General features: G+C 42.8%; 1 protein-coding gene across 1 annotated transcript; it reads left to right on the top strand.

The window, feature by feature from the left end:
• Nucleotides 1-6,714: 6,714 nt before the first annotated feature.
• On the top strand, nucleotides 6,715-121,666 carry LOC120297778 (membrane-associated guanylate kinase, WW and PDZ domain-containing protein 2-like; the record flags this gene model as incomplete). The annotated part of the gene is made up of 9 exons (XM_039320797.1): nucleotides 6,715-6,834; nucleotides 56,150-56,365; nucleotides 62,836-63,046; nucleotides 72,821-72,900; nucleotides 86,281-86,361; nucleotides 108,063-108,120; nucleotides 118,299-118,420; nucleotides 120,475-120,603; nucleotides 121,378-121,666. Coding segments are annotated over 9 exons (1,238 nt in total), but the record flags the coding sequence as incomplete, so codon positions are not given.
• Between the last annotated feature and the right edge of the window lie 695 nt (nucleotides 121,667-122,361).

A 122,361-nucleotide genomic window follows, 5' to 3' on the forward strand; every position in this document is an offset into this window, starting at 1 on the left:
CAAGCTGTTGTTGGTTTTTGTTGTTGTTGTTGTTTTGGGGCATGTATTCACTTTTGGTATGGGTCCAGAGAAACAACAGCATGTTGTGTGCTTAGGAGATTTCATTTGAGTTCTTGCTTTGAACTGGTTAAAAAAAACAACAACGAAAAATCCCCCCTCAAGATGGATTCTCTCCTAATATCTTATTGTCTCTTACACTCAGAAGCAAGGACTGAATTCAAGCTGTGTTTTACATTTTCTTTAGATTCGTACAAACAAAGATCTATTGTCCTTAGAGGAGGATCTACGACGCAGAAAAGTGAATTGCTAGATCTGTAGAATAGCATGCGAGATGGTTGTAAAACACAATAATATTTGAAGACAGTCAATATGCGTCTATGGCAGTAATAATAATAGTAGTAAAGTTGGAAGGGACTTGGAGGTCATCTAGTCCAACCCCCTGCTCAGGCAGGAAACCCTACACCATTTTGGACAAATGGCTGTCCAGTTTCTTCTTAAAAACTTCCAGTGTTGGAGCATTTACTGCTTCTGGAGGCAGGTTGTTCCACTGGTTAATTGTTCTAACTGTCAGGAAGTTTCTCCTTAGTTCTAGGTTGCTTCTCTCCTTGATTAGTCTCCATCCGTTGCTTCTTGTCCTGCCTTCAGGTGCTTTGGAAAATAGCTTGATTCCCTCTTCTTTATGGCAGCCCCTGAGATATTGGAAGACTGCTATCCTGTCCCCCCTTGTAATGCAAATACATTCCATCCAACGGTCACATGGTCAGCGTATGTACTCCCAAGGTGCAATAATGCATAACAATATAATAATAATAACAACAACAACAACAACAACAACATAGGCGCCTTGGGTTCAATCCCAAAACAACTGGGCCTAGAACAGCCCACTGGAAGTGCAGGGATGCCGGACGTCCGTTCTAGACCTGCATCCACGCAGAGAACCAGTTCTTCAGGGATTTCAATCTATATATTATAATTATTTGACACATAAATTAAAGCAATGTTGGGATTGTCTGCTTGCGGCAGAGACACTCACTTGCTCTATTTTGTAGGATTCCTCTCAAAAGCTCAGCTGAGATTTTTTCCACTGAATCTGACAAGCCTCTCAACGATGCCCATGAACATAAGTCTCTTCACATTTCCCATTTAAGCACACTGGGAATTGGCAGACATCCTCTCCTGCCAGTTCGGAAAATTGCCTCCATTCCTACATGCTAAGTACCCTCCAAAACAACTCAGAGACAAAAACAGCACATAAATTATACAGCTCTCCCGTGTGCCTGGCTTCCCATCTGCCATGGGGAGAGAGCCCACAGATTGCCATGGTGTCCGCAAATTGAGCATATAATTCCAGCTCACTGGGAAGGCAAGCAGAGACCAGCAGATTCCAAATGGTAAAGAAGCAGGGGTGGTAAAAGTATTCCAAATTCAGTGTGTACCCTCTGATTAAAACAAGAAGAATAAAAAGCATCCCATCACCAACAACCTAACTGTATTTTTGGGGTTAGGGTTCTGAGTGCGCCTCTACTACTATAAGAGAAAAACCATTTTGTGAGAACAATTAAGCATTGGAACCACTTGCCTGATGGTCCTCTTGGTGATGACTCAATCAGTCTTCCTTCTGATCTTTTCGCTGGCTGGTCCTTAGTTTTGCAATAAAGAATACTACTACTACTAGTAGTAGTAGTAGTAGTACTAATAATACTAATACTACTACTACTAATAATAATTAATAAAGTCTGGATAGTAGACGTGACAGTGCCTGGAGACAGCAGAATAGAAAAGAAAGAACTGGAGAAGATAATAAAATACAAAGACCTACAAATAGAAATAGAATGACTGTGGCAAAGGCAAGCAAGGGTAGTACCAATAGTAATAGGCGCCTTGGGTGCAATCCCAAAACAACTGGGGCACCACTTGGACACCATCGTCGGCATTGACAAATTCACCATCAGTCAATTGCAAAAGGCAGCCTTACTAGGAACAGCTTCCATCCTGCGTCGAGATCTGTAACACCATCAAACATCCATATCTGCCTATCCCAGGTCCTTGGGAAGGACTCCGTAGATAGACAAAAATGCCAAATCCAGACTGAACATCTGGCTGACTGTGCAATGATATTATTATGGATCATCGCACAGTCAGACAGATGTTCAGACTGGATTTGGCATTTTGTCTACCTATCGAGTCCTTACCCAGGACCTGGGATAGGCAGATGTGGATGTTTGATGGTATTACAGGTATCGTCGCAGGATGGAAGCAGTTCCTAGTAAGGCCGCCTTTTGCAACTGACTAATAGCGAATTTGTCAATGCCAATGGTATTCAAGTGGTGCTCCAGTTGTTTTGGGATTGCACCCAAGGAGCCTATTACTATTGGTACTACCCTTGCTTGCTTTTGCCACAGTCTTTCTATTTCTATTTGTAGGTCTTTGTATTTTGTTATCTTCTCCAGTTCTTTCTCTTCTATTCTGCTGTCTCCAGGCACTGCCACGTCCACTATCCAGACTTTTTTGTCTTTCTTATCGACAATTGTTAAGTCTGGGGTGTTATGTTGCAGGTGCTTGTCTGTTTGAATTCTGAAGTCCCAGAGCAGTTTAATTTTATCATTTTCTATGACTTTCTCTATTTTATGATCCCACCAGTTTTTGCTTACAGGCAAGTGATATTTTTTGCAGATCTTCCAATGCACCATTGTTGCTACTTTGTCATGCCGCTGCTTGTAATCAGTTGTGCAATCTTCTTGCAACAGCTTACCAAGTGGTCCACTGTTTCTTCAGCTTCTTTGCATAGGCGGCACTTACTGTCTGTTGCTGTCTTCTCAATTTTGACTTTGTATGCATTTGTCCTTAAGGCTTGGTCTTGTGCAGCCAGAATTAGTCCCTCGGTCTCTTTCTTCAATTTTCCTGCTCTTAGCCATTGCCAGGTCTTTATTATTATCTGCTTTCCCAGCTATTTTTTTCATGTATTGGCCATGTAGTGCTTTGTCTTCCCATGCCTCTATTCTGTTCTTCATTTGGTCTTTCTTGTAGGCCAGTTTGGTCTCTCCAGTAGTCAGTAAGCCTTCCTGATATACTAATTTCAGTGCATCTTCATCATTGTTCTTCAGATATTCTTCCAAAGCCATTTTTTCTTCTTCAACCATCTGATGTACTTGTAGCATTCCACGCCCACCTATTTGCCTTGGTAGATAAAGTCTATCAATGTCACTGCGTGGATGAAGGGCATGATTCATTGTCATTATTTTTCTGGTCTGCCTATCCATTGCTTTTAGTTCTGCTTGAGTCCAGTCCACTATTCCAGCTGTGTACCTAATGACTGGGATTGCCCAGGTGTTGATTGCCTTTATGGTATTTCCTCCATTGAGTTTGGATTTTAAGATCTTCTTCACTCTCTTGATGTATTCACCTCTAATCTTTTTCTTGACTTCAGTGTGCTTGATGTTGTCAGCTTGAAGGATACCCAAGTATTTGTAGTACTCTTCCTCATCCAGACTCTTAATGTTATTTTCGTGGGGCATCTTGATTCCTTCAGTTTTCACTATTTTTCCTTGTTTGATAGTAAGTGTGGCACATTTGTCCAAGCCAAACTCCATTACAATATCTTGGCTATATATACGGACAGTGTTGAGCAGCGATTCTATTTCAGATGATGTTTTTCCATACAGCTTCAGATCATCCATATAAAGGAGGTGGGATAGTCTGGCAGATGTTTTTGATGTTTGATAGCCATGTCCTGAGTTATTCAGTATTGTTGACAGAGGAAACAGTGCAATAACAAATAGTAATGGTGATAATGAATCTCCTTGAAATATTCCTCTCTTGATATTAACCTCTCCCAGCCTCTCACCATTGATCTGCAACTGTGTCTTCCATTGTGCCATCGATCTTTGCACAAATTTTCTGATGTTTCTACTGACTCCTGTTATTTCTAGGCACTTGATTATCCAATCATGTGGCAGAGAGTCAAATGCCTTTTTGTAGTCAATCCATGCCACATTCAGGTTGGTCTTCCTTCTCTTGCAGTTTTCCAAGATCATTTTGTCTATTAGGAGTTGATCTTTTGTTCCTCTGCTATTGGGGCGGTTTCCTTTCTGCTCAGGTGGAAAGAGATTGTTTTCAACTAGATGCTGTTGCACTGCATCAGCTACTACACCAGTTAGTAATTTGAAAGTTGTTGGTAAGCAGGTAATTGGCCTGTAGTTACCTGGTGTTGCCCCTTTTGCTGGATTTTTCATTATTAGGTAGGTTTTCCCAGTTGTTAGCCACTTTTCAATTTCTCCTCCTTGTAGTATATTGTTGAATTGTTTGGCAATGAGTGGGTGTATAACAGTTAGATGTTTCAACCAAAACCCATGCAGTTCATCTTCACCTGGTGCTGACCAATTTTTGATTTTTTTTGCTCTTTTTTCTACCATTTTTGTTGTTATTACTAGTTCTTTCATTTCAACTTCTGTTTTATTTGCATCCACCTCTTTTAACCAAGCTGCATCCTTGTTGTATTTCTTTGGGTTATCCCATATCTGCTTCCAGAATTGCACTGTTTCTTCCTTGTCAGGTACTGACTGATTCCTTGCAGTTTCTCCATTGATGGATTGGTAGAAACGTTTCTGATTGGATTGAAATTGGAGGTTCTGCCTATAGTTTGCAATTCGAGCTTCATATCTACTGATTTTCCTGGCTATAGCTGTTATTTGTTGCTTTATTATTTCCAGTGCTTCCTTGATCTTCCTTGTTTCTAAGTGGTATTTCTTGATTAGGTATTCTTTGGTCTTCTTGTTCTTCAGCTTCTTTTCTTTCATCTGTTCTAGCTTGCTTGCATGTGATCTTAACTTGCTGATCTTATTTTCTAGTCTAACCTTCCATTTTTCTGGTGCACTGTTTGTTTGTTTTTCTTTTTTGTTGATTTTGCATCCCAGGTATTCTGTTATAACTGCAGCTGTGCTGTACATTAGTTGGTTTGTTTCTTGCAGTGAATTGGTGCTTATACTTGATATTGCAGTATTTGCATCTTTTAATGCTTGTGCTAGCTGTTTCTTTGGAACAAGCTTCAATGCAGGTAGCCTTATTCTGTTGTTTTTGTGCTGTTCTAGATGCTCAGTTATTCTTTGTTTCAATTCTTTTATTTCTTTAGTTAGAGGGTTTTGTTCTTCCTGAGGAAGAGGTGCCTGGTTTCCAAATGAGAACAGTTGTATAGCTCTGCTGGATTCCTTCACTGCCAACTCCCCCTGGTTTGCCTCTACATTCTGGATTACTTCTGGTAAGGCTTTGATTTCTTTGCCCTGGGTAAACCTTTGCAGTTCGTCCAATTCTGTTTCTGTGAATACTTTATTTCGTGTTATAAATCGGCGTTGATCTGCTAGTCTCTGTTCTGTTATTTCTGATTCTGGATGTTGTTCTTTCCAGAACTGGTGCATTCGTTTTAGATATCCTCTTCTTGTTGGACTTGATCTGTAGTAACAGATCATTATTTCTTTGTTTTCCATCACTGTGTATCTGCGACGGGTAAAGACCTTTTCTTCCAGTAGTTCTGCAGCTGCTGGCCCTGGTTGCTCAGCCAACAGTCCTGAGTCCTGTAACCCATTTTTCACCAGATATCCAGGAACTCCAATATCTAGTGCGGACCTTGTTAACCCGGGCGACGTCCAAGCCGGTATGGCATTCTGAAATTTACGTCTCACCATATTTTTTATGGGAGAGACACTCTTTGTCTGACTCCTCTGATGAGACCTGTCCAGTATGGTTGAACCTCTGGCATAGCTCTCATCTTCCTCAGAGTACACAAGCCCCACAACCACGTCAAGGTAGTGCCTCACTGGGGGTTTATGGATCATCGCACAGTCAGCCAGATGTTCAGACTGGATTTGGCATTTTGTCTACCTATCAAGTCCTTACCCAGGACCTGGGATAGGCAGATGTGGATGTTTGATGGTATTACAGATATCGTCGCAGGATGGAAGCAGTTCCTAATAAGGCTGCCTTTTGCAATTGACTAATAGCGAATTTGTCAATGCCAATGGTGCTCAAGTGGTACTCCAGTTGTTTTGGGATTGCACCCAAGGTGCCAATTATTATTATTATTATTATTATTATTATTATTATTATTATTATTATTATTATCATCATCATCATCATCATCATTATCATCAGTGAAGAACAGTGAAAGTCCCACTGAACATAGGATTTTGTTAGAAGTACTGAAAAATAAATCTTGATTGATGGCTTTCTTTCTTGTTTGCTGCTGTTCATTTTTTTATTGCTTCCTAATGAGTGGCTTCATTCTAGCAGTTTTCCAACACAGGAGAAAGAAATAAAATAAACATCCATATTTAGTGTTCATTGGTTAGAAAGCTGCACTAATGAAATGTGTCAGTTGACGACATTATGCAATGAACTGAACTGTGCGCAAATCATTTTGGGAGTCTGATGTACATGAAGCAAATCTGCGGTGGAGTGAAAAGAGGCAGCAGCCTAGAATCTCTACGTAGCCACAACTGAACTAAATCCAACCCCTCCCTTGAGTGCAGCTCACCCTTATCTAACTCTAAGCAATGCCAAGCATTAGTTGAGAAGATTCCTGTGCATAGACTGTTTAGCAATAAATCCGTTCAATTGGACCTTCACGTGTGGACCTGGTCTTGCAGTTTTTCGTGATCTGCTGCTCTTTGCTGCATGTAACAATCTGATTTTTCTTTCTTTCTTCTTTTTTTTTCAAAACAGGCACTACAAGGCCTCATAAGGAGGGGGAAGTTCCTGGGGTGGATTATATTTTCATCACTGTTGAAGATTTTATGGAACTGGAGAAAAGTGGTGCTCTTCTGGAAAGCGGAACCTATGAAGGTAAGGGCAGTCTTCCTGCAACCCCTACCTGGCAGTTTTGTGATGTTTCTCCCATTTTCGAGGTTTGCATTAGGACATCACATTAGAATGTGGCACAATATGCATTTTGTTACATTTGGAATAGAGGGCAGTGTTGGTAATTTCTTTCCTCAGTGAAGAGAGAAGGATAGATGATGACCATGATGACTATCATGGTGATGATGATCATCATCATGTTGTTGTTGATGATGATGATCATGGTGATGATGATCATGATCATGGTGATGATGATGATGATCATAGTGATAATGATGATGATCATGGTGATGATGATGATGTTCATGGTGATGATGATCATGACGGTCATGGTGTTCATGATGATGATTCTGATGATCTTGATAATAATCATTATAATCATCATTATAATCATGATCATCATTATGTTCATCATCATCATCATCACAATCATCATCATCATCATGACTGTTGTTCATGTCATGATGTTCATGTCATAATAATGACTGTTGTTCATGACTGAATGGATATCACCACCACCACCACCATGACCTTCATCATGATAATGATTGTAATGATGATCACGATAATGATTGTAATGATGATGATCATCTTCATCACAATCATCATCATCATCATCTTCATCACAATCATCATCACCATGATGATGACTATGATGAAGGTCATGATGGTGGTGGTGGTGATATCCATTCAGTCATGAACAACTCTTGGCAATTTTATGGGCCAGATCTCTCCACATCTTCTGATCTTGCTCGGCTTCTTTGAGTTTTTCTTGTTCTGGCTGGTGTCCGCTTTGATGGTGTCCAGCTACCATGTTCTTTGATGGCCTGCTTTCACTGGTAACTTCCAAACATAATTGCTTTCTCCGATGAGAAACAGAAATAGGCACATGTAATTAAAATCTGCCATTACACAACTTAATAAGAAGAATGAATGCTAAGATGAATTCATGCACCACTTGTAAAGTTAAGGTGTCAAGCGGATCCCCTTCATGATCTGTAATTGGCTGAAATTAGTTTCGAGTGGAAATATTTTGTATAATGAACTGGATTCCTTATTCATGAGAATCTTTCCAACAGAGGCTGTAATAGATGGGCATGTCAACCTCACAATGCACTCACACACATCTTCTTTCCCGTTATTAATTATCTCACACAAATTAATGTACTTCAGAAGCTGATGCAGCACTTTTAAAGTCAGGGGAAGGTGCTTTAATATGCTTTTTTCCTCAAAACTGAATGAAAAGTAGAAAGGAAAAAAAAAACCACCCAAGATATGGGAAACAGAGAGAAAAAAATGGCAGTGATATGTAGATTTTAAAATACCAGCTTAATAGATGTTCAGCAGGCAGTTTACTGAAGCCCTCAGGTTTATTGTCGATACATTTCTTCAACGCTCCTCAAAATCATTAATAAAAATGGAATTCGTGAGACATTAGTATATATCATGTTGACCTGGAATCGGAGTGGAACTTTAGAATGCATAAAATCTTTTTCTGGCTCAAAAAACCTTTCCTCTCCAAATGGCTAAAAATAAATAATCTATACTGGTACAATCAGGTTCAACACTACCATAGACGAAGTCTAAAAGTGTTAAGAAAGGGGATGAAAAAAAAGCTCATTCTTTGTGACTTGTCTTAGCATGTCTTCTTTGTTTCAGAACTTAGAAAGGGTAGATAGCTCAACCCTTCCTCTGAGCTGAAATGATACGATTGGGAGAGTTGCTTTAGCTCAAGAACGTCCCACTGTCAAGTTGAAGGATGTTCTTGGGAGCATCATAAAAATGAAGGTAGCAGCTGTGATCGTGTGATCAGAGTCCTTTCCCTTATGCACCAGACAGCTGTAAGAACTGTGGTAGCGCAGTGGTTAGAAGGCAGTATTGCAGGCAAACTCTGCCCACTGCCAGGAGTTCAATCCTGACCGGCTCAAGGTTGACTCAGCCTTCCAGCCTTCCGAGGTCGGTAAAATGAGGTCCCAGATTGTTGGGGGCCACAGGCTGGCACTGAAAACCGCTTAGAGAGGGCTGTAAAGCAGTATATAAGTTGAATTGCTATTGGTAAGTGCTGTGACACGTAACAAAGGGGGAAAGACTTCAATCCTGCAGTTGTGGCCACCATATTGATTTTACGGGAATGTGTGGGTGTGGGTCCAGGGTATCCAAAAAGCCATCTCATCCCATTCACACCAGCGGAAGACGCCTGCTACAGATCCCATTAGTTAAGGAATTCCAGCAGGTGGTTCAAGAAGAGCCTTTTCTCCGTCTGTCCCTATGGAACTCTCTACCACTGCAGATTAGATGTGCTCCTAGCCTCTGGCCTTCTGGAAGGGTATTAAAACTTGGTTTGGCTGGGTTGGCTTGTGTCCCCACGGGGAACTGCTTCCCTCCGGAGGCGGTTGACGTGGTAAAAAAACCCCTCATCCTCATGCTATTCTTCCCCTAGTCCAGGGGTATAATAATAATAATAATAATAATAATAATTAATAATAATAATAATAAAGTTGGAAGGGACCTTGGAGGTCGTCTAGTCCAACCCCCTGCTCAGGTAGGAAACCCTACACCATTTCGGACAAATGGCTGTCCAGTCTCTTCTTAAAAACTTCCAGTGTTGGAGCATTCACCTCTTCTGGAGGCAGGTTGTTCCACTGGTTAATTGTTCTAACTGTCAGGAAGTTTCTCATTAATTCTAAGGGTAGGCAACTTGGCTCTTTTATGACTCGTGGACTTCAACTCCCAGAATTCCTGAGCCAGCCATGCTGAGGGGAAGGGAGAGGTTTCTAAGCTGAGCCATGCTGGCTGAGGAATTCTGGGAGTTCAAGTCCACCAGTCATAAAGCGGCCTAGGCCTAGGCCAGGGGTAGGCAATCTTGGCTCTTTTATGACTCGTGGCCTTCAACTCCCAGAACTCCTGAGCCAGCCATGCTGAGGGGAAAGGGAGAGGTTTCCAAGCTGAGCCATGCTGGCTCAGGAATTCTGGGAGTTGAAGTCCACGAGTCATAAAAGAGCCAAGGTTGCCTACCCCTGCCCTAGTCATTTTTTTTCTACAGTTTTAAGTTTTTAATCTGCAGAGTTTGAGTATTTTAATTATTTTTCAATTTGTCTTTTTAGAATCTTTTATCAATAAACATCCCCACCCCATCCCACGGACATCCCCTGTCAGATCGTGACACAAGTCTTTTCAGTCCTAGGAGAGATAGACGTGCAAGGATGCAGGAAAACAAAAAGAGCTGTTTATCGGAAGATTGAAGTGTTTGTCAAAAGATGGCTTTTTTTTTTTCAGGAGTACTGTCTGATTTTCAATTGCTTCTTGAGAAAGACTTGATAGGTGTTTCAACACTTGAAGCATTTTCGCTCTAAGGAGCATTGGTTCTGGAACGCTTGACTTTTTGTCTTGCTGAGATTCTGCTTTTCGAACTGTACTCTGCCTTTTGCTTGGCCAATGATTTGAACGTTGTTTCAAATTATTGGCCAAGCAAATAATAATGTAATTTGTAATTTGAACCATTTCCTGCTTCTGTTGTAAAGACTTGACTCTCTATAGCAGAGGACCCCAACCTTTTGGGCACCACGGACCAGTTCCGTGGAGATAGGTTTGTCCACGGACCAGAGGGTATGTGGTTTTGTGTGCTGCCTGCATCCCGCGGATGGGGCTTTGCTTGTTTGTGTGGACCGGTTGCTGGCATGTCATGGCCCAGTACTGGTCCACAGACTGGGGGTTGGGGGACCCCTGATCTATAGGGCAAATGTAATTTTCTCTTGGGGTCCTTGGTGCCGTCTGCACTTGGTTGTTTCCTTACAGATGTTTCCGTATCAAATGAAATTACCTAGCACTGAAATTACCTAGCCTTCATTACCCTAGCATTGATGATGTTACCGAGTTTGGTAATGAAACGTCTGCAAGAAAACAACCAAGCTCAGAGGGCACCAAGGGATCTCTACAATAGAGCCACAGTTCACCATGTGCTATAAACATTCTCTCCCAGTTTTCTCTGCAATATTGGCTCACTAAACATTTTTCGTGGTATTTCTTCAAAGTGTCATTCAGAGCTCCCCATTGTTGTCCTAGTTCAGGGAATCACAGCAGAATTGTATGGAACTTCCATTCATTAGAAAGGCTTTCTTTGGAAATGTGGTACAGCCAATATTCAAAATAAAAACTGAATGGACAATGAAAGGAACGGGCCTGCAGATATCTACTAATCCTGTAAGATCCAATCTGAGTCGGTCACCAGAACCAAAGGTTTATTCTCCCTAGCTTTTGATGCTTTTTGTGCTGGAGCACATCCTCAAGGAACTCAATTCATTTCTTCACTTCTCTGGATGTTTTTGTCTCTGCTCGGCCAACAAATGTAGTAGCTGTGAAATTAAATGCATGTCCTTGTTCCTTGTAGTGGGAGGCTACAAATCGGTTCAGGTCTCCTTGTCTAACCACTGGCTTGTACTCTCACAATCTGGTGGTTAGCTTCTTGCCCGTCTGTCTGTCTACAAACCTTGTGTAGGGATCATTTTTCCAGAATCCAATCAACTAGTCAAAGCGCCTGTTGTATTTGTGTTCTCGTTATTTCTTTAGTATTTCTTCATTTCTCTGGCTGGTTTTGTCCCTGCTCGGCCAACAAATGTAGTAGCTGTGAAATTAAATGCATGTCCTTGTTCCTTGTAGTGGGAGGCTACAAATCGGTTCAGGTCTCTTGTCTAACCACTGGCCCACACTCTCGCAATCTGGTGGTTAGCTTCTTCCCCGTCTGTCTGTCTACAAATCTTGTGTAGGGGTCATTTTCCCAGAAGCCAATCAACTAGTCAAGGCGCCTCTTGTATTTCTGTTCTCGTTATTTGTATTCTCTGTTGAATGTGAACCTCTCACGACAGAGAATGCCTTGCAGCCAGACATGAATGTCAAACCGGCCTTTTACAGTCACAACGCCACAACCTTGTCACTGGTGTTTATTAATACATGGTTTCTGGTCGGCAAAATTCCTCCATCGTGCTGATTCTAGGTTGCTAATATCATCACCACTGCGGTAACATTGCGTTGTTTTTTTTAATCCTTACCCTTTCCTGTAATTCTGATTTGATTTGATGTTGAAAATGGCACTCAGAATATGTGTCATTTTAAACAAAAGCGTTCACTTTTTTTTGTTTTTTTGGAGACAATGTTTTTACTTCCATAGTATTATTTTGCCAATAACAGGAAGAAAATGGCTTTAGCAATTATTTTTCATACTTAGTTGCAAATGCCAGGTAAAGTATTTATAATATGTGTCAACAACTCTGTTATAGGTAAATATGTTATGGGTAAATAAACCACTTTCCATCTATCTCTTGATATACAGTATTGGAATAACCTTTTGCTGCCCTCTGATATAATTATCCCATGATACCAAAACAAAAAAATAATTGCCGTTCGTGAGATGCTAGAAACCTTTGCTTTGCACTGCCGGCTGGCATTCAGGGAAATATGGCTTTAAAACCTCTAGAAGTCTTTGTTAGATTAGACTACAGTAGTTAATATCTCAATTAAGAAACAGTTGTTAACCTGAACTGTTAGGATTTCAGAAAGAAAAAGGAAAAAAGAGAAAGGAGAAAAAAAACATTTTCACCATCTTCGGTCTCTTAAATCTGAGGTCCCCAACCTTTTGGGCACCAGGGACCAGTTGCGTGGAGAGAGGTTTTTCCACGGACCTGAGAGTTCGTGATTTTGTGTGCTGCCTGCATCCCACGGATGGGGCATCGCTTGTTTGTGTTGATGGCATGCCGTGGCCCGGTACCGGTCTGCGGCAGGTAGAAAATGCCATTAAGGGAGATGGAAAAATACTATAAACGACATTTTAATTAACAGAGGTGATGTTTTGAAAGCATTCACTAATATTATAAACTGGCTGAGTGTGATGACCTGTGTGCAATTCTGTGAAGAAACATTTTTACAAAACGTGCCAACCGAAAGTCACAAATGGTGTAAGATATGACGCGTGTAGGGGAGTGTGGTTTTCTGCACATTGTATCAACTTCCCTTTTCCTACGCGTGTGGTCTCAAGATATGAACTTCTCTCTTTTAGTATGGTAAAGGTCAATAAGAAGTCATCCCTTGGGTAAAAGCGTGGGTGACAAGATGTATAAAAATGACACCCTGGGAGTAACTCAGGGTTCAGAATTTGTCATATGAATACTCTGAACCTTTGCGCAAATAAAACCTGTTTTCTCCAACCCTTCATGGTCTTGTCTTCTGATGTAAGTATCGTGGTTTTTCCACTACCGGTCCACAGCCCGGGGGTTGAGGACCCCTGTCTTAAATGATTGAACACGGGCTTGTTTCTTTGTCCATCTTATTTAATTTTTCACATGGTTGCAGAATCTGCTGCAACTTTTCATATATGGCGTACTTCAGTTTAGAACAGAGAAGCATAGGGCTGGAAGGGACCTCGGGGGTCTTCTAGTCCAACCCCCTGCTCGTGGCAGGAGACCTTATACTATCCCAGTCAAATGGTTGTCCTTTTTTTTTAAAAAAAAAAAAAGCCCTCTTGTCAAGCTTGGAAGAATTCTTACGCTGTTTTATCTATTCCTGCTTCTTAGCTTGCCTACAGACTCAGGGGGAGGGGAGGGGTGAATGAAATGCAGGCTTCAGATATTGATCTGCCCATCCGTGAGAGTCAAGGTCTCTCAAAAGTTGTTTACTGAGAATGAAAGACATTCTCTCATAACAAGGGCCTAACGCTTAATTGGACAATGTGACCTGTGTGATTAAAGCAGGGAGATCTTCAAACTTGGCCCTTTTGTGACTTGTGGACTTCAACTCCCAGAATTCCTCAGCCAGGCACGCTGAGGGGAAAGGGAGAGGTTTCCAAGCTGAGCCATGCTGGCTGAGGAATTCTGGGAGTTGAAGTCCACAGATCTTAAAGTTGTCAAGATTGAAAAACTGTGCTAGACCAGGGGTCTTCAAACTTGGCCCTTTTATGACTTGTGGACTTCAACTCCCAGAATTCCTCAGCCAGGTAGGCTGGCTGAGGAATTCTGGGAGTTGAAGTCCACAAGTCATAAAAGGGCCAAATCTGAAGAATCCCTGGATTAAAGGGAGGGAAACTTCTAGGCTTTTAATATACTGATTTGGGCACCAATTAACTAGAGATGGTTTAGTGTCCAGGTTCTGACTGACAAACCCAATGAAGTCAGCACAGCTGAGACGAAATACTTGTTAAGTGAATTATGCCCCATTTTATGACGTTTCTTGCTACATTTGTTAAGTGAATCACTGTGGTGATTAAGTTAGTGTTTCTCCCATCGCCTCTGCTTGTCAGAACCTCACAAACGGGGATCACACAATCCCAGGGACACTGCGACCGTCATAAATATGAGTCAGTTGCCAAGCATCTGAATTTTGATCACGTGACCACAATGGTCGTTAAGTGTGAAAAACGGTCATAAGTCGCTTTTCTCAGCGCCGTTGTAACTTTGAATGGTCACTAAATGAATTGTTGTGAGTCAAGGACTTCCTGTATTTCTAGTTGTTTGAAGATGTTTAAAAGCTGAAACTACTCAGAGTAGTTTTGGTATTCGTATTTCTTTATGATGGAAGGTTCTACTCATCAAGTTAGAATTTTCTTGTGAGGTAACATTGGCAAGTCTGATCATTTTTAATGGGGTAAAACACGTCTTCTTCAGAAATTATTCTTACAGATTTCTAACTTCTTTAAAAATGTGACACCTTTTCTTCTTTTGAACCTAAGGAAATAGATTGCAAAAATTAATAACTTGAATGCCAAGATATAAACATTGAATTAGTATTCAGCGAAGTTTGAAAATGTGCCTTCAAGATTCGAGTGGTCTTAAATTAGACGCAGCCACCACTTAAGCCCTATTCATGAATATTTTGATCAGGAAATGTATGGCTCCAGCATACAAATACTTTAATTATGAGGATTACTAAAAAAAAAAAAACAGTACAGTGTTCCTTTTAGCTAAACACCACATTAAAATGTAATGCTGTATAAGTCCTTAAGGAAATCAATGGCATTGCATGCAGAAATCCATTGGCTAATTCTGAGTTCCAGTTTAGCAAGTCTGCATTCAAAGGTGGAATGAAAGTTGGAAAGCAATGGAGGTTCTTTAGAAAGTTAATTTAGATATTTTTGTTTTACTTCCTTCTGTCAACCCTGCTAACGTCGGATGTTTTTGCTTTGGCAACAGAGGTGCAACCATTTTCTTCTTACATTTTACTTTTAGAGTTAGATGATGCTGGGGGGGGAGAGGAATGTGCATAAGAGTTTAGATAGACATAATAATACTGGACTTAGTGCGTGAACCAAGGTTAATGAAATAAGAGATGATAAGAATTGGCGGTCTGGAGAACTGGAGGGAAAGCCTGCATTTCAAACTAATTGGAGAACATGATTTATGACTGTTAATTGGAGGAGAATTGTGCTTTGATACTATGTGCTCAGGGGAGGGGAATCCAGTTTTTGGCTTCAACCATGTTAATGCCGATGCTATGCTATTCCAATAAAGTTTCTTTAAGGTAAACAATGCCTGGAAGTTTTTTGAAGAGTTTCATCTGTCGGAACCATGACATTAAGCCAAAAAGTGGATTGGTTCAGGGGTTGCCAGGGCATATGGATCTCAGATGGCTGTAACAGTGTTGTCAAAACTCTTTATGCATGCAACACTGTCAGGCACAAAAGACCAGGTCCACACATGAAGGTTCAATTAAACTGATTTATTGCTAAACGTCTATGCACAGGAATCTTCTCAACAAATGATCAGCACCTGATTAGACTTAGATAAGGACCAACAGCACTCAAGAGGGGTTGTGTTTAGCTCTCCTCTGACTACGTAGGGATTCTAGGCTGATTCCCCTTCTCATTCCACCTCTAGGATCTGCTATCTCTTCCCCTACAACAGTACACCACAAAGGGTAGGACTTTCATTGTTATGGCTACGATTTTGTCTTTTTTGACTCTCCCTGACACCCCTGCATTGTTAGTGAAATTGTCTGAAGAAAGTTTGGTTTTGTGCTGCCCGGCCCCCACACACATGCACACACACGCACACACACTCACAAAGCAAAGAGTTCAAGGTTTTTATTCAAACTCCCCAGCAGGTTTCCAAGTAGAATACACAGTGAGAGGGTCCGATTACCAAAGACAGCAGGACAAGAGTCACTAGACAGAAATCCAGTCCAAACGGAACACAAACGGAGTCCAAAGGTTAGTCCAAAGTCAAGAAGCCAAGTCATGATACCAAGTCACAGATCAGGATACATGGAACACACAACACGACATTGGACACGTCGTCCCAGCAACGTCCACTTGCAGAATGGGATTTTAATAGGCGACGCTGGTGCAACTCTTCCAGATAGGCGAGATTGCCTCCTCGCGTGTAGCCTGACTGACCAGCATTACATCTGTCTCCTCTCTGCCCTGCTCATCCTGATCCGGGAGGAAGTGTGGGCTCTACCTCCACCTCATCACTAACTGTCAGCAGCTGCTCCCAATCCTTGCCTGGAGCCTCCGAGCTAACTCGCTGCAACTGCAGCTCTTTCAGTTCGAGCCCAGCTGTTGGTCATCTGATTAACCCAACTGTGGCTGTTCCGTCAGTCCAGAGCCCTCCAATCCCTGATCCAAGCCACCATGCAGCTCTGTGCTTTCTTCTCCCGACTCATTTCAAGAAGTGGGATCAAGAAGTGGACCCATGACATGTTAAGTCCAGTGTCCGTTGCCTGCTTCTGTATGATACCCCTCTCTCTTAAGATTTGGATGTAACAAGGCCTACACTTTTTCCATTTTGGATCTATCCGTGAGAATTATGCAACAGTTTTGTTATTTTCAAATGAGTCAAGAGAGAAATGGGAAACTCTCTCCTTTTTTAAGGAGAAAAAGGAGAGGGTTGCAGAATACCCTGTAATCCTGTTTTTCGAAAGATTTATCAGCACCTGAAGAATAAGCCCTACAAGGATGTGTTATATTTATCCCTTTGGCCCTGAGGGTTCTTTCTCATTAACTGACATGATTATGTTAATCTGAAAGATTAAAAGATTCATAAGTGTTGGCATTTCTTCCCACGTTGTTTACTTGTAGTTTATACAAAAGAGGGAGTTGCTTTGGCAATGGTAGAACTGGCCTACAGTTCTTTACAGACTTTTGCAGTTTGATCATCATTCTGGCTAAGATAATTCATGAAGCAGAAGTTTGCCAAATTATATTAAACCAGGGTTCTCTTGTATTCGCACCACTGTGGCCAGTTAGGACCAATCAGTTCTTTAGGATATTGTAGGAAAAGAAGTAGCAGAGCCATGACCTCAGAGAGCAAAAGGGACAGTGCCAATGGACTCGGAGTGTTTGGGAATGGTTAGGACAGAAATGACTTCTCTAGCCTTCCCTATCTATGTTTCCATGTAAAATACATGGAAAAATCCCATTGGAGGAAAATTCCATGAGTGTTAGGGTTAGGCAACCCTGAATTCAGAGAGGAAAATGGACATCGCCAACAAATTCAGTGTGCTTGGGTATGGTTAGGAGAGCACTGACTTTTCTATCCTGCCCTATCTATGTTTCCTGGTAAAATACACGGGAAAATCCCATTGGAGGAAAATTCCACTTAGGTTAGGGTTAGGTCACCATGACCTCGGACAGGAAAATGGACAGTGAGAATGGAATCGGAGTGTCTGGTTATGGTTAGGAGGGCATTGACTTTTCTAGCCAGCCCTATCTATGTGTCCTGGTAAAATACATGGGAAAATCCCATTGGAGGAAAATTCCACTTAGGGTTAGGGTTAGGTCACCCTGAACTCAAAGAGAAAAATGGACATCGCCAACCAATTCAGAGTGCTTGGGTATGGTTAGGAGGGCACTGACTTTTCTAGCCTGCCCTATCTATGTGTCCAGGTAAAATACATGGAAAAATCCCATTGGAGAAAAATTCCACTTAGAGTTAGGGTTAGGTCACCATGACCTCGGACAGGAAAATGGACAGTGAGAATGGAATCGGAGTGTCTGGTTATGGTTAGGAGGGCACTGACTTTTCTAGCCTGCCCTATCTATGTTTCGAGGTAAAATACATGGGAAAATCCCATTGGAGGAAAATTCCATTAGGGTTAGGGTTAGGTCACCCTGAACTCATAGAGAAAAATGGACATCGCCAACCAATTCAGAGTGCTTGGGTATGGTTAGGAGGGCATTGACTTTTCTAGCCTGCCCTATCTATGTGTCCAGGTAAAATACATGGAAAAATCCCATTGGAGGAAAATTCCACTTAGAGTTAGGGTTAGGTCACCATGACCTCGGACAGGAAAACGGACAGTAAGAATGGAATCGGAGTGCTTGGGTATGGTTAGGAGGGCATTGACTTTTCTAGCCTGCCCTATCTATGTGTCCAGGTAAAATACATGGGAAACTCCCACTGGAGGAAAATTCCATTAGGGGTTAGGGTTAGGTTACCAGGAACTCATAGAGAAAAATGGACATCGCCAACAATGTCGGAGTACTTGGGTATGGTTAGGAGGGCACTGATAGCCTGCCCTATCTATGTTTCCTGGTAAAATACATGGGAAAATCCCATTGGAGGAAAATTCCACTTAGGGTTAGGATTAGGTCACCCTGAACTCATAGAGAAAAATGGACATCACCAACCAATTCAGAGTGCTTGGGTATGGTTAGGAGGGCACTGACTTTTCTAGCCTGCCCTATCTATGTGTCCAGGAAAAATACCTGGAAAAATCCCATTGGAGGAAAATTCCACTTAGGGTTAGGCTTAGGTCACCATGACCTCGGACAGGAAAATGGACAGTGAGAATGGAATCGGAGTGTCTGGTTCTGGTTAGGAGGGCATTGACTTTTCTAGCCTGCCCTATCTATGTGTCCAGGTAAAATACATGGGAAACTCCCACTAGAGGAAAATTCCACTTAGGGTTAGGGTTAGGTCACCCTGAACTCATAGAGAAAAATGGACATCGCCAACCAATTCAGTGCTTGGGTATGGTTGGGTATGGTTAGGAGGGCACTGACTTTTCTAGCCTGCCCTATCTATGTGTCCAGGTAAAATACATGGGAAACTCCCACTAGAGGAAAATTCCACTTAGGGTTAGGGTTAGGTCACCCTGAACTCAAAGAGAAAAATGGACATCGCCAACCAATTCAGAGTGTTTGGGTATGGTTAGGAGGGCACTGACTTTTCTAGCCTGCCCTATCTATGTGTCCAGGTAAAATACATGGAAAAATCCCATTGGAGAAAAAATTCCACTTAGAGTTAGGGTTAGGTCACCATGACCTCGGACAGGAAAATGGACAGTGAGAATGGAATCGGAGTGTCTGGTTATGGTTAGGAGGGCATTGACTTTTCTAGCCTGCCCTATCTATGTTTCGAGGTAAAATACATGGGAAAATCCCATTGGAGGAAAATTCCACTTAGGGTTAGGGTTAGGTCACCCTGAACTCATAGAGAAAAATGGACATCGCCAACCAATTCAGAGTGCTTGGGTATGGTTAGGAGGGCACTGACTTTTCTAGCCTGCCCTATCTATGTGTCCAGGTAAAATACATGGAAAAATCCCATTGGAGGAAAATTCCACTTAGAGTTAGGGTTAGGTCACCATGACCTCGGACAGGAAAATGGACAGTAAGAATGGAATCGGAGTGCTTGGGTATGGTTAGGAGGGCATTGACTTTTCTAGCCTGCCCTATCTATGTGTCCAGGTAAAATACATGGGAAACTCCCACTGGAGGAAAATTCCATTAGGGGTTAGGGTTAGGTTACCAGGAACTCATAGAGAAAAATGGACATCGCCAACAATGTCGGAGTACTTGGGTATGGTTAGGAGGGCACTGATAGCCTGCCCTATCTATGTTTCCTGGTAAAATACATGGGAAAATCCCATTGGAGGAAAATTCCACTTAGGGTTAGGATTAGGTCACCCTGAACTCATAGAGAAAAATGGACATCACCAACCAATTCAGAGTGCTTGGGTATGGTTAGGAGGGCACTGACTTTTCTAGCCTGCCCTATCTATGTGTCCAGGAAAAATACCTGGAAAAATCCCATTGGAGGAAAATTCCACTTAGGGTTAGGCTTAGGTCACCATGACCTCGGACAGGAAAATGGACAGTGAGAATGGAATCGGAGTGTCTGGTTATGGTTAGGAGGGCATTGACTTTTCTAGCCTGCCCTATCTATGTGTCCAGGTAAAATACATGGGAAAATCCCATTGGAGGAAAATTCCACTTAGGGTTAGGCTTAGGTCACCCTGAACTCATAGAGCAAAATGGACATCACCAACAAATTCGGAGTGCTTGGGTATGGTTAGGAGGGCACTGACTTTTCTAGCCTGCCCTATCTATGTGTCCAGGTAAAATACATGGGAAACTCCCACTAGAGGAAAATTCCATTAGGGGTTAGGGTTAGGTTACCAGGAACTCATAGAGAAAAATGGACATCGCCAACAATGTCGGAGTACTTGGGTATGGTTAGGAGGGCACTGACTTTTCTAGCCTGCCCTATCTATGTTTCCTGGTAAAATGCATGGCAAAATCCCATTGGAGGAAAATTCCACTTAGGGTTAGGGTTAGGTCACCCTGAACTCATAGAGAAAAATGGACATCGCCAACCAATTCAGAGTGCTTGGGTATGGTTAGGAGGGCACTGACTTTTCTAGCCTGCCCTATCTATGTGTCCAGGTAAAATACATGGAAAAATCCCATTGGAGGAAAATTCCACTTAGGGTTAGGCTTAGGTCACCATGACCTCGGACAGGAAAATGGACAGTAAGAATGGAATCGGAGTGTCTGGTTATGGTTAGGAGGGCATTGACCTTTCTAGCCTGCCCTATCTATGTGTCCAGGTAAAATACATGGGAAACTCCCACTGGAGAAAAATTCCATTAGGGGTTAGGGTTAGGTTACCAGGAACTCATAGAGAAAAATGGACATCGCCAACAATGTCGGAGTACTTGGGTATGGTTAGGAGGGCACTGACTTTTCTAGCCTGCCCTATCTATGTGTCCAGGTAAAATACATGGAAAAATCCCATTGGAGAAAAATTCCACTTAGAGTTAGGGTTAGGTCACCATGACCTCGGACAGGAAAACGGACAGTGAGAATGGAATCGGAGTGTCTGGTTATGGTTAGGAGGTCACTGACTTTTCTAGCCTGCCCTATCTATGTTTCGAGGTAAAATACATGGGAAAATCCCATTGGAGGAAAATTCCATTAGGGTTAGGTCACCCTGAACTCATAGAGAAAAATGGACATCGCCAACCAATTCAGAGTGCTTGGGTATGGTTAGGAGGGCACTGACTTTTCTAGCCAGCCCTATCTATGTGTCCAGGTAAAATACATGGAAAAATCCCAGTGGAGGAAAATTCCACTTAGAGTTAGGGTTAGGTCACCATGACCTCGGACAGGAAAATGGACAGTAAGAATGGAATCGGAGTGTCTGGTTATAGTTAGGAGGGCATTGACTTTTCTAGCCTGCCCTATCTATGTCTCCAGGTAAAATACATGGGAAACTCCCACTGGAGGAAAATTCCATTAGGGGTTAGGGTTAGGTTACCAGGAACTCATAGAGAAAAATGGACATCGCCAACAATGTCGGAGTACTTGGGTATGGTTAGGAGGGCACTGACTTTTCTAGCCTGCCCTATCTATGTGTCCAGGTAAAATACATGGGAAAATCCCATTGGAGGAAAATTCCACTTAGGGTTAGGCTTAGGTCACCCTGAACTCATAGAGCAAAATGGACATCATCAACAAATTCGGAGTGCTTAGGTATGGTTAGGAGGGCACTGACTTTTCTAGCCTGCCCTATCTATGTGTCCAGGTAAAATACATGGGAAACTCCCACTGGAGGAAAATTCCATTAGGGGTTAGGGTTAGGTTACCAGGAACTCATAGAGAAAAATGGACATCGCCAACAATGTCGGAGTACTTGGGTATGGTTAGGAGGGCACTGACTTTTCTAGCCTGCCCTATCTATGTTTCCTGGTAAAATGCATGGGAAAATCCCATTGGAGGAAAATTCCACTTAGGGTTAGGGTTAGGTCACCCTGAACTCATAGGGAAAAATGGACATCACCAACCAATTCGGAGTGCTTGGGTATGGTTAAGAGGGCACTGACTATTCTAGCCTGCCCTATCTATGTGTCCAGGTAAAATACATGGAAAAATCCCATTGGAGGAAAATTCCACTTAGGGTTAGGCTTAGGTCACCATGACCTCGGACAGGAAAATGGACAGTGAGAATGGAATCGGAGTGTCTGGTTATGGTTAGGAGGGCATTGACCTTTCTAGCCTGCCCTATCTATGTGTCCAGGTAAAATACATGGGAAACTCCCACTGGAGGAAAATTCCATTAGGGGTTAGGGTTAGGTTACCAGGAACTCATAGGGAAAAATGGACATCACCAACCAATTCGGAGTGCTTGGGTATGGTTAAGAGGGCACTGACTATTCTAGCCTGCCCTATCTATGTGTCCAGGTAAAATACATGGAAAAATCCCATTGGAGGAAAATTCCACTTAGGGTTAGGGTTAGGTCACCATGACCTCGGACAGGAAAATGGACAGTGAGAATGGAATCGGAGTGTCTGGTTATGGTTAGGAGGGCATTGACTTTTCTAGCCAGCCCTATCTATGTGTCCTGGTAAAATACATGGGAAAATCCCATTGGAGAAAAATTCCAGTTAGAGTTAGGGTTAGGTCACCATGACCTCGGACAGGAAAATGGACAGTGAGAATGGAATGGGAGTGTCTGGTTATGGTTAGGAGGGCATTGACTTTTCTAGCCTGCCCTATCTATGTTTCGAGGTAAAATACATGGGAAAATCCCATTGGAGGAAAATTCCACTTAGGGTTAGGGTTAGGTCACCCTGAACTCATAGAGAAAAATGGACATCGCCAACCAATTCAGAGTGCTTGGGTATGGTTAGGAGGGCATTGACTTTTCTAGCCTGCCCTATCTATGTGTCCAGGTAAAATACATGGAAAAATCCCATTGGAGGAAAATTCCACTTAGGTTAGGGTTAGGTCACCATGACCTCGGACAGGAAAATGGACAGTAAGAATGGAATCGGAGTGTCTGGTTATGGTTAGGAGGGCATTGACTTTTCTAGCCTGCCCTATCTATGTGTCCAGGTAAAATACATGGGAAACTCCCACTGGAGGAAAATTCCATTAGGGGTTAGGGTTAGGTTACCAGGAACTCATAGAGAAAAATGGACATCGCCAACAATGTCGGAGTACTTGGGTATGGTTAGGAGGGCACTGACTTTTCTAGCCTGCCCTATCTATGTGTCCAGGTAAAATACATGGGAAAATCCCATTGGAGGAAAATTCCACTTAGGGTTAGGCACCCTGAACTCATAGGCAAAATGGCACAACAATTCGGAGTGCTTAATGGTTAGGAGGGCACTGACTTTTCTAGCCTGCCCTATCTATGTGTCCAGGTAAAATACATGGGAAATCCCATTGGAGGAAAATTCCATTAGGGTTAGGGTTATCAAACTCATAGAGAAAATGGACATCGGAGTGCTTGGGTATGGTTAGGAGGGCACTGACTTTTCTAGCCTGCCCTATCTATGTGTCCAGGTAAAATACATGGGAAACTCCCACTGGAGGAAAATTCCATTAGGGGTTAGGGTTAGGTTACCAGGAACTCATAGAGGGAAAAATGGACATCACCAACCAATTCCCATTGGAGGAAAATGCTTGGGTATGGTGCTAAAGAGGGCACTGACTTTTCTAGCCTGCCCTATCTATGTGTCCAGGTAAAATACATGGAAAAATCCCATTGGAGGAAAATTCCACTTAGGGTTAGGCTTAGGTCACCATGACCTCGGACAGGAAAATGGACAGTGAGAATGGAATCGGAGTGTCTGGTTATGGTTAGGAGGGCATTGACCTTTCTAGCCTGCCCTATCTATGTGTCCAGGTAAAATACATGGGAAACTCCCACTGGAGGAAAATTCCATTAGGGGTTAGGGTTAGGTTACCAGGAACTCATAGGGAAAAATGGACATCACCAACCAATTCGGAGTGCTTGGGTATGGTTAAGAGGGCACTGACTATTCTAGCCTGCCCTATCTATGTGTCCAGGTAAAATACATGGAAAAATCCCATTGGAGGAAAATTCCACTTAGGGTTAGGGTTAGGTCACCATGACCTCGGACAGGAAAATGGACAGTGAGAATGGAATCGGAGTGTCTGGTTATGGTTAGGAGGGCATTGACTTTTCTAGCCAGCCCTATCTATGTGTCCTGGTAAAATACATGGGAAAATCCCATTGGAGAAAAATTCCAGTTAGAGTTAGGGTTAGGTCACCATGACCTCGGACAGGAAAATGGACAGTGAGAATGGAATGGGAGTGTCTGGTTATGGTTAGGAGGGCATTGACTTTTCTAGCCTGCCCTATCTATGTTTCGAGGTAAAATACATGGGAAAATCCCATTGGAGGAAAATTCCACTTAGGGTTAGGGTTAGGTCACCCTGAACTCATAGAGAAAAATGGACATCGCCAACCAATTCAGAGTGCTTGGGTATGGTTAGGAGGGCACTGACTTTTCTAGCCTGCCCTATCTATGTGTCCAGGTAAAATACATGGAAAAATCCCATTGGAGGAAAATTCCACTTAGAGTTAGGGTTAGGTCACCATGACCTCGGACAGGAAAATGGACAGTAAGAATGGAATCGGAGTGTCTGGTTATGGTTAGGAGGGCATTGACTTTTCTAGCCTGCCCTATCTATGTGTCCAGGTAAAATACATGGGAAACTCCCACTGGAGGAAAATTCCATTAGGGGTTAGGGTTAGGTTACCAGGAACTCATAGAGAAAAATGGACATCGCCAACAATGTCGGAGTACTTGGGTATGGTTAGGAGGGCACTGACTTTTCTAGCCTGCCCTATCTATGTTTCCTGGTAAAATACATGGGAAAATCGCATTGGAGGAAAATTCCACTTAGGGTTAGGGTTAGGTCACCCTGAACTCATAGAGAAAAGTGGACATCGCCAACCAATTCATAGTGCTTGGGTATGGTTAGGAGGGCACTGACTTTTCTAGCCTGCCCTATCTATGTGTCCAGGTAAAATACATGGAAAAATCCCATTGGAGGAAAATTCCACTTAGGGTTAGGCTTAGGTCACCATGACCTCGGACAGGAAATGGACAGTGAGAATGGAATCGGAGTGTCTGGTTATGGTTAGGAGGGCATTGACTTTTCTAGCCTGCCCTATCTATGTGTCCAGGTAAAATACATGGGAAAATCCCATTGGAGGAAAATTCCACTTAGGGTTAGGCTTAGGTCACCCTGAACTCATAGAGCAAAATGGACATCATCAACAAATTCGGAGTGCTTGGGTATGGTTAGGAGGGCACTGACTTTTCTAGCCTGCCCTAGCTATGTGTCCAGGTAAAATACATGGGAAACTCCCACTGGAGGAAAATTCCATTAGGGGTTAGTGTTAGGTTACCAGGAAGTCATAGAGAAAAATGGACATCGCCAACAATGTCGGAGTACTTGGTTATGGTTAGGAGGGCACTGACTTTTCTAGCCTGCCCTATCTATGTTTCCTGGTAAAATACATGGGAAAATCCCATTGGAGGAAAATTCCACTTAGGGTTAGGGTTAGGTCACCCTGAACTCATAGAGAAAAATGGACATTGCCAACCAATTCAGAGTGCTTGGGTATGGGTAGGAGGGCACTGACTTTTCTAGCCTGCCCTATCTATGTGTCCAGGTAAAATACATGGGAAAATCCCATTGGAGGAAAATTCCACTTAGGGTTAGGGTTAGGTCACCCTGAACTCATAGAGAAAAATGGACATCGCCAACCAATTCAGAGTGCTTGGGTATGGTTAGGAGGGCACTGACTTTTCTAGCCTGCCCTACTATGTTTCCTGGTAAAATACATGGGAAAATCCCATTGGAGGAAAATTCCACTTAGGGTTAGGGTTAGGTCACCATGACCTCGGACAGGAAAATGGACAGTAAGAATGGAATCGGAGTGTCTGGTTATGGTTAGGAGGGCATTGACTTTTCTAGCCTGCCCTATCTATGTGTCCAGGTAAAATACATGGGAAACTCCCACTGGAGGAAAATTCCATTAGGGGTTAGGGTTAGGTTACCAGGAACTCATAGAGAAAAATGGACATCACCAACAATGTCGGAGTACTTGGGTATGGTTAGAGGGCACTGACTTTTCTAGCCTGCCCTATCTATGTGTCCAGGTAAAATACATGGGAAAATCCCATTGGAGGAAAATTCCACTTAGGGTTAGGGTTAGGTCACCATGACCTCTGACAGGAAAATGGACAGTGAGAATGGAATCGGAGTGTCTGGTTATGGTTAGGAGGGCATTGACTTTTCTAGCCTGCCCTATCTATGTGTCCAGGTAAAATACATGGGAAAATCCCATTGGAGGAAAATTCCACTTAGGGTTAGGCTTAGGTCACCCTGAACTCATAGAGCAAAATGGACATCACCAACAAATTCGGAGTGCTTGGGTATGGTTAGGAGGGCAGTGACTTTTCTAGCCTGCCCTATCTATGTGTCCAGGTAAAATACATGGGAAACTCCCACTAGAGGAAAATTCCATTAGGGGTTAGTGTTAGGTTACCAGGAACTCATAGAGAAAAATGGACATCGCCAACAATGTCGGAGTACTTGGGTATGGTTAGGAGGGCACTGACTTTTCTAGCCTGCCCTATCTATGTTTCCTGGTAAAATGCATGGGAAAATCCCATTGGAGGAAAATTCCACTTAGGGTTAGGGTTAGGTCACCCTGAACTCATAGAGCAAAATGGACATTGCCAACCAATTTGGATTGCTTGGAATGCTTGGGTACCCTCACGCTACCCCACAGGATGAGCCTACTCCCAGCGCCCCACCCACCAGACACCCCCTGGATCTCCCCCATTCCCGCCCAGCCCCCACAGGCATCCCCCCATGAGCAACAACAAGCCACGCCCACTCAGTCTGCTGTGTCCACTGCAGCCACGCCTACCCAGTGGGCCAGCCTACCCCCCCCCACCCCCTGAGGATACCACAGTGCTGATGCAACCCTGGCACTTTGCGATAAATAAGTGGGTTTGGGGTTGCGGTTTGGGCGCTCGCTCTCTAAAAGGTTTGCCATCACTGCTCTAGCTGATAGCATTCTGGGGATAGATAGTGTGATAACATATCTGTTCAATACTTTGGGAAGTGACCATTTGTTCAGGAGAACACTGCTCTTAGCTAGGTATTGTCCACTTCCTCTTGGCAGTTCTTAGAGGGAGGAAAGCTGGTGTTACTGTCTTTATCTTAATGATTAGAAATCAGAATACAGATAAGAAGCAGGCAAGAGATATTAGCAAGAACAATGGTGCAATCTGCAAAGCTCTTCTAGATAACTCCTCTTATCAGTGTGGAGAAGTCCACAAAGTACCTCATTTGCCTAAATAACCCTTTCTGCCAGAGGGAAAAGGGAGTTTAGACTGCTAAATCCTTGGCAAATATTCTACTGCATCAATACAGCTCTCTGTTTAGGTGGGCTTCCAGAATACTCAATGGCCAAGCTATTCTGACTAATGGGGGCAGATAGATAGAATAGAATAACAGAATTGGAAGGGATCTTGGAGGTCTTCTAGTCCAATCCCGTTCTTAGGTAGGAAACCCTATACCATTTCAGATGTTTGTCCAATGTCTCCTTAAAATCTTCCAGTGTTGGAGCATTCACAACTTCTGGAGGCAGGTTGTTCCACTGATTAATTGTTCTAGCTGTCAGGAAATTTCTTCTTAGTTCTAGGTTGTTTCTCTCCTTGATTAGTTTCCATCCACTGCTTCTTGTCCTGTGTTCAGATACTCTGAGAATAGCTTGACTCCCTCTTCTTTGCGGCAACCCCTGAGATATTGGAAGACTGCTATCATGTCCCCCCTAGTCCTTCTCTTCATTAAACTAGACATACCCAATTCCAGCAACCGTTCCTTATATGTTTTAGCTTCCAGTCCCCTGATCATCTTTGTTGTTCTTCTCTGTACTCTTTCTAGAGTCTCAACATCTTTTTTACATCGTGGTGACCAAAACTGGATGCCGCATTCCTCTTCATTACTGGCTGATCAATCACTGGGAATTAAGGAACCGTAGGCAGAAGACTTGAGAGTTCTCTTAGCTTTTTCAAGCATTGATCCGTAAACATTGATTTGATTTAATGATCCATAAGCGTTGATCCGTCTGTGTCTCCCAGATGTTTTCATGTTATTGCTTAATTTCTAGTTACTACACACTAATTTCTAGTTACACAGTGGCTCTGTAAGGGCTTGGCGCCTTACGTCACCTATCTCTTTGAATGTGGAACAGGATCTAAACAAAAGATGGAGATCTGTGCAAGCTGTAGAATGGAAAAGAAAGGCTGTGGGGAAAAAAAAAACAAATGAAAACTTCTAAGAAGATTCCACAAGCAGCAGTGCTAGGAGTGTGAGGGAACGTACCAAACCTGGACTAGTCCAGACTTGCTGGACGTTACAAGAGTGGATGAGAATTGGAGTACTTGGGAGGTCATTCTGTTGAGTAGGGTATTCTCCATTCTGCCTCAGCTCTGCTGCAACTTGACCTTAGCCTGATCGGCTAGACTTCAAAATAACAGATCTTGGAGGTCTTCTAGTCCAACTCTTTTCTCAACCAGGAAACCCTACAGTATACCATTTCAGACAAATGGTTGTCCAATCTTTCTTTTTTTCTGAAGGCAAGCTGTTCCACTGGTTGATTGCTCTCAACGTCAGGAAATTTCTCCTTAGTTCTAGGTCAGTGGTTCTCAACCTGTGGGTCGGGACCCCATTTGGGGTCGAACGACCATTTCACGGGGTCGCCAAACAACGCAGTCTGCCATTTTTTCCCCCCTTTTCCTTAGCTGTGCTACTCCCTTTTATTCTATTGGCTTTTGAAAGCCAATAGAATAGATTCTCTTGAATAGAGTCTAATTCTATTGGCTTTCAAAAGCAAATAGGAATTGTCCAGGCTGTCTCTGCCCTGCTGAGCCCGCCAAAAGTCCCATTCTGCAAACGGTGCTGCACCAGTTGAGTAGTCCTCAACTTACGACCGGTTGAGTAGTCCTCGACTTACGACCGGTTGGGGGTCACGGCATTAAAAAGGTTGAGAACCACTGGTCTAGGTTGCTTCTCTCCTTGATTAGTTTCCATCCATTGTTTCTTGTCTTGCCTGCTGGTGCTTTGGAGACTAGCTTGACTCCCTCTTCTTTGTTCAGTATGGTCAGCTATGCTAGAATATCAGTATGGATGGAAACAGAACAACTGGTGTTGTAATCCTGCTCTTAAAGAACCAATAGCTTTGAAGCAATTATAAAGTTTCGGTATGCAGTCCGTTGTGGAACAGTGATTTGAGTTTCAAACAGGGTTTTCTCAACTTGCCAAAGTATAAGCTGCTCTGCTTGCTATGGTGAAGGATGTTAGTTGGACCTAGCTGTTGTGGTTCATTCAGTAAACCTACCTTAAACCATGATTTTTGTTTTGTGTGGAGTCAGCTCTGGGAAGCTACCCAGCCTTATCTGGGTATGCCAAGTGAAAATTATTTGCATCCACCACATGTACACTGACACGAAGTTACGAGTCCCACGGCAGTTCCCATCTTATATTATTTAAGATGATTTCATTTTAATTCCTTGGTCACCACCAATTCAGGATTTGATAGCACCTGGCTGAACTAGCTATATAAAATGACAGACTCAGGGTTTCCCATCGTTGCGTCTGATTCTTCATGACTCCATGGATCAGTGGTTCTCAACCTTTTTAATGCCGCGACCCCCCAACCGGTCATAAGTCGGGGACTAAACCGGTCGTAAGTCGAGGACTAAACCGGTCGTAAGTCGAGGACTACCCAACCGGTCGTAAGTCGAGGACTTTCCCTGCCCGGGAGTACTGCGCATGCGTGGTGCCGCCCCCTGCGCCGGCCGAGGTGTAGCTGGCAGGCGGCAGAGACGGAGCAGGCCGACCACCAGCTGGGCCACCAGCTGGCCCAGCCCAAGGGAGGTAAGGCACACGCCGGAAAAGGGGAAAAAATGGCGGACAGCTTTACTTGGCGACTCCCATGAAATGGTCGATCGACCCCAAATGGGGTCGCAACCCATAGGTTGAGAACTGCTGCCATGGATCATAGCACTGAGACCCTCCTCCCCCCCATACTCCAACGTCTCCCAGAGTTTGCCCAAATTCATGCTCGGTGCGTTGATGACCCTATTTAACCATCTCATCCTCTGCCGTCCCCTTCTCTTTTCACCTTCTATCTTTCCCAACATTGGCATCTTTTCCAAGAAGTCCTTCCTTTTCATTTGGTGGCCAAAGTCTTTGAGCTTTGTCCTTCAGCGTTGTCCTTCCAAAGACCAGTCAGGGTTGATTTCCTTCAGGATCGACTGATTTGATCTCCTTGCAGTCGAAGGGACTTTCAAGAATCTTCTCCAACATCAGGACTGATTGTTAACTATAATTATTATTATTTTTGTGTGATGTGTTATGCAATGTATCATGTGTGCTAGATAGCAACATAAGATCAACACCCAATTCTGAAATGGACAGAAATAGGCCAATTACTGATGTTCATTTGCTTAAAAGCAAGCAAGTGCAATATTCTTTAGTGCAGGGCTCTTCAAACTTGGCCCTTTTATGACTTGTGGACTTCAACTCCCAGAATTCCTCAGCCAGCGTGCCTGGCTGAGGGATTCTGGGAGTTGAAATCCACAAACAGGGCTCTTCAAACTTGGCCCTTTTGTGATTTGTGGACTTCAACTCCCAGAATTCCTCAGCCAGGCATGCTGGCTGAGGAAGTCTGGGAGTTGAAGTCCACAAATGATAAAAGGGTCAGGTTTGAAGACCCCTGCTTTAGTGTGAAATGGTAGGAATTTTAAGGCAGAATACTTTGGGGTTTTTTTATTGGAGAAGATTCCTGAGAATACTGGGGACAACCAAGAAATGCAACAAATAAGCAATTGAACAAATCAGTCCATATTTCTTACTTGAGGTACAAATGACTAGGCTCAAATTCTCTTATTTTGGACACACACGATGCAAAGACCAGTTTTGGGGAAAAGTGGAAGGAAAGAGAAGAAGAGGACAACTAAGAACAAGGTTCTCAGCTGCACTGGCGATGGGTCCACCCTTGGAAGACCAGGTCTTCCCATTTGGTGGCCAAAGTATTTGAGATTCAGCTTCAGGATCTGTCCTTCCAAAGAACATTCAAGGTTGATTAGAGCAGTGGTTCTCAACCTTTTTAATGCCACGACCCCCAACTGGTCGTACGTCAAGGACTAAACCGGTCGTAAGTCGAGGACTAAACCGGTCGTAAATCGAGGACTTTCCCTGCCCGGGAGCGCCGCGCATGCGTGGTGCTGCCCCCTGCGCCGGCCGAGGCATAGCTGGCAAGCGGCAGAGATGGAGCAGGCCGACCACCGGCTGGGCCACCAGCTGGCCCAGCCCAAGGGAGGTAAGGGACCCGCCGGAAAAGGGGAAAAAAATGGCGGACAGCCTTGCTTGGCGACCCCCATGAAATGGTCGATCAACCCCAAATGGGTTCGCGACCCATAGGTTGAGAACGGCTGGATTAGAGGGAGTTATATTCTTATAAACCTCACTCAACCCCACACATTTCAGAAACCTAGTACAGAATTGTCTGTGGAGATTCTCCAGATCATGGTTGTCTCCATGGAGCTTTCCCAACAGGCAACTGGATTTTGTTTTTGCTTCTCCTCCAAGAAGCTTCAGGACAGAATTTCTTGCATCTACTATCAATTTCTGCAAAATACGTTCGGTTTTATCTGCCGGGAGAAGCATGCTACATCCACCAAAAGCAAGCAATACTAGTTGGGAAAAAAGGGGCTTTCTTGATTTTTTTTTTTTTTTTTGCTTTTATTGATATCTGTACGGGTATCGGAGCGGAGGCATCTAAAGCGCCATACATACAAGAGACTGGATCTGAAGTAAGGCACACCTTCTGTTCTCCTCTGTATGAAACCCGCTCTGAAGTGATTATTTTTGGGGGGAACTGATCAGTAGGCTAATGACGGATGCAATATGTTATAAATCATGAAGGCGAACAGCAGGAATGGATTGTCTTCCCGCTTGTTTGAAGAACTGGATACACTCGGCAGGTGAGAAAAAGCAAATCCTATTTTGTCTGTGGTTTGCATTCCACCCCATACGTCAAAAGATTCTTCAAGACCGAGAAAGTGAGCGAGATATTTGCCAAAGTCCTACTGCGGCTTGCGTCTTCAACACAAGGAGAGACCCTCTCTCTGAAGCTGGAACTGCAGGATTCTGAACAGCCAGGCGATAAACACAGAAGGAAACACAGAGGTTACAAGGCTGTTAATTGACAAACGAGCTCTCCCAAGAAGCAGCACCTGCCTTTGTTAACAAACAAGGTAGTTCAGCTTGCTTGATGTCTTTAGCTCAGGAGCCAATTGTTTCAATAGCCAGAGTGACTGGTGAGAACAACAAGGAAGTGGTGTTCTGGTTCGGTGTCCCTTTTCCAAAGAAACTAGACCTCCTTAAGCAATTGGTGGAGGAAGGAGGTAAGAACAGTATAACAGAGTTGGAAAGGACCTTGAAGATCATCTAGTCCAACCCCCTGCTCAAGCAGGAGACCCTATACCAGGGGTAGGCAACCTTGGCTCTTTTATGACTCGTGGACTTCAACTCCCAGCATTCTTGAGCCAGCCATGCTGAGGGGAAAGGGAGAGGTTTCCATGCTGAGCCATGCTAGCTCTGGAATTCTGAGAATTGAAGTCCACGAGTCATAAAAGAGCCAAAGTTGCCTACCCCTGCCCTATACCATTTGAGACAAGTGGCTGTCCAGTCTCTTCTTGAAAACCTCCAGTGATGGAGCATCCACAACTTCTGGAGGCAAGCTGTTCCACTAGTTCAGTGGTTCTCAACCTGTGGGTCGGGACCCCATTTGGGGTCGAACGACCATTTCACGGGGGTCGCCAAACAACGCAGTCCGCCATTTCCCCCCCCCTGTTCCTTAGCTGTGCTACTCCCTTTTATTCTATTGGCTTTTGAAAGCCAATAGAATAGACTCTCTTGAATAGAGTCTAATTCTATTGGCTTTCCAAAGCCGATAGGAATTGTCCAGGCTGTCTCTGCCCTGCTGAGCCCGCCAAAAGTCCCATTCTGCAAACGGTGCTGCACCAGTTGAGTAGTCCTCGACTTACGACCGGTTGAGTAGTCCTCGACTTACGACCGGTTGGGGGTCGCGGCATTAAAAAGGTTGAGAACCACTGCACTAGTTAATTGTCCTCACTGTTAGGAAGTTTCTCCTTTAATTCCAGGTTGTTTCTCTCCTTGATTAGTTTCCATCCATTGTTTCTTGTCTTGCCTTCAGGTGCTTTGGGAAATAAATTGATCCCCTCTTCTTTGTGGCAGCCCCTCAAATATTGGAATACTGCTATCATGTCCCCCCTTGTCCTTCTCTTCGTTAAACTAGACATACCCAATTCCTGCAACTCAGAAGAGAGATTCCTTAGTTTCTAACTGCCCTCACTTCTCAGGCTGTATTTATTTAATTCATTGATTTAGCGTATGACATATCACACATGGACTAGCAATATATATTAACATTTCATCTTGATCAGTAGAACACCACCAAATTGTTAAAAAGATCTATGTTTACAGCTGTCGTACTGGTAAGCTAGATGCCAGATTCAACAACACCATGAAGATTATAAGTGGATGTATTAAAAGCACTCTGACGATCTAAAATAGAATATATCTAAATAGATAGAATATATATTCTGAACACAAGACATTGTAACGATTTGAGATAAAAAATTTTGGTCATATAAAATCTAGAAATAGGTTGAAATAAGAATATTATGTTGTCATTAGATGGGTAGGATAGATGGTAGAAGTTATATATAAGGTGTGTATTTTAAATATTCAAATGTATGAGCAATTGGGATAAAGGAATTGTGTTTAATTAAAATTTGGAAAAATTAAATATTAAATGTAATCTGAATGCCTACAAATAATTAAGATTTGAATTTAAGATATTGTTATGAGTTGAGACAAAGGTTAAGTAAAACTTAAAAGTATAAGTACTAATAATTAAATTTGTATATGGGTTTGTGGTATAAATGTTGGTGGTTTATTTTTATTTTTTTTTCTCTTTCTGGAATAGAAGAAAGGAAGGAAGTGAAAGAAAGAAAAGAAAAAAAATATTAGCTCCAAATGTGAGATAGGAGACTTAGAAATTGGGATCATTTAAAACCTGGAAATGATAAAGATTAAACGTTAAACTTGAATATCAATGGCAAATTAAACTTAAGAAAAACTTACTAGCTTATTGTCTAAAAGGTGGAATGTCAAATTAATTAAGATATGTATAGACTAAAGATTATTGATGAATATTAGAAAGGTATTTTTTGTTTGATTAATAGAACAAGAACTGTATTGGTTTGAACATGACAGTGGATATCATGGGGAAAAGAGAAGGAATTAGTCTGTTGTAATAATTTGAGATTTGTACTGATGATATTCAAATGTAACGGAATTACTGTGCTCAGCCGCCACGCTACTTTTCAAATATGTAAATGTAATATTGTAAAATTAATTTAAAAAACTTGAAACTCAAAAAAAAAAAAGCATTGTGACTTGCTAGCTTCTTGTTTTGAGCCATATAGCATTGCCAGCTTTATGAAGGGAAGAAGCATTAATGAGAGAATACAGAAAATTTATGAGCAACTCACTCTTACCGTTGCATGCTGACCTTCTCAAGAGCCCTGGTGGCGCAGTGGTTAGAATGCAGTACTACAGGCTACTTCTGCTGATTCCCAGCTGCCAGCAGCTTGGCAGTTCGATCCTGACCGGCTCAAGGTTGACTCAGCCTTCCATCCTTGTGAAGTCGGTAAAATGAGGATCCAGATTGTTAGGGTTCAACATGCTGACTCTATAAACCGCTTAGCGAGGGCTGTAAAGCACTGTGAAGCGGTATGTAAGTTGAAGTTCTGCTGCTATCTACGCCCTGATGGTGCAGCGGATAGAATGCAGCATTGCAGGCCTGACTCTGCTCACTGCCAGCAGTTTGATCCTGATGGGGCTCAAGGTTGACGCAGCCTTCCATCCTTCCAAGACCGGTAAAATGAGGATTGTTGGGAGTCTGTATGCTGACTGCTTAGAGAGGGCTGTAAAGCACTGTGAAGCGGTATGTAAGTGTAAGTGCTGTTGCTATTGCTATTTATCAGCAGGAAGACTCAAATGGAGGAAACCCCCCCCCCATGCACACTTGCACAACATCTGCCCAACAACTTTAAAATCAATTCCCAATGGAAAGCCAAATGGATCTCTGAATGGCCAGCCACAGGAAGACCTGTAAAAGACCCCTACAAAATGGTGCCAGACATTGAACTACCCTGTCAACAATGGACAATCCTGAATAAGTTTCACACGGCGTCTGCCAGGACTCTCTGTATAAACGGGGCACAGCATCCTCCCCTCAGTCTGACTGCGGGGTCCCACATCAAACTGTAAATCACATGATGACTGGCTGTAAGCTGAGGGCGTACACCAGTCCAGTACAGGTAGTCCTTGACATACAGCAGTTAACTTAGCGACCGTTCAAAGTTACAACGGCACTGGAAAAGGCGACTTATTCCCGTTTTTCCACAGTTGCCACCTTTGCAGCGTCCCCGTGTTCGTGGGATCAAAATTCAGAGGCTTGTAACTGGCTTCACACTTACAACCGTGGCTGTGTCCCAAGGTCATCTGATCACTTTTTGACAAGCAAAGACAAGGGGGGGGGAACCAGATTCACTTAACCCATCAGGTGACCGATCAACTGCAGTGTGTCGTGGTTCCGACAGATGAAACTCTTCAAAGAACTTCAAGGCATTGTTTACCTTAAAGATTCTTTATTTGAGAAGCATAGCATCGGCACTAACACGGTGGAAGCCAAAAACTGGATTCCCCTCCCCTGAGCACACAGTATCAAAGCACAATTCCCTTCTCCAATTAACCGTCATAAATCACATTCCCCAATTTATTTATTTATTTATTTATGAGACTTATATACCGCTTTAAGTGCAAGCACTCTCTAAGTGGTGTACACCAATAAGCAATGTATATATATATTTACATTGCCCCCCAACAATCTGGGTCCTCATTTTACCTACCTCGGAAGGATGGAAGGCTGAGTCAACCTTGAGCCGGTGAGATTTGAACCACTGACCTGCTGAACACAGTCAGCTAAAGTGGCCTACAGTACTGCACTCTAACTGCTGTGCCACCTCGGCTCAATTAGCTTGAAATGCAGGCTCTCCCTCCAGTTCTCCAGCCCGCCAATCCTTATCATCTCCTATTACATTAACCTTGGTTCTCACACCAAGTCCAATATTATTATGTCTAGCTAAACTCTCATGCACATTCCTCCCACCAACCCCCCAGCATCATCTAACTCTAAAAGTAAAACGTAAGAAGAAAATGGTTGCATTTCTACTATTGTCAGAGCAAAAACATCCGATGCTAGCAGCGTTGACACAATGATTCACTAAATAACTGTGGCAAGGAAGGTTGTCAAATGAGGCACATGTCTCACTTAACAGAAATTTTGAGCTCAGTTGTGGTCGTACGCCAAGGATTACCTGTATTCTATAATGTAAAATTACTCTACGTTTGAACATAGATTTCAGATTCTTAAAAGGACAGCAGGAGACTTGCGCCTTCAGACTTGCAAGATTCTGTTAGGCAGCTCTACAATAAAGTCGTGTTAGATTATCTGGCCGCGTTTTCTGTCTATTCTACCTGGGAAGGCTGACATCAATCTAGCAAGCCATTATACAGCTACAGGCTATGCCCTCTCTTATCTGATCCGCCCCTAGGCAGCCTCTCTCTCTCCCTTCTCTTCCCCACCAGCCATTACAGGCTGCCTATATAGCGCCCACAGGCATTCTTGGAAGTAAAGATCATGCCAGCTTCCCATTTACAAAGTTATATTTAATATTCACATATAAGAGTGACTCACGAGTGCCTGGCTTAATGCTCTCAAGTGTTGCATTGGGACAACGTGAGTTTCCCAGCAATTTCCCAAGGAACAAAACTTGATTAATGAGCAAGCTGATTATTTCTAGAGTACCACAACTAGAATACTGCATGCACACTTGAGACTCACACTATAGATGTGGAGACTCTAGAACAGTGGTTCTCAACCTTTTTAATGCCGCGACCCCCAACCGGTCGTAAGTCGAGGACTACTCAACCGGCCGTAAGTCAAGGACTACTCAACTGGTGCAGCAACGTTTGAAGAATGGGACTTTTGGCGGGCTCAGCAGGGCAGAGACAGCCTGGACAATTCCTGTTGGCTTTGGAAAGCCAATAGAATTAGACTCTATTCAAGAGAGTCTATTCTATTGGCTTTCAAAAGCCAATAGAAGAAAAGGGAGGAGCACAGCTAAGGAAAAGGGGGGAAAAATGGCGGACTGCGTTGTTTGGCGACCCCCGTGAAATGGTCGTTCAACCCCAAATGGGTTCCCGACCCACAGGTGGAGAACCACTGGTCTAGAAAGAATGCAGAGAAGAGCAACAAAGATGATTAGGTGACTGGAGGCCAAAACAGATGAAGAACGGTTACAGGAACTGGGCGTGGCTAGGCTAGTGAAGAGACGGACCAGAGGAGACATGATAGCAGTCTGCCAATATTTGAGGGGCTGTCACAGAGAGGAGATGGGGGGGACAACCTATTTTCCAAAGCACCTGAAGGCCAGACAAGCAATAATAGATGGAAACTGATCAAGGAGAGATTCAACATAGAAATAAGGAGACATTTTCTGACAGTGAGAACAATCAACCAATGGAACAGCTTGCCTTCAGAAGTTGTGGGTGCTCCATCACTGGACTGAAGTTGCCTTGAGATGTTGTAGAAGCTTCATCACTGGAATTTTTGAAGAAGAGACTGGACCGCCATGTGTCAAAAATGGTGTAGGGCAGTGATGGCAAACCTTTTACAGGTTGAGTGTCCAAAAACTGCCCCCACCTCTCCGCCCACCCCCGCTCTGTGCCCCGCCCACCCGCAGGGCCACCCACCGCCTTCACGGCCCACTGCAGCAGATCACCCAGGCAGCCCAGCAGTGTCATGGCAGCCATGCCTTCCGCCCGTGCGCCGCAGCATCATCTGTGTGTGACAGGGCACGAGGGCAGAGCCTTGTCCCCGCTGCCTGGCTGTCATGTCCTTGGCTGCACTGCTCTGCGCAGACCATGCTCAGGGGCAACTCTCTGGGGGGGCTGCTGGTGAGGGAGCCGTGGGGGGAGTCGGAGCTGGGGCAATGGCGCACGTACCCACAGAGAGGGCTCTGCGTGCCACCTCTGGCACACGTGCCATAGGTTCGCCACCACTGGTGTAGGGTCTCCTGCTTGGACTAGATGACCTCCCAGGTCCCTTCCAACTCTGTTATTCTATTATGGTCCTCAAAAGAGCATCCTTTTTCTTTTAAGTGACGATTTACTGCTGATTCTGCTCTCTGTGGTGTTGCTCCTTCCATGCTGGGCCATTTTTTTGTCTAAAAGCTTCTTCGTTTCTCCAATGCAGAGTTGTGAGCATGCTTCACTGCACTGGACTGCATGTACTACATTACTCTCCTTATGCTTTGCTGCACAACCTTTAGGGTGGACAACCCTCTGTGTGTTGGTGGGTTTGAAGAACCCAAGGATGTGGTGTTTTCCAAATATGGCTTCTTGGGTGTTTTCGGAGGCTGGCATTTTTTTCATGCAATGGTTTCAGTTTTGAACAGCTTGCCTTCAGAAGCTGTGGGAGCTTCATCCCCTGGAAGCTTTCAAGAAAAGACTGGACTGCTATGTGTCAAAAATGGAGTAGGGTCTCCTGCTTGGGCAGGGGGGTTGGACTAGATGACCTCCAGGGTCCCTTCCAGCTCTGTTATTCTGTCTTTAAAATAGCCTCCGTCCTTCCTTGTTCTTTTTCAAGATCCTGCGTTCTCCTTCAGCTCTTCTTCATTTCTGATTCTAAGAAAGCCGGAATGCAAACGAGAGAATATGGCTTGAATCTTGATGGGATAAAGAAGTGGAGCCGAACAGATTTATAAATAACATTAACTCACCTTTTTTTCTCTCTCTCTCTCTCCTCCTCCTCACTATCCGTCCTTGTGGTGTCAGGCGCCGATCCGATGCTTATTATTATTCCTCTGTACTGTCTGGATTACTCAAGGCTTCCCGTGAGGGAGAGAGGCAAAGAAAAAAAAAATCAGAGAGCTTTTGTACCATCATAGTTGCCAAGGAAACCACTTCCTTTTCATTTCACTGTTCGGGACATCTGGATCACTTGGCATTGTGCCTGCAGAAGGCCAACTTCACAGCAGGCCATCGGGGAAGAAAAGTGGAATTAATGAAACCCCCGGTCTTTGTGGTAAATAAAGGAAGACTTGAGTAAAGTGTTTCCAAAATTATCTGCTGACCTGGAGCTGGATGGCTTAGAATGATGACTAGTGTCAACTTGCATTTGTTTGTCTGCTCATGAAGGAATATTCCCCTCCTACTCATTATTCTAAACCAGGGGTGGGGAACTGAGTCCTAGTGGACAATCCCTTAAATAGGAGCCAGCAGTGTGCTGCAGCTGCCAAAAAAGCCAACACAGTGCTGGGCTGCATTAACAGAGGGATAGAATCAAGATCACGTGAGGTATTAATACCATTTTACAATGTCTTGGTAAGGCCACACTTGGAATACTGCATCCAGTTTTGGTCACCACGATGTAAAAAAGATGTTGAGACTCTAGAAAGAGGGCAGAGAAGAGCAACAAAGATGATCAGGGGACTGCAGGCTAAAACATATAAAGAACGGTTGCTGGAATTGGGTATGTCTAGTTTAATGAAGAGACGGATGAGGGGTGACATGATAGCAGTGTTCCAATATCTCAGGGGCTGCCACAAAGAAGAGGGAGTCAAGCTATTCTCCAAAGCACCCGAAGGCAGGACAAGAAGCAATGGATGGAAACTGATCAAGGAGAGAAGCAACCTAGAACTAAGGAGAAATTTCCTGACAGTGAGGACAATTGATCAGTGGAACAACCTGCCTCCAGAAGTTGTGAATGCTCCAAAACTGGAAGTTTTAAAGAAGAGACTGGACAACCAGTATAGGTATACGGTTTTCTGCCTAAGCAGGGGGTTGGACTAGAAGACCTCCAAGGTCCCTTCCAGCTTCTATTCTATTCTATTCTATTCTATTCTATTCCATTCCATTCCATTCCATTCTATTCTATATTCCAATATCTATTCTATTCTATTCTATTCTATTCTATTCTATTCTATTCTATTCTATTCTATTCTAACCATGGCCCTTTTGTGACTGGTGGACTTCAACTCCCAGAATTCTTGAGCCAGCCATGCTCAGGAATTCTGGGAGTTGAAGTCCACCAGCATAAAAGGGCCATGGTTCCCCACCCTTGTCCTAAACCAACTCCCTACCTTAAATTAAGAGAAACCCATTTCTCTCAGCTCTCCCACTGCTGGTTTTAAGATCATTTCATTGCTGAAAATGACCTTTTGTGACGACCTACCCCAGGGGCCATGTCAATACATGTCTGCTTTGTGAGTTTGCCCTTGTAGTAACTCGCACAAAGGATGGTCCTACCACGTAGCAGAACATTACAGTCGTATCTATGTTGTAAGCAGGGCTGCATAAAAATGAATTTTATTCTGGAGCACCGAAGTGTTTCTACGTGCATAATGGAATGCCACACTGGGCATAAATCATTCCTGGTGATCCAATTTATGGAATTGTAATTTATTGCTGACACCTTTCCTGGCTTCTAGTTTTCCTATAATGTGTAGGAAGCACAGAGTTCACTTCTTGAATTTGGTTGTGGGCAACAAATACAGGTAGTACCTCAGTTCATTCAGTGACCGTTCAAAGTTACAACAGCCCTGGAAAAAGTGACTTATGACCGTTTTTCAACCTTATGACCGTTGCAGTATCCCCCCTGGTCACGTGACTAAAATTTGGAGCTTGGCAACTGACTGATATTTATGATGATTGCAGTGTCCCAGGGTCACCTGACTATCTTTGGCGACACTTTCTGACAAACACCTTCTGACAAGATTCATTTAACAACACTGTCACCAACTTAACCACTGCAGTGTTTCGCTTAACAACTCTGGCAAGAAAAGCCGTAAAATGGGGGGCAAAACTCACTTCGCAAATGTCTCACTTAATGACATAAATTTTGGGATTAGCTACGGTGTAAGTCGAGTATTCTATGAGCCATTTATCACCTGTACCCTTTGTCTGAACTTCTTGGTCTGAAACAAATGTGGGGGCTGCTGCTGAACGCTTTTGCAACCTTTGAACCCCTCAAGGTGGCTCTGTCAGTTTTTTGCAAGACCATATTCTGTGTTTCTTTTAAAACAAAACTGACAAGAAAAAAAATAAACGAGTTAAAAAAAAAACCTCCCCTCCAAGCAGATTGATCCTATAATATCAAAGGAGTTTTCCTCACCAACTTTTTAAAAGATGGCCTTTATATCAGGCCTGGGCCTGTGAAATGAAATGATACGAGTTATACAAATAAACTGTCACCCACAGAGCTTCCTCAGCCAAGCATTTCATGGAAAAAGGTTGTTTTTTTTAAAAAAAAGTAAAGGTTTGACTTGTCCAGTTGTGGTGCAACTCTAGGGGGCAGTATTCATCTCCATTTCCTAGCCAAGGGAGACAGCTTGGCCAAAGCTGCTTCTGTGTTCATGTGGCCTGAATGATTATATGTCAAAAAAGCACATGGAAGGTTGTTACCTTCCCACCGAAGTGGTACCTATTTATCTACTCACACTTCCATGCTTTCCGAACTGCTAGCTTGGCAGGATCTGGGAGCTTACCCTGTCATGGGGTGCTTGGGTCTTGAACTGCCAACCTTCCAGTTAGCAAGCCCAGCATCTTAACCATAGACCACCACACCCTTAGGATTTAACAGAAAGATGCATACACATCTTGCCAACCTATGAATCTGACTTCCACGCATTTCCTGCACTGGGGATGTGCAGGATGGATCTCTGGTTATGATAATGAAGTGTTTTGCAACCCCGAAACTTTGAGAACTGCGACAAAATCCACTTGAAGCCACGCATATTTTTGGTCGCTGCTAAAAACAAAGGTGTGAGGTCTTTTAAGCCTCCCGCTTTGTGAATTGGCACTCAACACCAAAAGTGATGGATGGTTTTGTTTTCTTGGAGTCACCGAATCAAGGTGAAAGGTTTCCTGGCTAAGTAAAGAAGAGATTAATCTTTATTTTAAGCAGTGGAAAGCTGGATGTTAAAGAAACAAGAGAAAGAAGAAAAATGCCTCTAAAGGTTTGAGCTGGAGAGGATTACAATAGGATTATCACAAGGAACATCGAATCATAGGCTCGTATGTAACTTACGAGAGGTATATAAAAATACCCAGATCCTTTGCACACATGCTACTGCCCTGATGGGTTTCCTTCATCTTTACTTAGGCCTTCCATTTTTCTTTTCAGATGTGGATCCTTACATTTCTTCCTGTTCAATTCCATCCTTTTTATTTCAGCCTATTGACTGTCTACAGTTTTTAATTTTACTCTTCTTCTTCTTCTTCTTCTTCTTCTTCTTCTTCTTCTTCTTCTTCTTCTTCTTCTTCTTCTTCTTCTTCTTCTTCTTCTTCTTCTTCTTCTTCTTCTTCTTCTTCTTCTCCTTCTTCTCCTTCTTCCTCTTCTTCTTCTCCTGCTCCTCCTTTCAGCTCCTCCTCCTCTCTCTTCTTCTTCCTCTCTCTCTCCCCACACACCTTTCCCAGTGTTATATATCAGATAAGTTCGGAGATTGAACCTTCACCCTCATCCTACACCCTATGGCCAGGGGTGGGATTCAGCCACTTCGCACCACTTCGGCAGAACCGGTAGTTATTTTTTTGTTGCCCAGGCCCAGAATGGACTTCCAGAAGCGGCATCCACACAGAGAACCGGTTGTTCACGTCTTTGAATCCCACCCCTGCCTACGGCTACAGATATTCTCCACTACTGCAAATCTTCCCTGGATGTCACAAATACATTTTCTTTCAAGTGTCAGACTCCTTCAGCTTAATCAACCAATTCCTTCTTGCTGGCGAAAGATTAGATTCCGGACAATAAACCTCCTTGCTCTTCCTTCTGAGAAAATAAGTTGTTAGCAAAAATGGGGGGGGGCATGAATTTGTCACACTTCTGAGTCTTGGAAGATTCCCAGCAGATGTCAGGATGATGAAATTCTCCGATTATCGCTCTTTGAAAGGGTGGTCCTCAGGTGTCACCTATAACTTACCCATTTTATAGCATTGAAGCAGGTTACAAGCGACTCCAGTGACTTCCTACTCTTGTTTTTTATAGGTGAGGGAACGAAATCTGTCACAGAAAAGTAACTAACATTCTTCCAGAGCTAATTCATTTGAATTTGCTCTTTAGGAAGGAAAGACCCCCGTAGCACAAGGAACAACACTGGAATTGAGAAAACCAAGCATAACTTTGTGATTTCAGCATAACTCTGAATTTTTTTTTATACCAGGTAGTCCTCGGCTTACGACCACAACTGAGCCCAAAATTTCTGTTGCTAAGCGAGACGATTGTTAAGTGAGCCTTGCCCCATTTTACAACCTGGCTTGTCGCATGGGTTAAGGGAATCACCGCAGTTGTTAAATTAGTCACAGTCGGGCTCCCCTCCATGGACTTTGCTTCTCAGAAGATCTCAAAAATGGATCACATGACTCCCAGGGACACAGCGGTTATCATAAATACGAGTTGTCTGAATTTTGATCACGTGACCGTGCTCATTGTTTTTTTTAAAATCTCAATTTATTTGAACTGTAAATTACAGCTCCCAAAGAAAACTGTAGGGTTTTTTTTTAAAAAAAAAAAACAACTTATCATTCTAAGAACGGGGAAGAATTTCACCATGGGTAGATGCAACAGGAATAGAATAGAATAGAATAGAATAGAATAGAATAGAATAGAATAGAATAGAATAGAATAGAATAGAATTACAGGATGGAATAGAATAGAATAGAATAGAATAGAATAGAATAGAATAGAATAGAATAGAATAGAATAGAATAGAATAGAATAGAATAGAACAGAATAGAATAGAATAGAATAGAATAGAATAGAATAGAATAGAATAGAATAGAATAGAATAGAAATACAGAACAGAACAGAACAGAACAGAATAGAATAGAATAGAATAGAATTACAGGATGGAATAGAATAGAATAGAATAGAATAGAATAGAATAGAATAGAATAGAATAGAATAGAACAGAATAGAAATACAGAACAGAGCAGAGCAGAATAGAACAGAACAGAACAGAACAGAACAGAATAGAATAGAATAGAATAGAATAGAATAGAATAGAATAGAATAGAAGCTGGAAGGGACCTTGGAGGTCTTCTAGTCCAGCCCCATGCTCAGGCAGGAGAACCTATATCATCTCAGACAGGTGATTGTCCAATTTCTTCTTAAAAATGTCCAGTGATGGAGCGCCCACAATTTCTTTCAAGGGAGATTGGGTTGCTGAGGGTCTGTCTTGGAAAGACCAACATTTTAAATTTCTCACAACAGCAGACCATGATCTGCATTTTGGCCTACCATGTCAAAAATCTAGCAGCCTTCGCTCTTTTCATCCTGACTGAGGATGGTGATGATAGGATTTGTGATATGGCAGCATCAGAAGCATACAGGAGGATGTATAGGAGAAGGAGTGGCAGAATCTTGGGGAGAGGGGTTGGAGTCAAGAGAGGAATCAGCCTAGAATCCCTACGTAGTCACAAGTGAACTACATCCAGCCTCCCTTGAGCACCACTGACAATGTCCTCAATGTCCCGGGGTCACATGATCTCCTTTTTGCGACCTTCTGGCAAGCAAAGTCCATGGTGAAGCCAGATTCACTTATTAACTTAACAGCCGCAGTGATCCGCTTAATGACTGTGGCAAGGAAGGTCGTGAAATGGAGCAAAACTCAATGAACAGCCATCTCACTTAGCATCAGAAATTTTGGGCTCCATTGTCGTCATAAACCGAGGACCACCTGATTCAGCTCTGACCAGTGGGCACGCTCGACCCAGCTTTGACACTGACTCCCATCGTTCTCATTAGAGCTTGTTGTTCAAAAGTTGCTGCTTTTTTTCTTCTCTGAAAGATACAGAGCTTTGAAGCGTAGCGCTCAGAATGAAGTGCTTCCATCCACTTTGCAAGACAGAAATTGATTTTTATTTTATTTTCTCTCCATCCTCAGATGAGGCTCATCTTTGTGACCTGAGAGAGGCAAGCTGAAACGTGCACACGGGGGCCCGAGTGGCGATTATTGCTAGATAATTGTGAGAAAGATAGAGGCATATTTCCATTTGCACCCAAGGTGAAAAAACGAGAGTGTCCGGTTGGTTGGGGAGAAAGATCCTAAGTGTGTTGCTTCTGCATCATTTCAGTAAGGGAAAAAAAATAGTTGAATAGCAACAGCAAAAGTACTTATATATCACCCCACAATGTTTTACAGCACCCCCTTGGATGGTTTACGGATTCAGCCTATTGCCCTCAACAATCTGGGTGCTCATTTTACCAACCTCGGAAGGATGGAAAGCTGAGTCAACCTTGAGCTCTGTCAGTATTGAACTCCTGGCTGTGGGCAGAGTTAGCCTGCAATAGCAATAACAATAGCACTTAGACCAGGGGATTCAAGCTGCCAGCCCTCAGGCCGGACGCGTCACACGGAAGCTGCGCCCACCCCATTGCCGGCAAAGTCAAAACTGTCCCGATACGTTGCGCGATGTCACGTGACGTTGTGAGTTTGACATGTCTGACATAGACTTATATATCTCTTCATAGTGCTTCACAGCCCTCTCTAAACAATTTACAGAGTCAGCAGATTGCCCCAAACAATCTGGGTCCTCATTTTACCCACCTCGGAAGCATGGAAGGCTGAGTCAACTTTGAACCCTATCGGGATCAAACTCCTGGCAGTGGGCAGAGTTAGCCTGCAATCCTGCACGTTAACCACCGCGCCACGTCAATAAAGCCAGAATGCCATCTTCTTCACCTATATATAATAAACCATTCCAAAATGCTATGAAATGCCAAACATCATCTAAATAGCAATAGCAATAAGACTCGTATGCTGCCCCATAGCATTTTAAAGCAGTCTCTGGGTGGTTTACAATATAGAAGCATTATTTGGAGAATAGGTTGTCCCCTCTCTTCTTTGTGGCAGACCCTTAGATATTGGAACACTGTTATTGTGTTGTCTTCAGATATTGGAACACTGTTATTGTGTTGCCCCTAGTCCTTCTCTCCATTAGACTAAATGGAATGGAATAGAATAGAATAGAATAGAATAGAATAGAATAGAATAGAATAGAATAGAATAGAATAGAATAGAATAGAGTAGAATATGAAATGGAGAGAATAGAATAGAATAGAATAGAATAGAATAGAATAGAATAGAATATGAAATGGAGAGAATAGAATAGAATAGAATAGAATAGAATAGAATAGAATAAAATAGAATAGAATAGAATAGAATAGAATAGAATAGAATAGAATAGAATATGAAATGGAGAGAATAGAATAGAATAGAATAGAATAGAATAGAATAGAATAGAATAGAATAGAATAGAATAGAATAGAATATGAAATGGAGAGAATAGAATAGAATAGAATAGAATAGAATAGAATAGAATAGAATAGAATGAAATGAAATGGAGAGAATAGAATAGAATAGAATAGAATAGAATAGAATAGAATATGAAATGGAGAGAATAGAACAGAACAGAACAGAATAACAAGAGTTGGGACCTTGGAGATCTTCTAGTCCAACCCCCTGCTCAATTCCTGCAACTGTTCTTCCTGTGTTTTACCCTCCAGCCCCCTGATCATCTTTGTTGCTCTTCTCTGCACTCTTTCCAGAGTCTAAACATCTTTTTTATATTATGGCACCCAAAACCAGATGCAATATTCCAAGTGTGGTCCTTTAATCAATTTAATGTTCTATGTCATTACAAAGTGTTCGCAAAAGTTTGTGCTCAACATACGCAAGTGGCCAAATCAATGTACAATGGTGGTTTTAAGCAGTTTGCTGCCTTCTAACTATTTTGGAACAAATTCTTATCATTTCTAATTTAGCAAAACCAATGACAAGCTATTTTAAGAATTGTAGCTGACATGTGTCATGAAGTTGAACCAGCTGGCAAACTTCCAAATTAATTATTAATAACAATTATCAGCGCTTGTCAAAATTTCCATCCTTTTGGCTTTGATTTGCCCTGTGAAATTCTATCCAATCAATTATAAACATTTAAAGTTTTATTCCCAGCTTCATTATCTTCACCTAAGTTCATACTTGTTTCATCTTTGTGTGTTCACCATGACAACAAACACACTTTCCAATTTCCAGCAATTTTTATTTGCACACAAATCAGAACCATCTTTTTTTTTTCAGACAAGGAAAATGCACATGTAATTAATCCGGGCAAGATCAGCAGTTGGATATATTTAATACTGCAATCTGATTCTTTATCTAAATACCATTTAGAGCATGCTGGCTGAGGAATTCTGGGAGTTGAAATCCACAAGTCATAAAAGGGCCAAGTTTGAAGACCCCTCCCAGAATTCCTCAGCCAGGCACACTGGCTGAGGAATTCTGGGAGTTGAAGTCTACAAGTCATAAAAGGGCTAAATTTGAAGACCCCTCCCAGAATTCCTCAGCCAGAAGTCCACAAGTCATAAAAGGGCCAAGTTTGAGCAGGCGCGCTGGCTGAGGAATTCTGTGGGAGTTGAAGTCCACAAGTCATAAAAGGGCCAAGTTTGAGGACCCCTGATTTAGAGCAATGCAATATAGCTTTTTTTTCATAGTACCACCTGAAGAGAATCACATCTACACCTATTAATTATATCTCTAGGATTCATGCTGGAATAGGATTTATTTTACAAGTACAAGGCGAGAAATGTAATTACTCATGCTAGTTGGGCTTGCAAGAAGATACCTAGACATATGCATGAGTGACGCATCAAAAGCCAATACTGTAGCTTCTTGAACTCAGAACTGTCTATAGTAGGTCTCAAATATTACCAGCTGATATATTTTACAAAAGATACTGTGGTGATGATGATGATGATGATATATCAGAATAACAGAATAACAGAGTTGGAAGGGACTTTGGAGGTCTTCTAGTCCAACCCCCTGCTCAGGCAGGAAGCTCCAGAGGGTTCCATGAGCCAGATCTCTCTGCATTTTTCAATCTTGCACTACTTCTTTGAGTTGTTCCATTGTCTCAGTATATAGATAGTCCCCAACTTACAAACAGTTTGTTTGGTGGCCATTCAAAGTTACAACGGCGTTGAAAAAAAGTGATTTTGATCCAAATTAAGACCCTGGGCCCTTCCCTTGTAAAGCTTTGCTGTCTTTTCTGGGGGGTTTGTTTTGTTTTGTTTTGTGTTGTGTTGTTTTGCTTTCCTTTGCTCTGCTCTGTCCACTGGTGGACAGTGACAGGAAGGTGGCAAGTAACAACAGCAATAGCACTTAAACGTATATACCGCTTCTCTGGGCTTTTACAGCCCTCTCTAAGCGGTTTACCGAGTCGGCATCTTGCCCTCCCCCCCCCACACACAATCTGGGTCCTCATTTTACCGACCTCGGAAATGACAGAAGACTCAGTCAACCTGGAGCCTTGTCAGGATCGAACTGCAGAGTTAGCCTGAAATAGCAGTAACAATAGCAGTGAGACTTATATACCACTTCATAGTGCTTTACAGCCCTCTCTAAGCGATTTACAGAGTCAGCATATGGCCCCAAGCAATCTGGGTCCTTGTCAGGATTGAACTCCTGGCTGCGGGCAGAGTTTGCTTGCAATACTGCATTCTAACCACCGCGCCACCAGGGATCTTAGACGCTTAGCGTTCTTGGCAATGCTGTAGAAATATGTGTAGGCCTAGGCATTCAGCACAATTGATAGAATGGGTTGTTTCCATCCCCGTCGCTCCTTTCCGATAGTTCTGAGGAGAAAGGTGTCAGGAAAAATGTATCAAAAATACACCGTGGCCAAGAATGGCAGGGTGACAGATGACCCCAAACCACCACAGTTTCCCTCGGGCAAACAACTTGTTCACGAGAGGCGAAAGACAAGAACCATTAATCTCACACAAATTTTATTTCCAGTCTTCACTGACTTAAATTGTAAAAATGTATTGTTGACCTTGACGAGAGAGATCCCTCTGGTGTCTCTCTCTTAGTTAGCAAACTGTTGAAAGTCAATTCCACTCACGTTTGGAAATATCGATCTGAGAGCTTATAGGCCATTAACAGAGGCTAACGGGAAAAGAAAACCACGCGGTAATCCCAATTTATTCATTAAACTAATCCTTTTTTTATCATTAGTAAATGGACAGATCTGGCCGCTGACGAGCATCTTAATTTCAAGCAAGCGGGCAGAAAATGCCAGGCCAAAACCATTTTTTCTACAGTGGGGCCTTGAAGATGGCAAAAGTAGAAGCAGCCGAGTCCAAAAATAGCCCATTGAGAAGAATAATTGTGAGAGGCATAGTAAGCTTAAAAGCCTAATCTGTACAGATGGTGCAGCTTCAAAGAACGAAGCAGAAATTTTAACTGGGTGGGAACGTCCTCCCTGCAGTGCATCGATTATGGCATAAAATAACTCTGAAGTGGAGAGCACAAGGGTATGAAATAATTCTTGTCTCCAGAGTGCGTAGACTTTAGCTGCTGAACTCAACTCTTCAGTTGGATGATACTAGCAGCATTTAAAAACGTTCCATCAGCTGTTCAATAATTCCAGTTTTTATAGCGGAGAAGGTTATGGAGGAGATTTTGAGGCATCAGCTGGAGATGATCTCAACCTTTTCGGCCCTGGGTATGGTACATGAAATTTGTTCAGTTGGATGGCCTTCATCAGGATCTTGAGATGGAGAGAACAACAGAATAACAGAGTTGTGGAAGGGACCTTCAAGGTCTTCTAGTCGAGACCCTGTACTATTTGAGACAAATTGCTGTCCAATCTCTTCTTGAAAAGCTCCAACCCTTTCATTACCCAACTAGGTAACATCATCAGCACTAGTGCTAGAGGTCACACAACAGGCTAAACACTATGTAAACTCAATCACCCAGGCCAAAAATATCTCAAAAGGTTAAATCATTTAACACAAATTAAACATAAATTTAGATACTTTTGGTCTGCATGATTGAGTCTTCATTGATGCATGATAGCAGTCTTCCAGTATTTGAGAAGTTGCCACAAAGAAGAGGGGGTCAACATATTTCCCAAAGCGCCAGAAGGCAGGACAAAGAAACAATGGATGGAAACTAACCAAGAAGAGGAACAACCTGGAATTAAGGATAAACTTCCTGACAGTGAGGACAATCAACCAGTGGAACAGCTTGCCTCCAGAAGTTGTGGATGCTCCAACACTGGAAGTTTTTAAGAAGAGACTGGACAGCCATTTGTCCAAAATGATATAGGATTACCTGCCTGAGCAAGGGGTTGGACTTGATGACCTCCAAGGTCCCTTCCAACTTTATTATTATTATCAATCATCGCACAGTCAGCCAGATGTTCAGACTGGATTTGGCATTTTGTCTACCTATCGAGTCCTTACCCAGGACCTGGGATAGGCAGATGTGGATGTTGTTGTTATTATTATTATTATTATTATTATTATTATTATTATTAATGGATTACAATTCCTCGGTTGCATAAACAGAGGCATAGAATCAAAATCACGTGAAGCATTAGTACCGCTTTTAAAAAAAACTTAGTAAGCGCAAGGAATATTCTGAGTAATAGCAGGATGAAATCTTTGCTTCCCTGTTCTGTTGTGAAGCCTTGCAGGCATCTACCAATTTCAACAAGGCTTTATTAATTAAGCCTGGAAACCTCTAACTCAGTGGTTCTCCACCTGTGGGTCGGGACCCCATTTGGGGTCGAACGACCATTTCACGGGGGTTGCCAAACAACACAGTCCGCCATTTTTCCCCCCTTTTCCTTAGCTGTGCTACTCCCTTTTATTCTATTGGCTTTTGAAAGCCAATAGAACAGAATCTCTTGAATAGAGTCTAATTCTACTGGCTTTCCAAAGCCAATAGGAATTGTCCAGGCTGTCTCTGCCCTGCTGAGCCCACCAAAAGTCCCATTCTGCAAACGGTGCTGCACCAGTTGAGTAGTCCTCGACTTACGACCGGTTGAGTAGTCCTCGACTTACGACGGTTGGGGGTCATAGCATTAAAAAGGTTGAGAACCACTGCTCTAACTCATGGTGGTATTTATTTAACTCTTCAGTCACTCTGAACTTGTCTTCGACTATGCCTCTGAGCTGCTATGTAGACGCAGGTTTGCCGGGAATATTCATTCTGTTGTTTACTGAGTCCTCCATCTTCTTCACCATCTCCAAGAAAACTAAAATAATAACAATTTACTAAATGTAGTGATTTGTTTGATCCTAGGAGGATTGGCCTCTAATTCACAGGGACCGGCAAAGGGTGACAGAGTACAGAGATTCTTCCTGGAAATTTTATGTATAATAAATCAGGACAGCCAATTTTCAAAAATGACTTGTCCATGTAGTACTTACAGAAGAACAGAACAACAGAGTTGGAAGGGACCTTGGAGGTCTTCTAGTCCAACCCTCTGCTCAGGAAGGAAGCCCTGGAGATTCTATGACCCAGGTCTCTCCACATCTTCTATTCCATGTCTAGTCTATTCTTAAAAGACTCCAGTGATGGAGCACCCACAACTTCTGGAGGCAAGTTGTTCCACTGGTTAATTGCTCTCACCGTTAGGAACTTTCTCCTTAGCTCTAGGTTGCTTCTCTCCTTGCTTAGTTTCCATCCATTGTTTCTTTTCTTTTGGTGCTTGGGAAATAGTTTGACCCCTCATCTTTGTAGGAGGCCCTATACCAGGGGTAGGCAACCTTGCTCTTTTATGACTGGTGGACTTCAACTCCCAGAATTCCTGAGTCAGCATGGCTCAGCTTGGAAACCTCTCTTTTTCCCCTCAGCGTGGCTGGCTCAGGAATTCTGGGAGTTGAAGTCCACAAGTCATAAAAGAGCCAAGGTTGCCTACCTCTGGCCTAGGCCTAGGCTGCTTTATGACTTGTGGACTTCAACTCCCAGAATTCCTCAGCCAGCATGGCTCAGCTTGGAAACTCTACCTTTCCCCTCAGCGTGGCTGGCTCAGGGATTCTGGGAGTTGAAGTCCACAAGTCATAAAAGAGCCAAGGTTGCCTACTCCTGACCTATACCATTTCAGACAAATGGCTGTCCAGTCTCTTCTTAAAAACTTCCAGTGTTGGAGCATTCACAGCTTCTGGAGGCAGGTGGTTCCACTGGTTAATTGTTCTAACTGGACAGGAAGTTTCTCCTTAGTTCTAGGTTGCTTCTCTCCTTGGTTAGTTTCCATCCGTTGCTTCTTGTCCTGCCTTCAGGTGCTTTGGAGAATAGCTTGACTCCCTCTTCTTTGGGGCAGCCCCTGAGATATTGGAAGACTGCTCTCATGTCTCCTCTAGTTCTTCTTTTCATTAAACTAGACATACCCAATTCCAGCAACCGTTCTTCGTATGTTTTAGCTTCCAGTCTCCTAGTCATTCTTTTTGCTCTTCTCTGCGTTCTTTCGGAGTCTCAACATCTTTTTTATATTGTGGTGACAGAACCGGATGTAGTATTCCACGGGTGATCTTAATTAAGGCCTTACTAAAGGTCTTACTAAATGCCATCCTGGTATCTTTACACTTGTCACCTTCTTTCAGGTAATTAGAGACATATTTTAAATGTTTCCGGCAGAAAATGAGAAGAGAGATGAGGCAGCGTCCAGCTCCAGTCTTCTCTTCGCTGCCGGTGAATATCCTTGCCAAAAGAAAAGACCACATGCTGCGCAACGATGGCCTCTTTCACACAATAACCTACAAGCTGTGTCCAAAATCATTATGCTTGCTTGGGCTTCCTATAAAGAAATGGGAACTCCAGATTCTGTCAATGAGAGACAGACAACACACTCCCTGCGTTAGCCAAGTAATTACCAGAAGAATGAATGAAACCACAGCAGAATGTCTACCACACTTGAGCACCACAATGGTTGAAGGCCAGATGGCCCTATTGAAGTAATGGACTTGACAGATGCCAAAAGGACAGAACACAAGTGTGTGGAAGGATATAGCTTTGGATTATTATAGTCCTACGATCTGAGAATTTATTATTTAGAATAGCCCTAGCTAGCTGGTCTCTGATAGGAAGGCAGGAAGGAAGAAAGGAAGGAAGGAAGGAAGGAAAAGAGGGACAGGGAAAGGAAGGAAGGAAGGAAGGAAGGAAGGAAGGAAGGAAGGAAGGAAGGAAGGAAGGAAGGAAGGAAGGAAGGAAGGAAGGAAAAGAGGGACAGGGAAAGGAAGGAAGGAAGGAAGGAAGGAAGGAAGGAAGGAAGAGAGGGACGGAGAGGAAAGAAGGGAGGGAGGGAAAGAAGAAAGGGAGGAAGGAAGGAAGGAAGGAAGGAAGGAAGGAAGGAAGGAAGGAAAAGAGGGATGGACGGGAAGGAAGGAAGAGAGGGATGGAGAGGAAGGGAGGGAGGGAGGGAGGGAGGGAGAGAGGAAGGGAGGAAGAGGAAGGAAGGAAGGATGGATGGGAAGGAAGGAAGAGAGGGAGGGAGAGGAAGGGAGGGAGGGAGAGAGGAAGGGAGGAAGAGGAAGGAAGGAAGGAAGGAAGGAAGGGAAGGAAGGAAGAGAGGGAGGGAGAGGAAAGGAGGGAGGGAGAGAGAAAGGAAGGAAGAAAGGAAGGAAAGAAGGAAAAGAGGGACAGAGGGGAAGAAAGGAAGGAAGGAAGGAAGGAAGGAAGGAAGGAAGGAAGGAAGGAAAGAAGGAAAAGAGGGACAGAGGGGAAGGAAGGAAGGAAGGAAGGAAGGAAGGAAGGAAGGAAGGAAGGAAGGAAGGAAGGAAGGAAGGAAGGAAGGAAGAAAGAGGGGGATGGAGGGAAGGGAAGAGAGGGAGGGAGGGAGGGAGGGAAGGGAGATGTAAGCTGTTCCAAGTAAAGCTGTATTTCCAACTGACTGATGGTGTTTGTCAGTGATGAGGGTGTTCAGCTACCGATCCAGACGTTTTGGGATTGCACCCAAGGCGTCTATCACTTTTGGTCCTAACTTTGCTTTATTTTCCAAATCATTCTTTGTTTATTTGCAGGCCTTTTAATTTTGCGACTTCCTTCCCTTTTTTCCCTCTCCTCTTCTGCTGTCTCCAGGTATTATTTTTATTATTATTTAATAAGATCATTAGCTCATTTTGGGGGGTGGGGGTGAGACGTTACATACGTATAGCTAATTGCTCTGGAAGGGAAGGAGGACGAAAAAGCTAATAATTTAATCAGTGGGACTTGGAAAGCCCCAAAGCCTCTGCATCTTATGACCCACAGTCTGGTTGCATTAATTTGAACTACCTCCATCTCAATAAATTACATTTCAGCTAAAATTAATTTTCAAAATTCGGGCAAAGATGGCGAAGCAGTTGGCAAAAGCAATAGCAGAAGAATTCCGTGCTTAGAATTCCTCATTAGGTTCTCCAAAAGCAAAGACAAGGAGATGCATCTGAAGCACTTAAATCTAAATCTGCTTGCAGCCGTAATCCACGTGGTTGAAGTTTTAATGCAGTTATTTTAGTTTTGCCAGTAATACACATTGCTTATGCCAGAATTGTTCCAGATTATTTCTTGAAGGGGGGATCTGATTCTGTCATATATGGATCAGGCTGCTATGAAATCACCCAGTTGAGCCCTGTTATGGTCAGGATTCACTAGATTTCAGAGAAGAGCGTCAAAGATGATTAGGGGACTGGAGACTAAAACATACAAAGAACGATTGCAGGAATTGGGTATGTCTTGTTTAATGAAAAGAAGGACCAGGGGTGACATGATAGCAATGCTCCAATACCTCAGGGGCTGCCCCAAAGAAGAGGGAGTCAAGCTATTCCCCAAAGCGCCTGAAGGCAGGACAAGAAGCAATGGATGGAAACTAATCAAGGAGAGAAGCAACCTAGAACTAAGGAGAAATTTCCTGACAGTAGGGAACAATTAATCAGTGGAACAACCTTCCTCCAGAAGTTGTGGATACTCCACCACTGGAGGACTTTAAGAAGAAATTGGACAACCATTTGTCTGAAGTGGTACAGGGTTTCCTGCTTGAGCAGGGGGTTGGACTAGATGACCCCCAAGGTCCCTTCCAACTCTGATATTCTTATACTCTGTTAGATCAGTATTTCTCTACTTCGGCAACTTTAAGATGCGTGGACTTCAACTCCCAAAATTCCCCCAGCCAGAATGCTGTTTGAGGAAATTCTGGGACTTGCAGTCCATGCATCTAACAGTCAGTTGCAAGGTTAAGAAAATCTGCCCTAGAGCCTCCATAACAGATGGTCATTGGCAATATTTGAAGACTTGCCATCCAATATAACTAGACCTCAGCCGTGTAGTTTTTCAGCATCTTTTACAAACTGGTTTTTTTTTTCAAATGTTGTTTAATTAGATTGTTTCCATTATTTTTTGAATTGGTGTGATATTATTATTATTATTTTGGATCATCACACAGTCAACCAGATGTTCAGACTGGATTTGGCATTTTGTCTACCTATCGAGTCCTTACCCAGGACCTGGGATAGGCAGATGTGGATGTTTGATGGTATTACAGGTATTGTCGCAGGATGGAAGCAGTTCCTAGTAAGGCCGCCTTTTGCAATTGACTAATAGCAAATTTGTCAATGCCAATGGTGTTCAAGTGGTGCTCCAGTTGTTTTGGGATTGCACCAAGGAGCCTATTACTATTGGTACTACCCTTGCTTGCTTTTGCCACAGTTTTTCTATTTCTATTTGTAGGTCTTTGTATTTTGTTATCTTCTCCAGTTCTTTCTCTTCTATTCTGCTGTCTCCAGGCACTGCCACGTCCACTATCCAGACTTTTTTGCCTTCTTATTGACAGTTGTTGTTGTTGTTGTTGTTGTTGTTGTTGTTGTTGTTATTCATTGCACAGTCAGCCAGATGTTCACATTGGATCTGGCATTTTTATCCACCTATCCTTCCCAAGGACCTGGAGTAGACAGGTGTGGTTGTATGGTGGTGATAAAAATACTGCTGCAGGATGTAAGCTGTTCCAAGTAAAGACGTCTTTTGTAATTGACTGATGGTGGATGTGTCAATGCCAGTGGGGGTTCAAGTGCTGCTTTAGGGATGTTTTGGAATTACCCTCAAGGTCCTTATTATTTGCAATAGTAAGGAAATGAAATCAGTAAGAAAAAGTTTTTTTCTGCGTCTGTTTGCTGAATTTTTTCCCCCTCCTCTTTTGTTTTTGCTCCATCCTAGATAATTACTACGGTACCCCCAAGCCTCCTCCAGAACCAGTCCCACTGCTATTAAATGTCACAGATCAGATCCTCCCAGGTGCCACGCCCAGTTCGGAAGGCAAACGGAAAAGGAACAAGTCAGTGAGCAACATGGAAAAAATGGGCATTGATCCGCCAGAGGAAGAAGAGGAAGAGAAAGCTGTGGTCAATGGCAATGGCATGGCAATCACACCAGGTGAGGCCTTTTTTTCTCCTAAGGTTTTTGTGCACTCCTGGGCTGCATTAACACAAGGATAGAATCAAGATCACGTGAAGTGTTGGTACCACTTTATCACCCCTTGATAAGGCCACACTTAGAATTTTGCATCCAGTCTTGGTCATTCACCACGATGTAAAAAGGATGTTGAGACTCTAGAAAGAGGGCAGAGAAGAGCAACAAAGACGATTAGGGGACTGGAGGCTAGAACATATGATGAACGGTTGTGGGAATTGGGTACATCTAGTCCAGGGGTAGGCAACCTTGGCTCTTTTATGATTCGTGGACTTCAGCTCCCAGAATTCCTGAGCCAGCCACGCTGAGGGGAAAGGGAGAGGTTTCCAAGCTGAGCCAGGCTGGCTGAGGAATTCTGGGAGTTGAAGTCCACAAGTCACAAAGCGGCCTAGGCCTAGACCAGAGGTAGGCAACCTTGGCTCTTTTATGACTGGTGGACTTCAACTCCCAGAATTCCTGAGCCAGCCACGCTGAGGGGAAAGGGAGAGGTTTCCAAGCTGAGCCATGCTGGCTCAGGAATTCTGGGAGTTGAAGTCCACGAGTCATAAAAGAGCCAAGGTTGCCTACCCCTGTTCTAGTCTCATGAAAAGAAGGACTAGGGGGGTGACAGGATAGCAGTCTTCCAATACCATAGAGAAGAGGTCCCCAACCTTTTGAGCACCAGGAACCGGTTCCGTGGAGAGGGGCTTTTCTCTGGACCGGAAGGGGCGTGGTTTCATGTACTGCCTGCATCCCGGTCCACGGATTGGGGGTTGGGGACCCCTGCCCTAGAGAAGAGAGGGTTGACTTGTTCTCCAAAGCACCTGAGGGCATGACAAGAAGTAATGAGTGGGAGGTTATCAAGGAGAGATCCGCACTTGAATTAAGAAGAAATTTCCTGACAGTGAGAACAAAGAACCAGTGGAACTGCTTGCCTTCAAGAAGTTTTGAGGGCTCCATCACTGGAGGCATTTAAGAAGAGACCGGACAGCCATTTGTTCAGGATGATATAGGCCAGGGGTAGGCAACCTTGGCTCTTTTATGACTCGTGGACTTCAACTCCCAGAATCCCTGAGCCAGCCATGCTGAGGGGAAAGGGAGAGGTTTCCAAGCTGAGCCATGCTGGCTCAGGAATTCTGGGAGTTGAAGTCCACCAGTCATAAAAGAGCCAAGGTTGCCTACCCTTGGTATAGGATCTCCTGCTTGAGCAGGGGGTTGGACTAGAACAGTGTTTCTCAACCTTGACAATTTTAAGGCATGTGGACTTCAACTCTCAGAATTCCACAGTCAGCAATGCTGGCTGTGGAATTCTGGGAGTTGAAGTCCACATGCCTTAAAATTGTCAAGGTTGAAAAACACTGGACTAGAAAGACCTCCAAGTTCCCTTACAACTCTGCTATTCTATTATTATGTTTTATACTCAGCATTTGCACACACGTAATCAGACAAAAACCGCCCCCTTATATCTCACAGTCTCTGGAGACACTTATTCCCCCTCTCTCATCCAAGAGTATTTAAGATTCCTTCCCTCCGGGTCAGGATTCTGAATTTGTGTCCAGGAATTTTTGTAACAGAAACCATTAACAATGGACCCTGAATAAAACAAGAGTAAATGTATGTTTCTGTGGGGTTTTTTTCTCCTGAATTATAGGAAATCCCATTAGGTAGTTGCCTGAGAATATGGAAGCGTTCTTTTTAATTATGTATTTCTTAAGGCTATGTTAAATTTGCAGACATGATCGGTGAGGAATGGGTGGGAACAATTAAGTTTTTCTAATCTGTCTCTGAGCAAGCTGCTACTTTTCTCTTTTATTCTGATTCCTCTTGCTAACATCTGCTAAGAACTTTTTGAGTGTGTCTAGTTTCTCAGAACCTTCTATTAATCTCTTGATTAATGACGTTGTTGTCATTAGCACCCCTTGTTTGTTCAGCTCAACGTGCAGATTCAGCTCTCCAGGTGTTCCATAATCAACTCTACTGAAGGTGGAACTTCCAAAAGTAATGTTAACATTTGCTGCCTCTTTAATTTTAAAGCAGGATTTCCATGAATGACTTGGATGGTTGATTTTTAAAGGAATTGTATAACTACAGCATACAGTTCCAACGAAAGTCTCTTGTATTGTTCATAACCAATGTTTTGGCCTTTCTTCTGCACAGCAATGTTGCTGGATCCATATCTGCAGCCGGGAAGATACCAAAGTCAGTTTTATAGTGCTATATAGGTTAGATTAGAATATGAAAAATGACATGAGCATAGCTTATCTCTACAAAGCCTAATGTCTTCCATTCTTCTTCCAGACTACAAGTTTTTCTGCAGATTTTCCCAATTGCACCCACCTAATTGCTAAACTGATAAATACTTCTCTATCTCAAAATACAGGAACAGATTGCTAATGGTTAACGTGAACCAGGAAACCTAAATACAACAAGAGTAGATTTGTGTTTCTGTGAGGGTTTTTTTCTGAATTATAGGAAATCCATTAAGTTGTGGCCTGAGAATATGGAAACGTTCTTTTTAATTATGTATTTCCTACGGGCAACTTAAATTTGCAAACACGAGAGGTGGATTCAAAGCCGGAAGCAAATGCGACAAGGAAAATTGAGATCATTTACCCCACCTCTCTTGCTACTGGGGCTGAATAAAATTCAGGACGGTGGGATGCCTTTTCAAAATAGAATCGTCGCATGTCCAAGGAATATGAAGGAAAATAGTAGTTGCAAGAACAGCAGTGGTTTGCCTTACCTGCAATAGAGATGGGTGAGGGAAGAGATGGCGTTTATCCCAACTCTGAAAGATATTTTAATCAGAATAGAGCTGGAAGAGACCTTGCAAGTCTTCTATTCCAGCTCTCTGCTCAAGCAACAAGTGGCTGTCCACTTGTTGAAAACCTCCAGTGATGAAGCATCCACAACTTGTTGAAAACCTCCAGTGATGAAGCACCCACAACTTCTGGAGGCAAGCTGTTCCACTGGTTAATTGCCCTCACTGTGAGGAAGTGTCTCCTTAATTCCAGGTTGCTTCTCTCCTTGATTAGTTTCCATCCATCGCTTCTTGTCTTGCCTTCTGGTGCTTTGGGAAATAAGTTGATCCCCTCTTCTTTGTGGCAGCCCCTCAAATATTTGAATACTACTATCATGTTCTCCCCCCCCCAAAAAAAGTCCTTCTTTTCTCTAGACTAGACGTACCCAGAAACTCAAATACTTTGGCCACCTAATGAGAAGGAAGGACTCACTGGAGAAGAGCCTAATGCTGGGAAAGATGGTGGGCAAGAGAAGAAGGGGACGACAGAGAATGAGGTGGCTGGAGGGAGTCACTGAAGCAATAGGTGTGAATTTAAATGGACTCCAGAAAATGATAGAGAACAGGAAGACCTGGAGGAACGTTGTCCATGGGGTCGCGATGGGTCGGACACGACTTCACAATTAACAAGAAGAAGAAGAAGACGTACCCAATTCCTGCAACCATTCTTCGTATGTTTTAGTCCCCAGGCCCTTCATCATCTTAGTTGTTCTTCTCTACACTTTTTTTCCAAAGTCTCAATATCTTCTTTATAATGTGATGACCAAAACTGGATGCAGTATTCTAAGGTGTGGCCTTACTAAGTTCTCTGAACTTCTCTGAACTTCTCATCAAACTCATGTCTGAGCTTTTATCCTCTTCCTGTGATGCAGCTTAATGTTTGAAAGTAGGTCGCCTAAAACATGCCAGACTGGTTTCCATTGGTTACAGAAAGGAAAGACTTAATTTAGAAGTTCGTCTTCAGCAAATCTGGAAAGATTTGGCCTGTCTTAAATGTTGCAGCTCAGAATATTTTGTCGTCGCGCTTTTAATAGTTTTAAATGAATCCTTTCTAGAGAAGAAAATGCTTCGCGCTAAATGTGATTTGTCTCTATACACAGTACATCGCTTCGGGTAGAAAAGAGTCACTTACCAAAGTAGTAGCGCAAAATCCTTGCCGTTGGAGCCAAAATCAAGGGAACTCCCTCAGGTTTGTAGAAAAATAATGATACAAAGAGATTAAACCAACTGCAGGATCCTGAGAGGATTTTATTTAGATTAAAAAGTTTGTGATCCCTGTAACATTGTTAGGTTTATTGGAATAAAGCCATCTTTGGTACTTAAAAGAAAAATGACAGCCAACGGAGGAAAACTATGTAGCTGATTTTATATATACAGTATAAAGAATGTCACTATTGGGAGATTAGTCTGACTACCTTTAATCTATTGGGTCAAATTATATCACTGTCTATCAAGGCACGTGTGCAGTTAACGAGTAGGCTGGCTTGGTCGCTCAACAGCAAGACCCTGGTGAAGCGGGCACAGCAGTGCCTGCATTTTCTGCGTCGCCTGAGAAAAGCACATCTTCCTTCCCCTGTCCTGACCACTTTCTACAGAGGGACGATCGAGAGCATCCTGTCATACAGCATCACAGTCTGGTTTGGAAGCATCACTGCTTCGGACAGGAAGGCAATGCAGAGAGTGGTGAGGACGGCAGAAAAGATTATTGGCAGTTCTCTCTCTTCCATCCAGGACATAGCACAGAAGCGTTGCTTGAGCAGGGTCCATAAGATTATCTGGGACACTACACACCCTCTCCACGACCTGTTTTCCTTGTTCCCTTCTGGGAGGAGGGGGCTCCGTGGTATCCGTAGCAGAACATCCAGATTCAGCCATAATTTCATTCCATACAGCATTAACCTTGTGAACTCTCAAGTTCCTCCTTCCATTATATATTCAAGATGGACAGTATTTAATATTTATTTGCTACGTATATGTAGGGGTGTGGGTCTATACATAGGTTGTACATAGTATGTTTAGGTATGTGTCATGTATGTGTTTCACTTTGAGAGTGGGCAACTAAATTTCATTTTTGATGTGTGCCGTTGTGCCCACAGTAAAAAAATGACAATAAAGGTTATCTTATTTTATCTAGTTTGGTGTAGTGCTGAAGGTCCTAGCCTAGAAACCAGGTGATGATGAATTCTAGAACTCTTTTAAGCATAAAAACCGGCTGGGTGACTTTGGGGTCAACTCTCAACTCAGCCCTTCCCACCTTACAGGGTTTTGTTGAGGGGAATATATGATTTTAGGTGTGTTTGCTACTTGAAATAGAGATTGATATATAGTGTAGGAGAAGAACAGACTGAGCTGGAAGGTGGTGTTAAACATGTCATCAGTTTGGAATCAATGCATTGCCACAAGAGACTCAAGTCCAGCCCAACAAATCTTCCTGGTTATATCCTGCGAATGATATAGTGAGAAATGAGAGTGAAGGTTCATTCTCCGAGCTTGTGGGTTAGTTTCTGAATGTTTTGTTACCAGGCTTAGGTAACATCTAACAGATATTCGCCACTATTGCAAATAGTAAAAAATAATGATGATGACGATGAAATTATTCATTAATAATGAAGATCACAAGGCATCAAGATCAAAAAATGATTGCACAGTATAGTGTACATCATAATAATAGCACGTAGTTGTTGATTATTTATTTGATTCTGGGCCAGGCTGAAGTTTATAACTAGAAAGGCCAAACTAGGCTGACCTCTTCATTTTGCCCCTGTGTCACTCCCGCTCTGTCTTCATAAGTAATGATCTGGAGATGCCCTCCTGAACTCTAGTCACACCAATTGTGCTTCACTGCAAAAATAATCAACTACAAACAATGTAAGCTATTATTGTGGCCTAGTGGTTAAATTGCTTGGCTGTCAATTGAACGTTCAAGATCCAAGTAGCTCATGATGGGATGAGCCCCTGTTTCTTGCCCCAACTCCTGCTCACCCAGCAGTCCAAAAGCATGCAAATGCGAGACGGTAAATAGGTACCACTTCAGTGGGGAGGCCACAGTGTTGTGTGATCACAGAAGATGTCTTTGGACAACGCTAGTTCCCTTGGCCAAGAAACAGAGGTTTCTGCCCCCTAGAGTCAAATATGACCAGATAGGGCAGTGGTGGCGAACCTATGGCTCGTGTGCCAGAGGTGGCACTCAGAGCCCTCTCTGTGGGCACGCACGCCGTTGCCCCAGTAGAGTTCTCCAGAGTAGCGAGCACATGGCGTTTGGAAGTGACGGGGCAGGAAGTGAGTGAGCAAGTGGCATTGGCCCCCTGGGGATGCCCCAGAGATGGCGAGGGACTGGTCCCGGCCACCCTGCTCCCAGCCCACCCATCCCGGCCATGCCCACCCAATCTGCCATGACCACCGCAGCTGTGACCACCACGCTGTGCCCACACCAGCGACCATGCCTACCCAGCGGCCGTGCCCACCCAGTGGGCCACGACCCCCCACTCCCCCTGAGAGCACCACAATGCTGATGCGGCGTTGGCACTTTGTAATAAATGAGTGGGTTTGGGGTTGCAGTTTGGGCACTCGGTCTCTAAAAGATTTGCCATCACTGAGACAGGGGAAACCTTTATCTTTACCTTTAAAAATGACGTCCGTGTTTTTGTCCATGCAGAGTCAAGTGAACATGAGGAGAAGAGCACAGGTGCCTCAGGAGAAACTTCATCTCAGCCTTATCCTGCTCCTCTTTATAGCCAGCCGGAAGAAGTGAAAGAGGAGATGGATGTAACCAAGCAGCCCAAAATTGAAGAAAACGACGAATTGGGGGCCTTGCCAGATAACTGGGAAATGGCTTACACAGAGAAAGGGGAAGTCTACTTTATTGAGTAAGTACTACCTATTGCAAAGGGAATAAGTCCCTCCCAGCTCTGAATTCAGTGGGACCCACTCCGACGAATGATGTAGTTCTACTGATAATAGCCAGGATCTTGTGTGATGTGATTAGAGTTCCTTAGGACTATGTTGTTGTTGTTGTTAATTGTGAAGTCGTGTCCAACCCATTGCGACCCTATGGACCATGTTCCTCCAGGCCTCCCTGTCCTCTACCATCTTTTGGAGTCCATTTAAGCTCAAGCCTACTGCTTCAGTGACTCCATCCAGCCACCTCATTCTCTGTCGTCCCCTTCTTCTCTTACCCTCCATCTTTCCCAGCATCAGGCTCTTCTCCAGTGAGTCCTTCCTTCTCATTAGGTGGCCAAAGTATTTGAGTTTCAACTTCAGGATCTGGCCTTCTAAAGAGCAGTTGGGGTTGATCTCCTCTAGGACTGACCGGTTTGATTGCTTTGCAGTCCAGGGGACTCGCAGGAGTCTTCTCCAGCACCAGAGTTCAAAGGCCTCCATTCTTTGGTGCTCAGCCTTTCTTATGGTCCTTAGGACTATACAGTTTATTTATTTAAATCAGGGTCTCCAATCTTGGCAACTTTAAGATTTGTGGACTTCAGCTCCCAGAATTCCCTAGCCAGCATGGCAGGCTGAGGAATTCTGGGAGTTGAAGTCTACGAATCTTAAAGTTGCCAAGATTGGGGGGGCCCTGATTTAAATTATTTAACTTTTAGTATTACCCTATGGGCTAGTCAGTGTCTTAAACCATTCATTTAGTTTTGAAAGTTTGGCATAATCACAGTGATGCTTTTTCATGTAGGCCTTGTTAAGATGAATATTCTTGTGTTGCTTATATAAAAGATGTAAAGACTTAGCAGGTGCCAACTATAAAGTAAAACAAGTCCCTTTTATTTCCGTTTCTGGGAATTGATGTGAAAGTTGTTGGGTAGACGTTGCGCAAGTGCTTCCTGATTTGAGTTTTCTGACTGAGGAAGGTCGGCATGAGTTAATAGGAGTGAGTTGCTCATAATTGATCTGTATTCTCTCCCGAGTGCAGGGGTAGGCAACCTTGGCTCTTTTATGACTCGTGGACTTCAACTCCCAGAATTCCCGATTCAGCCATGGTGAGGGGAAAGGGAGAGGTTTCCAAGTTGAGCCATGCTGGCTCAGGAATTCTGGGAGTTGAAGTCCACGAGTCATAAAAGAGCCAAGGTTACCTACCCCTGCCCTAGTGCATCTTGTCTTTGTAAAGCTGGCGGTGCTACGTGGCACAGAACAGGAAGCCAGCAAGTGGAAGTAGTTTTAATACATCTACACAGTGCCGTTGTCCAAATACATTACATCATATGACATAGTATAGAGGTTACCTAGCAAATACTTTAAGGGAACATTTCCTCCCCCCTCCCCCCCCCCACCCTTTCTAATACACTTCATCAATTTCATGACCTCTTATTCCCCGTTTCTATTTTAAACCCCTGGCTGTTCTCCAAGGATTGGCTGCATGTGCATTAGATGGACTGAAATAAATGCATAATAGCACTCGGAATTTTCCTGCAGATTTCCCAACAGCGCATAAGAGCCGAGGTGGCGCAGCAGTTAGAGTGCAGTACTGCAGGCCACTTTAGCTGCCTGTGTTCAGCAGGTCAGCGGTTCAAATCTCACCGGCTCAAGGTTGACTCAGCCTTCCATCCTTCCGGGATAGGTAAAATGAGGACCCAGATTGTTTGGGGGCAATGTAAATATATATATATATACATTGCTTACTGGTGTACACCGCTTAGAGAGTGCTTGCACTTAAAGCGGTATATAAGTCTCATAAATAAATAAATAAATAAATAAATAAATAAAGTGGCGGTACAAAAATACGTCGGGTCACTTTAACTCCACTCTGTCCAATGGAAAAAGATCAGACTTTTCTGACCTTTGTGAAATTTCCGGACTTTTCTGAAATTTATGGACGGGATTTGTTGGCTAATGAACACGAGCCATTTTGAAAGCAGGCAAATAATAATAATAATAATAATAATAATAATAATAATAATAATAATAATAATAATATTAGTGGACGTGGCAGTGCCTGGAGACAGCAGAATAGAAGAGAAAGAACTGGAGAAGATAACAAAATACAAAGACCTACAAATAGAAATAGAAAGACTATGGCAAAAGGAAGCAAGGGTGGTACCAATAGTCATAGGCTCCTTGGGTGCAATCCCAAAACAACTGGAGCACCACTTGAACACCATTGGCATTGACAAATTCGCTATTAGTCAGTTGCAAAAGGCGGCCCTACTAGGAACTGCTTCCATCCTGTGACGATATCTGTAATACCATCAAACATCCACATCTGCCTATCCCAGGTCCTGGGTAAGGACTCGATAGGTAGACAAAATGCCAAATCCAGTCTGAACATCTGGCTGACTGTGCGATGATCCATAATAATAATAATAATAATAAAGTTGGAAGGGACCTTGGAGGTAATCTAGTCCAACCCCCTGCTTCAGGCAGGAAACCCTATACCATGGCTGTCCAGTCTCTTCTTAAAAACTTCCAGTGTTGGAGCATTCACCGCTTCTGGAGGCAGGTTGTTCCACTGGTTAATGGTTCTAACTGTGAGGAAGTTTCTCCTAGGTTGCTTCTCTCCTCATTTAGTTTCCATCCATTGCTTCTTGTCCTGCCTTCAGGCACTTTGGAGAAGAGCTTGACTGCCTCTTCTTTGTGGCAGCCCCTGAGATACTGGAACACGGCTATCATGTCCTCCCTCGTCCTTTTCCTCATTAAACTAGACAGACCCAATTCCAGCAGCCGTTCCTTATGCAAGTAGATAAATAGGTACCACTTTGGTGGGAAAGTTACAGTGTTCCGTGTGCTTCAGCATATATCTATGCTGGCCGCATGACCACGGAAGCATCTTTCATGGCTGACTCGCTAAGCGCCCCACTCACAACCAGACAAGAGAAACTGGGCAGGTTTGGAATGCAAGAGAGCCAACCGTCACCTGGCAATGTCCTAGTCCCCAAGGTCAAATGATGGGGAAGCTTCAAGGTGAATTGATTGGTAGACAATGAACAAGTGGGTGGCCCAGGGGAGAAAAGGGGATTTTTACCTATGCTGCTTCGTGTGCGAAAACTTCAGATCATCGGGAATACAAAACAAGCTTTGTCGTTCTTTTCATCATTTTCATTTAAACCCACTTTCTTTCCACGAACAAAAATGCTTATTGAACAGTTTGATCAAAGCAATACGGGTAGTCCTCCACTTACAACAAGTCATACAACAAGGGTCCGAAGTCAGAAAAATGATTTACAACTTATTCTTGGAGTGACATGTGTGACTTGTCCCTGCGGTCACACAATCACAATTTGGGCGCTTGGCAAATGTCTCGCTTTAACAACAGTCGAAGCCTCTTGCTTATTCGCACGATCGCGATTTGTGACTTTACCAGCAAGCACAGTCCATTTGTGGAAGCTGGATTTGCTGAATCGCAACTGTGACTCCGTGTAACAACCGCGGTGATTCGCTCGGCAGCTGTGGTTAAAAATTGCCGTAATAGCGGGAGCGGTCACACGAGGACCACATCGCTTAGCAACCAAAATCCCTGTCTCCGTTGTGATCAAAAGTCCAGGACTGTCTATCCAAAATACATTCTTCACCATGTTGTGTAAGATTTATCATCAGGACAAGAATGTTGTCTAACAGAACAGTTCATTTAGTGACCATTCCAAGTTACAACAGCACTGAAAAACGTGACTTAGAACCACTTTTCACGCTTGCGACCGTTACACCATCCCCAGGGTCACGTGATCAAAATTCAGATGCTTGGCAGCTGGCCGGTACTTAGGACGGTTTCAGTGTCCCGTGATCCCCCTTTTTGTGACAAGCAAAGTCAGTGGGGCAGCCGGATTCACTTAACAACTGTGTTACTAACTTAACACTTTCAGTGATTCCCTTAACAGCTGTGACAAGAAAGGTCGTAAAATAGAGAATGTATCCACATTCTCCTAACCACTGACTCTTTTTTTTTTCTTTTCCTTAACTGGAATGTGTGTGGTCCTCATTTTTGAGCCCTACATCCAATGATTATTTCAGTGTTTCCCAAACTTGACAATTTTAAGGCATGTGGACTTCAACTCCCAGAATTCCACAGCCAGCGTTGCTTGAAGTCCTCATGCCTTAAAATTGTCAAATTTGGGAAACACTGGATTATTTGATTGTAGAATTGCTTTGGGGCCCAGCAATGGTGCTTTGCTGTCTCAGTTATTTGGAAGACATAATAGTATTATAAATAAATGATTGGACAATCGTCATTGTCTTTTCCCATGGAGTTTTAAAACTGGGAAACGCACTAGACGCCTTGAATAAATAACTCTAACCAGCTCTTGGGGTTTCATAGAAGAAGATACTACAAGACCAGGGGGGTTTGGTTACTATTAGTTTACTTCGCTGAGTGCAGCAATGGCAATGTATATATATATATTTTGTCCAAGCTAATTAGTGCATTTAGTATGGCGTTTTACTGAATGTTTCCCTCGCGATGAAACCAACTGGATTCTTGGCTGACCAAACGGTAACTTGCTAGGAAATAAAAAGTTAACGGCGTTGAAATGATCTCTCTCGTTCTGTGTTCCCTTCTAGTCTCTTCCCGTTTATTCTCTCTGCCAATTTGCCCGAAGTGAATGCTTTAAATGGCTTGCCTTGAATGACTGGGGGAGCAGAAGGTGACATTTAGAAAACAATTCTTGGTTTTCCTATTTGGGAAGATTGCCATAATTGAAGTTTGGGTCCCTGTAAAGGTTCAATTTAAAAAGCGCAGCTGGGAGTCAGAATGCAGGTGAGGTTGATGTATAAGTTTAGGAGTGCTTATGCTAGTGGTGGCGAATCTTTTAGAGACCGAGTGCCCAAACTGCAACCCAAAAAACCCACTTATGTATGTCGGGTGCCGGGTGGGCGTGGCCCATTGGGTGGGTGTGGTCCATTGGGTGGGCGTGGCTTTGGTGGTAACAGCAGACTGGATGGGACTAAAAAATTCAATCAATTCCAACTTTGTGAGATCTTTTTTTTCCCCCGCGAGAAGTTGAAACTGATTGATTGATTGAACCTTTTATTTTTGCACATGGCAGTAGAAGCCTAAAGTGAAAAGGTTTTATAAAACCCAGCTGAAGGCCTAGAACTAGGGTGACGGCACGCGTGCCCATAGAGAGGGCTCTGCGTGCCACATGTGGCACTCGTGCCATAGGTTTGCCACAACGGGCTTATGCGGTTTTTCGCTTTAGAAGAATTGAGCCAAACGTGGCTTGTTGTTGTTGTTTTTCCCCCAAATGGCAACTGGACTTTCTGTGTTTTCCTTGAAGACGTTTCACTTTTCATCCAAGAAGCTTTTTCAGTTCCAACCGAATGGTGGGGAAATGGAAGGATTTATACTCCTTGCAGACAGCTAGTCGTTCTTGGATGATGTCTGCATATAGTTAAGTAAACAGAGTCATGATATTTCACAGTGGTGGGTCTTCATGTGTCGCTGAATTTCTACCACCCAACTTTCCACACCACAGTAGGGGCATCTTGGTAGCCCAACTGGAGATGATGTAAATTAGATTTACAACTAGTTAATGAGGACACTGTGATGGGATGTGCACAGAGGCAAGGTAGGTGCGATTTTTCCTAAAAGAACTTATACGCTGCAGAAGTTCAGGCTGAAAGCAAGAGGGTCTGCAGAAGAAGGACCCCAAGCGGGCAACATGGCTCATGCAGAGCTATCAGAGTTAGTGCTCAGTGTGCGTAACACCCAGACAAGGCTAACAATGTGACCTTTAATCAAGATCTTATCCTTGTGCCTTTGATAGATTTCTTTTTTTTAATATGGAGATTTTTATCCCCCTGTTAGAAAGAACATTCCATTCTGTATATCTGGAGTGGTTTGACAGATTTTTCCTCACAAGGTGAAATCAAAAATCAAGAAGACAATGGAGATCAGGGTATGTAACTTTCCTCCACCTATTGGAATTCAGACATGTCTTAGGAAACAGAATTCGTCTCCAGTCATGCTGATCAACTGAGATCCAGGCTACTTCAGTTTGATCATAATTAAAGCAAATTTCACTTTGGGGGGAAAGAGAATGGATTGATTCTAATCATGGCTAATCCAAAATTCAACCATGCACATTTTTTTTTTCCATTCTCAGATTCAGCAGTTTAGAGTTTAGGTCGTACTGAAGGTGTTACCTAGTTGGGTAACGCATCTTCAAGAAAACTATCAAGCTCAGAGAACACCAAGGACCCCACAGTTCTCCTCCCTTTCCTCTCTTCCACTCCACAAACTCCACTCCCTTCTAGCACTGATGAAGTTACCTAATTAGGTAATGAAACATCTTCAAGAAAACCACCAAATTCAGAGAGCACCAAAAAAACCCACAGTTCTTCTCCTCCTTCTTCTCTTCTACTCCACAAATCCCATTCCCTTCTAGAACTAATGATGTTACCTAGTGTGGTAAAGAAATGATGTTACCTAGTGTGGTAAAGAAATGTCTGCAAGAAGAGCACCAACTTCAGAGAGCACCAAGGACCCTACAGTCTTCTTCTTCTTCTCCTTCTCCTGCTTCTCTTTCTTCTTCTTCTTCTTCTTCTTCTTCTTCTTCTTCTTCTTCTTCTTCTTCTTCTTCTTCTTCTTCTTCTCCTTCTGCTACTTCTCTTTCTTCTTCTCTTTCTTCTTCTTTTGCTTCTGCTTCTCTTTCTTCTTCTTCTTCTTCTTCTTCTTCTGCTTCTGCTTCTGCTTCTGCTTCTTTCTTCTTCTGTTTCTTCTTCTGCTTCTGATTCTCTTTCTTCTTCTTCTTCTTCTTCTTCTTCTTCTTCTTCTCCTTCTGCTACTTCTCTTTCTTCTTCTCTTTCTTCTTCTTTTGCTTCTGCTTCTCTTTCTTCTTCTTCTTCTTCTGCTTCTGCTTCTGCTTCTGCTTCTTTCTTCTTCTGTTTCTTCTTCTGCTTCTGATTCTCTTTCTTCTTCTTCTTCTTCTTCTTCTTCTTCTTCTTCTTCTTCTTCTTCTTCTTCTTCTTCTTCTTCTTCTTCTTCTTCTTCTTCCTCATCCTCCTCATTCTCATCCCTTCTAGAACTAATGATGTTATCTAGTTGGGTAATGAAACATCTTCAAGAAAACAAGCTTCAAAGAGAGTTTAGATTCTACAGTATTTCAGTTTCTAGAGACTAGAAATTGACAATCGACAAAAAGTCCAACCTATCAGTCTACTTCAAAGTCAAAAGAGAAAGTCCAGTCCAGATTAAAACCTGTGACATCCTCTGTGTGATTAAAAATGTCACACTACTTTGGGCACAAAAAGCAATCAATAGTATCAACGTGCTTGGACTTTTGAGAGGCTGTTTGATCTTTCATCACCCTTCATTAAAAGAAAAAGACTTGGATGAATGGTTAGGTTAGTCAACAAATGGCAGATAAATCAAAACTTTCATAACTCATTCCTAAGTGGCCAATCCAAAATGAGTAGCCTCCGATGTTGTGTTTAATAAATAAATTGTCCATTACCTAAGAGTTTAGTGGTTGTATGAAGAGAGAGAAAGAAGATACATGTTACCCCAAAATCTGTCTTTTAAGATTGGGAACTAATAGACCGCATCCATGGGTGGCTTTGTGCTAATGAGAAGTGTCTTTCTTGCATACGTTTGAACACACAATTCTCAACATTTTCTAACCTTTATAGTTTACTACACCATGTCCAATTTGAAGGACAACATTTGGGCAATCTCTAGAGATAAGCCCTACTGCAGGGGTCTTCAAACTTGACAACTTTAAGACTTGTGGACCTCAACTCCCAGAATTCAGCCAGCCAGCCCTGGGAGTTGAAGTCTACAAGTCTTAAAGTTGTCAGGTTTGAAGGCCCCTGCCCTACTGGATGGTCAATAATGGAGAAAGAACTCAAGAAAAACATCCTGGCTCAAAGGCAGGGGGAAAACCCCAAGTTTTTAATGTCTTTGAAGGAGAGAGGAACATCAGGAAATGGAAGAAAACACATGCCATATTGCTTTGATAAGACCATACTTGGAATGATATGTCCAGTTTTGGTCACCAAAACATACATACGAAAAATGCTGAGACTGTAGAAAGGTTGTAGAGAAGAACAACAAAAATGTTTAGAGGTCTGGAAGCTAAAACATATGATGAAGGGCTGCAAGAACAGGGTATATCTAATAATAATGATGATGATGATAATGATAATGATAATAATAATAAAGTTGGGAGGGACCTTGGAGGTCATCTAGTCCAACCCCCTGCTCAGGCAGGAAACCCTACACCATTTCGGACAAATGGCTGTCCAGACTCTTCTTAAAAACTTCCAGTGTTGGAGCATCCACAGCTTCTGGAGGCAGGCGGTTCCACTGGTTAATTGTTCTTACTGTCAGGAAGTTTCTTCTTAGTTCTAGGTTGCTTCTCTCCTTGATTAGTTTCCATCCGTTGCTTCTTGTCCTGCCTTCAGGCGCCTTGGAAAATAGCTTGACTCCCTCTTCTTTGGGGCAGCCCCTGAGATATTGGAACACTGCTATCATGTCCCCCCACCTTGTCCTTCTCTTCTAGTTTAACAAAGAGAAGGACCAGGGGTGACATGATAGCAGTTTTCCAATATTTGAGGGGCTGTCACAGAGAAGAAGTGATCAACCTATTTTCCAAATGTATCAAGGAGATGGAAACCTATCAAGGAGATAGACTAAGAAGAGAAATTTCTTGATGTCAAGAGCAATCAACTAGCATGCCTCTTGAATTTATAGATGTTCCATCACTGGAAGTTTTAAAGAAGAGACTCGACAGCTGTTTGTCTGAAATCATATAGGGTCTTCCAATCTATTATTCTGTTAAGTGCTTCCTTGAAGTCATCATTGTCTAACAGACATCTCTCCATCTCATTTATCATTCTAAAAGTAGTTGTTCTTTCTTCTCTCTCTCTCTCTTTTTGCTGGCCTTTTATCTGTCAAGCATGAAGAAGGACGTGTGTTTTTTAAAAGTTTGACGTCTAATTTTATTTATACGTTTGTCGTTGTTGTTTGGTCCATTTATCTGGGAAGCTATCCTCTTTCTTGACCACCTCACCCGAATCTAGAATTCATTTCCTTGGTTATTCAAGGGCAAGGTTTTGGGAATTGCTGTTTTAGATTCCATCCAGTGGACCGTGTGATTCTTTTCAACATCCGCAAAATATACTTTTATCCACAGAGCCGGACAAAATACGGAATAGATGAACGTTGCTTAAATGGAGGATCATTAATCACAGACTTAGGAAAAACAGAACCTGTAACACACTGCATCTCTCTCCGTCACTGTGTCTGTTCAGAAATTATATGTACAAGGTGGCTTTCTTTAGCATTGAAACCAAGCCCGTCGCCCAAAAGCCAGCAAACGAGCAGAGAAGTCTCTTAACTGCACCCCTATTTTGTTGGGAGAATGCTGTAAATTCCTTTTGCCCTGGATGAGTTCTGCATGTACAATGAGGTTAGCTTGGCAACCGTTCCAGTGGTGTTTAATAAAAATAGCTGCTTTGAGGACAAGGCGCTGGGGCTGCCAAAATTAGAGGCTCCCTTCGACAATTACGCTTATAACCTCCTCCAGGTCTACTCAGAACCAGTAAGCAAATAAAGATATGGATTGCAACTCTGTGGAGCTGACCTCTCTCCCGTCCCCTTCCTTTTCCAGCCCCCCACCCCCACCCTCTTTTCAACCAGTATCAGAAGGAATCGACATGATCCCACTTGCAATGTGTCTGATTGGAGCAATCTCTTTTCTTTTCAGCCACAACACAAAGACTACATCATGGCTGGATCCGCGCTTGGCGAAGAAGGCTAAACCACCCGAAGAATGCAGAGAAAATGGTAGGCTATTAACTTTTCATCGGCTGCTGGGGAGAAATATCTATACCTATTGGAGAGGGAGAGGAAGCGAAGTTTCCCCGTGTCTCTGAGTTGTTAGCAGGAGAAAATATTTAGGGGGGGGGGAAGGAGAGTTTAACTGGAGCTGGGAGGCTGCAATTTGCTCTGGTGTGAGCCTGTAGTTCGTATTTATTTCTAGTCCCGAGGCTGTCCTATTCCAGTCTAAGAATAACAACTAGTGCTGGGATTTGGGCTTGGAAGCTGTTTTTAATTCCCATCTTGGTCTGTAGACCCTCCATTCCGATTCTAAGCGTCAATCTCTGCCAGGCAGAGCATCTGGGCCAATGGTGCACAACCGGAGCAGGGAATACAGATGATGGGGTTTTTTTGTGTCAAGGGAGGCTCTGTGACAGCAGCGTAGTTAAGCAGCCAGTTTAAAATAAAACACGAAGAGGGGAGGGGAGCTATCTCTTCTTAAAGGGGCACAATGATTCTGTTAGAACGGTGTATTATCCACGAAGCTCATTTTGTTATTATCCTCTTGCTTGAACGCATTATGAAAATCCTGCTGATTAGCCCCCTTGAACAGTGCTACCATCACCATAATGGAAATTGCACAGATGGGAGGGTGCATTATAAGCAGTCCTTTCCCCCCCCCCCAGATTTTTCCAAGGCAGGAAAGATACACGCAAAAAAAGGGGGGGGGGCTGGTCCAGGCAATTTAACTGCTCCAGAGAAAACCCACCCCCACCCTCCAGTCATTTGCTTTTTAGTGTGATTTTCTAAATTGAGCACGGTTTATTACTCAAAATGCTAGTCGAGGGGACTTGTGGAATTCATAGAAAAGTGAGGACCAAGTATCAAAACCAAGCCATCCTCTGATAATCAAGGGGTGGATTTTCCCCACGTCCTTATTTACCACGTAACTATCTCAGAGAGCAGGGGGGTGAAATTCCTTGGTGACACCTAGTTCATTCTAATATTTTTTCTATTCGACCCCATCTTCTCCCAATATATTTGGATCCTATCTTCATTCAGAATACAGAACAGGGTGGGAGGGACCTTAGAGGTCTTCTAGTCCAACCCCCTGCTCAAGCAGGAGAGCCTATATACTATTCCAGACAAACGGTGGCCCAGCCTTTTCTTAAAAACCTCCTGTGATGTTTTCTGCCCTCTTTATGGTAGGTGTTTGAAAATATTACGTCCCTCGTTCATCTTATTTTACTGGAAGAATTTACACCCCTCCTTTTAGATGCAAAAACTAATCCATCATGAAGTGTCAAGTCAGGACTGATGTCGCAAAACCAAGGTAGAAAAATATAAATTCCCCTTCCGCCTTTTAAAATATTGATGTTCCTCATTTATATCAAGTCTTCCTTCAAGTTTTTAACATCCAGCAGGACTTCCAAATCCTTTCCGGAAAAAATCCTGGTTATGATTTTGGAATTCCTTTTCGTCAGCAAATAATTTTAAACAAACAAACAAACAATCTGTGCCCATTAAAGCTTGTATGGATAATTTAATTGCTGAGTGTTGTTATACCTACCAATATTTTACAAGCTAAGTTTCTTGCTTGTTAACACTTCACTTTTCTGGAGTTTAGCCACAAAACCATGAACCAAAAGTAATTCTGTTACTGCTGGTCCTATAGCTGATCTAGAATAAGACACGCAATAAGAATATAGCATACATTGGTGTGTTCACCATTTGATGGATGATTGTATACAAATTCTGTTGTTGTTTTAAAAAAAAATACCCGCTTCCATTGAAATAATAACACAATCTACCATAGATTATACAGTAGATTATATAACAAAATAACAAAGTTGGAAGGGACCTTAGAGGTCTTCTAGTTTAACTCCCTGGTGTAGAAGGAGACCCTATACCATTCCAGACAGGTAGCTATCCAGTCTCTTCTTAAAATGCTCCAGGGTTGGAGCACCCACAACTTTTGAAGGCAAGTTCTTCCATTGCTTTATTGTTCTCACTGTTAGGAAGTTTCTCCTTAATTCCAGTTTGGTTGTCTCCTTATTTCCATCCATTGCTTCTTCTCCTGCCTTCAAGGGCTTTGGAGAATAGCTTGACTCCCTCTTCTTTGGGGCAGCCCCTGAGATGTTGGAACACTGCTATCATGTCACCCCTGGTCCTTCTCTTCATTGAACTAGACATACCCATTTCTAGCAACCACTTTTGATATGTTTTAGCCTCCAGCCCTCTAATCATCTTTGTTGCTCTTCTCTGCACTCTTTCCAGAGTCTCAACATCTTTCTTACATGATTAATTGCTCTTGCTCCTTATTCCTCCTTAGTTCTAGGTTGCTTCTCTCTTTGGTTAGTTTCCATCTGTTGCTTCTTGTCCTGCCTTCAGGTGCTTTGGAGAATAGCTTGACTCCCTCTTCTTTGGGGCAGCCCCTGAGATATTGGAAGACTGCTATCATGTCACCCCTAGTCCTTGTTTTCACTAGATTAGACATACCCAATTCCTGCAAGTATTCTTCGTATGTTTTAACCTCCAGGCTCCTAATCATCTTTGTTGCTCTTCTTTGCACTCTTTCCAAAGTCTCAACATCTTTTTTGTAATGTGGTGTCCAAAACTGGTCATGTTTCATGTTCTATCCTCCCGTGTAGATTTTACAAGGAGGAGGATTTAGGCCAGAAGACTCAACCTACCTGCTTTTGATTTGCCCCAAGGTGACACCAGCTTCTTAGTATCCTTTCACTGTTTAGGTGTATATAGAACTTTGGGGGTTTTTTTCTCCAAAACACAGCTATTGATTCAAGAAACACCTCTCAAATTGCTGAGAGACCCTGAGAGAAAATGCATCTTCAGCAGCTCCTTCAAATCAACAGGATTATGGATATTTGATGAAATGCAGATTGAAGTAGAAAGAAGATGGAATAAGCGCCTGTCGCTGATCTCTTCGGAGTCTTGCTTGCACATTCCATCTGCCAGCGATATTCAGGACTCGGTAGTACATATGTCGCAAAAAATATGTTTTCCCTAAATGGAGTCTGTCAAGTTAGTCGGTCACATAGGTGTCTCTCCAAAGCCTGTTTCAGATGTTGAGTGAATGTTGGGCTTAATTTACATTGGGATGCAGGCAAGTTGAACTGTAGAATATTTCTAGCCTAGTATGGGGAAATACAGATAGTCCTCGCTTAGCCTGAAATTTCTGTGGCTAAGCGAGACATTTTGTTAAGTGAATTTTGCCCCATTCTACAACCTTCCTCGCCACATTTGTTAAGTGAATCCCTGCAGTTGTTAAGAGAATAACACGGTTGTTAAGCGAATCTGGCTTCCCCCCGTTGGCGTTGCTCGCCAGAAGGCAGCAAGAGGGGATCACGTGACCTGGGGATGCTGCGACCGTCCTAAGTACGAGTCAGTTGACAAGCATCTGAATTTTGACTGTGGGAACAGGGGGATGCTACAAGAGTAGTAAATATGTAAAATGGTCATAACTGATTTTTTTCCAGTTCCCTGGTAACTTCAAACAGTCACTAAACCAGGGATAGGCAACCTTGGCTCTTTTATGACTCGTGGACTTCAACTCCCAGAATTCCTGAGCCAGCCATGCTGAGGGGAAAGGGAGAGGTTTCCAAACTGAGCCATGCTGGCTCAGGAATTCTGGGAGTTGAAGTCCATGAGTCATAAAAGAGCCAAGGTTGCCTACCCCTGCCCTAGCAGTCCACGAGTCATAAAGCAGCCTAGGCTTAGGCCAGAGGTAGGCAACCTTGGCTCTTTTATGACTCGTGGACTTCAACTCCCAGAATTCCTGAGCCAGCCACGCTGAGGGGAAAGGGAGAGGTTTCCATGCTGAGCCATGCTGGCTCAGGAATTCTGGGAGTTGAAGTCCACGAGTCATAAAGCGGCCTAGGCCTAGGCCAGAGGTAGGCAACTTTGGCTCTTTTATGACCCGTGGACTTCAACTCCCAGAATTCCTGAGCCAGCCATGCTGAGGAGAAATGGAGAGGTTTCCATGCTGAGCCATGCTGGCTCAGGAATTCTGGGAGTTGAAGTTCACGAGTCATAAAAGAGCCAAGGTTGCCTACCCCTGAACTAAACAAACAGTTGTAATATCTTTAGTAGCTTATGCCTCTGGCTGTTTCCATTATGGTCCTGAAATCAATTACTTTCCAGCAACAATATTAGGGAAATCTATAAAGCTGTGGGTATTAGAGATACAAATTTAAGAGGGATGTGAGTTCAAGGGCACTTCTCTGGCCGTGAGGAATGTTTTCAGTGCATTTTTTGAGCAGTTGCTTCTCTAGGAATCTGCAAGTCTCTGATTTCCCGAGCTTCAATTAAATGTGAAGAAAGGCATGGATAATCAAGCTGTGTCTTACAGAATACACAATAACAGAGCTGGAAGGGATCTTGCAGGTCTTCTAGTCCAACCCCTTGATGGTCAATGGTAACATACAAAACAGCAACAACAAGTTGTTAAATAAACTGAGGGAGAAAACCACCCAAACTCTAAAACACCTTGTGGAAAAGTTAGAAAAATAAGGGCAACTTTTTCAGGAAAAAAGACTGGGGACTGGAAGCTAAAACATATAAAGAAGGGTGGCAGGAATTGGGTATGTCCAGTTTAATGAAAAGAAGGACCAGGAGTGACACGATAACTGTGCTCCAATATCTCAGGGGCTGCCATAAAGAAGAGGGGGACAACCTTTTCTCCAGTAGAGTAGAGTAGAGTAGAGTAGAGTAGAGTAGAGTAGAGGTCCCCAACTTTTTGGGCACTAGAGACAGGTTCTGTGGAGAAAGATTTTTCCATGGACTGGAGGGTGCGTAGTTTTGTGTGCTGCCTGCATCACACAGATGGGGTTTTGCTTTTTTGTGCGGACCAGTTGCTGGCATGCCATGGCCTGGTACCAGTCCATGGACTGGGGGTTGGGGACCCCTGGAGTAGAGTAGAGTAGATTAGAATTAGAGTAGAACAGAGTAGAGTCAAGCAGAGCAGAACAGAGCAGAGCAGAGTAGAGTAGAATATTCTTTATTGACCAAGTGTGATACACAAGGAGTTTTTCTCCAGTGCATAAGCTATGCAGGACAATTAACTATTTATGGCCTTCCATAATATTCTTCAGACAACACACTGATGTATAGTGTGTTGGGGTGTGTGTGTGTGTGTGTGTGTGTGTGTGTGTGTGTGTGTGTTGTACCCTGAAGAAATATTTTCCTAATCACAAGTAAGTGATTTCCTAAACTCCGTCTGGTCCTCTGGAACTTGTCTTCCAAATGCCAACAGTGCATGACAGGTTTAACACATGGATTTTTATGATCTTTCTCCGGATAAGGGTTTCTTGCCATTTTAATTTTTATTGCTCTATCTCTCCCTAGAAAATTTCATAAGGGATCTTTGAGCTCGGCTCAGCAGTGAAACAGGAATAACAAGCTTTGGAGTGGCATAAAGAGATAATCCTATGGAGCGTTCTGCGAAGGAAGCTAGTAGATCATTTGCTATATGCATGTCCTGAGATGTATTGTACCGTTTGGTAGTCATCCCACCCTCTTAAATATATTGCTGTTGCAAAAACAATTGGTAGAAGATTGCAACGTCCAGTGGTGGTGGTTGTTTTTCTTTTAAAAGCAATTGGATTGGCGTTTGCCACCCGTGAATTCTTTCAAGAGATAGATCCACCTCATTCTGTGCACCACTCTCTTCCATCATTGGGGCAGATCACGTGTGCTTTGTCATCCGGTAAAGGGTCCCAAATATATTGGGCTGCACTGTGAAAATGATCACCCTTTGGTTTCCATTTTCTTTTAATCATGAGATGGATGTTCCACTTCTAGTCACTTGTTTTTGCAATGGTTGATGTGGTGGATGGATGGATGGATGGATGGATAGATTAGATAGGTAGGTAGGTAGGTAGGTAGGTAGGTAGGTAGGTAGGTAGGTAGGTAGGTAGATAGATAGATAGATAGATAGATAGATAGATAGATAGATAGATAGATAGATAGATAGATAGATAGATAGATAGATAGATAGATAGATAGATAGATAGATAGGCAGGCAGGCAGAAGACAGACAGAGACAGACAGACAGATAGATAGATATAGACAGAGAGATAGAGAGAGAGAGAGATGAAGATAATGATGATGATGATGGTGATGATGATGATGATGATCATATCAATTGCAAAAGGCGGCCTTACTAGGAACTGCTTCCATCCTGCGACGATATCTGTAATACCATCAAACATCCACATCTGCCTATCCCAGGTCCTGGGTAAGGACTCGATAGGTAGACAAAATGTCAAATCCATTCTGAACATCTGGCTGACTGTGCGATGGTCCATAATAATAATAATAATAATAATAATAATAATAATAATAATAATAATAATAATAATAATAATGTAGATAGACAGACAGATAATGGATAGTTGGGTGGATAGTAGATAGGTAGATAGAGGATAGAGAGATAGAGAAATAGAGAAATAATAGTGATAGAGATAGATAGAGATACAGAGAGAGAGAGGAGAGAGAAAGATAATAGAGGTAGAGATAGAGATGATATAGAGATAGAAATAAATTTTGAAAATAAGGTTTTTGAAAATTATAAAGCATCCTTCCCACATCAAAAATGAAATTTAGTTGCCCGCTCTCAAAGTGAAACACATACATGACACACACCTAAACATACTATACACAACATATGTATAGACCCACACCCCTACATATACATAGCAAATAAATAAATAAATACTGTCCATCTTGAATATATAACGGAAGGAGGAAGCTTGAGAGTTCACAAGGTTAATGCTGTATGGAATGAAACTATGGCTGAATCTGGATGTTCTGCTACGGATGCCACGGAGCCCCCCCCCCCAGAAGGTAACAAGGAAAATAGGTCATGGAGGGGGTGTGTCGTGTCCCAGACAATCTTGTGGACCCTGTTCAAGCAACTCCTCTGTGCTATGTCCTGGATGGGAGGGAGGGAACTGCCAATGATCTTTTCTGCCGTCCTTACCACTCTCTGCACCGCTTTCCTGTCTGAAGCAGGGATGCTTCCAAACCAGATGGTGATGCTGTATGACAGGATGCTCTCGATTGTCCCCCTGTAGAAAGTGGTCAGGACAGGGGAAGGAAGATGTTCCTGACACGAACATACGAGGCAGTTTGAGGTTACAGGCTTTGGGTTACTCTTCATCTTCAAAATAGCCATTTTTAGCCCCTCTTTCTGCTTCATACTTTCTGTTTAGAAGAACTGTTTTTTTCCCTCTAGTAGCGCACCAGCTGTTTCTCTACAATATAAAGAAAACAGCTGCAGTTTTTAAAATGTGATCGCTTTTTTCAAATGGGAATTAATTAGTCCAATGTTTTCATGTTCTGTCTAATTCTCTCACATTTTGACAAGAGCGCTTCCCTTCTTTGAAAGAAGAAGGCTTCGGAGCTGACTTTTTTTTTCTCTTTGTGATGACTGATACATTTCGACAACTAATAAGTCAGCCCTTTCATTGTTAGCCACGTTGGTGGGAACAAGGAGAGTTATAGATCGTTTCTGTTGTAGGAATGTACATCATCTTACATATACATGCCGAATAGAGCTGGAAGGGACCTTGGACCTTATATATTCCAAACAAATGGCTGTCTTTTTAAAACCCTCCAGTAATGAAGCATCCACAACTTCTGGAAGCAAGTCGTTCCACTGGTTAATTGTTCTCACTGTCAGGAAGTTTCTCCTTAGTTCTAGGTTGCTTCTTTCCTTGATTAGTTTCCATCCGTTGCTTCTTGTCCTGCCTTCTGGTGCTTTGGAAAATAAGTAATAATCTTCATAGCATCTTCCCAGCCACCAATGAAGGAACATAAAGCCAGTCCTCATTACTTTTAGTTATGAAATTTTTATGCTACCCACCTCCTCTACAAGGTGACTCCAGGCAGCTTACAACACAACAATGAAGGTATTATTCTAAAACACTGGTTCTTAACCTTTTTGAACGCATCACCCCCTTGAGCCAATGAGGAAGTTGTCATCGCCCCCCTCCCCCAACACAACCTCTCAATCACAACATAGGAAATAATTCTTCAATTTATGCAAACACTTTTTTTGTTTTTTTCTTTAAAATTGTCATCAGGACATATCGATGCAAATAATTTATTTCCAGTCTTTTCCTCATATCTCCCATATTCTGGCCAATGGCGTGCCACTGTATGGGTAGAGGCTGCTGCGCAACGCGCATGAAGATAAGCGATGCGTCTTCACATATGCACGGCGTTCTGTACTGAAGCTAACTGGAGGAACATTTGAAAACACAATTCAATCCACTAATAGCGAGCGATCTGATGTTTTTCTACGACAGATATACAGCGATTCACTGTACGAAAAAGTCTCAAAAGTGTCCCCAAAACTTCTCGCTCCGTCGCCCCCATATCACCCCCTTTTCGTTCCATCGCCCCCCTGAAAAATGAAATCGCCCCCTGGGGGGCAATATCACCCAGGTTAAGGACCACTGTTCTAAAACACTGGTTTTCAACCTTTTTTGTCTCATGGAGCAGCAATGTGATAGTAACTTGTATGGTCTTATAGACAGGACCTCTGGATCATGAAAGCAGAAGCCCCATGAGGTTACAGGTTATAAAAAAATAGAGGCTGTCTGCCCCTGGTGATGTCACAGGTGATGCCTGTGGAGCTATGCAGCACTTGTGGCTCTCTGTTGTGGACTTTTCATGACATACAAATATACCACAGCACAGTGCTTAAAAAACATGGCTCTAAAAGATAGTGTAAGTTGATAAAGCAGTATACATCTATGGGGGTCATTAGATGTAAGGTCAAGCGTGAACTTAGCTCACAGGTTTTAAAGAAGGAGTGGACGTAATCAGCTAGTGCAGGGGTAGGCAACCTTGGCTCTTTTATGACTCGCGGACTTCAACTCCCAGAATTCCTGAGCCAGCCATGAAGTCCGGGAGTCATAAAAGAGCCGAGGTTGCCTACCCCTGAGCTAGTAGTGTCAAGCGCCAGGGAAATCAGGAGATTCGGGAAGTTCAAACAAGTATAAAGATCTATTGCAAGCTTAAGCTCTCTACAAAAATCTGAGCTACTAACAATCAAGGCAAATGAGCGGGCATTAAGAAGGCATTCAAGGTGGGCTGGACTTAGCTCTCTTGCAGGTCCACAGGGACTCGTGACATATGACCTGTTTGACCCCACCCTTGGACTCAGCCTGGTCATCTCCTACATTAGGGAAGAACTCTGAAGATATGATAGCATCACCCTCTTATGGGTATGTTAACTTAGAATGGGATTGGGGTTAAAAACAATGCTGGAATCTGTGTTACCCTTTTGCTACTCTATATATAAAGATCTGGTTGTTCTCCCAAAGCCTTGGGTTGAAATGGACAGTCTCCTTCTTGGGTGTCTCTTTGTCTTTTTTCTTTATGCCTCTATATAGTGACCAGATCCCATCTTGTTTTGGCTTGTTTTTGGATTTTTTATGGAAATACATTCTGAGCTGCCTAGAGTCAATTGGACTCAGGCAGCACATGAATGAATGAATGAATGAATGAGTGAGTGAGTGAATGGTTTGAATGTTGTGGAAATGTCGAACAATAGTAAGGCTGCAGGTGTAGATGGTGTAACTCAGTGGTTCTCAACCTGTGGGTCGGGACCCCATTTGGGGTCGAACAACCATTTCACGGGGGTCGCCAACAACGCAGTCCGCCATTTTTTCCCCTTTTCCTTAGCTGTGCTACTCCCTTTTATTCTATTGGCTTTTGAAAGCCAATAGAATAGACTCTCTTGAATAGAGTCTAATTCTATTGGCTTTCAAAGCCAATAGGAATTGTCCAGGCTGTCTCTGCCCTGCTGAGCCCGCCAAAAGTCCCATTCTGCAAACGGTGCTGCACCAGTTGAGTAATCCTCGACTTACGACTGGTTCAGTAGTCCTCGACTTACGACCGGTTGGGGGGGTCGCGGCATTAAAAAGGTTGAGAACCACTGGTGTAACTGGAGAAGCTGGATGGAGAAATGTTAAAGCTCACAAACATTGGTAGAAAAGTGCTGGTGATAAGATAAGATAAAATAAGATAAGATAAGATAAGATAAGATAAGATAAGATAAGATAAGATAAGATAACCTTTATTGTCATTTTTATACTGTGGGCACAATGGCACACATCATGTTGAAAGAAGTGAGATGGCTTGTATCTAAGAGCATGCTTCTGCCAACCTTATTATAGGAAGGACAGACTTAGGAAAATCAGCAGAAATATAAAAGTTAAATGCAGTAGGAATCAGTTATTTAAGAAATACATTTAGTAAAGGAAGAAGAATAAGAGTAAGGTCAAAAAAAAAATGTTATTCGTTAGTTTCACTTGTTCAGGGTGCAGATCTTGTCATTATATAGCCAATTTGTCCTGGAGATCATTTCTGAATATCCACAAAGGTTCCCATGTATGAGGTATTTGAGAGTTGAACCAGATTTTTAAACTGAGATTTAAAAGATCTCAATAGTATAAAGTGACAAGAACTCAGTATGCTCATAACTTGAATCTGACTCTTAACTGTCAATTGATGTTGGTTTTTTTTCCTTCCATAAAAGTAAGGCAGAAAGACATGATGGTGGATCTTAAATTAAGTGCTAGATTTCCATTTTCAAAGCTTTAGGACAGATGCTTTTTTTTTTTAATTAGCTTTGTTTATCAAACTGACCTTTTTGATTTTTTTTATTTCTACAACAACAATTTGAAAGAATTTGTATCCCCCCCATTATATCTTTCCGTTTATTTTTTCTAACTAGAGATTTTTAAGAAGAGATAGTCTGCAAAGGTATACGGTCTCCTGCTTAAGCAGGGGGTTGGACTAGAAGACCTCCAAGGTCCCTTTCAACTCTGTTATTTATTCTGAATAAGGAGAGGAATAACAAATGGACACCGAGGCTATGTTTTTATTAGGTGTTCTTTTTCTTCTCTCATTCCATTAATTTCACTGGCTTGTGCCTCCTTATTCCTCTTCTGTACTCTTCACAATGTAGCTTATGCCAAAAGGGAAAAGTATACTTATGAACATTAGAAAGGAATTAAAGTTTACTGAAGTGCTAATACTGGATTATTTGCCACTACTCCTCAGTAAATGCTAGTGCGGTCTTAGATATTTATAAAGCCCTCTACAGACTTTGTGAGAAATCTATAGAAAAAAACACTGAATACCACATAAGTAATTTAATTCTTCCATGCATTGTATTTTAATGTGTTTTTCCTCCATATCTCTGCCAAGATTCTGCTTAATTATATAATGTTAGTGACACAGAGTAGCTTGGCTTATAGGGCAGAATAAAGCTCTAGAGATGGGGTACTGGGCTCCAAGTTGGACAGACGTTTTAAGGTTCAGCTCTTCGCAGAAATGAGGCAGAACTTAATGGGATTAGTCTGAATCTTAAAAAACGCTTGAGGGCTTTCTAATGAAGAGGATTGTTTTATAACCAACCATTTGCTCTGCCTTATTTCTGATTTACCTTCCTACCTTTTCATTTGTTGTAAAGAACCTGGGATGGCTTTGTGTGTGTAAACTACTACAAGTAGCATTCTGTTCAGATAGTGCTGGCAAAAGGTGGGTGGTACTACGGCAGATGTCCTGGCTTTATCTTGTCCTGTCTTCAGTGCCTGCTGTTGTTGGAGAATATCTGACATGGAGACCTCCTCTGCATGCGCTGGATCCCTTCCTGCTTTAAGAGCGTGCTTTCACAAACTTCTCAACCTCCAAAAATGAATGGAAACAAAAAGCAAAGAATCAACATTATGGGAGAACCTGGAGGTGGAGTCAAGAGAGGAATCAGCCTAGAGTCATTACGTTCCCACAAGCGGTCCAAGTCCAGCCCCTCTTGAGTTCTGTTGATTCTTATTGAGCACCAATTTAGTGCTGACCACTAGTTGACTCAGTTGTTGTGTATAGGCATGAAGAATAAATCAGCTTAACTCAGTGGTGGGATTCAAATACCTGAACAACTGGTTCTCTTATTTGATGCAGGCCTGGGCCTCCGATGGCTAGAACGGACTTCCAGAAGTGGCATCACGCACTTCCAGTGGGCCGTTCTAGGCCTGGGAGGCCTCCTCCAGGCCTCTGATGCCTGGAACGGACTTCCGGAAGTGGCATCCACCTACTTCCGGTGGGCCGTTCTAGGCCTGGGAGGCCTCCTCTAGACCTCCGATGCCTCCCAGGCCTCCAAGGTCTAGAATGGACTTCCGGAAGTGGTATCCATGCACTTCCAGTGGGCTGTTCTAGGCCTGGGAGGCCTCCTCCAGGCCTCCGAGGCCTAGACTGGATTTCCGGAAGCCAGACGGTTCTCCGAATTCAAGTAAATTTAGCTACCGGTTCTCCCGAACCAGTGCAAACTGGCTGAATCCCACCACTGGGATTCCCACACTAAAGTTGATCATCCTTCAAAATGTCCCAGAATCATTTCATACCTGAAATTTTGATTGGGTTGATTGTTGATTCTTAGTGACCACTGAGATACGAGTTTATTTTGGAAGATCTGTCCTTGGTCTGATCCTTCAGCATTTCCAAGGCTCCATATGTCCCCACTCTAATTAAGTCCACCTACTTTGCTACTAGTCTTTCTCTTCTCTTCCTTTCCACAATTTAGCCTAATACGGTTTATATTGACAAGAGTAGTGAATATGTTTCAAAATATTTTATCTATCTAGGAAAAAAACTTGTGTCTCCCACAGGATGTCAATACAAGCACAAATAATCTCTTGCTTAGCATTGTAATCTTAACTGATAAAATTCAACCATTGGAGAATGTTCTTGCAGGTTACACGTTATATTAACACACTGCTAAACCTTGTAATTTTTTTTACATTTCATAATTAAATGAGATTGGATTTTATTACAGCTTTATTTTGGACGTGGGGGCAGGTTTTCAAATTTATCACCTACGCAGTGTAAAACAATTATTTGGTTCCTCATATTTCCTCCGTATTTTTGATATGTGTCTTGAATTGATAAAAGCACTTTTTTTAAGTGAATATTTTATTTCTTTTATTTATAGAGTTTAATGCATTAGCACGAGCTGAAAATACATTCCGAGAACTCATAGTTATTCATTTTATGTGGAGGATGGGAATTAATAATAGAAAGCAGCTCATTAATTTGTTAGTGCTCTTTTAGGGATATATTTTTAAGAAAGCAATATTCTGCACCTTGCAATTTCTTTTAATCTCTAGCCAGCTCCTGCACTGTTTTGAATTATTTTCTGTGTGCTAAGAATGCTTAAGTGAAAGAAAATAACCTGAATAAAATTGAGTGTTGTAAAAATTACTGTGTTGCCAGTTGGAAAAAAAAAATGACAATTCCAGTAATTGACAGTATCTGGATAAATGCTATAAGGATCGTCAATCCATAGACCTGAATGGTCAATTTCCTCTCCCCATACAGATCTTAATCTAATGGGTTGGATCCAAAGATTCCCTTCTTCCAATGGAGGAAGGTTTCCTCTGACAAAGGAAGAGAATGAAGGTAATAACGCTAAATTAATATAATAAAGGTAACTGTCATGGCTCCAGGTATACAGATAGTCCTTGACTTAACAGCAGTTCATTTAGTGACCATTCAGAGTTACAACGGCACTGGAAAAAAAAGTGACGTATGACCATCTTTCAGACTTAAAACCATCACACACTTACCAACCAGCATCCCCCCATCATCACACGATCAAAATCTGGATGCTAGGCAACTGACTTGTATTTATGACAGTTGCAATGTCCCCAGGTCACGAAATCCCCTTTCACGACTTTCCAATAAGCAAAGTCAGAGGGGAAGCCAAATTCATTTAACAACCGTGTGGCTAACTTAACAAGTGTAGTGGTTCACTTAACAACTGTGGCTAGAAAGGTCCTAAAGCGGGGCAAAACTCACTTAACAACCGTTTCACTTAGCAACAAAAAAATTGGTCATAAGTTGAGGACTACCTGTATTCTTTTTTTTTTTTAGCTGAGTTAGTGCCTGCTTAGAAGACTGTTTTGATTCTGCTGCTTTCAGTCTATTTTGCTGAAGTTCTAAAATTCAGCAAAGGAAAACGAACAGGTCCTTCCTGCCCCCTTTATGTTATTGGGAATGCAAGCCAAGTTTTAATTTGTCCCTTTATTTCGTTCAAGGCCTTTTCTAAGCTTAGCTTTTTATCCAGTGAGCTTTGCTTCCACGACCCTCTTAAAATTGTTTTGCTAAGGGATGTACGTTTCCAAAGAAAATATGCTGCTTTTTTTTTTGCCACTGCCGCTGCTGAGCCTATCAAAAGCTGAAGGCATCGTCCCCCAATTTATCTGCCAATGACGGCATCTTCTCCATTATACTGTCGCATTTAATTGGTGTCCTCTAGCGTTAAAATAAATGTCTTGTCACAATTCATAGAGCTGCAGCCTCTGCTTGTGTGGAATTTTTGTTTAAACGTGATCTAGACATTTTTAATTTCCGATTTTGGGGGGGAAACGAGAAAAACCTGAAAAAACAAGAAATCGACTGTTTGGAACATAGCCTTCAATTTTCAATCCCTGCCTAAATGAGTCCTTGCTTTGCACGAAACCCCTTTTGCTTGGAAAACATCTGGAAGCTTCAGCTGGTGCAGAATGCAACTACACGAACAATGGTGTATGTCCCTAGGAAAATATCCGTTACACCTGTAAGGGAGCTGCATGGTTGGCCAGTTTCCTTCCAGATGCAATTCAAGACGCTGCTTTTGATCTTGAAAGCCCTACATGGCGTAGAACCAGATTATCTGAAGGATGTCCATGGAGATTCCAAGTCATCCAGGTCAGGGTTGTCCCAAAGATGCTTCTTCACGAGGCAACTGGACTTCCTTGTTTTTCCTTTGAAGGTGTTTCGCTTCTCATCCAAGGAGCTTCTTCAGCTCTGACTGGGTGGTGGGGAGTGGAAAGATTTATACTCCTTGCAGACAGCTGGTCATTTGCCTTCTTTTAGAGCAGAGGTCTTCAAACTTGGCCCTTTTATGACTTGTGGACTTCAACTCCCAGAATTCCTCAGCCAGGCCCTTTTCTTTAAAACCATACCTTATAGAAGCTGTGTTTCGTTAGAGGTGTGGTTCAGAAATAATTTATATGTGAAATTGATCAAATTCAACAGGTTGGACGTCTCTGTTACAGAGAAATAAGAAAAGCTTCAAGATGGACTAGATGATCTCCAAGGTCCCTTCCAACTTTACTATTATTATTATTATCTTGGCCTAAATGTAATCCAGGAAAGCATCACTCTCTCCTTTGAGATAGCTTTTTGAAGTCCCATGACTTCTCTGAGGCAGAATAGTAATAGTAGTAAAGTTGGAAGGGATCTTGGAGGTCATCTAGTCCAACCCCCTGCTCAGGCAGGAAACCCTACACCATTTCAGACAAATGTCTGTCCAGTCTCTTCTTAAAAACTTCCAGTGTTGGAGCATTTACTGCTTCTGGAGGCAGGCTGTTCCACTGATTAATTGTTCTCACTGTCAGGAAGTTTCTCCTTAGTTCTAGGTTGCTTCTCTCCTTGATTAGTTTCCATCGGTTGCTTCTTATCCTGCCTTCAGGCGCTTTGGAGAATAGCTTAATTCCCTCTTCTTTATGGCATCAGTGCTAGCTAAGACATGATCTGGTATTAATTTGATGATGTATTTTCCCCAGAAATTAGGACCAGAAATAACAAGTATATTCAGCAGCTGTCTAAATTTCATTTAAATGTACGGGGGGGATTCTAGAAGTGAGGGGGTCTTTGCTGCTTTCTAAGTTTTTTTGTTTTCTTCCAGACTTTTCATTACCCAAACTAGGTAACATCATCAGTGCTCCTGATGTGTATAACATGTACAACGGTGAAAGAATCTGCCTATGGAAGTTGCAGACTTCCTACGTCTGACGTTTTTTAGGGTGACGCTGGATAGTTGTCTCTCAGATTGTTTTAATTTTATAAACACCCTATGGAATCAGCTGAGAGAAATCTGCAAAAGAGATGGTATAATTGTTAGCTCTGATTTAAAAAAAGAGAGAGAAGCTAATTGCCTTTGTACCAGCATCTGATTTCATCACTTAAAAGCTTCTTCTTACTCAGAGTGATTTAATAATAATAATAATAAAGTTGGAAGGGACCTTGGAGGTCATCTAGTCCAACCCCCTGCTCAGGCAGGAAACCCTATACCATTTCGGACAAATGGCTGTCCAGTCTCTTCTTAAAAACTTCCAGTGTTGGAGCATTCACCGCTTCTGGAGGCAGGTTGTTCCACTGGTTAATTGTTCTCCTTAGTTCCAGGTTGCTTCTCTCCTTGATTAGTTTCCATCCATTGCTGGATTTGTACTTGGTACTTTAAAAAAAAAAATCTTAACAGACGACAGGCATGGTTGCTAAAGACAGCCAGGAAAAAAATAAAAGAGAGAGAGAGATTTCCAGTTGAATGATAAGCAGGAGACTATTTATTAACTCCAGTTCCTTCATTGCAGAGATTTACACAGAGGAAGATTCAGGATATTTTTTTGGTGCACCTCTATGTCTGAATGCATAGACCATTTCGGAGGCCCAAAAGTGCCAGCTGAACGTTAAGAATTCTGTTTTTCCTTAGCAGTACTGAATATCTGAAGCAGTTACAGCTTGTTGACTTCACCCTATATGATTTTCGCTTTCTGCAAGCAGAGATTAGCGGCACGTAAAGCCCATCAACGAAGAAACGGTCCCCGTTTTGATGGCATGCAGCTCAATTTTCTTGCTATAAAGATTTCCTGGAACGAGAGGCCAGTTCTCTCATTTCCATCCAGATGAAAATATTGATGGTCTGATTTGAGGGGCTAGAACGCTTCCAGGCCTTCTGAACTTTGTGCGTGTGGATAGAATGTTTGGGACCAGCGAACACATTTAGAATTGTGAGAAGTGCTGTGCCAATTTACTAATGATGATGATGTTGCCCCATTCAGTCATTTCCGATTCTTGGTGATTCTATGAGCCAGGTTTATCTGTGACCTCAAGGTCACCTGAGTGGTGCAAATGGGGGTCGAGCCTTCTTGGCTGCAGGCCACTCTTTTGAAGACAGAAAAGTCCACATTTTGAGACAGAGAGGACCACTGAGTGATGGGACTTCCTTACTGGAAGCTTTAAACACAATATCAGTTGACATCCATGGAGGAGGTGGAAGAAATGGATTCCTCCAGGGGAACAGGGCAGGAGTAGAAGATCTAATGCAGTGGTAGTGAACTGGCCCCGCCCCTGCCCCACCCCTACCCCACCCCCTGCCCCGTCCCCGCTCCGCCCCACCCTGCCTACCCACAGGGCCACTCACCGCCTCCAGGGCCCGCCACACATCGCCCAGGCAGCCCAGCAGCGCCATGGCGGCCACGCCCTCTGCCTGCGCCCCACAGCATCAACTGTGCCTGTTGGGGCATGAGGGCAGAGTCTTGTCTATGCTGTCTGGCTGCCATGTCCTTGGCTCCGCTGCTCCGCGTGGGCCACACTCGGGGGCAACTGTCCTCCAGGGGGGCTGCTGTTGAGGCGGGGGTTGCGGGGGGAGGCAAGGCTGGGGCAACGGCACGTGTGCCCACAGAGAGGGCTCCGAGTGCCGCCTCTGGCACCCGTGCCATAGGTTTGCCACCACTGATCTAACATATCTCTTCCAACTCTTACAATAGATAAATCTACAATAGTCTACCTTCCCTTTTATCTCTCCTCCTCCTCCATTGTTCCAACGAAGCCACGAGTTGGAATGAGAGTCCTCCTGAGCGAGTCGGTGGCTCTATAGGTTTTCTAAATAAATAAATAAAGCTACCATTTTAATTAATTCGGAATGGCCATTAGTACCCATTTCTGTCCCAAAAGAATTTGTTTGCCAAGAAGGGTGACGTTCAAATGTTTGCTTTAGTTCTTTGTTTCCCAATTACTAGTGGAATGTTATTTGAAGTATAATGGCAGGCGTAGCATTTTAAAGGTTTAGGAGCTGTGAGAAGTAATACCTTTGAGGGTTTTCTGTTTTCTTTTTTAATTATTCTAAGGCATCTCTAAAAACATAGGCAAATTGAAGAAATGGCTAGTTTCTTTTCTCTTTTGTCAATTGCGATATAATTGACTAGGTCTAGGGTGATAACTAATCCCCAAAAGAGAGACTAAGTTTAAATATAACCTAGTCTTCAACTCTACCTCACAGCTGCTATGTAGACGCAGGTTTGCCGGGAATATCATTCTATTGTTTACGGAGTCCTCCATGTTCTTCACCATCTCCAAGAAAACTAAAATAATAACAATTTTCAAATGTAATGATTTGTTTGATCCCAGGAGGGTTAGCCTCTAATTCACAGGAAGCGGCAAATCACGGCAGAGTACCGAGATTCTTCCTGGGAAATTTATATATAATAAATCAGGAAAGCCAATTTTCAAAAATGACATGTCCATATAGTATTTACATAAGGACAGAGTTGGAAGGGACCTTGGAGGTCTTCTAGTCCAACCCCTGGCTCAAGCAGGAAACCCTATACCAGGGGTAGGCAACCTTGGCTCTTTTATGGACTTCAACTCCCAGAACTCCTGAGCCAGCCACGCTGAGGGGAAAGGGAGAGGTTTCCATGCTGAGCCATGCTGGCTCAGGAATTCTGGGAGTTGAAGTCCATGAGTCATAAAGCGGCCTAGGCCTAGGCCAGAGGTAGGCAACCTTGGCTCTTTTATGATTCGAGGACTTCAACTCCCAGAATTCCTGAGCCAGCCACGCTGAGGGGAAAGGGAGAGGTTTCCATGCTGAGCCATGCTGGCTCAGGAATTCTGGGAGTTGAAGTCCACGAGTCCTAAAAGAGCAAAGGTTGCCTACCCTTGCCCTATACCATTTCAGACAAATGGCTGTACAATCTTTTCTTAAAAACTTCTAGTATTGGAGCACCCACAACTTCTGGAGGCAAGTCATCCCACTGATTAATTGTTCTAATTAATGTACTGTATATATAAGCATACTTCTACTTCAAGATGTACTTACATATATTCTAATGGAGCATTTTTTATTGTGAATTGTTTGGGGCTTGAAAGCCATGGGCACATCCTTCTGGCTACATGAATATTTAGAATAGAATAGAGCTGGAAGGGACCTTGGAGATCTTCTAGTCCAGCCCCTGCTCAAGCAGGAGGACCATTACCATCTCAGACAGGTGATTGTCCAGTCTCTTTTTAAAAACTTCCAACGATGGAGCACCCACGATTTCTGGAGGCAAGCTCTTCCACTGGTTGATTGTCCTCACTGTCAGGAAGTTTCTCCTTAATTCCAGGTTGCTTCTCTCTTTGGTCAGTTTCCAACCATTGTTTCTCATCCTTCCCTCTGGTGCTCTGGTAAACAACATAACCCTCTCTTCTTTGTGTCAGCCCCTCAAATACTGGAACACTGCTATCATGTCTCCCCTGCTTCTTCTTTTCTTTAGACTAGCCAAACCCAAGTCCTGTAGCCGTTCTTCGTATGTTTTGGTCTCCAGGCCTTGGATCATCTTAGTTGCTCTTCTCTGAATTTTTTTCCAGACTCTCAACATCCTTCCAGAGTCTCAACAACTTGTCAGACTCACCCCAAGAAGGACACAAAACCACCAAGCTAAAACTCAATTCTCTATCTGCTTAGATCCAGAAGACAGAATCTTGCCAGATTAAACTTATACCACTGTTACTCCAACAATTATACTCTAGAGCACGGTTATCAAACTCACTGTGTCAGATGACGTGTTGTGACGTATCATGACTTTTTCCCCTTTGCCAGAACTGGGGTGGGCACGGTTTCCCCTGCTCTAGAGAGCGATTAACTTAAATTTCTTCCTCTGTCTTCTATCCAGGTTAGGGGTGGGCTGCCTCTTCTCTCCATCCCCACCTTTGCATATTCTCCCTTCTTCTTAAGAAACTGTGGATTTACTGTAATCCATCACCCCATCTCCTTCTCCATAGGCACTATCCCCCCCCCATAACTTTGTGCGGATTTTCTGGCGACAAATTCAAAGTTCTTTGCTATTGTTTTCTTTTGAAATGTTTTTTCCCAACGTCCCAGCTCAGCTTTCAGAATTTCAAATACCAAGCGGGCCCATCTCTCTGTAATGTTGCATCGTTCTTCGTTGAGTTCGTATTGGTTCTGGACTGTTTCCTATTGGTAAGGCTCTTGAAAACAAAATGGAAACTGCATGGCAGAGCAGACTACAATGGAATAAAAATGTCCTCCGCCACGTCACTTGAAAAATGGACTGTTCTGTTGGCCACAGTTCTTTACCAAGACTAAATGAGATGAGATACAGTCAGTTGCTTATAAATCTTTCACAACCTAGCCTTGATTTAAAAACAAACAAAAAACAACAACAATGAATTGTTTTCTTGTTTCCTGAAGTTAACACTTCCTCCAGACTCAGATCAAAGCATTTTATCATGCTCTTCTGCATCCTTTCATTATTGACTTAGTTGTGCCTGGCAGATGTCAAGATAAGTCTGGCAAGAGGAGAAAACGTTTAAGCCAAATCTTCTAGTTATTGGCGAAATTCTATTTTCGCTGTCAATGCATGCAGCCATTCAGAAATAATTAAAATATTTACTTCTCGTCCAACGTGCAATCTGAAATGAGTCCCATTACATTCAATGACTTCTACTATTAGGAAAGCAGCTAGCAAAGCCTTACTTACTTTTCTAGCAAAGTTGCTGTATTGTTTCCTCCCACTACTTTATGCCTCAAGAGTTTTGGGCTGCTGTTGCCACCTAAATCCATTTACAACTTCCCCAGCCTGTTTTCCAAGTCATTGTTTTATTACCAGAGCTATGGTGGTGCAGTGGTTAGAATGCAGAATTGCAGGTGGACTCTGCCCGCCGCCTGTAGTTCGATCCTGATGGGGCTCAAGGTTGACTCAGCCTTCCACAAGTCAGAAAAGAGCCAAGTTTGAAGACCCCTGCTATAGGGCATTGCACACCAGAACGACTAGACATGTTTTTTCCCCATGCCGTCACTTTGCTTAACAACTAATTCCTACAATACTGTCGAAATACTAGTAAAGCTGTATTACAATGATACCCCTCATCTTTCCTCATACCTATCCTTATCTTCTTATGACTATAGCTTTGCTGCTTGTATCTTACAATTTATATTGGGTGGGTTTTTTTTGTACCCTAGTATGATTTATGTTGTTTGCTGAGCTAGTACTCTGTGATTATCACTAAGTGTTGCATCTTATGATTTATGACAGTGGTTCTCAACCTGTGAGTCGGGACCCCATTTGGGATCGAACGACCACTTCACGGGAATCGCCAAACAACGCAGTCCGCCATTTTTTCCCCCTTTTCCTTAGCTGTGCTACTCCCTTTTAGTCTATTGGCTTTTGAAAGCCAATAGAATAGACTCTCTTGAATAGAGTCTAATTCTATTGGCTTTCAAAAGCCAATAGGAATTGTCCAGGCTGTCTCTGCCTTGCTGAGCCCGCCAAAAGTCCCATTCTGCAAACGGTGCTGCACCAGTTGAGTAGTCCTCGACTTACGACCGGTTGAGTAGTCCTCGACTTATGACTGGTTGGGGGGTCGCGGCATTAAAAAGGTTGAGAACCACTGATTTATGAGGAAGTGTTGTATTTCACGATTTGTGACGAACGTATTTTCATGGTGTGTATGATCATGATTACCGCTATTACTTGTATGTACACTGAGAGCTTACGCATCGGAGACCAATTCCTTGTGTGTCCAACCCCACTTGGCCAATACAGAATTCTATTCTATTCTATTCTATTTAGCACCCGCAACTGGCAGAGTTAAGCCGTTCCACTGATTAATTGTTCTCGCTGTCAGGCAATTTCTCCTTCGTTCCAGATTGGCTCTCTCTTTAATCTCTCTGTGCAATCATTTATTTATTTATTTATTTATTTATTTATTTATTTTGCCACAAACTGCAAACATGGATGAAAACCAAAAGGTGGGTTCAAATAGGAATTAAGAAGCGAATTACATCAAGCAACTGTATGCGTTATTTGGAACCGTGTCTGTGACTTTTGCCTGGCTTGTGCTGTGTTGTCAAAGTGCCTCGGCTGGATCGTTTTAATAATAGCACAAACCTGCATGATTGCACAGCTCTTCACAAGGATTGGCTCTGTACTTCTGGGCTGGGAGAAGGAAAATCCAAAGCATTTTTTTTCCTTTTTCTTTCCCTAAAGGGAGGCTGAAGGAGGAATGGCTCATCTCAGCAAGACAGGGTTCAACTTGGATTATGGCGACTTACTAATTATTTTACGGTGTGTCGCACAGTCAGCCAAATGTTCAGACTGGATTGGCCAATTTTATCCACCTATTCGAGCTCTTCCATCTGGGATAGGCAGATGTGGATGTTGAATGGGGTTAAGAGATCTCGTCGCAAGATTTAAGCTACTCTGAGCAAATTTGCCTTTTGCATTACTATTCATTTTTTTTTAAATCCCACCTTTATTATTTATTAAATAACGCAAGGTGCCAAACATAACCATCACAACCTTCTTCCTCCTACTTTCACCACCACAGCAACCTTGTGAAGTAGGTTGGGTTAAGAGAGAGTGACTGGCCCAAAGTCACTCATCTGGCTTTCATGGCTAAGGCAGGACTTGAATTCATAGTCTGTTGCTTTCAAGTCTGGTGCCGTAACCACAAACTGGCTCTCTCTTATTAATTTATTTTAGTAGGGCCCTTTGGATAGAAGAGACCTGCTTCCCTTCCATTTATACCCATCCTTTTATTAAACCAAGCACAGATCCTTCAATGGGATAAACCTTCTACCAACAGCTGCACGATAGAAAGTTGATAATAAAACAATAGCAATAGCAATAGACTTATATATCGCTTCACAGTGCTTTACACCCTCCTCTAAGCGGTTTCCAAAGTCAGGATTGAACTTCTGGCAGTTGGCAGAATTAGCCTGCAATACTTCCTTCTAACCACGGAAGGAAGGAAGGAAGGAAGGAAGGAAGGAAGGAAGGAAGGAAGGAAGGAAGGAAGGAAGGAAGGAAGGAAGGGAGGGAGGGAGGGAGGGAGGGAGGGAGGGAGGCAGGCATAGCAATAGCACTCAGACTTATGTACTGCTTCACAGCTCTCTCTAAGCCAGCGGTTCTCAACCTGTGGGTCGGGACCCCATTTGGGGTCGAACGACCATTTCACGGGGGTCGCCAAACAATGCAGTCCGCCATTTTTTCCCCTTTTCCTTAGCTGTGCTACTCCCTTTTATTATATTGGCTTTTGAAAGCCAATAGAATAGACTCTCTTGAATAGAGTCTAATTCTATTGGCTTTCAAAAGCCAATAGGAATTGTCCAGGCTGTCTTTGCCCTGCTGAGCCCGCCAAAAGTCCCATTCTGCAAACGGTGCTGCACCAGTTGAGTAGTCCTCGACTTACGACCGGTTGAGTAGTCCTCGACTTACGACCGGTTGGGGGTCGCGGCATTAAAAAGGTTGAGAACCACTGCTCTAAGCGGTTTCCAAAGTCAGCCTTATAATTTCTGTTCTGTTCTGATCAGTTCTACTCTACTCTGCTCCATTCTGTACTGTCTACTGTCTGCTTTCTATTCTACTCTATTCGACTACATGAGATTGGTTAACTTTCTAATCTCATGCCTTAGATACTACACTCTTCTTTTTATTCGCAGGTTCAATCGATTGCCAAGTCTTTCTAGTCATTCCGTGTTTCTTTTTTTTTAATTCTTTACAAGAAGAAATTGTGTTACATCCCAATGCGTGTTTCATGCAAAGGACAGGGCTTTTAAAATAAAAGAGGAAGTGAACGTACTGACTAGGAATTAATTCCAGCGGAACGGTCGCGACCCTTATCCGGGAAGGAATCCCGAATCTGCGCGATTCCCACATCCATCCACCATTGCAGCCCTGTCAATTTCCCCAGTGTGCTCAGTCCATTCCCTTCCTGCCATTCTTGTGGACTTCGACTTTGTCACAATGGAAAAATGGACGCTTGACGATAAGTTCCTCAGTACGATCCAGCAACATTTTTCTTATCCTCTCTAGCTTTTAAAAGAAGGAGTAACTGCAACGTTTCCCCCCCCCCCAAAAATGCTCCCTTTCTCTCCATATAGATCCTTTGTCTTCTTTCCCTGCTAATAATCGGGTGCAAAAAGGAAGACGGCAGAGAACTTATTTTCCGCTGCTGAAAAAAAAAAATCTAGATTTGGGGATACAGATATTCCTTGACTTATGAGTGGTCGCGCCGCTTTTTTTTAGGGCCGTTATAACGTCAAATGGCCAGTGAACAAATGCTTTGTAAGTCAAGGGTGGCCAGTAAAAATGATAGCTACCTAGAATTAATTTAAATATATGGAAAAGCTTCTCAACAGCAAAAATGTCTACCCGAGGAGTCGTCGGTTCTTTGATTCGGGCCACGTTTAAGAAGAGCCAAATCTCAAAGGGGACTTAAGAGAGAGAGAGAGAGAGAGAGGGAGGGAGGGAGGGAGGGAGGGAGGGAGGGAGAGAGAGAGGGAGAGAGAGAGGGGGAGAGAGAGAGAGGGAGAGAGGGAGGGAGGGAGAGAGGGAGGGAGGGAGGGAGAGAGAGAGGGAGAGGGAGAGGGAGAGAGGGAGAGAGAGAGAGAGTTCATCTAGATGGCCTTTGTAGGGCCTTCCAACTACATGACTCTGTGGTATTTTATTCCTAGTATGAATTACCTTGCCAACCTGTTTTTCCAAAGCACCGGAAGGCAGGACAAGAAGCAACGGATGGAAACGAATCAAGGAGAGAAGCAACCTAGAACTAAGGAGAAACCTCTTGACAGTGAGAACAGTTAACCCCTGCCTCCAGAAGTTGTGAATGCTCCAACACTGGAGGCTTTTAAGAAGAGACTGGACAGCCACCTGTCTGGAATAGTATAGGGTCTCCTGCTTGAGCAGGGGGTTGGACTAGATGACCTCCGAGGTGCCTTCCAACGTTGCTATTCTGTTATTCTGAACCTCTGCCAGTTTCTCCCTTGCTAGATGGAACAGTTCTATGAAACGCTGATAAATAAATCCACAAACAGTCTCTCTCTCTCTCTCTCTGGTCCTTACCAAAAGGCTACGGAGAAGTAGCATTGAGGTGGCCTACAAAACTTCTACTGGAGGAAGTAAGCAAATGTGTGTATTTGTGCTACGGAAATTAAGGACTTTGAATTAAAGTTTTCATTTTCCAGCCAGCCAGCCAGCCAGCCATCCCAGCCATTTTGTGTCCTGCCAATGTTCCTCCACTGTTGTTGTTGTTTTTTTTACTTTGAACAACAAGAAAACAAGCCTCTTACATAAACCCATTTGCATGCATCTGATGTTTGAGCAAACCACTTAGCGGCACGGTTATAATCCATTAACACTCTCTCACCACCATAAAAAAAAAAAAGCCGGAAAAAAAGAAATGTTATTCAAAATCACAGTGCTAACAGATGAAAGAAAAGGTAAACAGGTGCAAGAAAGCAAGGGTGCCATCTCCCCCCATCCCAGTTTTATCTTAATTCTTGTGCTCACCCACCCACCCACCCATCCTTTTTTTTTTGGCTTTGGATAAAACTTGGTACTTTTCTGGAAAGAAACTATTCCTACACTTAAGTAGAATTTCTTAAGGGCATCCGAGTTGAGATGGGAACACCAATCACTCATCCTTGGTTCATTTCACTAAAATGTGACCAGAGCCTAAGCAAATGGAATCCTGTCCTGCTTTTGCTCATCCCAAACATAAAGTGTGTTGAACTGGGCACAATGTCATAATAATAATAAAAAAAATCAAATGAATTATAATAACAACTAGTGCTAGAGAAAGGAAGGTGAATTTCCTTCTTCAGAGATTTTGAAGGGCATTTTCCCATCCTGAAAATTAGAAACAAGATACACAGAGTGTCACATGTGATTTATTTTGGATGTCTGGATTTATTTATCTCTTACATTATATATTATGATACTACAAGGGTCTCCTAATGTTTCTTTTCCTTGATGTTTCTTAGCTCACTTTTTTCCCCCTTTAGGCTTTATTCAGTTTTTCATTTACTAGAACTAAGTGAACTATGATTTAACATAAATAACTATGATTTATGTTCTATGACCTATCACTTTGTTGTTGTATGTGGATACACCGAGAGCTTAATGTATTAGAGATAAATTCCTTGTGTGTCCAATCCCATTTGGCCAATAAAAAATTTAGTTGTGTTCTATTCTGTTCGGTTCTGTTCTATTTCATGCCATTCCATTCCATTCCATTCTATCTTATCCTATCCTATGCTATCCTATCCTATCCTGCATTCTATTCCATTCCATATTCTATTCTGTTCTGTTCTGTTCTTCTCTGCTCCATTCTGTTCTGTTCCATTCTCTTCCATTCCATATTCTACTCTACTCTACTCTATATACTCTACTCTACTCTACTCTACTCTACTCTATTCTACTCTATTCCATTCCATTCCATTCCATTCCAAGGAGCTCAATCTGGAAGCTGAAAGAAAATCAAATTCGTAGTGTCATTTATTGCTTGACGCTTTATCTGTCACCTAGGAGTAGAAAGTTTGCTCCAAAAATAAAGGTTGCCCTATCTCTGTATCTGTGAGAATCTGATATGTCCATATTTCCTTTCCTTTGACTATTTTGAAGTCTTCATTCTTGACCTCTGTTCTGGTACATGGTGAAAACTTTTGGAGTTTAAGGCACACACTCTTTGCCAAACCGTTCAGCAGCCCCAGGCTATGTGAATCATTGCTGAAAAAAGGTTACTTTATTGTGATGTTTTGGGAAGTCTGTTTTGTAGTTGCTGGGAAGCTTAACAGGGATCCTTCAAGTAGAAGATCAATAATGCAGACAAGCCTATCTGAAAAAGGAGTAGGTCTTCCTTTATTGATCTTCCTCGACAACAAAGAGGAACAGGGGGTGTTAAACCCTCATTTCAGCCAAGATGTAATGAAGCTCAGCCACTTAAATTGAAGCACGTTAGGGTATTCACCTCACTCCTCAGTTCTTTCGTATTTATGATAGCTACATGACAAATTGGCCTCCATCTAAGGAGGTGATTCAGGCAGAAACGTAGAAAAAAACTTTCTGATGTAATCACTAAATTAGCTTCTGTTTATCGGGTTACGATTTAGCACAAGAAATCCTTGAATAGAATAAAGCTGGAAGGGACCTTGGAGGTCTTCTAGTCCAGCCCCCCTGCTCAAGCAGGAGAACCTATACCATCTCAGACAAGTGACTGTCTAGCCTTTTCTTGAAAACCTCCAGTGATGGAGCGCCCACAATTTCTGGAGGCAAGCTGTTCCACTGGTTAATTGTCCTCACTGTTAGGAAGTTTCTCCTTAATTCTAGGCTGCTTCTCTCCTTGATCAGTTTCCAACCATTGTTTCTCATCCTGTCCTCTGGTGCTTTGGAGATTAGTTAGACCCCCCTCTTCTTTGTGGCAGCCCCTCAGATACTGGAACACTGCTATCATGCCTCCCCTATTTCTTCTTTTCTTTAGACTAATGACTAGCCAAACCCATGTCCTGCAGCCGTTCTTTGTATGTTTTAGCCTCCAGGCCTTTGATCATCTTAGTTGCTTGTCGAAAGTCAAATTATATTGAGAAAAAGAATGCCACTTTATGGGTATAGAAGAGTTTCCATTTTCGAGGACGTTTTAAACGAAAGCGTTGCTGAATTCTGTACAACATTTGACATAAAGCACTAGGCAAATCGGAGTGGTTTTCTGCGTGTTTTTCCACCACACATGTATACCTTAAAATATAAACTCCATGTTAATACATAGATGAAGAAGTCATAATAATTTTTTTATTATTACGGTCCCGGACCAGCAGTACAAATAAGAAGCTTTAAAAAAAATATAAGCATTTGAAAAAAGAGGAGCTAATATATTACAATTTGTGGTGGATTGTCAGTGGGCCATCAAAGCTGCCTAATTTTGCAAACAATATAACGAAATTTAGCTGGCCTTCCAAGAAAGTGTATCAGACTGATCCGAGAAGAGCCATTGTTTGTAGGGGAAAAAATCAGTGTTTCCCAGGTATTTTATCAGATGAGGTCTTATGAGATGGGTCTGCGGGTACGTTAGAGCAGAGACCCCCAACCTTTTGGGCACCAGGGACCGGTTACATGGAGAGAGGTTTTTCCGAGGACCGGAGAGTGCATGGTTTTGTGTGTTGCCTGCATCCCACAGATGGGGCTTTGCTTGTTTGTGCGGACCGGTTGCTGGCATGTCGCGGCCCAATACCGGTCCATGGACTGGGGATTGGGGACCCCTGCATTAGAGCACGACGTGAGATGTGGTTTCCATAGCCCCTCATCCACAGGGACACAATCTGGGCTCGTATGGAATTTTTTTATATCGTCCCTCCAAAAGATAAAGCAGCAACTTGAATTAATAATAGATGATGAAAAATATTACAGGTAATCCTCAACTAACTAACTAACTAACTAACTAATTTCCTTCCTTCCTTTCTTCTTTCTTTCTTTCTTTCCTTCCTTCTCTTTCTTTCTTCCTTTTTCTTTCTAACTAACTTCTTTCTTTCTTTCTTTCCTTCTCTTTCTTCCTTTTTCTTTCCTTCCTCCCTTCCTTCCTTACTTCTTCTTCTTTCTTCTTTCTTTCTTTCTTTCCCTCTGTTTTCCTTCTCTTTCTTTCTATCCTTCTTTCTTTCTTTCTTTTTTCTTTCTTTATTTCCATCCTTCTCTTTATTTTTTCCCTTCTATCTTTTTCTTTCCTTCTTTCCTTCCTTCTTTTTTTTCTTTTTTTCTTTCTTTTCCTTTCTTTCCTTCCTTTTTCTTCTTTCTTTCTTTTTCTTTCCTTCCTTCCTTTTTCTTCTTTCTTTCTTTCCTTCTTTTTTCCTTCCTTCCTTCCTTCCTTCCTTCCTTCCTTCCTTCCTTCCTTCCTTCCTTCTTTCTTTCTTTTTTTCTTTCTTTCTTTCTTTCCTTTCTTTCTTCCTTCCTTTCTCTTTATCTCTTTCTTTTTCTTTCTTCTGCATCACATTGTGACCTCCCGTTCATCTTATGATCCACCAAGACACCCAGGTAGACCTCAACGTACGACCACAGCTGAGCCCAACATTTATTTCGCTAAGCAGAGAAATTTGTTAAGTGGGTTTGTGCCCCGTTTTAGGACCTTCCTGGCCTCAAGTGCTAAGTGATTCCCTGCCGTTGTTAAATTAGTAACGGGGTTGTTAAATGAATCTGTCTTCCCCCATTGACTTTGCTTGCCAGAAGGTCACAAAAGAGGATCACGTGACCTTGGGACACAGCGACCGTCATAAATACGAGTCAGTTGCCAAGCGTCCAAATGTAAATCACATGACCATGGGGATGCTACAAAGGTCGTAAGTGTGAAAAACGGTCACAAGTCACTTTTTTCAGTGCCGTTGTAGCGTTGAATGGTCACTAAATGAACTGTCGTAAGTCGAGGACTACTTTCCGTGCTGGTGTAAGTTCAAACAGTCTGTTGTAAGTCAAGGTCTACCTGTACATCTTGGTGTAAGAAAACCTACAGAGTCATACAGGAAGGGAGTGGGGTTGTGGTCCTTCCAACTCAACCCTAATTTGCAAAATGGGTCAAGAATCGTTGCAAATGCAAACAGAACGTGTCACTTTTCAAACGAAAACCAAGATGCCTCTTTGCTGCAAAGGCTTCCTTTTTTTTTTTTTTCTTCTGATGACACCATGGAAAGCAAAGCGTTTTTTTAGAGCCATCAAGAGGAAGTTTAAACTTGGCAAATGGCATGAACAATTCCAATCCGATGAACAAAATCACCTAATGGATGTCTGCTTCTTTGGCGTTCGTTCGAACGCCGGGGAAGTTGTTTAACCGAATTTCTGAACTTAAAATGACTCAGGAAAGGAGCTTCATAAATGCAGCCCGCAGGAGGCCCAGGCTAAGAAAGAGATGGTTGTCGTCAGAACGGCAGCAATTTGCATAATGTGCAGCTGAAACAAAGCCCTGGATGGCCCTATTTCACAGCCATCACAAAAGGAAAGAAATCTGCAGAGGAAAATGTTTTCCACGGGTGGTTTTTCTTGAACGGAGGTTGGCTTTATGAAAGGGAAGAAAAGGTTTGGGAGACCTAAAAGCCAGTGGGAAAACATATGAAGAACCGGCTGCAGGGTTTGGGAATGGCCAGTCTAGAGAAAAGAAGGATTAGGGGGGACATGATAGCAGTCTTCCAGTATTTGAGGAGCTGCCACAAAAGAAGAGGGGGTCAACTTATTTTCCAAAGCACCAGAAGGCAGGACAAGAAACAAGGGATGGAAACTAACCTAGGAGAGAAGCAACCTGGAATTAAGGAGAAACTTCCTAACAGTGAGGACAATTAACCAGTGGGACATCTTGCTTCCAGAAGTTGTGGGTGCTCCATCATTGGAGGTTTTTTAAGAAGAGACTGGACAGCTAATTGTCTGAAATACTATAGGGTCTCCTGCTTGAGCAAGGGGGCTGGACTAGAAGACCTCCAAGGTCCCTTCCAGCTGTATTCTGATTGATTGATTAACCAGTGGAACTGCTTGACCTTCAGAAGTTGTGGGTGCTCCATCACTGGAGGTTTTTAAGAGGTTTGGACAGACATCTATCTGAAATGATATAGGGCAGGGGTAGGCAACCTTGGCTCTTTTATGACTGGTGGACTTCAACTCCCAGAATTCCTCAGCCAGCCACGCTGAGGGGAAGGGAGAGGTTGCCAAGCTGAGCCATCTGGCTGAGGAATTCTGGGAGTTGAAGTCCACAAGTCATAAAAGAGCCAAGATTCCCCACCCCTGCCCTATATCAGGGGTTCTCAACCTTGGCAACTTTAAGACTTGTGGACTTGAACTCCCAGAATTCCTGAGCCAGCCATGCTGAGGGGAAAGGGAGAGGTTTCCAAGCTGAGCCATGCCGGCTCAGGAATTCTGGGAGTTGAAGTCCACGAGTCAGAAAGCGGCCTAGGCCAGAGGTAGGCAACCCTGGCTCTTTTATGACTCGTGGACTTCAACTCCCAGAATTCCTGAGCCAGCCACGCTGAGGGGAAAGGGAGAGGTTTCCAAGCTGAGCCACGCTGGCTCAGGAATTCTGGGAGTTGAAGTCCACGAGTCTTAAAGTTGCCAAGGTTGAGGACCCCTGATATAGGGCAGGGGTGGGGAACCTTGGCTCTTTTATGACTCATGGACTTCAACTCCCAGAATTCCTTAGCCAGCCACGCTGAGGGGAAAGGGAGAGGTTTCCAAGCTGAGCCATGCTGGCTGAGGAATTCTGGGAGTTGAAGTCCACCAGTCATGAAGGGGCCATAGTTCCCACATGCTGGCTGAGGAATTCTGGGAGGTGAAGTCCACGAGTCATAAAAGAGCCAAGGTTGCCTACCCCTGATATAGGGTCTCCTGCTTGAGACTAGAAGACCTCCAAGGTCCCTTCCAGCTCTATTCAGATTGATGGAATCCTACACAGGGTAGGCTTATCATTGTCCATGCTTCATTGCAAGCATGTTTTTTAAACTTCTGATAATGACTGAGCTTAGTGGCCACACCTAGCCAAGCTTTTGGCCATCTAAATAGGGTTGGATCCCATAAATGCTGGATGGGAAAACCACCACCAGAACCCTCAAGGCTGTTGGCTACACTAGCTCCTAAAACAAGAATCCTAGAAGATGGGGGTGGGCCAACCCACTTCCACTGTTGCCAAGGAAGCCACAAATTCATAACTATGAAGTTAAGTACAGATAGTCCACAATTGAGCCCAAAATTTATGCTCTTAAGGGAAATATAAATATGAGTCAGTTGCTAAACATCTGAATTTTGATTTTAATTGTTCTGTCAGGAAGTTTCTCCTTAGTTCTAGGTTGCTTCTTTCCTTGATGAGTTTCCATCCGTTGCTTCTTGTCCTGCCTTCAGGCACCTTGCAGAATAGCTTGACTCCCTCTTCTTTGGGGCAGCCCCTGAGATACTGGAAGACCGCTATCATGTCCCCCCTTGTCCTTCTCTTCATTAAACTAGACATATCCAATTCCAGCAACTGTTCCTTATATGATTTAGCCTCCAATCCCCTGATCATCTTTGTTGCTCTTCTCTGCACTCTTTCTAGAATCTCAACATCTTTTTTACATCGCGGTGACCAAAACTGGATGCAGTATTCCAAGTGTGGCCTTACCAAGGCCTTGTAAAGTGGTATTAATACTTCACGTGATTGATTCATGTAATCATGTGATTAATACTTGATTGAGAATTCTGATTCAACGGTGTTTCTTCCAGTAAAATTCTCCTTTGACTTGGCAATCTCCTGTTTTCTCTCTGCGCCTAAAGGTAATAGGGCAAATAAGATTTTTTTTTTTTAACATGACAGTAACATCATGGAAGTAAAACAGAGAGAAAAAGTTTCTTTTTGTATGTATGTTTTATTTGTTTCTTTTAATACTGCCCCTACTTTTACCATGCTTCAAAGCAGAGGTCTCCAAAGCTAGCAATGGGAAATTATTTAATTTCTAAGGCTGTTCAACTCAGCCAAGAGACTCTGAGCGGCATTCAAAATAATTACATTTGATCCTCATTGAAAAAAATACGGAACCCAGTTATTATTCCTAACAGAAGGTATAAAGGGAGACCAGAGTGGAAAAGTCCATAATCAATCTTAGCATACTATGACTTTTTTTTTAATTATTTTTTTATTTTCCCCCATACATATACCGTGATATTTATCAGATGTTAACATACATTCTTTTTACATTCATATATAAGATACTTTTAATAAAATGAAATAAATACATACACATGACTTTTGGTGTTGCTCACCCATTTCCCCTTTCACTGTATCCACACTCCTTCTTCTCTACCTTCTTTCTCCCTTTTTTCTCTTCCCTACTTCCCTCTTCTTCCTCTCCTCTTCTCTTTCCTTCACCACTCTCCTCCCCTTTCTCCCCACTTCTCCTCCTCCAACCTTCCTACTTCCTTCTCCCCTCCTTTACTCTTTTCTCTCTCCTCTCCTTTCTTCCCTCTCATCCCTCTTCAGATACAAATTCAGGGGTAATGTCCAAGCAACTCCTCTCTCCAAATTTCCCTATCTGTATTATATACAATAAGATTAATTTTCTCTTACATTAATACTTCTATTTATCTAACCTTCTCGGTATATACTTCTATAAATGTTTATACAACCTCCAGTTATTCAATTCTGTGTCGCCTGGGTCTCCCTCCTTATCTGCTCCTTCTTCTTCCATCTAAATCAGTGGTTCTCAACCTTTTTAATGCCGCGACCCCCAACCGGTCGTAAGTCGAGGACTACTCAACCGGTCGTAAGTCGAGGACTACTCAACTGGTGCAGCACCGTTTGCAGAATGGGACTTTTGGCGGGCTCAGCAGGGCAGAGACAGCCTGGACAATTCCTATTGGCTTTTGAAAGCCAATAGAATTAGACTCTATTCAAGAGAGTCTATTCTATTGGCTTTCAAAAGCCAATAGAATAAAAGGGAGTAGCACAGCTAAGGAAAAGGGGAAAAAATGGCGGACTGCGTTGTTTGGCGACCCTCGTGAAATGGTCGTCTGACCCCAAATGGGGTCCCGACCCACAGGTTGAGAACCACTGATCTAAATTGATGTTAACTATCTTTTACCCGTATTCTCTTTTCAGCCAATCATATAAAGTTCCCCAGATTTCATAGCATACTATGACTTTGTTTACATTCTTATCCTAGTAAACTCAGGTAAGATGGTCCTGCCTTCAGACGCTTTGGAGAATAGGTTGACACCCGCCTTTTCTTTGTGGCAGCCCTTTAGATATTGAAACTTTGCTATCATGTTACCCGTAGTCACCCCTAGCAGTTTTTGCTACTCTGCCCCTGCCTACTGTAATTTGTAAATTCATTTGCAAAGACGCCAGCAAAGGAAGAAGCCCTGTTGTGTAACTAGATTTCTATTTAATTAACTCTGTATGTAGACCAACATTCTGGTAATCTTCAGTTTCAGAAGAAAACCGTAAGAACGTATTTTGAACCGTGCAAAATGCAAATACTCCGTTCAATATTTTATGAAGAAGCTGCAGCAAAGAGTTTAAGAAAACATTTCCCGCTGGGCAAATACTTTTGGATTTTATTTAACCAAGGTTGGAATACAGTTTGGAAAAAAAAACAATTTAAAACCAGTAGTAATATTCCTTTAATCAAATATAATTGGAATGCAATGTTTAGTTGTGGAGGCCAATGAAACTCAGGTGAAGCTATTACATTAAAGTTGAAATATTAAATTAGTGTTTCGATATGAGGCTCTTCTAGGAGTCATTAAATAGAGGGAGGGAGGGAAGGAAGGAAGGAAGGAAGGAAGGAAGGGAGAGAGAAAGAAAGAGAAAGAAAGAAAGAAAGAAAGAAAGAAAGAAAGAAAGAAAGAAAGAAAGAAAGAAAAGAAGGAGGGAAGAAGGGAGGGAGGGAGGGAAGGCAGGAAGGAAAGAGAAAGAAAGAGAGAGGAAGGAAGGAAAGAAGGAAGGAAGGAAGGAAGGAAGGAAGGAAGGAAGGAAGGAAGGAAGGAAGGAAGGAAGGAAGGAATAACAGTAGCTCAGTGGTTAGATAAGCAGCAAATAAATTTAACAAAATAAATAAATCTTGTTGTTGATTTCAGAATTGTTGTGAATAAGGCATCCAGCGAAGAAGCTGAAAAGCTATAAAGAGTTCAGTGCAGTTGTTAAGTCAGTAATACAACTGTGAAGTGAATCTGGCTTCCCCATTGATTTTGCTTGTCAGAAGGTCATAAAAAGGGATCACATGATCCCGGGACACTGGGACTGTCATAAATATCTTGAGTCAGTTGCCAAGCGTCTGGATTTTAAACATGTAACCATGGGGATGCTGCAGTGGTCATAAGTGCGAGAAACAATCATAATTTTTCAGTGCTGTTGTAACTTTGAACGATCACCAAGTGAAGTGTTGTAAGTTGAGGACTACCTATATGTCTAAGATTGGATCAATCTTATTTCTGAGAAGACCAGTGTTGTACAAGCGGGCTATTATCCTACTAAAGTGACAAAGGCTTTCCCAATTTCCACGGACAAGAGACTCCCAAATTAACCACTTCTGTCTGGGGCAGAGACAACCAAACCTATTTATTTTTCCCTGGCAGTTACCAGTCAGTTTCTTGCACATTTCACGGCAAAGTCATTTTCCCTTCCGAGGTGCACATCTAAAATTTGCCATTGGTTCCTGAGCTTTAGGTTTAATGTTCCTCTCCTGTTGACGACAATTCTCTATCCTTTTTTTTATTTTATTTTTGTAGGAATGATGGCATCCTTTGCTCTATGTCTTGACAAGCCTTCCTCTTCCTTTTCTTTTCCAGAATTGCCCTACGGCTGGGAGAAAATTGACGATCCCATTTATGGCACTTATTATGTGGAGTAAGTTTTTTCAAACCCTTATTAATGGCCTGTTCATCTTGTGTCAGTCAACTGTGGTTCAGGTCCCCTGTGGTATTTCATGTCAAAAAGAAAGCAGTTCAGTGTGGGTTTTGTTGTCCCTGGACACCTTACGATGTAACAGAAAAGAGAGGGCCCAACTGGGAAAAAATGGGGGAAAAAAGTGTAGAGGTAGTCCTTGACTTACAACAATAACATAACCCCGATTTTTTGTTGCTAAGTTAGATAGTTGTTCACTGTCTCGTTTTGCCCCATTTTATAACCTTGTTAAGTGAATTACTGCAGTTGTTAACAAGTTGTTAACCTTGTTAAGTGAAACTGGCTTCTCCCCTTGATTTTGCTTGTCAGAAGGTCCTAAAAGTTGAACGCCTGACCCCAGGACTTTGCAACCGTCGTAAAAATCTTGAGTCAGTTGCCAACTGTCTGAATTTCGATCACGTGACCGTAGGGAGTCTGCAGCCTGGTTTTAAGTGAATTGACTGTGCTTGTCAGAAATTCACCAAAGGTCAGCGATCCCCGATCTTGGTGGTCTGACGGCCCGGCTGGGGCAAGGGAAAGGGGAGTCAGGCTGTGTGAGCAGCAGGCTGGTGGACACATGTGCGCACACACACAATTAGGTTTGCGCAGGCAGTGGGCCACCGCACCCACATGCGTGCGCAACTCGACTTGTGCAAGCTGAGCTTTACGCCCATGTGCATGCACGCCGGCCCTCCACTCGCACAAGTTAAGCTCTGCATGCGTGCAGGAACGCTGGTCTGCCACTCATGCAGCTTTTCCAAATAGGTCAGGGGTTCTCAGACTTGGCCACTTAAGACTTGTGGACTTCAAATCCCAGGATTCCCCAGCCAGCCATGGCTGGCTAGGGAATCCTGGAAGTTGACGTCCACAAGCATGGCTAGCTGGGGAATCCTGGGAGTTGAAGTCCACAAGCTTGGCTGCCTGGGGAATCCTGGGAGTTGAAGTCCACAAGCATGGCTGGCTAGGGAATCCTGGGAGTTGAAGTCCACAAGCATGGCTGCCTGGGGAATCCTGGGAGTCGAGGTCCACAAGCATGAATGCCTGGGGAATCCTGGAAGTTGAAGTCCACAAGCATGGCTGCCTAGGGAATCCTGGGAGTTGAGGTCAAGTCTTAAAGTGGCCAACTTTGAGGACCCCTGGAATAGGCCATGGCCCAGGAATTGGGGACCCCTACCAAAGGTGATCACATGACCAGACACTGTATTGGTCATAAATACATGCCAGTTGCCAAGCATCTAAACGTTGATCACGTGACCGTGGGGATGCTGCAATGCTGCAACGGCCGTCAAGTGTGAAAAACGGTCCAATGTCACTTTTTTCAGGGCTGAAATGGTCACTAAACGAATGGTTGCAAGTCAAGGGCTACCTGTGACACTCTTTTCAAGAGTGTTTTCCATTGAAAAAAGTTGCCTCGTTTTGTCCTCTTGTCGTCCCATCTTATTTATTGATTGATTGATGTGATATGGTCGCCCAACTCAAGACGCTGGGGCTCCAGACAGCGAACGAAGCTCCAGTCCTCTCTTCCCCCAAATCCAAATGAAAAATCATCCCTTGCTGAAGTAAAAGCAAAGAAGACCATTCCAGAGGACAGGAGTTCCATTGAAGAGGTCTTCTGAGCCCCATCGGTAGTGTTGCTTCAAGGAAGTGTCCCCAAGAATTCCCACCCTATTAGAGCACATGGGATGGGCAGATATCACTGGAGGCCAAGCGTCCTTGCCAATACCCCAATCCTGTGCCACGTAGACCTTTAATGAAGAATTATCAGCATCTGTTGTCTTCTAATGCAGGGGTCTCCAAACATGACCACTGTGGACTTCAACTCTCAGAACTGGAGTTGAAGTCTTCAAGTTGCCAAGTCTCCATCCTTGGCAGCTTCAACACTTATGGACTTCAACTCCCAGAATTCCTCAGCCAGTCGTGGAAGTTCCAAAGGTGTTTTTTCAAAAGGCAACTGGACTTTGTTTTTCCTGGAAGACGTTGCGTTTCTCATCCAAGTTCTGATCTGAAGAAATACCTTATATGAGAAGTGAAACGTCTTCAAGAAAAACAAAGCCCAGTTGTTGTTTTGGGGGGGGGGGAAGCACCTTTGCGACAACCATGACTTGGATGACTGAGAACCTCCCTAAATAAATTCTGGGAGTTGAAGTCCACAAATCGTAAACAGTAAAGTTGGACAAATTGTTGAGCCTTGGTCTAATGCATGAGGACTAGAACAGTTGTAGTAGCATCCAATTGGAGAAATACCCATCCTAGAAAAGGCAGTGGTTAGACCGCTTATGTATTTTTCCTAAGAAACCAGCATGGGGGCTGTTTTTGAGATCCTTGGGAGTTGAGTTTGAGATGATTGCCTTATTTCTGTACAGATATGTCTTATACAAATGGGCTGTTTATCATTCTGAAGTGAATTTAAAAGACTGTTATTGTGCTAAGTGTTTGGTCTCATTTCATCATTATTTTTTTCTGCACACCTTCTTGTGTTTCTTTTGTAATTTTGTTAGTTGTTTTTTTTAAAAAAATCCTTGTGGAAACATGTCTACTGAAAGGAAAGAGAACCCTGAGGAGATTTTTTTGCACCTGTGGTTAGAAGTTACTAGAAGTCGGATCCCCTAATAAATCTGTCCCCATGTTTTTCCCCACAGAAAAATACTCATATCCAAATCAGCGGTCTCCAGACTTGGCAACTTTAAGACTCGTGGGCTTCAACTTCCAGAATACCTCAAACCAGTCATGCTGGGAATGGAAGTCCAGAAGTCTTGCCAAGTCCTACATGGAAATTTAACACAGTCTTCAATCTTTTAAACCAGTGTTTCTCAACCTTGACAATTTTAAGGCATGTGGACTTCAACTCCCAGAATTCCACAGCCAGCATTGCTGGCTGTGGAATTCTGGGAGCTGACGTCCACATGCCTTAAAATTGTCAAGGTTGAGAAACACTGGTTTAAACGAACGCTGCAGATTTGAAAACACCTTTGCAAAATAATGCTTTTTTTTTTTCAGTGCAAATCTTGAAAATGCTCACTTTTTGCTCCCTTTCTCCCCCCCCCCCCTCAAAAAAAGTAATTTTAAGTGTCATTGGCAGCATGATTTTTAGGCCATTAGTGGAGCAGAAGAAAAGTTCGCGAAAATGAAATAAGTGAAAAGGAGCAAAAGGGGGCAAGAGCTGTTAATGCAACTCTGGGTTAAGATAACCTCTTTCGCGGAATTAAGCCTACTTTACAATCCCATTATATACATTCAAGAAGTAATCGTTAGTCTCAAGAGAAGCATGACGTGGTCACTTTTATGGTACAGTTGGATTCAAAACAGGTCGTTTGGGAAAGAAAATGGGCAGCTCAAGTTATCCAAAGATTTTCTGATGTTACAAAAGTGACAATGAAATCGAAGGGGTAGATGAATACACTCTAGAATTCCAGATGATGATCACATATATTTATTCTTTTTTCCAGTTGATAAAAAAAAAAATCCTTGCAGACAACATGGAATAGAATAGAATAGAATAGAATAGAATAGAATAGAATAGAATAGAATAGAATAGAATAGAATAGAATAGAATAGAATAGAATAGAATAGAATAGAATAGAATAGAATAGAAAATATGGAATGGAGTGGAGTGGAGTAGAGTAGAGTAGAGTAGAGTAGACTAGAACAGAACAGAACAGAACAGAACAGAATAGAATAGAATAGAATAGAATAGAATAGAATAGAAAATATGGAATGGAGTGGAGTAGAGTGGACTAGACTAGACTAGACTAGACTAGACTAGAATAGAATAGAACAGAACAGAACAGAACAGAACAGAATAGAATAGAATAGAATAGAATAGAATAGAATAGAATAGAATAGAATAGAAAATATGGAATGGAGTGGAGTAGAATAGAATAGAATAGAATAGAATAGAATAGAATAGAATAGAATAGAATAGAATAGAATAGAATAGAATAGAATAGAATAGAATAGAATAAAAAATATGGAGTGGAGTGGAGTAGAGTAGAATAGAATAGAATAGAATAGAATAGAATAGAATAGAATAGAATAGAATAGAATAGAATAGAATAGAAAATATGGAATGGAGTGGAGTAGAGTAGAATAGAATAGAATAGAATAGAATAGAATAGAATAGAATAGAATAGAATAGAATAGAATAGAATATATGGAATGAAGTGGAGTGGAGTGGAATAGAATAGAATAGAATAGAATAGAATAGAATAGAATAGAATAGAATAGAATAGAATAGAATAGAATAATAATTTTATTGTCACTTTGAATGTAGACTAATCGGCATACATTAAAATGAAATTTCGTTGCATATAGCTCTCAAAGGGTGATGACCTCTGATATACTCTCCATAAATATGACAAAAATAAATAAATAAATACAGAATTATGCATATACCCACATATATATGCATCAGGATGTCCTACGCCAGGGACAATTTTTTTTAAGTCTGATTTTTTTTTAAAGCCCAGTGTCATCTTATCAGGGAGATGAGTGCCCTATAAATTAAATACACAAGTGCAGAATTCTTGCTTGTCAGCTGCTACCGGATCACTTTGAATGAAGATGATGTGGATCTGTTTAGATGTTTTTTAATCAGTAAGCTTCCTTTCCTCCTCTTGGGCAATTTTTTTTTAAATATTCTCTGGGAGAAAAGAAAGTCATGAATAACCCAGTCTGAACATCTGCCTGATTCTCCGATGCGCCAAAATAACAACAAAAGCATTGACAAAGCTGCCATCAGTGGAATTGCGGAAGGCAGCTTGACTTGGAACAGCTGAAATCCTCCAACGAGACCTTTAACACCATGAGACAACAACATCTGCCTCTCCCAGGACCTTGGGAAGGACTCCATAGGATAGGTGGATAAAAATGTTCCCCTCGAAACATCTGGTACACTGTGTGGGCAAACATTACAATAATAATTAATGCCATCTTAAGCAGCTATAATGAAAACTAACGATTCCATCTCCTTTCCCAATCTTTGTAGTCACAAAATAAAGCTGTTATGGTTCCGACATATGAAACTCTTCAAAGAACTTTGAGGCATTGTTTACCTTAAAGAATCTTTATTCGAGCAGCAACACATCGACACTTACATAGTCCAAGCCAAAGTCTGACTTCCCCTCCCCTCAGCACATAGTATCAAAGCACAATTCCCTCCTACAACTAACAGTCATAAATCACATTCTCCAATTTGTTTGAAATGCAGGCTTTCCGCCCAGTTCTTCATCCCGCCATGCCTTATCATCTCTTTATTACAAACGTCCTGAATTCACACACTATTACAATATTGTTACGTCTAACTAACTCCCATCACATTCCTCCCCCTCCCCCAGTATCATCTAATTCTAAGAGTAAAGCCTGAGAAAGAAAAAGGCTGCATCTCCATATGTTGTCAAAGCAAGAACATCCGACGTTAGCAGCGTGGACAAAAGCTTAAAAATGACGCGAGGGGATGTCTGTTGACACCATGTTTATAATATTTGCCTTGTTCCATTCATGACATATCGTCCTGCCAGGATTGGCGGGAATTCATTTTGCTGCAGGAATTGCAAAAGTCCCTGACAGCTTCTGATCTAATCCAAACATCTAGACAAGTTATCCTGGAGGGGACAGCAAAGCAAATACATATCAACAGCAAGTACAGTAGAGTAAATCCTTGACTTACGACCACAATTGAGCTGAAAGATTCTGTCGCTAAGCGAGACGTTTGTCTCAAAGGTGATTTTTTCAAAAGGCAACTGGACTGGGTTTTATTTTCCTTGAGGAAGAAAATGTTTCGCTTCTCCTCCAAGAGGCTTCATCGGTTCTCACAGTGGAGAGACGGAAGGAGATGAGAACCTCGACAGAAACGAAGCGAGATGTTTGTTAAATGATTTTTTTCCTCTCCTTTTTACGACCTTTCTTGCCACAGTTGTTAAGTGAAACACTGCCACTGTTAAGTTAGTCACACGGTTAATCTGGCTTCCTGGTTGACTTTGCTCGTCAGAAGGTCACAAAAGGGGAATCACAGGATCCCGGGACACGGCGACCATCATAAATATGAGTCAGTCGCCAAGCATCTGAATTTTGATGATGTGACCCTGAGGATGCTGCAAAGGTCGTAAATGTGAAAAACAGTCATGAGTCAATTTTCAGTGCTGTTGTAACGTTGAACGGCCGCCAAACGAACTGTTTGTAAGTCAGGGACTACCTATATACTGAGACAATAGAACAACTCAAAGAAGTAGTGCAAGATTGGAAGATGTGGAGAAGTTGAGCGCTCCCTGTAAATAAGTATTAGTTGTCTGTTCACGAAACCCACATTCTAGTGCAGTGACGGTAAACCTTTTAGAGGTCGAGTGCCCAAAACCCGCCCCCACCTCTCTGCCCACCCCCGCTCTGCATCCCGCCCACCCACATCATCTGTGTGTGACAGGGTGCGAGGGCGGAGTCTTGTCCCCGCTGCTTGGCTGCCATGTCCTTGGCTGCGCTGCTCTACGCAGACCGCGCTTGGGGGTGACTCTCTGGGGGGGGCTGCTGGTGAGGGAGCAGTGGGAGGAGGTGAGACTGGGGCAACGGCGCACGTGCCCACAGAGAGGGCTCTGAGTGCCACCTCTGGCACACGTGCCATAGGTTCGCCACCACTATTCTAGTACCTATTAATTTCTCTTTCATAAAGCCAGTTCTGATTGTTGTTCTTGAGAGGTCACCTGTATCCCACACTCCATGCCTTTCTTATTGACCACTGATCATCCGAGTGCGAATAGATCAAAGGGATGCGCTCAATGCCATAAATCACTCATCCAAAATATAACTTTCTATAAAGGATTAGCCCCTATAATTCATGCGGTGGGCCACAGAGAACAAATGGGATATAGCAAGGGACGTTCTGAGCAGATAGTAGCTGCAACTCATTGATGCAAGGAAGGCAGATGGAAAGCGCTATGGGACAGCCAGCAGAAAAGTAATGTGCGTGGAGGAAAAGATCTCGATTCATTGATGCAGATGCTTTGTCTGTACAAAAAAAAAAGGAAGAAATGCTTCAATGTAAGGAATAGACTAGTATTAGGTTGTAATCCAAAGGATTAATCATAGAACATAGGATAATAGATGTCTACGGAGATTCTCAGTCGTCCAGGTCACGGTTGTCTCAAAGGTGGACTGAAACTGGACTGTCCTGTTTTTCTTTGAAGACGTTTCGCTTCTCATCCACGAAGCTTCTTCAGCTCATTAAAGGGAGCAAAACTCACTTCTTCAGCAGAGCTGAAGAAGCTTCTTGGATGAGAAGCGAAATGCCTTCAAAGGAAAAAGAAAAAAGTCCAGCTGCCTTGTGAAAAAGCACCTTTGAGACATAGAATATTATTGGAAGGGAAGGTGGAGATCTTCTAGTCCAACCCCATTGCTCAAGGAGGATGCCCCATACTAGTGTTGGAGCATAGACAACTTCTGGAGACGAGCTACTGCATTGGTTGATTGCTCTCACCATTAGGAAATGTCTCCTTCGTTCTAGATTGCTCCTCTTCTTCATTAGTTTCCATCCATTGTTTCTCGTTCTGTCTTCAGGTGCTTTGAAAATTAGTTTGACACACCACCACCACCACCCATCTTTGTAGGAACCTCTCAGATATTGGAACACTGCTATCATGTCTCCCCTAGCCCTTCTTTTCATTCGACTAGATCAGGGATATGACTCATGGACTTCAACTCCCAGAATTCCTGAGCCAGCCATGCTGAGGGGAAAGGGAGAGGTTTCCAAGCTGAGCCATGCTGGCTCAGGAATTCTGGGAGTTGAAGTCCACAAATCATAAAAGAGCCAAGGTTGCCTACCCCTGCCCTAGGCCGCTTTATGACTCCTGGACTTCAACTCCCAGAATTCCTGAGCCAACATGGCTCAGCTTGGAAACCTCTCCCTTTCCCCTCAGCATGGCTGGCTCAGGAATTCTTGGAGTTGAAGTCCACGAGTCATAAAAGAGCCAAGGTTGCCTACCCCTGGACTAGATATACCCAATTCTTTGTATGTTTTCGCCTCCAGCCCCCCTAATCATTTTTGTTGTTCTTCTCTGTACTCTTTCCAGAGCCTCAACATCTTTTTAATAAAAATTGTGCTGAACAGAACTGGATGCAGTATTCCAAGTGTGGTCTTACAAAGGCTTTGTAAAGCAGTACTAAAACTGGATGTGATCTTGATTCTATCCCTCTGTTAATGCAGCCTAGGACTGCATTGACTTTTTTGGCTGCTGCCACACACGGCTGGCTTATATTTAAGTGATTGTCCACTAGGACTCCAAGATCAGTGGTGGGATTCAAATATGTGGACAAACGGTTCTGTGTGTGGATGCCACTTCCGGAAGTCCATTCTGGGCCTGGGCAACAAAAAATTAGCTACCGGTTCTGTTGAAGTGGTACGAACCAGCTGAATCCCACCACTGTCCAAGATCCCTCTTGGAATCCTATTTTATTTCTATGCAAGGGGTGAAAAATAGAAGGTTAAAAAAATCTTTTCGAGATTCAGAATACAAGCAAAGCATAAAATCTTCAGAAATATTAGACAGATGTTGGGCACGGGAACAGACGATGACAATGGGTAGAGAGATTTGGAAAAGACATATTTTGTGTTTGGCTATGGTTTTCTATTAATCTGCCTCTTTTTTGGGGGGGGGGGTGTCTGCAGTTTGTGGATATTACCCGGATTTTTCCAAAGCCACAATCTGTGTGTTGTCTAAAATTCTGTACCGAGCGCAAACGCCTCAGCATTAAATTTATTGATTTATTTTGCTCTTTGAAATTGGATAAAAAAATATTTCCAAAGGAAAGATTGAGGTAAAAGCCATTCCTGGTAGCAAACAAAATGTAATGCTAGTAGTCCTCAACGCATGGCCACCATTGAGCCCAAAAGTTCTGTTATTAAGTGAAACGTTTGTCCAGTAAGTTTTGCCCCCATTTTACAACATTCCTTGCCTCAGTTGTTAAATGAATCACCGTAGTTGATAAGTTAGTAACCCGGTTATTAAGTGAAGCTGGCTTCCCCATTGACTTTGCTTGTCAGAAGGCCTTGGGACACACCAACGGTCATAAGTATGAGTCAGTTGCCAAGCATCTGAATTTTGATCACGTGATCATGGGGGGGGCAGTACTACGAAGGCCATAAGTGTGAAAAACAGTCACAAGTCACTTTTATCGCTGCCCTTGTAACTTTGAACGGTCACTAAATGAACTGTTGTAAATTGAGGACTACCAGTTTTCCCTGGGATTACAGCCCGATTGTTATTTCCAATATTTTAGTTTTCATTTTTTTAAAAAAAAAAATTAAAGAGCTGATCTGTTATTGGTACCAAGTCTTTCCCTCACTGATAGGTGACTAAGCAAGTCTTGAGAACTTTGGGGAGGCAACTAGGCACCTTGTGTTTGTGTGTATTTGTTGTTGGCCTATTTCTAAACAAGCTAAGTATGCAACAGCTTCTGTAAAAGCTGCCAGATGCCTACTGGATAGCAACAGCAGTTGTCTTCTCCATAGTCTTTTTTTTTTTTTTTTTTTTTGCCACTCCGTTGTAGTCTTCTCTGAGGTTTACTTGAGGTCTCCATCCTGCAACTTGCATTTCCACACTTGAGCTGTTGATGCTCCATATGTAGGAGAAGGGATGGCAAAACCTGGGGTGGAGTTACAAGAGGCATCAGCCTAGAATCCTTATGTAGCCGCCAATGAACTAAGTGCAATCCCCCTTGGATTCTGTTGATCCTTATCTAACTCCCATCAATTGCTAGCCCTTAGCTGAGCAGATTCCTGTACATAGGCTTTCAGCAATGAAGCACTTTAATGGAACCTTCACACATGAACCTGGCCTTTCGCCCCGATATCTGAGCTCTTTTTCTTGCCTTTGAAGGCAAAGCTCCTTACACATAATTGACACGTAAGTCCTTCCGACACACAGTTAAGGCGTAAAAGGGGCAACCCTGTGAGGTAAACTCATTTCTGTCGTTTGGGTCACGATGTCATGACAGACACGAGCAGATCTTGCTCAGCCTTTGCGTCAATGACATCACCCCTCCTTTAATTGGCCTAAAAAGTAGGGTCTTCTCCTTGAGATCCGATCAATCCAGGTTTCACGAGGCAGTTCTTGAAAAGGGATCACTCCAGTTGACCATGGGTTTCTTTATATTTTCAGCCACATAAATAGGAGGACCCAATTTGAAAATCCTGTTTTGGAAGCCAAAAGGAAGTTACAACAGCGTACCATGCCCAACGCAGAACTTGGAATCAAGGCTATGCCAGCCCAGAGTTTCAGAGGTACACCATCACCTCAGTGTACACATGCCAGACGGGACCAACTCCATGAAGTTTTGTGTGATATCTGTAACGGTGTTTTGAATATGTGAATATAGGAAACCTCTCTTTTTTTTCCCCCTCCCCAAAAAGATTGAAAGATTTTTGGCTAACGAACACAGTTCCTAAAATTCCCAAACCAGTAGGAATGGAGTAGAAGTGCAGGTTTAAATAGTTTTTTCTTAAATGTCGCCGTGGTAAGCCTTTTCTAGCTTAACGTGGGGGGAAAAAAATCTTCTCCAGTCTATTTAAAAACAAAGCTATAACTGGCTGTAAGATTTGGTTTTCTAGGCAGAAGCAGAAAGATCTAACTCAAAATAATTGTAAGAAGGTCATCCGGATGCAACTAGAGAAGGATGGTTGAGTTCCAAGGGGAGCACAAGCCATCTTTGGAAGCAAAAATCACAAAATGTAGTTCACCAAAACTCCACTGTCTTTTTTAGCAAATAAGTGGGAGAGAGTGACTTCCAGTGGGTAGGTAGCAATAGCACTTATATACCGCTTCATAGTGCTTTACAGCCCTTTCTAAGCGGTTTACAGAGTCAGCATATGGGCCCCCAACAGTCTGAGTCCTCATTTTGCTGACCTCGGAAGGATAGAAGGGTGAGTCAACCATGAGCTGGTGAGAATCGAACTGCTGGCATTGGGCAGAATTAGCCTGCAATGCTGCATTCTAACCACTGCGCCACCAAGGATCTTGGATGATCTCAATTGATTCTTTGGGTCCTGTTCTCCTCCGTACGCAACTGATATTAAATTGTGTACGTTCTCTTTTCTTTTACTGGCAACCATGGAGGATGAGATAAAGAAGGACCAAGACTGACACATGAAAAAGGGGGTTCATTCATTCTTTCCAAAATCCAGTCATCCACAAGAGGGACCCTGATTTAAGGACCAAGAGCAGCCTTAAGGATGTTTATTTATTTGTTTTAGAGCAGGGGTCCCCAACCCCCAGTCCGTGGACCAGTACTGGGCCGCGGCATGCCAGCAACCGGTCCGCACAAACAAACAAAGCCGCATCTGCAGGATGCAGGCAGCACAGAAAACCACGTCCCCTCCGGTCCGCAGAAAAACCTTTAGCCACGTAACCAGTCCCTGGTGCCCAAAAGGTTGGGGACCTCTATTTTAGTGGACCTAAGAAAAAAGGGTGGGTTTTTTCCCCTTCTTTTACCCCTTGTCCCAGTTCTGATCAAATGTTTGATCTGTACAGATCTTAGCAACCACATGGCACTTTGGTAAAAGGCACACCCATTTACCTGGCCTTGGTTATCTGAAAAGAGCTGCAGAGATAATAGCAACCGCACTAGCACTTAGATTTATATACCGCTCCATAGTGCTTTCTAGCCCCCTCTGAGCAGTTTACAACTTCAGCATATTGCCCCCAACAATCTATGTCCTCATTTTATTGTCCTCGGAAGGATGGAAGGCTGAATCCACCTTGAGCTGGTCAGGATCGAACTCCAGGCTATAGGCAGAATTAGCCTGCAATGCTGCATTCTAACCACTGCACCACCACGGCTCTAGAGATACATGTAGAGTCTACTGGAAGAATTTTTCCATGGGTTAATTCCACAGTAAATGGACCATGGTAGCAGTGGATGAAAAAGCTATGGAGACTCAGATCTGCTTGGCATTTAAGTGGGAAGCCATCAAAGTAGAGCGAACGATGAACTACAGTAAGAAGGCAATGAGCCATGGATGCAAACATTGGGGTGAACGTGTATCGACCAGGAGTTGAGCTCCATTCAGGGAACTCTTTTATTTTATTTTTTTAACTACACACTTTCAGATTGAGTTGAGAGAGACTTTCTCGCAGGACTTTATCTTGTCTTGCCAGCCTGCGTGAGATGACGTGATGCTCTGTTTGGCGGGGAAAAAATGAAGAATGCATATGTTGGCGATGACTAGGTTAATGCACGCAATGGAACAGGGTGATTTGACAGTCTGTATTGGTGCAGGGCTGAAGTATTGATCTAAGACTCTATGCAAAGAATGAGGCTTCTTCTCCTTTATATTAGTAGACAACGCCTCATCAACCTTACCTAGGCCCAAACTCGTTCACCCGCGCCTTGCTCCTAAGAGGTCTCGTAGTGTGAGCGACCTATCTCAATATCGGCGGGACATTGCTGGAATGTACAGGCTGTATGGTACGTCCGAGTGCTGCTGTTTACCTGGGCTGCACTTTTATCAAAAGTAGTGTGTTGAATTATTTCTTCCCCCTCCCCAACCCGGGAAAAAAAAATTAAAAAAGAACACCGAGCTTTTATTTTTCCACCACTTCCCGTGATCTGATCCAGGGTTTCTCAGCCGAGGCTTAACCGTTTGCCGCGTTTTCAAGGGATCCACTGTGACAGTGGATTCTGGATGAATTGAACTGGCCAGAGACTAAAACTCACACTTGGGGAGGTGAAAACACAACAATCTCAACGTCTGCATGCGGTTTTTACACCACCCCCCTTCCTTCCCCCCCCCCCGCTCTGTGTGATTGAGAAGCCCGTATTCCAATTGTTTTGCAAAGCTAGTTTGATTAAATTGAGAAGTAACAATCTGCCTCACCCGCTCGTGACAATTCTTCACTTTTTCCAAAAGTCCCAGCTCTGAATAAACAGAGAATCCGTGAAGAGTCCAAAAGGGAGGCTGCTTTAGACAAACGGATCCTTCCCTTGCTGGTTTTAGCTTGACGTAGAAAAAAATAATAATAACAACAGCTCACTAATATTCTTGGTTCTCTCAAAAAAATGCTTGCACTTTTTACTTTGCTTCGACTTGTACAAGCGCCACTTTGTTCTTTGCTGCTGCTTTTGCTGCACTACGCGAAAACCCAGCTCTTTCGTCCGTGTGTGTCTATGTGGCGCGCGAGTGCGCAACCCTGGGGCAGCCCAAGCATCTCATGTCTCTGCCTTTGTGTTGAACCCATGTAGAGAAACCCCTCTTCACCCGGGATGCCTCGCAGCTGAAAGGGAACTTCCTCAGCACAACTCTGAAGAAAAGCAATATGGGCTTCGGGTTTACCATCATCGGTGGGGACGAGCCCGACGAATTCCTCCAGGTCAAGAGCGTCATCCCGGACGGGCCGGCGGCACAAGACGGCAAGATGGAAACTGGTAAGCCCATGATGGGAGCATTTATTTGTTTAGCTTAGGTTAGAGCATCAGTGGAGGTCATGCAATCCCTGATATACATATGTAGTCTGAATGAAGCACCAGCAAATAGATAGACAGACAGACCGATGTAGGTAGGTAGGTAGGTAGGTAGATAGATAGATAGATAGATAGATAGATAGATAGATAGATAGATAGATAGATAGATAGATAGGAAGGATATTGGATGGATGGATGGATGGATGGATGGATGGATGGATGGATGGATGGATGCATGGATGCATGCATGGATGCATGCATGGATGCATGGATGCATTGATGCATGGGTGGATAAGATACATAAGATACAGATATAGATGATGTAGGTGATTAATATTGTTAGAGAATTTTAATTCCTCTGTGGTGAAAAAATAAATCAGAAGCTCTCACAGTTGACTGCAATTAGCTGATTCAAATAACTTCTTTATATTCGTATAAAAATATTTACAATACCATACATTCTTCTTTACAGCAATATAGCACAAATGAAGTCTTCTTACAGAGAGATACAGAGACAAACCTGAGACTGGAAATCCAGCTCCTAACTCAAAACTCTTTTACACAGACTCAGTAGCTCTTTCTTCACACTGGCTGACTGAGTTACCACATGACTCTTCCTGCTCATGAATATTCCAACAAATATATAAGATAAATTAGATATAGATATATAAATAGATAATAGAGGTACAAATATGTCATTGATATAAATAGATTATTAATAGATGATTGATAGAGATTGATATATATGTGTGTGTATGTATAGAC

The sequence above is a fragment of the Crotalus tigris genome, unplaced genomic scaffold (genome assembly GCF_016545835.1).
Source record: "Crotalus tigris isolate CLP2741 ecotype Arizona unplaced genomic scaffold, ASM1654583v1 scf7180000023688.209331, whole genome shotgun sequence".
NCBI lineage: Eukaryota > Metazoa > Chordata > Lepidosauria > Squamata > Viperidae > Crotalus > Crotalus tigris.